At 43.1% G+C, this 103,365-nt stretch overlaps 1 protein-coding gene across 3 annotated transcripts; it reads left to right on the top strand.

Annotated features, from left to right (window-relative positions):
• Positions 1-21,708: 21,708 nt before the first annotated feature.
• On the top strand, positions 21,709-102,298 carry UBE2Q2 (ubiquitin conjugating enzyme E2 Q2). Of its 3 annotated transcripts, XM_037910251.2 has the most exons (13): positions 21,709-22,269; positions 43,792-43,896; positions 57,348-57,452; positions 61,514-61,570; positions 63,878-64,018; positions 85,269-85,353; positions 88,453-88,513; positions 90,473-90,563; positions 91,229-91,287; positions 92,991-93,039; positions 94,169-94,264; positions 96,482-96,548; positions 100,591-102,298. In XM_037910251.2, the coding sequence occupies exons 1-13, from the start codon at positions 22,084-22,086 to the stop codon at positions 100,620-100,622; spliced, it is 1,134 nt and encodes a 377-aa protein (XP_037766179.1). In that variant the 5' UTR covers positions 21,709-22,083; the 3' UTR covers positions 100,623-102,298. The 3 variants fall into 3 exon arrangements, with proteins under 3 accessions (XP_037766179.1, XP_037766181.1, XP_037766180.1); XM_037910252.2 differs by lacking the exon at positions 57,348-57,452 and having other exon boundaries at positions 21,834-22,269; XM_037910253.2 differs by lacking the exons at positions 94,169-94,264; positions 96,482-96,548; positions 100,591-102,298 and adding an exon at positions 93,919-94,157 and having other exon boundaries at positions 21,793-22,269.
• The last annotated feature ends 1,067 nt before the right edge of the window (positions 102,299-103,365 follow it).

Genomic DNA, 103,365 nt, shown 5'->3' with positions numbered 1-103,365 from the left:
TGAATTAAATTTAGTTAGATTTCTGTGAGTCAGTCTCAAATGCTTTATTAAATCCAAATATCTTACTTCTGCTGCTTTCCTTTCATCCACTGGTCTTGTAAATCTATCAAAACAAACATTAAAATTTGTCTGGTAAGATCTGTTATTTATCAACTTCTAGTGCCAATATAATTGCTTGTAGTTTCATTATCATAGAATACCAGGGTTGGAAGGGACATCAGGAGGTCATCTAGTCCAACCCCCTGCTCAAAGCAGGGCCAATCTCTAATTTTTGCCCCAGATCCCAAATGGCCCCCTCAAGGATTGAACTCACAACCCTGGGTTTAGCAGGCCAATGCTCAAACCACTGAGCTATCCCTCACTCCCAAGATCCTGCAGATGTTTAGAATCATAGAATATTAGGGTTGGAAGAGACCTCAGGCGGTCATCTAGTCCAATCCCCTGCTCAAAGCAGGACCAACACCAACTAAATCATCCCAGCCAAGGCATTGTCAAGCCAGGGCCTTATAAACCTCTAAGGATGGAGATTCCACCACCTCCCTAGGTAACCCATTCCAGTGCTTCACCACCCTCTTAGTGAAATAGCGTTTTCTAATATCCAACCTAGACCTCCCCCACTGCAACATGAGACCATTGCTTCTTGTTCTGTCATCTGCCACCACTGAGAAAAGCCTAGCTCCATCCTCTTTGGAACACCCCTTCAGGTAATTGAAGGCTGCTATCAAATCCCCCCTCACTCTTCTTTTCTGCAGACTAAATAACCCCAGTTCCTTCAGCCTCTCCTCATAAGTCATGTGCCTCAGCCCCCTAATCGTTTTTGTTGCCCTCCGCTGGACTCTCTCCAATTTGTCCACATCCCTTCTGTAGTGGGGGGACCAAAACTGGAAGCAATACTCCAGGTGTGGCCTCACCAGTGCCGAATAGAGGGGAATAATCACTTCCCTCGATCTGCTGACAATGCTCCTACTAATACAGCCCAATATGTTGTTGGCCTTCTTGGCAACAAGGGCATACCGCTGACTCATGTCCAGTTTCTCGTCCACTGTAATCCCCAGGTCCTTTTCTGCAGAACTGCTGCTTAGCCAGTCAGTCGCCAGCCTTTAGCAGTACATGGGATTCTTCCTTCCTAAGTGAAGAACTCTGCACTTGCCTTTGTTGAACCTCATCAGATTTCTTTTGACCCAATCCTCCAATTTGTCTAGGTCACTCTGGACCCTATCCCTACCCTCCATCGTATCTACCTCTCCCCCCAGCTTAGTGTCATCTGCGAACTTGCTTAGGGTGCAATTAATCCCGTCATCCAGATCATTAATAAAGATGCTGACCAAAACTGGCCCCAGGACCGACCCCTGGGGCACTCCGCTTTATACCTAGACATCGAGCCTGTAGCAAGCGACTCACTGGTGCGGTGCCTCCTCTGCCCAGACGTTTGGCCACCAACTACAGCCATTTTACCAAGCATGGGCATCCATCACCACAGATCACTGGGTACTGGAGATAGTATGATCTGGTTTACTATCCCCTTCATCTCCATCCCGCCTACCCATCCCCCTTCCCTGTCCCTCTTCAGGGACCCATCTCAGGAGCATCTTCTACAACAAGAAGTAAACCATCATATACACCTAGGTTTCGTGGAACATGTTCCAGTACAACACAGGGAGAAGGGATTCTACTCCCACTACTTCTTGACTCAGAAGAAAAATGGAGGATGGAGACCCCATTTTAGATCTCAGAAAACTCACAAATTTGTATGTTCCCACAAATTCAGAATGGTGATGCTGGTGTCCGTAATTCCAGTGCTGGAAAAAGGGGACTGGTTTTCAGCTCATGACCCACAAGATGCATATTTCCATATCACTATACACCCTGCACACAGAGGATTCCTGTGGTTCACAGTAGGGAGAGACCACTTGCAATACAGAGTATTGCCATTAGGACTCTCAACGGCTCAGAGAGTCTTTACCAAACCCTGGCCATAGTAGCAGCACACGTACACAGACAGGGAATTATGATATTCCCATACTTGGATGATTGTCTGTTGAAGGGTCACACTCAAACAGAAGCAATACATGTCACACAAATGACTATGACACTTTTCCACACCCTAGGGTTACAAATAAACGAGAAGAAATCTACCCTAGATCCGGTTCAACAACTAGAATTCATTGGAGCTTACCTAGACTCGATAGAAGTCAAAGCTTCTTTACCAATGACCAGATTCTCCACAATGACCACTCTCATATCGGTAGTCACAAACAGTACAAGGGTCTCTGCATGCACCTGTCTACAACTATTAGGACACATGGCGGCCTCTAGCTTTGTGGTCAAACATGCATGACTACACGTGTATGGTCTCCAGGGATGGCTGAACACAGTCTACATACCATGCAAGCACAGTCTGAACAGACTCGTGTCACCACCACCAAAAGTCATACAATCACTACAATGGTGGATAAACCAACGTAGTGTGTGCACAGGGGTCCCGTTTCACCAAGGCCCAGCATCCATCCTGGTCACTACAGATGCATCACTGATCGGATGGGGTGCACACTTGAACCAACACACAATCCAAGGGAAATGGTCTCCTGCGGAGTTATTACACATCAATCTACTCAAACTACAAGCAGCTCGAAACTCATGCCAACATTTCCTATCGATGATAAGAAGCAAATTGGTACAAATAATGACAGATAACATAGCCTGTATGTTCTACATAAACGGAGAAGGAGGAGCTCGATCTCATTCCCTATGCACAGAAGCCATAAAATTATGGAACTGGTGCATTACCCACAATATTACCATTACAGCGTCGTACCTCCCGGGCCAACAGAACACAATGGCAGACACATTGAGCAGACAGTTTTCCCAAGAACATGAATGGGAACTGAATGACATTACACAACCCATATTCAGCATGTGGGGGTCACCGCACATTGATCTGTTCGCAACTTCACGAAACCGCAAATGTCCAAGGTTTTGCTCACGAGCAGGACTAGGACTGCAATCCCTAGGAGATGCCTTTGTCATCTGATGGAACGTGCCCCTCCTCTGTGTGTTCCCACCAATACCATTATTATTCAGAGTGATACACAAGATATGCACCGACAGAGCCAGGATCATACGGATATCTCCGACATGGCCCAGACAGATGTCATTTCCATACCTGAACTGCATGGCGCCTTCCTCTCCAGTGGGATCTTCTCTCTTAGGACGAGGGTCATGTTCTTCACCCAAATCTGAGAAAACTTCACCTGAACACATGGCACCTCCATGGCTCCATCACAATAAACTAACTTGTTCGAAAGAGGTTAAAGAGGTGCTGCTAAACAGCAGGAAACTTACCATGCATATCACTTACCTCCATAAATGGAAAACGTTCTCCGTGTGGTGTCATGACAGACACATATCGGCACTAACAGGGCCAATACATTAGATTTTGGAGTACCTGTTGCATTTGAAACCCTTGGGGTTATCTGTTAGTTCACTTAGGATATGCCTCACAGCCATAGCTGCTTTTTGCCACAAGATAGATGGTTTTTCAGCCTTTGTACATGCAATTACAAAATGTACCCTCAAGTCTGCAACCCTATACCAGCATAGGACCTAAATCTAGGCCTCAGAGGCCTTACCAGCACCCCTTTCAAACCATTTGCTACCTGTTCTCTACTACATTTATCAATGAAGGTAGCGTTCCTGGTCACGATAACCTCAGCACGTAGAGTGGGTGCAATTGGGGCCCTCATGGCCCGTCCTCCTTACACCATATTCTTTAAAGACAAAGTGACTATGTGACCACAACCTAAATTCATATCGAAGGTACCTTAATCATTCCATCTCAATCAACCTATTCATATACCTACGTTTTACCCTAAGCCACATGAGTCTACACAGGAATCTATTCTCCACACTGAAGGGCACTAGCATTCTACCTAGATAGACTTTTCCATAAGTCACCGAGACTCTTCATTTCTACAACTGAATGATCAAAAGGTGCAGCCTTTTTGAAACAAAGACTATCGAAATGGATTTTGAATTGCATCCAGTTATGTTACCAACAACAAAATATAGAACCCCTGACAAGGATCAGAGCCCATTCAACAAGATCAATTTCTACCTCGACCACATTCTTACATAATGTTCCAATCAGAGAAATATGACAAGCTGCCACTTGGGCTTCTGTACGCATGTTCACAAACCACTACACAATAACTCTGTGTTCAGAGGCCGATGAGATACTTGGCCTTACGGTACTAGCCTCAGCTGTACAGCCAACTCCAAAACCCATCCTTCCATAATGGAGTACTTCTCTACAGTCTCCTGAAGTGGAGCACGCACAGGGACAGCACTCGAAAAAGAAGAGGTTACTCGTCTTGTGCAGTAACTGAGGTTCTTCTTCGAGTGCTTGCTCATATTGATTCCAATTTAGGTGTGCGCGTGCTGCGTGCACGGCCGTCGGAGAATTTTTACTCTAGCAACATCCGGTGGGTCGGCTGTGGAGCCCCCTGGAGTGGCGCCTTCATGGCGCTCGATATATACCCCAGCTGACCCAGCATCCCCTCAGTTCCTTCTCACTGCCCGTGACAGTCGTTGGAACTGTGGAGTTCGGCTTCGCTGGTCTCCACTCTCCCTAGCACTTGCAGTTTCTAGTTTATAATAGTTCATAGTCAATAGTTTATAGTAGTTAATAGTTATAGTTGTAGTTAGTTAGTATTAGTGGGTTGGGGGGTTTCCCCTCCTTCCCAGTTTTCTATTGGGCTCATGCCCAAAGCTCTGGGATTCAAGCTCTGCAGTTCCTGCTCTAAGCCCATGCCAACGGGCAACCCCCATGACTTTTGCCTAAAGTGTCTGGGGGAGTCTCATCAAGCAGACAAGTGCAGGATCTGCAAGTGTTTTCGTCCCCGGACTAAGGAGCGGGATTTTCATCTCAAACAGCTCCTTATGGAGGTGGCTCTTAGCCCTCAACATCCTGCGGCATGCCAAGATCCGGCACTGAGCGCCTCGGTGTGCAGCGCCCCAGCGGCAGCGGTAGGAGCAGCACCGCGGTTGGACTCGGTTCGAGACCCATGGCACTGATGCTCCCCAGCACCACAGCCAACGTCATCAGCCCGGGCCTGGCATCAGCCCAGCACCGCTCCCCCTCTCCTGCCCAGAAGCGGCACCGGAAGCCAGAAAAGGCTGGCCTGCCTCCACAGAGGCCAGCCCCCTCGGAACCGCCTCTGGAGGCGTGTCCTGCAGGGGAGTGCCTAGGGGCACAGTCTACGGCCTTGACACCATTGACTCCGGCCCCGGGAGGAGAGCCATTGAGTCCGGTGCCCCTGGACTCCCTGGTACGCACCATGGTCGAGGTCCAGTTGCTGTCCACCCTGGATACCTTTCCGGCTGCGAGGGACCTTATTGCCATGACAGCATCGGCATCCCCTCAGCCTCATGCCAAGGCACTGGCAACTGCACGTGCAGCACCGTCCCAAGGCAAGCCAGCCCTGATCTACCCGTCGTTTGAGCCATGGCACTGGTCTCATTCTCGGCACCATTCCTGCTCCCGATGCTGCTTGCACTCCCAACGCCATTCGCAGTCCCAGCATTGCTCGCAGTCCCGGCACTGCTCTCCTTTGCGGCGCCGGTCATACTTGCGATGCTGGTCGTACTCGCGGCACTGCTCCAACTCCCGGCACCGGTCCCGGTCACAGCGCCGCTCTGCCCACCGGTCACCGTCGAGGAGAAGATCATGGACCCGACGCCACTCATCATCTAGACCCAGGTCCAGATTCAGGCACCATTCCAGGTCCTGGTACCGTTCTAGGTCCTGGCACCGCTCCCCATCATCACAGCACCATTCACCATCGTCCCGTTGGCGTGAACCAGTGCAGATCCACTCAGCACCACTGTGGCCCTCACATTCCGTTTCCCATTCTTTGGGATCGGAGGAAGAGTTGTGCTTCTCGGACCGCCACCACATGGACCATAGCCACCTGGAGTTGGGGGCTGGGCATTGGCAGGCCCACCCAATGGCTGTTCTGGACACCCTGGGCATACTACCAGGCCCAGCGTGCTCTGTCTGGGGCTTCTTGCTCAGCCCTGTCTGAGCCACAAGTGCCAGAGGCTGACGCCACTTGGCCCATCCCGGGAGGCATGGAGACCGTGGTGGCTCCTCTTCCTGCTACAGGACCTCCTCCAACACCGGTTTCTGCTCTGGGCCCTGAGGTCACTGGCTGATATTCTGTCAGCGGAAGCTCCATCAAGGGTAGCCCTTCCTTTCATTCAGACTATCCAATCCACCACCAGAACAATCTGGCAAACACCTGCATCCATCCCACCGACTGCTAAGGGAGCAGAACACAAATACTTTGTCCTCTCAAAGGGGTACAATTATTTGTTCACCCCCCATAGCCTTGTTCTTGAGTGGTAGCATCGGTGAACGAGAAAAAAAGGGTGCCAGCAGGCTGCAGCTCCCAAATCAAAGGATGCCAAGTGCCTTGATCTGTTTGGGCGCAAAATTTATTCCTCGGGAGGACTTGAGCTCAGGATCGCAAATCAGCAGGCGCTTCGGAGCTGCTACAGTTTTAATTCCTGGAACTCCATGCTGAAATTTAAGGAGTTAGTACCTCCTGAGTCCAGAGAAGAGTTTGGGGCCTTGATTGATGAGGGCAAAACAGTGGCATGGACCTTGTTGCAGGCCTCGCTGGACGCTGCGGATTCTGCCGCACGTACTTTCTCCTCGGGGATAGCGATGAGGCGTATCTCCTGGCTACAAGCCTCCGGCCTTCCACCGGAGCTTCAGCAAACACTGCAGGACCTCCCCTTTGATGGAGAGGGCCTGTTCTCGGACAAGACCAATTCCATGCTCCAAACCTTAAAGACTCAAGGGTGATAATGAAGTCCCTGGGCATGCACACCCCGGCTACCCAGTGGAAACCCTTCAAACCCCAGCAGCCACAACAACGCTCCGGTCCTCCCCCTCGACCAAGGCAGGATTTTTACAGGAGACGGGGGCATAATGGCAGGACGAAGCCCTCCAATCCGCAGTCTGGGCAAGGCCAGGGCCCCTCCAAGCCTTCGTCAGGCTCAAAACAGGCCTTTTGAAGGGACACTCGAGGACGATGTACCGGACCTCATTCAGGAGCCTACCCCACTCTTCTTGAATCGTTTATCCTGCTTCCACTGTGCCTGGTTCCACATAACTATGGACAGCTGGGTCCTCCGCACGGTGGAAGTGGGATACTCTCTCCAATTTTCTTCTTCCCTACCCTCCTTCCCCCTCCCTCTTCAGGGACCCTTCTCACGAGCAACTCCTTATTCAGGAGGTTCAGACGCTCCTCGTCATGGGGGCGATCGAGGAGGTTCCAAGGGAGCTGAGGGGCAGGGGGGTTTATTCCCGATATTTCCTAATCCCCAAGGCGAAGGGAGGGCTTTGGCCCATTCTGGACCTGCGCGGTCTCAACAACTTTCATGGTAAAGTTGAAATTCCACATGGTCTCCTTGGGCACCATCATACCTTCCCTGGATCCTGGAGACTGGTATGCCGCCTTCGACATGAAGGACGCATATTTCCACATTGCGATTCATCCGACGCACAGACGCTTCCTCCGCTTTGTGGTCAACTGCGAACATTATCCGTTCACGGCCCTTCCCTTCGGTCTCTCCATGGCCCCCCAAGTGTTTACTAAATGTATGGAGGTCACGGCAGTCTTCCTTCGGTGGCGGCAGGTGCAGGTATACCCTTACCTCGACGACTGACTTATCCAGGGATGCACCAAAGAACAGGTGCAGTCCCACCTCCGCTTGGTCAGGGACACATTTCTTCAGTTAGGTCTCCTTCTCAATGTGGCAAAGTCAACACTAGAACCAACCCAGAGAATAGAATTCATTGGGGCAGTTCTGGACTCTGTGCAGGCATGAGCCCTCCTGCCGGATGCTTGTTTCCAGGCTTTAGTGGCCCTCGTCTGGAGCTTTCAGAGCTTCCCAATCTCGTTGGCAAGAAGTTGCTTGAGTCTTCTCGGCCACACAGCTTCCTGCACATACGTGAGGAGGCATGCCAGACTTCGACTTCACCCCTTACAAGCCTGGCTGGCATCAGTCTATCGCCCAGGTCGAGACAGCCTGAACTTGGTGGTCACTGTTTCGGAGCGGGTCCTGGCCTCCCTCCACTGGCGGCTAAATCCCTGGGTGGTTTGCGAAGGAGTCCCCTTTCACAGCCCGCAACCTTCCTTGTTCCTCGTCACGGATGCAGGGCCTATGACCCCCGTCCATGCTCTCCTTTCATATCAACGTTTGGGAGCTGATGGCTGTGCGGCTTGCCTGTCAACCCTTCTGGGAGCGGCTGCAGGGTCGTTCTGTGGCGGTCCTCACAGACAACACCATGGCCATGTTCTACATCAACAAACAAGGAGGGGCCCTCTCCTCCCCCCTCTGTCAGGAGGCCATTCGACTGTGGGAATTCTTCATAGCCACTCCATTCACCTGGTGGCTTCCTTTCTACCTGGGGTCCAGAACATGCTAGCGGACCACCTGAGCAGGTCCTTCCATTCACACGAGTGGTCCCTTCAACCAGATGTCATCCACCCCATCTTCCGAAAGTGGGGGTTTCCCCAGGTCGACCTGTTCGCCTCCCGCAGCAATCGGAAATGTCTAGTTTTCTGCTCCTGCCAGGGCCGCTCCCCAGGCTCTCTCACAGACGCCTTCCAGCTCCCCTGGATAAGTCAACTATTTTACGCCTTTCCCTCGTTCCCCCTGGTGCACAGGGTTTTGCTCAAAGTGCGCAGGGACAGGGCAAGAGTGATTGTGGTAGGTCCAGTGTGGCCCAGGCAGCACTGGTACACCACGCTCCTGGAACTCTCTGTGGGTGCTCCAATCCCATTGCCTCTTCTTCCAGACCTGATCAATCAGGATCACGGTCGCCTCTGCCATCCCGACCTACGATCTCTCCACCTCATGGCATGGATGCTGCGTGGCTGAACCCTGCACAACTTTGCTGTTTAGAATCTGTGCAACAAATACTGATGGGCAGCAGGAAGCCCTCCACTGGGGCCATGTATACGGCTAAGCAGAAGCGATTTTCGTGCTGGTGCACTCAGTGCAACACGCCCCCTTTCCAGGCGTCTGTGCCTCTCATTTTGGAGTATCTCCTGGACCTAAAACAGCAGGGCCTGGCAGCATCCTCCATCAGATTCACCTTGAGGCCGTCTCGGCTTTTCACCCGGGTGCGAATGGCCGCTCTGTCTTCGCCAATTCTATGGTTGGCGGGTTCCTTAAGGTCCTGAACCGTCTCTACCCACAAGTTCGACAGCCAGTCCCCACATGGGACCTTAACCTGGTCCTCTCCAGACTCATGGGGCCCCCATTCGAGCCGCTGGCCACCTGCTCCCTCCTCTACCTCTCCTGGAAAAACAGCTTTCCTTGTCGCTATCACGTCAGTGCGGCGGGTCTCCGAGCTCAGAGCCCTTACCTCCAAACCACCCTACACTATCTTTCATAAAGATAAAGTGCAGCTTTGGCCTCATCCGGCCTTTCTTCCAAAGGTTGTTTTGGACTTCCATTATCAGCCAGGACATATTTCTTTTGGTTTTTAATCCAAAACCGCACACCAGTCGCCAGGAACAGTGGTTGCACTCCCTCGATGTCCATAGGGCCCTCGCCTTCTACACTGAGCGTACGAAACCATTCAGGAAGACGACCCAGCTCTTCATCATGGTGGCAGACCGGATGAAAAGGCCTCCCGGTTTCATCTCAGTGGATCTCCTCTTGGATCATCTCCTGTATCCGTGCTTGCTATGATCTGGCCAGTGTATTGACCCCACCCCTCACTGCTCACTCCACAAGGGCCCAGGCCTCATTGGTGGCTTTTCTGGCCCAGGTGCCGATCCAGGAGATGTGCAGAGCCGCAACTTGGTCCTTGGTACACACTTTCGCTTCACACTATGCCATCATCCGGCATGCCAGAGACAACGCGGTGTTTGGTACAGTGGTCCTACAATCCACGTTGATTCACTCCAACCCCACTGCCTAGGTAAGGCTTGGGAGTCACCTAAATTGGAATTGATATGAGCAAGCACTCAAAGAATAAAAAACGGTTACTCACCTTTGTAACTGTTGTTCTTTGATATGTGTTGCTCATATCCATTCCAAACCTGCCCCCCTTCCCCTCTGTTGAAGTAGCCGCCAAGAAGGAACTGAGGGGGCACTGGGTCGGCTGGGGTATATATTGTGCGCCATGAAGGCGCCACACCAGGGGGCTCCACAGCTGACCTACCGGGTGTTGCTAGGTTAAAAATTCTCTGATGACTGTGCATGCAGTGCGTGCACACCTAAATTGGAATGGATATGAGCAACACATCTCGAAGAACAACAGTTACAAAGGTGAGTAACCGTTTTTGCTTTGAGATGTGTCCCCCTGTGGGTGCTCCACTACCCTCCACTCTACTTCAGAGTTCACAGAAAGGACTCTATGGTAGAGAAGGAACTGAGGGGGTCAGGACACGCGAGTGCTAGATGAAGTGCCAACAGTAGCGCAAGACAGCTACTGTGCACGTGCGTTCTGACCAGGCACTGCTACCGAAAATCTCCGATCAGCGGTGCCAGAACACACCAACACCTGAAGTGGAGCACCCACTGGGGGACACATCTCAAAGAACCTCAGTTACTGCACAAGGTGAGTAACCTTCTCTTCTGTTGAAGTGCTGGTGAGAGCAAGGAGCACAGAGAAGCACATGTGGTTACAGCAGAGGATAACTGCTGTACTAATGGTAACCCAGAGTTATACAGAAGAACCAGCACTATTTCTAACTGGAGTGAGACCTTCTACATTAATCCTATATGGCCCAGTCTTGATGCCTGTTCAACTCCCTTGTGATCAAATCTCCTTTTCTGAGGGTTCCCAGAATGAGGGATCTACTAATAACCATAAAGCATGCATAGCCAGCTTCTGTGGTATCTTCCTGGCAGCCTTTGGCCTAGGAAAGTGGTCCCCAAACTGTGGGGCATGTCCCCTAGGGGGTGCAGAGGAACATCTAGGGGGGTGCAGCAGGGCCCAAGCCAGCCCCCACGAAGGGGTGGGGAGAGAGTGCCACCCAGCCCCACTCTGCCCCCAGCTCCACTCCAGCCCCACCTCCAGCCTCAGCCCCAGCTGCAGTCCCAGCTCTGTTTCCAGCCCTGGCCCCCGCTCTTGGCTCCTGGCTGTGGCTCCACTGCCAGTCCTGGCAGCGGCCCGTGGCCCGGCTGCGACTTCACTCTCAGCCCGAGGGGGGCACAGACACATTCTATTACTGGTAAGGGGGGGACACGAGGAAAAGTTTGGGGACCACTGGCATAGGGGGTGTGTTGGAGTGGGGGTATGATTTGCCAGAGACAGCTGGTGTAGTAGACCAGCTATTGCTCTAATCTGTGATGAGGCCAGGGCTCGAAACAGAGTTGTGGAACCCTGGCCACGGAATTAGGGATCCTCTACCAACTACATTGCACCCTCCCCTCAAACAGAAGCTGGGTGCAACTGAGAAATTGGAACTAAGTTTCTTTTAGCATGAATCCCAGGTTTGCTCACTGAGTCAGATTCTGATCTCTCTCTAGTGTGACTCAGGAGTCACTCAAATGGAATCAGCTGAGTTACACCATTGTTAGTGAGATCACAGTTAGGCTCTTTGGATCTGATTTTCCCCATCCAAGAATGGGATAGTAATATATGCTGTGACTGCTTCACAGGGGTACTGGAATGATTAGTGTTCGTACGGCACTTTGTACATGTACATTCAGGGCTTGGATTAAGCCAATATGGTGATTGGCACCACATTCGTGCCGCCTTCTTATGCTCCGAAATGGAAGCTTACTCTTTTTTTTTCTTTTTTTTTTTTTAATGAGAGATCCTAGCTGTTTTGGTTGCTGAGCTACATTCAGTTCATGTTTTCATGGCTAACTGATGCAGAGATGTCTGGCGGCATTTGCAGAACCTGAAACAATCTCTCTGTGATCTGCCCCATTCATCTCAGTGGGCACCAGCTCAGATGTCCGAATATGATATATGGTTAACTATTTCAGTGCTCATCAGAGCGTATAAGAAAGGAGAGGGAGGATCATAGTGTGAAGGTCTGCATAATCTACTGTTTCAGAGTAGCAGCCGTGTTAGTCTGTATTCGCAAAAAGAAAAGGAGTACTTGTGGCACCAGTACCCCGTGAAGCAGTCACAGCATGTATTACTATCCCATTCTTGGATGGGGAAAATCAGATAGTGGTCTACTACACCAGCTGTCTCTGGCAAATCATACCCCCACTCCAATACACCCCCTATGCCAGTGGTCCCTTATTTTGACACCTCTCCTTTCCCCCCCCCCAGTCAAGCCCAAGGAATCTAACAGAACCCAGCATGGCATCTGAGCTCCTCCTTCCCCCTCTTTCTAAACTCAATAAGCCCCATTGGGCATATGAGCCTCACCAAGGGGAAGACAAGCATGAGGAGTCTAGCACAGCCCATGTGTGTAATTTGGAAACCAGAGAAGAGCAGCCATACCTGAGGAACCTAGAGGGCATGTGTGATCATATTTTGAACATCTTTATAATCTCTTGTGAGCAGCATCCGAGGTGGTTATTTTGGGGGTGGAGTTTTTCTTTTTTCCAATCTGCCTTCTGATTACATTATTATTATTAGTCCGCACACTTAGAATACGACTGCATAGTCTTTGTTGTTAGAGAGCATTTTTTATCCATTGTTGAGATATTGCATCAGATTTTTAAATACTGAGGGAATACTGGGCATATTTGATGGCAAACCTGCATTTTTAAGCTGGCACATGCACAGTTAGGTATATGATGCATTTGTATAGAGGGGTCTAATCTACATCTAAAGCATCTTGATAGTGTGAGTAACATTGTTTTGTGTTTCTGTAGCACCTTTCTGCTAATGAATTAAACTCCACAACTTTCCTATGGGGCAGAGAAATATCATTAGCCTCAGTTTTCAGAGACTTACTGACTATTTCAGCACTTTACAAAAAATAGTCAGAGCTACAAATCTAGGGGTATTAATAAAATCTTTTTCAAGTGTTTGATGTTTCCTGCTTAGGGTTATGGAGCTTACAAAATTCTTCCATATTCTGAGCAGAAACTTCCTAGCTAAGGAGATACTTGACCCTATTACTGTTAGCCACAGAAGGAGCTAGAAAGGGCTAAGAGGAAGCGTAACTGAAATTGCCTTCTGCAGTTCTTTGACCATTCTGCCTATCTGTCTCTCTGCGTTTTTATACTGAGCTCATCACCATGGTATCCAAGTGCTTAGTGACATCTCCCCAACACCTCTACATGAAACCCTGGGCAACAGCAAAACCAGCTGCCATAGGTGGGTGAAGATGTAAATAGGTTTTGAAATGTCATTTCATGAGAACTATATCCTGTGATCCAGTTATTTGAGGGGCTAAGCTACTGCATATCCACCATATGCATGGAGTCACCCAGTGTTTTTTGGAATTACATTGATGCCCTGTGCAGTAGTTTCAGTGCCTTTTATGTCTTGATCAGTTGCATTGGTGTCCTCAGATTATTTGAAAGTGGCTTCAGTAGCCTGGCAGAGATTTTGATTCTCTGAGTTCTGGGCAATGCTTCAGAGGTGTCAGTGGACTGGCTAAAACTTGGGTGCCTGAGTGACTTGGACAGCTTGAATCATCATATCCTGAGCCAGGAGGATCTTGGCACTAGCCCTCTTGGCTCTAAGTTGTGCTTGATCCACTGCTTTTCTGTCCATGATGGGACCTTCCTGTGCCCAAGCTGCCAGGTTCTTGGCTTCATCTGTTTCTACCTGGGCCATAGCAATTATTTTTTTCTGTTCTCAGGGTTCTGCTGTTGCCTACATAAAACCATAACAGTGTGTGTTCATGTTCTGGGATCCAGCTATTAGCAAGTGGTCTGATAAATAACCTCCTCCTTCATTAAAACCAGTTTACTCATCCTCAGATCCCATAAGCCTCTCCCTTCCTCCTCTTTCCCCCTCCTCCATGACTCAAAGGGACTAAGGGAGGGGGACTTGTTTCTAAAATGGCAGTTCTTTCCTCAGCGACTTCTGTTGTTGAAACTTACCAACCAATTTAACCCTCTCATGGAGTTGCATTTGGGCCCAGACTGTGGGAACTTTTCTGAAGGTTGGGGAGTGAATTGGACAAACAACAGCAATCTGTAAAATACTCCCAGAGAAAGAAATAGATTCTGTGCCAGGTTGTAGAGTCTCAGCAAAAAGAGCAGCCGCTCTGCATAAAATGTGTAGGAAGTTGAGGGTAAAAGTGGAAATGCAACAGAGCTGGTAGAACTCACAGGAAAAAAAGACTGTCTAACTAACCATGACATTCATCCTTTCACTGATAATTCCCTTCCCAAAGTCCCCTGATGACCCCACAAAGCTTGCTACTCTGCCTCTCCTGTCTACATCCTCACTCACCTCTTCCACAATAGCACCCCAGATTCCCATCTCTTTCCCAGAGATTCCCCTCCACATACCTCTTTGCTGCCTAGCCAGCCTCATTTGCTCACTAGGCATATGTGCCACTGATGAGTCAGGGACAGAGCTGGTTGTAAAATGTTGATGGAAAGAAAATTTAAACAAAAAAAGAAAAAAGAAACCAAAATTTCTGATGATTTTTTTCCTGTTTTCTGGTCAGCTCTAGCCAAGAAAGCAGTGGCAGGAAAAAGTAGCTGATGGAGCTGAGAAGTTTCTTTGGCTACTCTTAGTGAAATTAGATAAATTACCCTAAATAAGGAGAATTACCTTTTTCATGTTTAATTTTGGGTGGGGGCACAGGTTGTGGCGTCTGTAGCTATTTAGCTGGATGAACCCAAAGAAACGTGATGAAAACAGGACAAAATTTCTCAAAGGGAGAATTTCTAAATTTAACTTCTACAAAAATTAGTAAATATTTACTTTATAACTTCTATAATTATTTAATTGTTCTCTGAAGTCAAAACTGTCAACTGTGCTAAATTTTGAGACTAAATTAAATCACTGAAGTGTGCAAAAAGGAATTTTAGTCTTGCTTAAAATAATGTCAATGCAGCCTTGACTATGGAGTCAGTACAGATGCCTCCATAATGACTTTCAAGGATCCTGTTTGTCTGGCAAGTCTAGAGTAGCACACAGAACTACAAAATGCATTTAAGTTTGTAGAAAAGAATTGTATTATATTCTATTTTATTTTATGCAGATAATTAATAACTGCATCATAATGCATAATCACAAGGGGCCAGAGCTACACTTGAATATGCACCTTACCCTTGTAAATTGCTGACTTTTCAGTGCTTAACCATGCAACCTTAATACTCTCTTAATGTAGGTTGAGATTTTCAAAACAGTCTAGGGCAGTGGTTCTCAAACTTATTGGATGGTGTCCCCCCTTCTTTGAGTTTGTAGTAGTTTACGCCCCCTCCCCCAACATACATGTATATGTATCCCAATATATGCAGCAGTGATGCTTCACTTGAATCAATTTTGGCTTCTTTGTTTTTCATCTGAGTTGTTTTTTTCCTGTTGCACTAATAAGCCAATGATCCATTGTAATAAGAGCAAAAGCAAAACTGTGATTGTGGTCCGTTCTTACAATTAAATGTGCACACCGCGTTGTAGCAAATGGATTAACGAACAGATGGCAACGACTTTATATAATGCTATGCAAGCTTAACAGAAATCCACCAAAATGCACGGCACCATCTAGAGTCAAATGCACAGCACCATCTGAGGACCTGATATGTCTGGAGGAATCAGCATTATTCATTGCTGTGGGTAAAATGTGCGCAGTAAGTTTTTTATTTTTTCCTAAACTTCTCATGCCCCCTCCCCAAAATACATTCTGTGTCCCTCCCCCTCCAGTTTGAGAACCTTTGGTCTAGGGGATTTATCTATATTTATATCTTCCCTTAAAACTAATGGAATATATATCTACTAAATCCCCACAAAAGCTTGGAAAATCTCAACCACTTTTTTAATACTACACGCATGTATTTGTAAATTCATAGGTGAGTGCAAGCATTTGGCTAACAGGGCTATTGTCTATCTCTAGGCAGCCAGTGATATAATTTCTCTCGACTCTTGCAAGTATGGGTTTTTCTCTTCTCTCTTAGGAGCTTGGAGACACGTCAGACCTTTGAACCTGGGATGGACTTAGGTCCTCTCTTAGAAACCCTACCCAGAATTTTCTGCCTCCAAGTAGAGCAGATGGCACGAGTCATTCCTCATTTACAGCTGGGCCATCTTTTCTTTTAAAAATATTTCCAAAAACGTTTGTATTTTTCTCTGAAAACTGAATTCTGAGCCTAGCTTGTTCTCTGCAATTTAACATTGCAGAAATTTTCTCTTTGGGTTTTAGAAAGGAAGTTTTTGGTCTTAAGGAAATACTCTGCCCCACCCTTCTTTTCCTTCTCCAAAACTGCTGGAAGATGGCCAACAGAGAGGAGCCACTGGGGGATGGCCAAGAAATGTTCTACTTGTACAGCATTCCTGTACCTGCACAGCTATGGCAATCTGGTTGAGTAGGCAGCAGGAGACCATCTGTTCCATAAAGAACAGGTCCTGCAGCCATCACAAACATGATCAGCAGTGGAAGGCCAGGAGTGATTGCTAGAATCTCACACAACATTCCTGAGGATCTCCTCATGGATAAGCCTTCCCCATTCACTGTCTATCTCAAAGTCTATCTCCCCATGCCCTGCTAACTTTAGATGCCAAATAATTCAGGGCTCCTGTGTTACCTAGATGTGGCTCTCGGCACACAATCCCAGCCCAGTAGGGACGAGTCAGACATGATGAAGAACTTCTCACACCTCTAAAGCAGTATACTTTATTCCAGAGAGCAAAGTATCCCTGATGCGTTCTGAAGGTGTTTATCACAGAAATGAATTCACAGGAGTCCTATTACATTGCAGCTTGAACAATGTAGAACTAAATATAGAGAACTGTGACGGGAGATTTATAGAAGAGTGGAGTATGTGTATACGTGTATTGTTTCTTTAAATCTGTAGCATGAAGGCAGGCAGAGGGGGGCAGGGAAGGATCTAGGCAAAAACTCTATAACAAAGCTAAATAGATCAACTTTAGAGATAATACGGTTTTCCTTATTCTAATAAAGTTCCATGTTCAGTCTTAGAAGAATTCAACTCAAGAATTCAATTCATGCTCAAATAAATTGGTTAGTCTCTAAGGTGCCACAAGTACTCCTTTTCTTTTTGCGAATACAGACTAACATGGCTGTTACTCTGAAACTTTTCTATTGTCATATGTCTGGCCCAAGGGACAGGGTTTCTTTCTGATCCAGTATTTTGGTTTGGACCACTAGAGAGAGTGGGACTATCCACATCGTTTGTATCTAGATCCAACTTTCCTCAAAGTTTGGGAGTGTTTAGAAATGGAATTTGGTTTGGGACTTTATTTCAAAATGGGACATTTAGAAATCTCAATTTAAAATAAACCCTCTTGTGTATTATTTATATGGAGCATTGTCAGCCATGTACTAGGTGCTTTCAAAACAGTCAGGAAGTTTTTGATCTGACTGGGTCACAATCTAAGGAATTTATATAGATTGTGAAACATAATAATCTAATGTATTCATATTGCCACCACTTCATACAGTGTTAGAAATACAAATGAACCTAAAAATATAGGTCCTGTCCACACTTTGGATGCTAAAAGAGCCCATGCCACCTTTTTAAAAGTATGGGTTTGCTTTTGGCCAACATTGCCCTGTCTTGTTAATGTAGAGAAGCGTGCTGGGTACTAGTTCAATGCTGCTCTATATGCTGGAGACATAACTGTGGCGGAGGGATATAAAGGTGTTGAGCACTGTGGTCCTAATCTGATTGGAGTTCAATGGGACTACTTATATGATTAAAGATAGCCAGGTGCACAGCTGTTTTGCTTGATAAGAGCTAGAGTGCTCATCGCCTTACAAAATTGAGCTCATAGTTTGTAGTTTGGTGTCAGACCCTTTTTCATTCAAAATTTCAGACCTTTACTTCCCTGCTTATGCTGGAGAACCTTTTGGAAGACTAGAGAATGAATGGGATAGTGAAATCAACATAAAATATGAACTGCAGCTTTCCCAGCAAAATTAAAGTCCATTGAGAAAGGAAAATTTTGGGCTTTTTGAGGGGATGGGGAAAGCAATGGGAGAAACAAACATGTTATGTTAGACAACAATAACTCTGTTTACTAAAGGATAACTGAAAACCTGCTAATGAGTAGAACAGGATGGGGTGGAGGGTGGGTAACTGAGAAGCTTGCAGAATCAGCCCAGCAGAGTGTGTGTGTGTGAGTGGGGGAGCAGTTAGAGGAAAATTGGCAACCTGGTGGGATTAGCAGAGCAGGGATGGCTGGGGGTAGGGTTATCAGACGTCTCTTTTTTAAAGGGACAGTCCCATATTTAAGACCTCCTACAGATGTCCTGACTTTTTCTTAAAAGCAGGTAAATTGTTCTGTATTTTCTGTCTCCCCCTATCAGTACTGGCGGATCCTGCTGCTGGCCAGATCCCTGCTTGCCAGCCGTCTTCCCACCAGCAGTGAGTGGGGGTTCCAGTGGCCGAGGATGAGGGTGGCTGTGCAAGGTTGGTGGCGGGGCTCGGCACTCCCCCAGCTGGTCTGTCAGTGTAGCCCCTGCCATAGGCGCCGACTGTGTGGGTGCTCTGGGGCTAGAGCACCCACAGGGAAAAATTGGTGGATGCTCTGCACCCACCAGCAACCAACCTCCCCTCCCCAGTTTACCTCTGCCTCCTCCCCTGAGTGCACCATGTCCCGTTTCTCCCCCAGTGCTTGCCACTGTGAAACAGCTGTTTTGCGGTGTAACCAGCTGTGGGAGGGAGAAGGGAGGAGCCGGAATGCGGCATGCTTAGGGGAGGAGGCGGGGAAAAGGCGGGACCAGGGTGGGAATTTGGGGAAGGAGTCCAATGGGGCAGGGAGGGGCGGAGTTGGGGCGGGGACTTTGGGGAAGGGGTTGGAATGGGGCAGGGGTGGGGGAGTTGAGCACTCACCAGCGCCAGGAGAAGTTGGCGCCTATGGCCTCTGCTGCATGCCGGCTCTCGGCCAGCAGGGCCCTGCCCCCCCGTCCCATTTCTGGCCAGAACTGGCTGTGCACTGCAGGGGCTGGTGAGTGCAGGCAGGCGCCAGGCAGCAGCTAGTTATGTGTCGCCTCTGCTGCCCATCCATCAGCCCTTTATGTGCTCCCCCCTCACTGTCCTCTCCCTGCTTTTGCCCCTTCGCCTCTCCCAGCCCTGCTGCTCCTCCATTCCCCTCCCCCTCCCCCCAGTGGGGTGCGTCCCATTCCCAGAGCTGTGTGGAGAACCAACCCCGGGTCAGAGTGCTCAGCTCACTAATAGCCTGGCCGGCAGGCTCCTTCCTTCCCCACTGCCTCTGCCTGGGCTGGTGACCCAGGAAAGCCCAAGACCCTCCAGCCTGGGGCGCTGGCCAGAAGGAGCCAAGCCCTGCATGTGCCAAAGCCCCACACAGTGCTGGCATGGGGAAGCCTCTCTGCCCCTCAGCTAAGCTCTGGGGTGCCAGGGGGGTGGGGGAGCAATTTCTAGCCTGTTCAAGCCCTAAACCTGCAGTCTCTACTGCAGCCCCCCGGGGCAGGGGCTTAGCACTCTCTTCCCACCAACCCCCTGCCCTGGGTCTTTCCCCCAGGGAGCATGGGTCTGCTCCATCCCTTCGGCACCCTCCCCTGCTGAGCCCCTCTCTGGCCTGGTTTGCTGAAGCCCCTGCAGTCAGGTTTCCTGGGCCCTGGTGCACAATGCATCCTTAAGGCTTAACTCCTTCGTGCCCGTGCTGTAGCTAAGGGATAGGAGGCGACTGGGTTATGTCGGTGGCTAGCAGCAGCCTGGAGGTGTTAGCTGCCTTTCAACACTATGCAGGCAGGAAGGGACAAGCTGCTTCCAGCCACAGGGGGAAGGGGGAGGAGGAAGAGATGAGCTCTGCAAAGATAGGGGCCAGGTCATCCCTTCCCCCCACCCCCCCATGACTGGAAGTAGCTCCCGTCCCTTCCCTCCTGCACAGTGCTGAAAGGCTGCTGCTGGCCACATTCTGGTGTGAACCCTGGTAGAAATCGGGGGTGGGGGGGACATGCAACCCTGTGTGCCCCCCACGGATTGCATCAAGAAGACACGGTGCCAGGTACCTGGAGAGGTGGGTCCATCTTGGGGGCCCAGCCAGACATAGAGGGTGGAGAGTAGGTTCGGCTCTGTCATAGAATCATAGAATATCAGGGTTGGAAGGGACCTCAGGAGGTCATCTAGTCCAACCCCCTGCTCAAAGCAGGACCAATCCCCAATCAAATCATTCCAGCCAAGGCTTTGTCAAGCCTGACCTTAAAAACTTCCAAGGAAGGAGATTCTACCACCTCCCTAGGTAACGCATTCCAGTGTTTCACCACCCTCTTAGTGAAAAAGTTTTTTCTAATATTCAACCTAAACCTCCCCCACTGCAACTTGAGACCATTACTCCTTGTCCTGTCCTCTTCTACCACTGAGAATAGTCTAGAACCATCCTCTCTGGAACCACCTGTCAGTCACCCCCACATGTGAGAGATGTACAGGAGTGTGTGGGGGGGGGGTAGGGGTGTGTCACCTCTCCTTGTCTGAACCCTAAAGCCTTAAAGATAAGAAGGTAAATAAAAAGAGTCCACCTACACAGTATTTTTTTAATGGGGGTTCAGTCAACTTGATGTTAATTTGAATGTCTGTATTGCATAGTTCTGATTGTCATTGAACTCGCTTTAATATGAATAATTTACTAGGTGTCTCGTATTCGGTATAGGAAAATATGGTCACCCTAACTGGGGGAGAGAGTGGGAGGCTGGTAAGGCTAGTGAGTTTGTCAGGCCTGATAGGAGTTGCTGTTAAAAGTACAGTCAACCCTTTGCTGTTAGCATCAAGGAATTTGTGGGAAGCTGGTAGGGCTAGTGGATGGGGATGGAGTAGGGAGTCAGGTCAGTCCTAATGTGTGTAGCAGATCTAGTGGACCAGGTTGGACCAGACCTAGTATATATGTCTTTGGAGCGGGAAGGGAAGTAGGGACCCCATTCTGCCCTGTGGCTGCTGCGTGAGGGGTTGTAAGTACAGGGCTAGTCTTACCCTGGTGTGTATGTGTGAAGTAGGGAGACAGGCCAGCCCTGGTGAATGTGTGTGTGTGGGGGGGGAGATTAGGGGGTGGCACAGACTTGGCACATGTGAGAAGTGACTAGAGAGCTGGAGCTACACCGGTGTGGGAGTGGCAGGGGGGAGGTGAGCAAGGAGGATGAGCCGAGCCCTGCCCTGGCGTGAGGTGTGCATGGGGCAGGGCTAGAAGTGAGTAAGAGCCCTGCCTTGTTGTGCATCTGGGATAGGAGGAAGGAGGCCAAGCCTGCCCGCTGGGTCTATGGGTGGGAAAGTGAGCAAGGAGGCTGGGTGGGCCCTGCCCTGGTGTGGGAGGTGTGTGTCTTGTGCATGATAGGGGTGAGTAAGTGTCCTGCCCCAATCGGTGTCTGGGGTAAGGGGCCAACCCTGCCCCAGCTTGAGGAATGAGGACATCTGATGGCAAGGCTGACCCAGCCCTCTGGGGGGGAGGGTTGAACCCTGCCCTTCTGTGTGGAGGGAGGAGGGATGAGTATGGGTTGGCACTGCCCATGTGTGTGTGGGTGTGGTGAACCCTGTCCTAGGGGAGTGAGTCGGGGGCTGGCCCAACGCTGCCCTCCAGCTGGGGTGGGGGGAGAGGGAGGGTTACAGACCCTGTCTGGCTGTATGTGTGTGGGGGGGTAGGGGGCTGGCCAGGCCGCGCGTGGAGGGAGCCCTGCCTGAGGGCAGCGGAGCGAGAAGGGGCCGCCCTTGCACTGTTGCGTGGGGCGGGGTGGCTGGTGGGCCCGGCCCAGCACGGCTGGGGAGGGGGTGGCTGGCTCCGCTGTTGCCCTTTTAAATGTGCGAGAGGGTGCTGGAGGCTGGTACAAAGGGAGCTGCCTCCGCCGCCGCTTCTGCTTCCTCCACCGGCTCAGGCTGTTCCCCGCCATCTTCCGCCCAGCAGGCGCGGCCGGGTCAGGCCGGGCCGGAGCCGAGCTGCGCGGGGCGCGTGAGGCGAGGTGGCGCAGGCCCGGGCCCGGAGATGAGGCCAGGATGTCGGTGTCAGGGCTCAAGGCCGAGCTGAAGCTCCTCGAGTCCATCTTCGACAAGGACCACGAGCGCTTCCGCATCGTCTCCTGGAAGCTGGACGAGCTGCACTGCCAGTTCGTGCTGCTGCCGCCGCCGCCGGGGAGCAGCCCGCCGCCGCCGCCGCCGCTCACCATCCACTGCAACATCACGGTGCGGGCCGGGCCGCTGGGGGAGGGGGCGCGGCGCCCGCCCTGCTGAGGGGGGCACTTGGCACCCACTCAGCCGGGAGCAGCGAGCGGGGGCACGCAGCGCTCGCCCAGGGCGCCTGGCACCCACGGGAAGGGGGTAGAGGTACCGGTTGCCCCTAGGGTATGGGCACGGCCCCCTGGCATGGGGTGACTCAGCACCCCGGGGTATGTCGTCCCCATTGGGCAGCAGCATATGGCACCCAGGTGAATCCATCGCCTGCAGGGGCGAGTTTACCCAGTGCCTAGGGGGGCACAGCACCTAGCAATCAGTACACGGGGGGCATGCCAGCTGTGTGCCAGCGGCGTCTTGTGTAGCGTCCTCCGAGCTCGGTCCTGAGACACAGTGGGGCTGCCGCTGGCGAGACACTACGCGTGTAGCTTGATTTCTTCAGAGCCTCGTCTATCCCTGCCTTCGTTCCCCCTACAGATGGGGAGAAACCCCTCTTTCTGCCGCCCCCCCGCCCCCGGCTGCTTCGTGCTGCCCCTTTCATTTTCCTTCATAAAGTATTGAATCAGCGCCCCTGCTTTCTGTTTCTCAGCTGAAAATGTCGACTCTCTTAGCCTGGGGGCATTCTGCGGGATGGGGGGAGAAAGGGGCTTTGCCCACCACTTCATTAGTTATGCTGCGTGTCTGTTTCTTAGAAGTTGGAGAAGCTGTGAGCCCTAAACAAAGGGAGTGTAGGCCCTGGAGAGAGCAAGAGCCACCCCCCCCCCCCCCGTTGTGTATCCCCACCGTTCCTGCTGTTAGTTTTGTGCCCTAAAACCCATGGGGTGAGGAGAAGGAAAAAGGAGGTTGCAGAGGGGAAAAGTATCTCTCTCTAAAGGATTTTAGTGGGATGTGGTAAGTATTTTGCTCCCTTCCCCAAAAGGTGGAAGCCCAGGAAGAAGGTGGAGTGTGTGCACATTACTGAATACGCAATACAAAACCAAGGCCTGAGCTGAGCAACTTGCTTTTCTGTGTGACCCAGCCAAGTGAACGCCACAGAAAAGCTAACTCTTGTTTTGGGGCTGGGAGGGCAGAAGGCATACCAGATCTTTTGGTTTTCTTCTACAGCCTGGTATTTACTTTATCTGCATTTCTAAAATACAATTTTAAAATGTGTGTAATGGTGAATAGGAGATTTCACTTCTGAAAGTGACTGAGTTAGCAAGGAGGCTGAGGAAACTTAATTATTGCCCATTTAAAGGGGTAAAACTGAGTGCTTGCTGAATAAAATAATTTTCTTGCATAATGAATTTATGGAGGGGGATGTGTTTTGAAGAACTAATTTGTGGGGGTTTTGTTTTTTGTTACATGAGTGAGTAAAACAGTATTGGGGAGAGCTGAGGAGCAAGCTCATCATGGTAAAGATAGATAAGTAAACTTTTGTCTAAACTGATAAAATACCCCTTACCAGCTTTAGAAATACTATAGACCCTGAGCATGCAAAAGGATTTGAACATACAGGACCTTTACTTCATGTGGAATGCTAATGTAGGTTCACTTTGCAGCATTGGGGCCATGTATAAGTAAACTTACCTGTCTATTTGGCAAGACTGCTCTTAAAGGTAGACTGTTTTTAAGGCTTGACTGTGTGAAATTGGGGTTTAGTATGTTGGGGGTCAGAGTAAAGATGACAACATAATTCATTGCCTTTTGGAAAAGGATGAAAGCAGACATCAAAAGGGTCTGACTCTGCAAATGCCCAAGTACTCAAAGTTGAAAATTTAATTAAATTAAAAGTCCTCAGCCTTGCAATATTAACATTAGTTATTCTTTAATGTAATAGAATCAACCACATTTTACCTGTATCATCAGTTACTTAATTTTTTTTCTATTCTAAACTAATTTTAGCTACATATTTTAAAAGAAGGATTTGCAGGTCTGACCGTTAAATGTCATGGAATTTGTTTTGTACTTATAAGTAGTTGAATATAAGGGCACTTAATCCAAGTGTACTTACTTTTTTAAAAACACCAGTAACTTTTTATAATGTAATAGGCAACATGTTTTGGAGCCCTATGTCTAGAGAAATCAGATAATGAGTTGCATGACTTCCTATAAATAACTTTATTTCAATAGAAAACTGTACTGCTCTTTGGCTGAGGAGGTTGATTGCTACTTTCCACAGAGCATGACCTCTTTCATAAATTTCTGGAAAGAATATAAAAGATAGTTTCTGCACCATGAAACATCAGTTCAGGATGATGGGTTGTTTTTCCTGTCAAATGATAAGTAGTAAAGCAGCCGGTAGCAATGGATTCTGGGTTTGTGCTGTGGTGTTTCTAGCCTTTTTCTACCTCTAAGGTCACTTTCAGCAGCAGCTCATATGTCTTTTTATTCCAGGTTGAAATTTGGTTAGTACTTTTTGGTAGTATCTTAATTATCTATGTCAGAGCATAAAACCAATAATGTAAAGTGTGACCTAGGCTTTCCCCAGCTTATAGTAGTGTCTGTTTACTATGTTGTGCTGTTATGGTCACTTGCCCCAAAGGGCTGAAGCCTCAGTTATGCTGGTTTAAGTGGCATGTGACCTTGCGACAAAGGAACTGAAAATGGCTGTTTCAGACAGAAAAGCCAAGGCTTCTGCTTTGCAAAGTGGTAAGAATTGAAGCTTCTTGGAAATTATATTTTGCACTTCTGCCTAAGGAGTTGGTGCTGTACAAAACTAGTTAAATACTCACAGTATGAATAGAGTGACTTATTCAACCAATTTTACAGATCAGGGATGGAAACTGAGGTACAGAAGCTGACTTTCACAAAATCAGGTGGGAAGTCACTGGGACAGCCAAGAATAGAATCCTGGTCTCCTGATTCCCAGGCCTGGTGCTTTGCGGCAAGTGTATGTACACTTGCCTTCCTATTAAGGCTTGAAGTGGTAAAGGGAATTCCCTGTAGCAGACTCATACTCAAGTCTTGTGGTTTTAATTCTGAAGTGCTGCCAGCTTTGTCTCTAGATACTGTATCTTAGAAAATTATAATTCTTATCCCTCATCCTGCATGGGATCTAAAGTGCTTTTCTAGAGAGCTGGGTCAAGGCATTCTAGGATCTAGAATCTATTTTCTGATGACAGTGTTAGCACACTCAAACTTGTAGTGTTATAAAAAGCTGGTAGTAAACGTGTGGTTCTCTGGAGAAACTCCTCCATTGCTAATGGAGGAGTTATCTCCAGGCTCTGGAATTACAGTGCAAATATGTAACTTTTAGTCGGTTTGCCTTTCCTAGACAACTTAACCCTCACAATACTGAAAATCCTCAAGGATATTTTCTTCCACTTGGAAAAAGACTCCTGGCAAGTGCTGCTGTAGTTCCATAGGCCGTTAAATGTTTATTTCCTTCCTCCTTTGTGATGTCACAGAGATGAACATTACCTGATTACTTTTTAAAACTTTCCCAGTTAATCAGTTTGGAATATATGCTTACTACTTAACAGTAGTAGGTTTCTGAATGCCAAGACTCCTATTTATAAGGGAAAATAAATAGCAACTAACCATGTGATCCTTTGCTGTAGCTCACGAAAGCTTATGCTCAAATAAATTTGTTAGTCTCTAAGGTGCCGCAAGTACTCCTTTTTCTTTTTGCGAATACAGACTAACACGGCTGCTACTCTGACTTCTATCTTATGGGACCGTCGTACCATATGTACAGTGTGGTGGCTATATAAATACTCGTGCATTGTGTATGGACATGAAAACTATTAGTTTTTAGAATGATCGCTCTCTTACAAAGGAACAAAGTTCTTTCAAGAACTTCTGGACTAAGACCTAAAGGAGATCTGATGACTTACATTTGTTTCTAATTAATCTTAGAGAATTTCTTTCCACTCTCCAATCTAAAGAGAGACAGCAGAGGGAATACAGCTAAAAAAAATTACCTCTGATTAAGAAACATAGCACACTGAATTCCTTGTGAGAACCTGAGTTGACATACTTTGACTAGCAGTGTGTGTCTTCTGGAATTTCCCACCGAGGTGACATTTTCACTTTGAAGGCCTGGAATAATATCTCATTGGAAAATCAGTTTGTTGGAAAATCAAAGCTCAATGTTTTCTACAACTTCCCAGGAATGTTATTCATCTAATTCTTAAAGACCCCTGAAATACAATCCATATCAAGCTATTAATTTAGTTAATCTCCTTTTGAATATAGGATAGGAGTGGTCAAGTAGGCATCCAGTCAGATTTCAAGGAAACGGTTTGCTTTACCCTTGCCAGGAGTGTGATCTATATTGGACCTTAAATAGTTAATCCTGTTAGTTTCAAAGAGGCATTTTAGGGTGGAGTCATCCTTGTCAGAAATACTGATTCTTAGGCCTGAAAACTGTCTAATTATTGAACTTGTTCAGGCCATGTACCTTTACATTCCCACTTGTTGTGCCAAGAGCAATATCTCTGCTCCAGAGTTGTCATCTACCTTTTTTGTGCTCCCTTTCTGGTTAGCAACAGCACCTCAGTTAAGGTCAGTCTGAATAAAATTTGCCTGTTACAAGCTCCATGTGGATTTACTTTTCTCCCCTTGGGGTGTTTTGAATAAAAAGCAAATCAGTGGACTTAAAAATCAGTAGTTTATTGCTTTTCTATCACAATGCTTCTAACTTAGACATGTCTTTATTTGAGAGCTGTAGAGTTGCAACTGGAGATGTCACAGCCCAAGTCTGGTAAGGTACCAAAAGTTAAGTGTTGTGACTGGATGTTCTGTTTTCTTTTCACAGAAAGAGAAGGAACTACCGATATGAACTGGTTTCTGAAATGCAGAGACTGAATTTTAGGGAGAACTCTTATTTTCTTTTCTGCATGTGTTTTTTAATTATTGGCTCACTTCTGTGTTTAAATAGACACAAACTTGAAAAACCACATTTCCATCAGAACACTTTGCACCTATTCTTACAATTAACTTACGAAAATACACCTGTTACAGTCATTTTATATATACAGTTTAAAGATCTGTGTAGTATTATATGAGACCTCCTTTAGAGTGGTGGCAGTGGAGGGACAGATTGGACTCTAATCTCAGCTAGTATCTATCCAAGAATGAAATTTAATCCCTGGACACATAAGCGCCGACTTCCCCTCTTTCCCGTGGGTGCTCGACCCTGCCTCTGCCCCCGGCCCCGCTCCCACTCCACCCCTTCCATGAGGCCCCACATTTTCCTATCCCTTCCCTGCCCCCATTCCAACCCCTTTTCTCCAAAGTCTCTGTTCCCTCCCTGCCAATATTCCAACACCTTCTCCAAACCCCCAGCCTGGCCCTGCCTCTTCCCCGCCTTCTCCCCTGAGTGCGCCACTTTCCTGCTCCCCCCCCCCCCCCCCCCCCCCCCCCCGGCCTGGAGGGTGCGAACGCTGCCAAATAGCTGTTTGGTGGCGGCCGGGTGGGAAGCACTGGGAGGTAGGCGGAGGAGTGGGGACGCGGCACGCTCAGCGGAGGAGGAGGTGGGGTGGGGGCGTGAGGGGAGCTTGGCTGCCAGTGGGTGCAGAGCACTCACTAATTTTTCCCCGTGGGTGCTCCATTCCCAGAGCACCCATGGAGTCGGCACCTAGGCCTAGACAGACAGCAAAAATCTTGTGCATCGTCAAGTTTTACTTAGTGCTTACATGGGGCCTATGCTGAACCTTGTCCTTGTATCAGCCATCTGCAGACGGGGTGAATTTTGTCCCAAATGAGTACCACATACAACTGTTCACAAATCATGTAATGTGACTTATTCTGGGACTTGGTTATTTTTCATATGGAAAGACGGATTCTCTGCCTTTCCTTAAAAGGTAGCCTTCTGCTGAATCAGAGTTCAAGCTACTATGAAAGACGTAAAAGGGTGTGGTGTCTGGAGATAATTGCAACCAATGAGAAAGGACTTTACTTTTCGGTCTGACTCTGCATTCTGAACCCAAACAGATAAAAGGATAAATACTTTTCTGTTAACTCCACAATCCTTTTACAATTTAGTACAGACAAAAAAATATATATATAGGCATTTCACATCATGCACCCCTTTTTTCTGGGTATTAATATTAAAGGCAATACCGAGAAGGGGGATGATTTTGAAGCTATTTTCTTTTAAGGATGCTCAGTTTATACACAAAACTAATTCCATAATGAATGAGTTGCCAACTCAAAAGAAACTACCAAACTTCTCATACGATGGTAAATCCTTACAGTGATGGTTAGAGTCCAGGTTATTTTCTATGCAGTTTATAAATACAAGAAACAACCAGAAAAAGTTACTGGACACTTCCTTTTTGAAGAAAAGGAATATTGTAATACCCAAATTCTAAAATATATAAAACTCCAAGGAGCTAGACATGCTGTATGGAGGTGGAATAATCTTATTTATGCAACAAATTATGAGAATAATAAATTAGGAATGGGTTCCTTCTTTAAGGAATGCACTTCTGCCAAAAAAAAAAAAAAAAAAAAAAAATTAAATTCAAGAATACAAATGCTAAAATTCAAAGAATGCTGAGTTTTCTAGCTGCATGATATACTTCTACACTGCAAAGCTCAAACTGAAAAACTAAACTTTGCTAGAACAATATTTTCTGGAAAAAATTCCAAGTGCACTAGAATTGAACGAAGGCTTATAAACGTCTGTGGTTTCTGTCATTTCTGTTTTGTTGTTTACAGCTGCTCTATAGCAAGAATCCATGGCCTAAAGATTATATTAAGAGCTTTGAAGATAAATTGCTCTCATTCCCCTTTATAAAATGTACCTCTAATCATGATTGATTGCCCCTAACATATCACATGAAGCCACAATCATAGGCCCCAGTGCTGCAGATGTTTATTCCGCGTGTCGAACTGTAAGCATCTCTGTAGTCCCATTCAAGTCTAGGGGACTACTCATGCATGTGTGAACTATAAGCATGTAAATATTTTCAGGATTGGGGCCACATGACCCCCAAAACAGGCGTTTTTTTTTTTAAAAATGCTCATTGAAATTAATTAAATCCGGTGACAATGTAAAAGTTTGATCTGGCTTAGGTACTTAGATACTACAGTGATGGGGGCCCTATGAGTGCCTCACAATCTTTAGTATAGTTATTTTCAAAGCACCCCTGTGAGGTAAGGAAGTACTATTATCCCCATTTTACAGGTAGCCGGTGAACTGAAGCACAGTGATTTGCCCAAGGTCACACAGGAAGTCTGTCCTGGAGAGAGTTGAACCCTGGTCTCCACACCTTAGGCTAGTGCCCTAACCTTTGGATCATTCTTCCTCCTAGCTTACATACTTGCTCAATCAGATTAGAATTAATGCTTCCCAGTGTTAACACGGTCAAAGTGTTCTCTGTAAAACTTAGAAGAGTCACAAGTAATCTTTGCAGGTTTCTTAATATTATTCACTTATTCTACAGAAACTAAAACATAGTTTAGGATTACTTCATTGGATAACTAGAAGACATTTAGTGTCCTAGAGTGACCGTTTGTTTCATGTTATCAAAAACACTGGATTTGAGCCAGAATTTGAGCAATAGCTTTATGTGCTCTATGTGGCCCTCTTTGTAAATAGCATTACTATTGTGACACTCTTTGTAAATAGCATTACTATTTCTCCATTTAATTTGACACTGTGTACATGGCAAAGATGCCTACTATTGCTGCTTCTGTTTGATGTGATATTAGAACTGATAATAACTAGTCCGAGAACTAGTGGTTTTATTTTACTTGCCACAAATCATTCTACTTGACTTCCAAATTAATGAATCTAAAAAACCAGTTATTTCCTACTTTGTTTCAAGGAAACCTGTGATATCTTGGACACCACTGTGTGATAACTATTGGCAAATGTTTTTACATAGAATTAACCCCTCTATACTTGGTCTTTATAGACATGGAACCTCCCATTCCTGTAGGAAAATTGGGATTATTAAAGTAGATTACTATGAAATAGAATATTTTATCCAACATCTTTTATAGGAACACCAGTAGCTGGGAGGAAGAGGAAAAATACTGGTTCAATAGGGTAACTCTTCCCACAAGTATTCTAAGAAAGCATGCCTGTTTGCAGGGATCTTCTCATCTGCTGAACTGCTGGTTTAATATGGAATTTTTGCAGTTTAGTAGCTGAAGGAACTTGGATTCCAAGGTATTTTATTCAGTCAGAAGTAAGTAAAGCTTCTGATTTGGTAAAAGTGTTCTATCCCAAATCTGAAAAGGAGTACTTGTGGCACCTTAGAGACTAACAAATTTATTTGTTATTTATTTGTCTCTTAAGGTGCCACAAGTACTCCTTTTCTTTTTGCCAATACAGACTAACACGGCTGCTACTCTGAAACCTATCCCAAATCTGAACAGATTGTTGCAGAGGCGTTGTATTTGACTTTTAAACGGTCTATATGGAGCTTAACAGTATTGATAATCTATAAATGGAAGACAAATATATACAGCTTTGCTGTAAAGATACAGTAACAATGGAAGTGTTGGTAATTGGAGTTTTGTGTGGATGTTGGTGCATATCAGCTCTGTAGACTAGGTGTGAATTTTTGTGTTTTGAAGGAGAGCTAAGGAACTTGGCAAATACTGATTGGGATGCTCTTCAAGCATAGGAGGGATAAAGAAGAAGGATCAGGGTTAGCAATAGGCGAAAGGTAAATCAAACTAGGAGGGTTGGGTGGAACACGAATACTTGGCAAGAGGATGTAGAGAAACTAGTGAGAATTGCTCACCAGTGCAAGAGGAGATAGTCTGTGGAGGTGATCCATGAGACACTAGTAGGATATGGTCCACCCATGGAAAAATCAGAAATCCTTGAGGAAGAGAGAATAAAACTGAGAAGAAGGCATGAATGTTAGAATAAGAGCAGAAGAGAGACATCTGACTGAATGATGGGTAAAGGAATTGGCTTAGAGGGTGTGGGGAAGATGAGAACTCTGCCCAGATAATTTACAGTATTCTTGAAATCAGTAAGATATGGGGAAGTGAAGAGGAACTAGATACCAGGTATGATGGTTCAGCTTTCACCACTTAAATGGTATTTTGACTTCTAAACCTAATGGTGACCAAGTAAAAGCCAGTCTTAGCTACTTCGGTACTGATATGGCTAATACTACTTTAGTGAAGCTGATCATATCTGTTCACGTGGTCATAGAAATAAAGTGTGACTAACTCTTAAATATACAAAGAGTTGACTGTTCATTTCAGGTAATGTATATTTGTTTTTTGTTTTCTTCCAGATATCCAAAAATTAAGTTGTGTGGTATTCACCATGTCACAAGCTGAATCATACTAACTCCTTTAGAATCTGATACAAAAATCCATGCCTTAAGAATTGACATAAAAGTGAATCAAAATGTTCATTAGACAACCTAGTGACAACACACATGCGTCTGGATAACAGACATTAAGCAAGAGGAATACTTGTTGTTGAGGCTCCTGAAACAAAAATTCCCTGACAAAATTGCAGCATCAAGATTGTTGCACAAACATGACAAGTAAGAAAATTCAGGGCTCAAAATTCCTACAGGGTAATGAGCTTTCTTGTATTATAATTTGATCTGGCTGACTATTTTGTAATACTCTGTTGGCATATAGACTAAAGCCAAGATCCTGTGCATTTGTGAAGTCTCTGTATTTGGTAGGATGGTATTGTGGTTAATGGAAAAGACCTGAGAGTTGGAGATCTGGGCTCTCAGCTTTGCTACAGACTTCCTAGCAGTCTATATGATCTTGGGAAGTCACTTAACCTCTCTAGTCTTGTCTACACTGACAATCATCTGTTGCTGACAGAAGTGTTAGCTAAAGGGTGCCTTTGAACCTGATTTAATTACAGTGTAGTTGAGGACTAACCCCAGTTTCAGAGGCAGTTGTTTAAGAGCAGCATTTGACCTTGACTTCTGAAACTGCATAACACTGTTCGTCTTTGGCTATACTTAATGGTAAACAAAGTTCAGCATTAAGCTGCATCTCTTGTAGATGTATTAGCAGCCACAGGTTAACTACTTATTTCCTGCCATGATGGGGGAGAAGCGGGTGTGTGTGTAGAGGTGGGTTTTGTTCTTTCACAAAAGTTTAGTAGTATCCACCTGAATGTGAATTTCTTTGTGTGGACAGTATCAAAAGCCTAATATTAAAGTGTACATTTTGGTGACCTAGATGTTCGAGAATAAATGTATTGCTTTACCTCCTCAAAGTGTAGCTTTTTAAAAATACCAGTTACTAGTTTCTTCTAAAAACATAGTGACCTTTCATTGTTCAAATGAATAAGAATATGCTCTTCTTTCAGGTGTTCTTCTCCCCCAGGCCCCTCAACTGGCTTGCTTTAATTATACCACTCAGTATTAAATTTTCTGTAGCACTACTACAAACCCATAAGCAAGATACTTTTCTTTTGTTTGTTGTTTATAATCAGTTAGCAAGGGGTTGTGCCAACTGAAATTTATGCAGTCTGGCAGACTCCCTTCCGAGATTGGTTTACCCAACCCATAATCTCCCCAAGGTTGATGTGGTGGTTCACACATTGCATTCAGTAAAACAGTAGGTATTGAGTTATAGCGTGGGTGATAGCTTGACTAATAAACCCAACTTAAGAGGCTATAGAACTCTGCCTACAAGAAGCTTAATAACTGTATCCTATGACATATGTCTACATTCATGACCTTGACAATTTAACTGAAATCTGTTCTTTGCTGACTATTACCGTCCATTGCGCACACCCTGGCTTATTGTAAGATGTATTGATACTAGAGAACTGGGGTGGTTTTTTTTTCCTTTAAAAAAAAAAAAAGTTTATGGGCTGGGGTGGGAGGTTACGTGTGTGTCTGCAGAGGGTAGAGAGACTCAGAATTGCAATCAGCGTTACCTATCCATTTTATTTTACAAACTTCAGAATTATTACACTTTAGAGCATCTTAAATTGAAAACAAGACTTTTGAAAAGCTTTTTCCTTTTCCTTATGCCAAAGTAGTATTCTTGATCTCTAAAATGTTTTACTTACTGCCTTAACTTTTTTAAATTCAGCTACACTTATAGATTTTGTAACAAATCCAAGAAAATTCTGTAGAGCTTACTTGTATTTGCTATAAGCTGCTTGGTTTTGGAATAACTTCCAGCAAACATGAGAACTCTTCTCATCCAAATATTAGCCCACTTAACGTGTATATAAAGTTACTCTGTAGTCACTGTCCTGTGAATACTCCACTGGCATGTGCTGCTGAGTCCACCACCTGCTGCAGAACTGTAATCCAGAATCTAAGCTTTCATTTTACTTACAAAAATATCTCTAGTCCATATGCTTGCAAAGAAAATACTGAAATGTGTACAGTGAGATAGTGGTCTGCCTGAATCTATAAAAGGCTGAAATGGTAGCTCAGAGGTGTGAACTGCTCCGGCCGTCTCAACGGGGTTTTACTTGTGAAACCTAGAAATGATTGGTTAAATATTGGCTATTCTGCTGATTTCAAGCAGAAACATCTAAGTAATGGTAACACACTGAAACTTTCTACAACAAGAGTAAAGCTTATCTGTGTGGGAGTCGGATCTGTCTCACGTGGGCTGGCCCAAGACTGGAATAAACTCCCACAGGACCCTAAGTACCATTACAAACCTCACCACATCCCACTTTTAGTGCAAGGTACATTTCTTTGACCCTTGACTTCTCAAACATATAGTTGTGAGTGGATTTTTTTTTTTTTTTTTTAAACAATACAAACAAAATACTCCACTGCACACACTTTTCCCCCTAGGGAGAGGATAAGAGAACAAATAAGTGACAGATGTTAGTCCCGTTGCTTAATGCACTACTGAAAGGTGCCTCGGATACTATCATGATGAGCACAGTATTAGAACCTATATAGAACAGGATTACGGGATTCTTTTCTAACATGCCTCCTACACCTCCGCAGATGACTCTCACCTGCGTAACCATGAAAACCTCCAGTTACCTTCATTTCTCTCTTCTAGTATAGTTACAGCTTGTCAATACAAAATCTGTATAGGGACAGCATCAAATTGAATTTAAAAAAAAATTTATTAACTGAAAATGAACATACAGAACAATTATTTGAATAGCCTCTTTTAAGCTTTTTTTTTTTTTTTTTTTTTTTTAAATGAAGCTTTAACAGAACTTCTAGTCTGCTGTACTTGGGCCACACAATCTAGGGAATCTCCCACAAAAGGTAAGTTGCTTGCCCTAGAGTACATGGGCTTTTGACTGTAGAGAGGGTGAAAGAAAATGACATTTTTGTTGTCATAAGCATTCTGCCTATACTATGTAGATACTTAAAAAAAAAAAAAAAATTATACTGCTTAACTAAAACTATATGAATGCGGTTGGATTTGTTTATTGTACATAAACAAAGAAGTAGATGGTATGATATTTACATGGCTTGTGTAAAGGAACCCTGACAGAAGAGCAGATAAAAATGTCTGCCTTTTTCAGGGTGGATACAAGTCTATTTTTAAAAGTGGTTTTTTTACACATACTTTATTTCTAAAAATAAACCTGTTTTTAAAATTTGAAATGAAAACCTATATTAAGGCCTAAAGCTATTGTAATCTATTAAAAACAGTTTAATGAAACATAATATACTACATGGAGTCCCCCCTCATATTGTAATGAATTAAGATGCTGCTTTTTTAATACAGAATCAAGGTGGAAAATGTCCAACTTTTGAGGTCAACTCAAGGTTTATAAGTGTCATTATGTAATGACAGGTTTCAGAGTAGCAGCCGTGTTAGTCTGTATTCGCAAAAAGAAAAGGAGGACTTGTGGCACCTGAGAGACTAACCAATTTATTTGAGCATAAGCTTTCGTGAGCTACAGCTCACTTCATCGGATGCTGTAGCTCACGAAAGCTTATGCTCAAATAAATTGGTTAGTCTCTAAGGTGCCACAAGTCCTCCTTTTCTTTTTGTGAATACAGACTAACACGGCTGCTGCTCTGATACCTATTAGTATCTGTGATTTTTTTTCAGTCTTTACAGTGGATTGAGTGGTGGTATTTACACTTGGAAAAATGTAAGTTTATTTTCAGTTTTTGTTGTGCAGAAAAGCTTTAGCCTTAATTACTTTTGGTTTCAGTGTAGATAATAGGTGCAGAAACCATACTTTTTTAATTAGGACTCTTAGACTTTAACGTCAAAAGGACCACCATGATCATCTAGTCTGACCTCCTGCATGTTGTAGGCCACAAAACCTTGCCCACCACGGACCGGTTCATTCAAAGTTGAGAAACCAATTGGGATTTCAAAAAGCTGGAAAGCTGCATTTCCACCCTCTTTCCCCCCCCCCCCCCCCCCCCCCCAATCTAGGAATAAAACCAGGTTAGAGGATGACGGGGGCGGGCGCAGGTTTTCAAAGAGTTTTTAGGTGCCTGAAGATGCATATGTGAACCAAATGGCATTGTCAGAGGTGTCTGTCTGCATCTTTAGGCAACTAAATACCTTTGCTTCTGGTCACAATGGGCTGGATTTTTTTCATCTGTCAGCTCACTGATTCTACAGTTAATTGTTTAATAAGTCAGTTTTGAATACAAAACCAAGTCTTGATGATTTTTGATTTTTCCTAATGTATCAGCACATTTAAAGTAGTTTTAACTAATAAAAAATAATTTTTAAATGTTGTTTTTGTGAATCCTTAATTGAATTCCAATTTCCATCTAAATGTAACTTACCACAAACTAGATTTTTTTTAAACTCAGAAGTAAGAAATGTCACTGCCAATTTTCAAACAAGAAATTCATATTTTAAGTTATGTTAAGATATATTCTGCTTATATTGCATCCTCCTGGTTAGTACAAAATCTAGTTTAAGAGTATATTTGGTTTCAGATAAACCATTTTAGTGGTTAAACCAACCACAAAGAATGAACCTTTCTTTAGGAAAGTAACTAAAAAGTACAAATGCAAAACAAGATCCAACTTGACTTAATTTAAGGTTTTTTGCTTGCTGACTTGATTAAAACTGGTGATTTCTAAATTTATCCACCAGGGCCTTGGTAATAGTACAATAGTTGGCTAGTGAGAGATAAACCCTGTGCATTTTAAGGGTACATCCGCACAAAAGCGGGAGGTGTAATTCTTGCTCAGACGGATGTATGTACACCTACTCCGCTGAAGCCAGTGCACTAAAATTAGCAATGTAACTATAGCTACAGGGCAGTGGCTAGGCCAGCCTGCCGCCTATGTAGCCATGGCTTCACTGTGTGAATTTTATGCCACTACTTTGAGCCTGACTACCTAAGGTGGGAATTATGCCTCCCAGCTGCTTTGTGTAGAAGAACTCTTGTAGTGCAAGTCCTCATGTGAAAGGCATGTACTAACTCCCACTGAAGTAAATAGGATGTGCATGCATGCACATCTGGGGGAAGACTTTTAACTCTCTTCCTATAATAAAAGTTACCGCTTCATTCCTGAGACCAAGACTCCTTTGTGTGCCGTCCCAAACAGTGGCTTCAGTGTCCTCTGCTAGCTTTTCAGAAGCAATTAACAAACCTGAACATTTTTAAGTGTTGTAGTGTAGTGACAAAAAATGCTGGGCAGAAATGTTGGCATAAGGAACATTATGATGTTCAACATTTTGTTAAGCAAAAACTATCAGCTAACTTAATTCTGATTCAAACTGACTATGGTTTATATGGTGTGGGGGGAAGTTAGATCTAATTTCTATTAATTATAAGAGCATGCTTAATTAAAAACGAGCTTACTGTTTTGATATTTTTTGATCCACTACCATGGCAAGATTGAGCTATTTAAACTACTTGATTTAAAATAAACACATAACTACTTTGAAAACTTGAGCTATTGCAACTCTTAACTCCAGATTTTAGTTTTTCTACTAACAATTAATAAACTAATGAAATATAAAACATCCAGTCTGACTAAAATGGGAAGAAGGAAAGAACTAGCAACATGTAAGTATATACACATAAAAACATTAATTATAGCCACACTCTACCATGGCAGAGTGGCGTCTAATAGATCCACTGTATAAAGGAGAGGTTCACTTGCTATATTGGGGTGGCCAACCTGTGGCTCCGGAGCCGCATGTGGCTCTTCAGAAGTTAATATGCAGCTCCTTGCATAGGCGCTGACTCTGCGGCTGGAGCTACAGACGCCAACTTTCCAGTGTGCCTGGGGGTGCTCACTGCTCAACCCGCTGGTCTGCTCCAGGCTCTGCCCCCACTCCACCCCTTCCCCCAAGGTCCTTGCCCTTCCCGCAAGCCTGCCATGCCCTCACTCCTTCCCCTCCCCCACAGAGCGTGCTGACTGGTCAGGCTGCCGGAGGGCAGGAGGCTCTGGAAGGTGGGAGCTGATTTTGGGGGCGGGGGGGCTGGGCTGGTGATTTATTACTGTGGCTCTTTGGCAATGTACATTGGTAAATTCTGGCTCCTTCTCAGGCTCAGGTTGGCCACCCCTGTGCTATACAGCTTGCAGGGGGTGGGATAATGAAGTTTGTGATTAAATCAAAACTTCCATGGTAACACATAACTAAGACAGCATTTTACTGTGACTTCACATACCTTAATTCTGTGTACTCTGGAAGTAATCTAGTTTGGGCTGTGCATAACTGCTACAGCATACTTCATAAAAAAAGAGAAAATGTATAGTGGTAACTCGTGGTGTCAAACAGGTAACAATTATATACTAAATACAAGTTCAAAAACATCCTTGTTAAGGGTAAATTGTCTTCAATAGTATATGCTTAGACAGAAATGACAAATCTGTCTACCCTATGAACAAGCTAATCTGCAAAAATAACTATAAAATTACAAAATATTCTATTACCTTTAAGAAGTCAGAGCCCTGACAAAAGGTAAGGAAAGCACATGTCAGGATGTGAAGCTTAGTGTCTGAATTGTGGTATCTCATTGTAACCTCTCATCCTTCCTTGTGCGGTGGCTTTATGAAGAAGCATTATGCCAACTAACAGACATGCAGTTCCAAAATTGTATTGCAGTGGCAAGCTCCTAGGGACTCTTCCCTCTCGTGTCCTGGGTATTTATTAATGGGCCAGATTTAACCGTTACCTTGATATTGTTTAGCTATTGGATGCTTTATATAGCGTGGGAGCTAGACAAAGGTTTGTGGTTTTTGACAACACAATCTGGCCTCTTGTTAGTACAAACGCTCTCCAGAATGTAAGGGTACTATGAGTGGTAACTGTATCTAGGTTGGCTGTAAACATTGAGCCTTTGTCTTCCGGCCTCAGTACACTTTTGGTGTGATGTAATTGCTCAGTATGTCAAGTGTTCTTGTTACTGAGCAATTTTTACAGTACACAGATTAACTTATAAAAAGGCTACACAAATTTAAGCCTGCAGGCTTTACTTGTAACAAATTCCTGCTCTCATTTGTAGAGCAAGAAATTGCTCCCTTGCAGAACTGCTATAAGACAACCAACCATTTTTGTGAACAGTAACTCTGCATCTGAACAGTATACAACCTCATCTCAGTTGAATTGTGTGGCAAAAGGCCCAACGTAAAGTACCCTTCAACCACCTGAGAAATAACGGTAATTAATATTTATAATAGTGGGTATCAATACAATGGTATTTCTTGAATTCAAGGGTTGCTTGCCTAAAATGCCAGAATTGGGCAATGAGTTATTTAGAGATGCACAGGTGATGCTGTTGTCCCTATACCGCATTGATATTCTTTCTTATCTTCCTCTTCGCACCACCAACCCCACTCCTCATCCCCTTACAAAAAAAAACCCCACCAACCCTCTCAGATCAGGTGCTTGTAGGTAGGTTTAGTCATCTAGTAAATTTTACAAGCCCTGGTTCTGCAGAGTAGTTCAGATGACCTCCCAAGCCATGAGTACAATAGAATTTTTTGCCATATCCTAAGTACCATGGCTGTTTGTTTCATTACAGATCTCAAGTGAGCTTCTTTATATTTACAGATTTGAATGTTTGAAATGCTTGTTTATATTCCATATTCCAAAATGGGTGGTGACTCATCTCTAGTATAACACAAATGATGTGTCAGAATAGTTATTATCTGCTCATCTATAGAATCTTTTGATGCTATTTATCAAAGCTGTTACTCACTTAAAATTGTGAATATATCCATCAAGAGTCAACTTTAAATACCTTGATTATGTGCCAAACTGGAATATACAGTAAGTGTGTGCATGCACAATTAGGTTAAAAACTGAAACATTAACTCACTAAGTTTTTTCTCATGCACTGGCTGCATAGGAATGGTATTGAACTTGAAGATCCTTTTCCTTTTGCATGTTCAACTCCCATTAATACTGTGCTTAGTATATGTCACTGTAATCTGCTTTTTCCACATTTACTCATTTTGTGTTAAAATGTAACATACAGCTTGAATATAGAAGAGAAAATAAAAGTGCCTAATGACACGTGCCATACAGAAACAGGTCTGGATATTGCCTGTGTCTTAACATGCTTCCCAACATAGGGTGAGATTTACTTTACTTGCAGAAAATCCAGTTAGTTAAGTGTTGGAGTGAGAAGGTGAAAAAAACATCCAATGCAGGATACTGCATATCTTATCAGCCACTCAACCCAACTTACATATTAGGACCACCAGATCCACAAATCTAGTGTTCTCCTTGGAGGCTGCCCTGCTGTCATTTCTCCTCCCCAACACAGTGGTTATTGTAAATGGTGTAGAAAGTATTACATGGGTCCTCCAGACCTTGGTGAATTTTGCTCACAAAGCTGAAGAACTCTGTTCTGGATATTTTAGTACTGCTGGGGGCACATGGTGATGTGAGAGAAGAGCCTTTAGAATGATAGGGAAAGAATATAAATAGAAAACTGTCTCAACGGATTCTAAATGCATAATTTGGAAGAATGGTCTGTGAGTAAGATGTTGTCTCCTCCCATCCCCCTTTGCATCCAAAGGCAGGTTGACACAACTCTGGGCAATTAACTAATCACTCTTATTTATAGAAGAGAATTAAATAGGGAGATTCATACTTAAGATTTGGATTGAATTACTTAATCAAATGCCCAGCTTCAATGGAAGTTGACAGTGTCTCTTTTTCATGAGATCATTTGCCTGGCTGGAATCACATGTATATCATCCCGGTCTCTCAAATAGCATTTAGTGTTTCTAAAATCTTTCCTTCTCTTTACCAAGGCAAGAATACAACTAGGAAGGTTCAGTAAGTCCACAAATTCTTGATGGAGTTTACTTCAATTAAGATGACCACTAAATATAAATCTCATGAGAAAAGGAAGAAAGTGAATAACCAAACCTGGCTGTTTTGGACAACTTATTTAATAAACACAAGTCTACTTCTGGAGATTTGTTGGCCTGATTTCGCCTTAGCTCATTCCCCCAAAAAAACCCAAGCTCTGGGTGCCATGGACAGAGAATTATTTCTGTATCTTGGAAAACACTTTTGACTATTTCTGGGAGCTAAAACTTGATAGACATCTCAAGGGTTCTGCTTTATTTACAACATGCTTGAAAACAAAGTGAAAAATGACTGATTTTTAACACTGCTCCTCACTATGTAACACACAGTCTTTCTGTATGATATCCTTAAGCAATTCAAACATTTAGGGAAAAGTAGCTTCTCTGGAGTCTTGTAAAACTCAGTTTTATAAAACCTGTCAGTTACTAGTAGAATTTTGTTACTGCTAATTTGTCTTATCTACTGACCTTTATAAACACTGAAGTCGGAATTTTTTTTGCTGTGTGTTGTTGGGGATGCATTCTGCACTCCACTATCTTTATTGCCAAAACCTGCTGCACCTTGTCTAGCCATATGACCTCTTGCAAAAATCAGCTTTTCTTCAATTAGAAGGGTTATCTGTGAAGCGAGTTTAGTGCTAATAAGAGCCAATTCTTCTATGCTTGTATTTCTCCATTTCAAAGTCTGGCGGTACATACTCTGCACTTCTGTTTTAAATACATAGTGATTTTGCAAATGATCAAAATGCCTAACCCTAAGTATGAAGATCTAGCAAAGTATTTTTATCCATTATATTCACTTCCAAAGCTTGTTCAAAACCTTGTTTGGGGTTTTAATGACTGAATAATAACGTTAGATCATAAGCTTTAGGGGCAGGAATCATGTCTTCTAGAGGGTGCTGGGAATTTTTACAGGGTACTGTAAAGCAAAGAATAAATATCACAAGAAGGAAACTGTGTAAGGACATAGTCATAGCGCACACTTGAACACTACTCTTAATTTCATTAGTCACTAAAACGGCCAGTAATCTTGCAGTAGCAATGGGAGTTAACTGCAGTTAGTAAGCTGTGAAATAAACTTTCACTTAAGCATAGTGATAGTGCGGCTACAATGCACTCACAGCCTGGAAAAGAGATTTTTGTGGTGTTTCCAATGGCTCTTCAGTGAATAAAAAAACCTTCATTTTTTGTTGTACAAAACCGGGGCAAGGGGGGGAGGGAGGGAGGAGAGGAGATGAGTGTGGTTTGATGGCAAATGTTATTCCAGAGAGAGGTTGCAGATGACAATGTCTGAATGTCTAAACTAGTGAAGTTCAGTGACTGACTGAGGAGGTGGAACATGGAACTTGGCCATCAACAGAGATCTTGGGCTGGAGATTTTCTTGGGCACAATTTAGTTTTTAGATGTGCATAGCCATGTGGTCATGATCAAGTAAACGGGGATGGGTGGGCAAAAGTTTACTACTGACTTGCATAATTTGTCTCACTTTCTGGGGGAAGCCACTAATTTCCCCATATCTCAACGACTTCTGAAGGATGGCAGAGGATTGAAGTGAGGCCTTAATATTTCATTACTCTTACAAATGCAAATACACTTCAAAAATATTCTAAATTTAAAATTAAACTACAGTTGTGTAAGTGCAGATAGCATCTCAAAACATACTTTGTTCTTTGATTTATTTGTTTACTATGAGGTTCAGCTGTGGCCTTGTTTTTTTTTTCTGGAATACGTGGGAGATAACGGAAGTGTACTGAAGGTGCATTTGCCTAAGCATAGTATCTGTCCACAGGGTTAGAGGCAGGTAGAATGCCGTGATATGTGCTGCATAGTGTATAGCATTTATACACCTCTTGGAGTTTCTTGCACCTGCCTTCTCTCCTCATTCCAACACTACATCTGCTGTAAGATGCTGTCTTGCTTTGGGCTTGGCAGACCCTGGCAATACCAGTCTATGGCTTTGTCTAACTGGACTTGCGTCAGTAAAACTTTTGTCATTCAGGGGTGTGGAAAAAAACACCCCACCCCGGACGACAAAAGTTTTACTGACAAAAAGCACCCGTGTGAACAGCACTTTGTTGGCAGGACAGCTCTCCTGTCTACAAAGCTACCACCGCTCATGGGGGGTGGAAGTTTTTTGTCGGGGGGAGAGCTCTCTCCTGCTGACAAACAGCGGTTACATTGCACGCTTTTTAGCAGCACGGCTGTAGCAGCACAGCTGTGTCACTAAAAGGTGTGTAGAATAGACATAACCTTAATTGTGCCTCTGTTTTGTGTGGAGTGCACAAAGCTGAAGAGGATCCTCTTACTAACCCATCTATGCTAGGACGGATGGCCTTTTGATCCTAACTACCAGGATTATTCAGTAACTCACAGCAGGCTTCTTCTGAAGATTCTGAGAATTACCTAAAAAGCTGCAAAAACAATTTGTAGGAATATTGAATGTTAAGTAAGGGGAGGATGGAGTGGTAGACTTGTCTTATAAAACTGCTACACTACTTGAAAACTTTGAGTTAGCTTTGGCAGCTTCTAAATAGCATAAAAGACTTGCTTTATGATTGTACAAAATTCTTTTTATTCTAACTAGTTTATAAATATTTGGCATTTTGCTATCAAACAAAACAAATTTAAAACCCTTTTTTCGTCATAGTGGTACCTTGAAAGCAGCCTTGAAGTAGGAAGATTTTGAGACCCTGCTCTCCAGGAGGCAGTCTTTAAACTCTGGAGGCCTTTCACAAGCCCACAGTAGCAGAAGCATAGATAAAATTGGTGCCTCTTAAAGTCCTGGTCTTGGAGGACATAATGGGGACATGTTACGTGAATTACTTACTCATGTACTCCTAGAGCACGCTGCCAAAGGAGTTAGGAGAAACTTGTTCTGGGGTTAAATGTTGGTGCCTCTTCTGTGGTGCTGTCAGGATTGTGAATAGGTACCAAATGCTTTCATGTTTTTGTTTCACATACTTGAGTGAGTCTAAAACTTTGTTGACAAACAGGAAGTTGGGATGTAGATATGTCTGACTCTTGTCCTTCAAAATATAGCTCTAGCTTGTAATATGTGATGAGTCTGACTGTACTAGGTTCATTGACTTTCTGTGGTGTCCACTGCCCTCCAGACTTAAACTTCAGAAGTGAAGGAAAATTACTTTTAAACCTCAATCTTATGTAGGTCCATTGTTGAACTGAGAGGAAAATAGGCTGAAAATTTAAAGTGGCAGGAAAAAGCTTGAATAACAAGTTGAGGTAGAGAGGCTGGGGAAAAGTTAATTTTTTCTTAAAGTAAATCCGAGGTAAAAGCATCAATGCTACTACATAATCTAACAATTTAAGTTAGTCTGACACGAATATTGTATTACTTAACTATTGGATGGTATGGATGTTTAACTGTCATTTCTATTACAGGAGTCTTATCCTTCTTCATCACCAATATGGTTTGTGGAATCAGATGACCCAAACCTGACTTCAGTGTTGGAGCGATTAGAAGATATTAAGAAGAGCAATACTCTGGTGAGGAACTAGTGTTTTTTTACTTTTTCATTAACTGCAGGTCAGATTGAATAAAAAGTGGTTTCACATCGCAAGGCTCCACTCCCACCCCAATACTTTTGGATGTTTGCATATACTTTCACATCAGAATGCAGGCAGCTCTTTTTAAAGTACTTGAATAGTAATTCCAAAAGGTTTGAGTTTTTTGGATGACTTGAAACTGTCTGAGAGAACATTTTGTTAAATTGTCAATGGTGTAACTTATACATTCTGAAAATATTTAAATGATAAATAGATTTGTACATAAGAACTTAAAACCTATTAAAATCTCTAATGGGAAGCATTTGAATATTAGTCATTGGTATTGCCATTATGCAGAAATTATAATTAGTTCATTACTTTTGGGGGTAGTTTAATGTGTGGTTTTAGAGTAAACGTGCTCCAGAATTCAGCTGGAACTGTGGTTTCCACAGCTGTAAAATTTCTCAAACTTAAACCTGAACATTTTTCAGAGTCTTTGATTTTAGTAGGAAAGATTTTAACAGATAACTAATTTGTCCTAGACAGTTTTGCAGTGGAGGTGGTAATGAAACTGAGCACTGACATGACGGACTTGGAGGACTGTAATGTACAGATTGTTTAAATTGAAAACTGCTGGAGTACAAGTTCTGTACCAGTAAAGACTGTTTAGTGGCATTATTTCTGGCTTGAGAACCTTTGGTGCAATTATTAGAATTGTATCAAATCAAAACATTTCTTATACTGTGCAAGGAAGGAATAGCTTATTTTAATATAATTCGGAAGAATTATTAATTTTTTGATACATACATGCTTAGTGTTTTTTTGTAATGCTGTGAACTCTCTACAATACAGTGAAGAAAAACCTGATGATATGCAATCAAAGTATACTTGTAAAAATCAGAAAACATTATTTTTCAAGGAATTTAGTAAGTTTCCTGCAGGCTAAAATATAACTAACTGCCTAACAAACTGAAATTTTCTTGTATTTTAAGGAAGGTGACTGGGACTGTCTCCAAGGTGGCTTTTGATTGCTACAATGTTTTTGTTTTGTTTTGTTTTTAAAGAGGGCGGGGGGCGGCGGGAATCATAGAATATCAGGGTTGGAAGGGACCTGAGGAGGTCATCTAGTCCAACCCCCTGCTCAAAGCAGGACCAATCCCCAACTAAATCATCCCAGCCAGGGCTTTGTCAAGCCTGACCTTGAAAACCTCTAAGGAAGGAGATTCCACCACTTCCCTAGGTAACCCATTCCAGTGCTTCACCACCCTCCTAGTGAAAAAGTTTTTCCTAACATCCAACCTAAACCTCCCCCACTGCAACTTGAGACCATTACTCCTTGTTCTGTCATCTGGTACCACAGAGAACAGTCTAGTTCCATCCTCTTTGGAACCCCCTTCAGGTAGTTGAAAGCAGCTATCAAATCCCTCCATATTCTTCTCTTCCGCAGACTAAACAATCCCAGTTCCCTCAGCCTCTCCTCAGAAGTCATGTGTTCCAGCCCCCTAATCATTTTTGTTGTCCTCCGCTGGACTCTTTCCAATTTTTCCACATCCTTCTTGTAGTGTGGGGCCCAGAACTGGACACAGTACTCCAGATGAGGCCTCACCAATGTCGAATAGAGGGGAACGATCATGTCCCTCGATCTGCTGATCCTACTTTTTTTGCAGGATATTAGTTGCCGTATGGATTAATATTGATTCATTATACGTTCATTTGTTTGGGGGGAGGGAGGGGAGAAATAGGGAAGTATTCATGTAATTTGCCTGAAGTATTCAGCATGTAGACTTGGTTCTTGACGTGTGGCTTTTAATTATCTGGATGTAAAAATCCACAGTATAAATTACATTTAGAAGACCATGCAGAAATAGCAAGGAAATTAACAACTGAAGGTGAAATTTACCATATGTCTTCCAATAATTAGACACAAAGGGTACGTCAACACAGGCATTTTGGAGCCTGCAGGAACAAGCCTTCCAGCCCAGGTTGACAGACTTGTGTTAGTGAAGCCTGCGCTAAAGTACTAAAAATAGCCCAAGGGGGGGGGATGGGCTTCAGAGGCTAAGGTCCAGCCCAAAGTGCTGTCTACATGGCTGTATTTAGAGTGCTAGCATGAGTCCCGCTAACCATAATCTGTCGATGCAGGCTGCAAGGTTCACTCCTGCAGGCTCCAAAATGCTGTGTGGACATACCTGAAGGGGCACCCCGTTAAAGATGTAATGCACCTGTTGGACCTTCCTATGGGAAGAAATATGGTAAACAGCCTTCAGCTGTGGATTTCCTTGCTGCTTTTGGTATAAGTAGAACATTCTACTAACTGTAGTTCTTGGTGTAGTATTTAATAATTTAGCTTTTTAATACAACCTTTAGCAGAAGGGGTTATAATGATGGTTATGTGTTCATGTTCTGGCAGTGATCATCAGTAAACCATATGGCCAAACAAATGGTGTCCTGGGATACCTGGTACAATTGAAGAACTTTCCAAAACTTGCTTGGCTTGTTGTTTAGTCTCTTTGTGAATTCATCGTTGTTCAGTGGTAACAAATTATTCAATAAGCATGGAATACTTTTGCTTTTGTATGGCTTTGGGCTGTGAAGCGATTAAAAAAATTAATTACGATTAATCGCACTGTTAAGCAACAATAGAATACTATTTATATAAATGTCTGGATGTTTTCCACATTTTCAAATATATTGATTTGAATTACAGCACAGAATACAAAGTGTACAGTGCTCACTTTATATTTTTCATTATAAATTTTTGCATTGTATAAAAATAAAAAATAGTATTTTTTGATTCACTTAATACAAGTACTGTAGTGCAAAATCTTTATCATGGAAGTTGAATTTACAAATGTAGATTTATTTTTTGTTACATAACTGCACTCAAAAACAAAACTATCTAAAAATTTAGAGCCTACAAATCCACTCAGTCCTACTTCTTGTTCAGACAATTGCTCAGACAAACAAGTTTGTATACATTTACGCGAGATAATGCATGGCATTGTTGTAGTCGGTGTTGCAAGATATTTATGTGCCAGATGTGCTAAAGATTCATACATCCCTTCATGCTCCAACCACCATTCCAGAGGACATGCATCCATGCTGATGGTGGGTTCTGCTCAATAATGATCCAAAGCCGTGCAGACCAATGCATGTTCATTTTCATCATCTGAGTCAGATGCCACCAGCAGAAGGTTGATTTTCTTTTTTGGTGTTTTGGGTTGTGTAGTTTCTGCATCAGAGTGTTACTCTTAAGAGTTCTTAAAGCATGGTCCACACCTCATCCATCTCAGATTTTGGAAGGCACTTCAGATTCTTAAGTTTTGGGTTGAGTGCTGTAGCTGTCTTTAGAAATCTCACATTGGTACCTTCTTTGCATTTTGTCAAATCTGCAGTGGAAGTGTTCTTAAAATGAACAACATGCTGGGTCATCATCCAAGACTGCTATAACATGAAATATATGGCAGAATGCGGGTAAAACACGGAGCAGGAGACTTACAGTTCTCCCCCGAGAAGTTCAGTCACAAATTTAATTAATGTATTATTTGTTTAATGAGTGTCATCAGCATGGAAGCATGTCTTCTGATATGGTGGCCGAAGCATGATGGGACATATGAATGTTTAGCATATCTGGCATGTAAATACCTTACAATGCTGGCTACAAAAGTGTCATGCGAATGTCTGTTCTCACTTTCAGTTGACATTGTAAATAAGAAGCGGGCAGCATTATCTCCCATAAATGTATACAAACCTGTTTGAGCGATTGCCTGAACAAGAAGTAGGACTGAGTGGACTTGTAGGCTCTGAAGTTTTACATTGTTTTGTTTTTTGAGTGCACTTATGTAACAAAAAAAAAAAAATCTACATTTGTAAGTTGTGCTTTCACGATAGAGATTGCACTTCAGTACTTGTATGAGGTAATTGAAATACAGTGCATATATTTGTAATAAAAACAATATAAAGTGAGTACTGTACACTTTTTTGTATTCTGTGTTGTGATTGAAATTAATATATTTGAAAATGTAGAAAAACATCCAAAATATTTAATAAACTTCAATTGGTATTGTCTAACAATGTGATTAAAACTGCAGTTAATCGTGATTTTTAATTGCTATTAATTTGAGTTAATCGCGTGAAAGTTGACTGCATTTAATTGACAGCCCTAGTTTAGATAACTACATGAGAACTTGTGACAAGGCAGTAAACTTGTCCATGGTTTGTCATGCTGAATTTCATTGTATATATGCAGTGTCTGTTTGTGTGTGCAAATACTAGTTGGTGCCCAAGAAAAGGTCATGGCTGGAGGAATAAACACAGATTTTTGGTTATGTACTTCATCAGGAATGCTACCTTCATAGGGAAAGAGTTAGTTATTTTGTTACAGTCACACCTGGCAGTGACCTGTTCATCTCACCATTGTATTGTTTTATAGGATATACTGCCTGTCCAGGGCCTCAGAGGGGCAGGTGAGTGGCTTAGTCAGACAGCCATGGATTCCAAGCAAGGCCCAGAAATAACTGGGGCCTGTTAACCTCTGTGGAAACCAGCCTGGACCACACAAAAGAGAGGAGCTAGCTGCCAGAGGCTGGGAGTGGCTTAAGAGTAAAGTAGCCTTGCTGAGGGAAATCTGCAGGGACCCTAGACTTAGTAGGGAGGCAGCGCTAGTGTCAGGTGTGCCTTTTGCTGCTATCCCTGTGTAAATTTCCCCCAAATCTGGTCAAGTTGTATGCCTCTGAAAAATTGCAGTTTGTACATGCACGGGAGAGGCTTGTTACAGTTAGATCCCTAAATATTCACTCAGCACCAGGCATGCTCCAACCTGGGGTGAACAGGACTCTTCCTGGCAGCCAGAGGGTACTTTTCTGGGGATAGGCACTGAGAGCAGGGAGACTATTGCTCCTGTGTTCTCAGTGCACCTGCTACTGGTGCCCAGTCAGAGAGGAGGAAGAAACCGCATGTCTCAAATGCAGGGAGTGTGGCGGCGGAGGCATTCAGAGGAGGGGAAGGTGAGTGAGTGGGTTAGCTGAGGTATATGGCAGGGGGCAGAAGGATGTCTGAACACACTCTCCTCTGTGGCTCCTGGGTCCAGTTTGAGGTTCTTAGTCTCTTCTTTCCTCTGTCAGTACGTAGCTGTAAAACCCACTGACAGTATATCATCCCTTTCTAGTGGCTTGTCCACATAGAGGAAAACCGCCTACTAGAGCTACTAGTTACATCATTAAATTGAGTGGTAGAGATCTGTGCTGTGCATCTGAGGATCTGGACCCTACTGATGAACCAAATTTAGGCATCAGCATGGTTCCACATGATAGCACTTGGGTTTTTTTTCCATTTGTTTCTTTAAAAAGTGGGAAGCTACTATTTATCCAACTATACTTCTTTAAAAAATTATGTGATTTAAAGACCATCATAATGCATATGCACAAGGGAGCCAACTTAGGGTTGCATGGACAACTTTATTTCTGGCATTTCTGAAATTTTGAGTGCTTGACTTTGCAACCTTGATAATGTGTTTTAATATTTTTTTTGACACTATAGATGTCTGTAATGTGGATAAGTTAATGTAACTATGAGTATATTAAAACTTCCCAATTTATGAATTAAAATACTTTACATGTTCTTCACTGAAATAAGAAAATTTCATTAATCTCCCTCATGCAAATTATTCGAACAGTAGCAGCTGTATTTCTGCTGGGATCACTAAGGGTATGTCTACACTACAATTAGACACAGCTGGCCTGTACCGGCTGACTTGAACTAGGGGGCTCAGGCTAAGGGGCTATTTCATTGCAGTGTAGTCCTTTGGGGCCAGGATGCAGCCTGAGCTCTGGGAACCTCCAATCTCACAGGGTTCTCGAGCCCAGAGTCCAGCCAGAGCATGAATGTCCACACCGCAGTGAAACAGCCCCTTAGCCCGAACCCAAGTCATCTGGCATGGGCTAGTTGCAGGTTTTTAACTGCATGTAGATGTACACTAAGGGATCATGTAGGATGGAAGCTTCATTTTTGTTCTGCTGAAACTTCAAACATCTACAGAACATGCTTGGATACAATATTTCAGTCATAGCAATAGCTGATGTTTCTCTAAATTGTGTGACATATATGAAGCAAGATATTTTCTATTTTTCCTCCCCTTCCCCTTCATGCTGTCCCTCCCTGTCATATTCTCTAGCTATTTCCTAGAGTGGAAGGCTAGCACTTATTGCTGTATTGCTATATATTCTCTTATCCAGTGTGTTTTTCCTAGGTGGTCAAAGGTACTATGCTTCACAGTGGACCGAGGGAATACATTAATTTTACAATTAAGGATCTCTAAAATTCTTTGTGCCTTTGTGCTGTAATGGAAAATCTCTAAAGAACATATAAAAGGGCTTCTTGTGTGGGCCGGAGTTAAATAAAACTCGTCATATTCATCATACGTGAATACAGGAAATTGAAATGAATGTCTAAACACCTCTTGGAACTATAACACCATCACAGCAACTGCAAGAACAAGTTCTCAGAACCCTTGAGGGGTATAAATAATTTCATAGCTCTATTTGGAGTCACTCAGTTACCACAGTATAACTCAGGTGCGTGCAAGACTATTTCACAGTTCTCCTGTGGTGTTTGTGTTTTTAGGAAAATGTCCTTCTGCCCTCCTGCAGAATCTTTTTTGATGTAAGATTCTGCTAAAAGAACAAGTATCCTGATATTAAACTTACTAAAAAAATCTAAACAGGCAGGTATTGAGATATGAGATGTCTCACCCAGTCAGCCTACAATGAAACTTGCCATTAAAATGGTGCAGAAGTTGGGGTGGGTAGGCCTCTCATCAGCCACAGTCATAGCCCTCCAAGAACTTCTAAATCATCATGTTATGGCACCTCTCTCCTGAAGAGTCTCTGGCTTGTCAAATGTAGACACTACTCAGATACCTTACAGGGAAGAGGAATCTAATACGCAAGAGTCACTGGTGTTCTGGCTTAGAGATTGAATATTTCTTGGGTAGCCTGTATCTATAAGATCTAACACAGATTTTCTGAGAATTTGGGAGCATTTAAAAAAACAAACAACAAAATGTACACAGCACTTAAAGGTGGATTTTAAAATAACAGACCTACAAGTATATTCCCTTACCTAAACTTAACCTCTATGCCCATCTCAGGCAGGTTTGTCTTTATTCTACATCTCTGAGTTGGGAGAAACAGCCTACATGCTTGCAGCCTTCTCCCTGTCTCTGACTGTCGGTCTTTTCACTGATACATCCTGGCCAGTCTCTTTCCGCTCACCCAAAAATAATGCCTTCCTTTTCTAGGGTCTGTGTGGTTTTGTAAATCTTCTTTGATCCCAGGTTTAGCCTTGGGAAGAGTAAAACATCATAGCATGGATGGAGCCAGCGAGGTAAATTCTCCTGCTACTTGATGGCCCAACCATCGTTACCTTAACTCCTTTAAAGCTGTGTATGTAAGGCTGACTTATTTCTGCCATGGCTTTATCTCACTTGCTGAGTTCTGTAGCTTCCTCTGATTTGGCACTGTGCATTCAGGCAGGTCATAGTACAAAATTGGCCAGAGAAATTGAGTCACACAACTAATACGGACACTTTTCATCACCGCATCTTTATACATTGTTCTGACTGCTGGGAAATTTGTGGCTTGCTAACCTTGCTGATTTTAAGGAAGGTGGTGGTGACCCTTATCATGGAGAGCTAGTGTCTGAGACAGATTGTTGCAGGGAAACCCTGGAAATAGCTAGACTGGATGGGAAAGAATGGCCTTGTGGTTGACGTCAACTGGGGTTCAGTTCCCAGCTTTGCTGCAGCCTTTCTGCGTGACGTAAAGCAAGTAGTTTTACTTGATGTCTGTTTCTTTTTCCGTAAATGAGGTTACTTGCATACCTCACAGGACAGTTGAGACCGAATTTGAGCTGCTCCAGAGGGAATGTGTTCTTGAATTGCTAAGTACTTTGTACTATCCAGAAAGAAGGGGGTAAGGTAGGAGATAACTGGGTCTGTGGGTAGCACGTGATGAGATGCCTATTGTACACTATTTCCATACCTGTTGTGATGGATTTGGTCACAGAGACCCCCTTGGGACGGTCACCTGATGTGCTGAAACTACCTCTAAGCCTGTTTTCTTTGTCAGCTTGGGACTCCAGAACCCTGCCTTGTTGAGTCAGACACGCTAGCCTGTTGCAACACAGACCCAGGTCTGATCCACACCCCCAAAGCTGCAGGCTTTAACCAAAAACTCCTCAGCAAGTCACTGATCTCCAGCATCCAGACACCCAGCTCCCACTGGGATTCAAACCCTAAATAAGTTAGTTTTACTCTATATAAAGCTTATACAGGGTAAAAGCCGCGATTGTCTGCCCTCTATAACACTGATAGAGATGCACAGCTGTTTGCTCCCCCAGGTATTAATCACTTACTCTGAGTTTACTAATAAACAAAAGTGATTTTTATTAAGTATAAGAAGTAGGATTTAAGTGGTTTTAAATAATAACAGACAGAACAAAGTAAGTTACCAAGCAAAATAAAACAAAACACGCAAGTCTAAGTCTAATACATTAAGAAACTGAATACAGGTAAATCTCACCCTCAGAAGTGTTCCAATAAGCTTCTTTCACAGATGAGACTCCTTCCTAGTCTGGGCCCAATCCTTTCCCCTGGTACAGTTCTTGTTAGTTCCAGCTCAGGTGGTAACTAGGAGATTTCTTATGACTGGCAGCCCCCTTTGTTCTGTTCCACCCCCTTTTATATCTTTGGCACAAGGCGGGAATCTTTTGTCTCTCTGGGTTCCCACCCCTCCTCCTAAATGGAAAAGCACCAGATTTAAGATGGATTCCAGTACCAGGTGACATGGTCACATGTCCTGTGAGACCCCAAGCCTCCATTCTTCCCAGCCTGACTCTTAGGAACACAGGAAGGCTTGCAAGTAAACAGAGCCACTTACAACTAATTGTCCTGGTTAATGGGAGCCATCAAGATTCTAAACCACCGTTAATGGCCCACACTCTGTATAATTGCAATAAGACTTCAGAGAAATACTTCATATTTCTCACTTCAGATACAAGAATGATACATTCGTACAAATAGTATGAACGCACTTAGTAGATTACAAGTCTTGTAATGATATCTTACAAGAGACCTTTTGCCTAAAGCATATTCCAGTTACATTATATTCACAGTCAAAGCATATTTCCATAAACATATGGAGTGCAACATCACACCTATCTAGTAGGGATTAAATAATTTGGAAGTTGGTCTAAGCCACCCGACTTCAATTGCTGGAAGCAAGGAGGAGCTCCTCTCCATCCTCTTGGATGCAGGAGAGTGGAAACCTTCTCCCTTCCAACCCCTGACTGTGGGAGCTTCTCTCATCCTTGAATCTCATTGGGAGGGTGAGAGGCAGAAAGTGGCTTTTTATTCTCTCGTAACCCCCTTTATTTCTCTTTTAAAAGGGGGAAGCAAGGACAGAAGTAATGAGACTTCTGCAATCACACCCCACCCTATGCTACGGCTCATAGGCTTGTTCTCTGCCCCCACTAGTAATAGCAGAGCCAAATCTTAGTCCTTAGTCTACACTACTGGGTTAGGTCAATGTAAACTGGCTTGCATCAATCTTGCTGTTGAAGTGTCTTTACTTAAATTTGGCTCCCGCTGACATAAGTGCTTTTCTGTGCTGATTTAGTAACACCACTTCCCCCCGAGGAGCAGCGTAGAGTCAATGTAATTAGGTCAACACACTGTTCAGTTTACACACTGTGTTGCTTACATCAATTGTTACTGGTTTTCAGGATTCGTCCCACAATGCCCAACACTGATAATACAGTCGATACAAGCGTTCCTGGTGAGGACGCGCACCGCTAACACAAAGCGAAGTGCACGCGCGCACACACAAGTGATATTTAATAACTACGGTGGCTGTATGCTGATGTAAGTTAAGTCTACGTGATTTGGTAGTGTTGACATTGCCTTAAAAAATCCATGTGCTCAAAAGCTATAGATAGTCATGTGAAAAATGACCAGATTCTTTAGAAGTTTAACTACAGCTATTGGGCCTTTAGAAATGTTCCTACTGGGGAGTGCTCTCTTACAATTAAATTCACTTTTTACAATAAAATTTTAAATAATGTTGACTCAGTTATCCCTGAGTTTTAGTGCTATTATTCTATTCCCAGGTGTACATACACACACACCTCCCACCCCCCAATAGGCCCTGTATACGCATGTGGTAGAGATATCCAAGTGATATTTATCATCTGCCTTTGGCTGCCTTATCTGCACTCCACCCACTAATCAATCTCCTTAGGACTCTTAGCATTCAGAATACATAGAAGTGTCAGCTGCTTTTAGAAAATAAATAGAAAGCTACAGAAAAATAGCACAACTCATGAGGAGTGTGGTCTTCCCAGCTGTGTTGCTAAAATCTTTCCACCACATACTGTTTTCCTCTAGGTGTATAGTGGTAGTACACAGGCTTTATGGGCATGACCCATGTTATTCATGAGGAGTTGTCAGGATGACCTGCATGTCTCAGAGACATAGAAAGTGTGGCATAAGTAAGATACAAAAGAGCGACTTTAGGCTTTTTGTTAATGTACTGGTACTGTAATTCATAGCCTTCTGCCTGCAAGTAACTTTCCTTTTTAAGGGAAATCAGGCTACAAAGGGGGAAAACACTTACTCATTTCCATTTTTATAAACTTTTGAAAGCAGCTTTTCTGTCATCTAAGAGTCCCTAAAAATCACAGTCTTGCTACTAGTCTGAGGTAGAAACAAGTGCTTCATGCTGTTGGAAAACGTGGATTTTCAGCTCTAGTGGGATAAGGTAAGTATATCTAGCTCAGCTAATCACAAGGCCTTGTATCTTTAAAATGGTTGCCAATTCCAGGACTAGTGATGTAAAGAAATATAATTACTAATCCCCATGGCATCTAAACACCAAAATAAACTAATTGAAGTATCTGCATTGTCCTGACTGATGATCTCTTCTGCAGACTTGATGAGCTAGATTGCCTCCTTAGGGATTCTCCTTACAGGGAAATACTTAAAGGGAATCGGGGCTTTCTAGCCTAAACCTAGCTGCTTCTAATGCAGGAAGATCTGTGTAAACAGATATCTTGTTTTGCACTCTGAAAGTGGCAGGAAAACTCTCTCTCCCTAATATCTTGTAGAAGGGAGATCTACGCCTGGCAGCAATTTAGTACCTTATGTCCAGCTCCTGCAGGTAGGGTTGCCAACTTGGAGGTTTTGTCACATGACATAATCTTTAATTAAAAATTAATCTTTAATTCCTGGAGGCCGCAGGACAATCCTGGAGGGTTGGGAACTCTATCTGCAGGCTTCATCTTCTGTATTATAGTGCTGTCAAGGTTCCTTGCCCACTCTGAACTCTAGGGTACAGATGTGGGGACCTGCATGAAAGACCCCCTAAGATTATTCTTACCAGCTTAGGTTAAAAACTTCCCCAAGGTACAAACTTTGCCTTGTCCTTGAGCTATATGCTGCCACCACCAAGCGTGTTAAACAAAGAACAGGGAAAGAGCCCACTTGGAGACATCTTCCCCCAAGCCCTACACCCCCTTTCCTGGGGAAGGCTTGATAAGAATTCTCACCAATTTGTACAGGTGAACACAGACACAAACCCTTGGATCTTAAGAACAATGAAAAATCAATCAGGTTCTTAAAAGAAGACTTTTAATTAAAGAAAAGGTAAAAGAATCACCTCTGTAAAATCAGAATGGTAAATACCTTACAAGGTAGTCAGATTCAAAACATAGAGCATCCCTCTAGGTAAAACCTTAAGTTACAAAAAGACACAAAAACAGGAATCTGTATTCCATTCAGCACAGCTTATTTTACCAGCCATTAAAGAAAAGGAAATCTAACGCATTTTTAGCTAGATTACTTACTAACTAACAGAAGTTCTGAGACTGCATTCCTGATCTGTTCCCGGCAAAAGCATCACACAGACAGACCCTTCGTTCCCCCCCCCCCCCCCCCCCCCACCTCCAGATTTGAAAGTATCTTGTCTCCTCATTGGTCATTTTGGTCAGGTGCCAGCAAGGTTATCTTGGCTTCTTAACCCTTTACAGGAGAAAGGGTTTTGCCTCTGGCCAGGAGGGATTTTATAGCCCTGTATACAGAAAGGTGGTTACCCTTCCCTTTATTATTATGACAAGTGCATAGTCCTTGTGGAACATAGAGGAAATATATAATCTGCAATCACTGCTTCTTTGCCTAATTCATGTTTGAGGGCTTGGAAAGGAGGAAGGAAGGAAACATTTTGTGATAGAGATGGTTTTTTTTGGTTGTTTTTTTAAAGTGGGTGTTTGTGAGTTGCTCAGAGGTTTGGAATGTTAGTAATCATGGAAGTGAATTCATGCGAATAGTTCAAGTGTAGTTGTAAGAGGCAAAATTAATGCCACTATTCCTCATCTGCAGAAATAAATTTATTCTATGCAGGGAAGTGGGAAAAGGCATAGGTCTCCTCCCTCTTTTTCCCCCTCCCCCATCTGACCCTCCTCTTCCCTTTCCTCCACCATCAGCAGCCTGACATGAACCATGAATACCTACATCTGCCCTCTGTGATTTTGAATGAGTGTTGTGACGTAGTGCAAATCTGAGTGGTGCGGCAATCTATGTGCCTGGTTGCAACACCACCCAGTCTCATTGTCACTAAGGTTTGGCCCAGCCAAAAGGTGGTTGGACCATGATCATGGTGGTCCCACCCACTCCCCAGTTCTGCAGCCTATGTTGTGGATACCATGACCATGAGAAGTCACTTCATTTACATATTATAACTTTATTGCAAGATACAGTAATCAATAGCACATTAAGAACTACTGGAATCCAATAGTTCTAGTAATTTGGGCTGAAATTATGCCTGAGCCTATTACAGGAGGACAGGTGTGAGGAGAGGAGATTGCTCTTCCTCTTATCCCTGCACAAGGGCCAGTCTCATTGCTTATACTGGGACTGCTAGCTCCCACTGCTCTAGGGGTGTGTTAGCCCAAAGTGGGTTGGAAAAGGGTAAGGCCACGGCCACATGGCTCCAGGCTGCGTTCATATTTAAAAAGCACACTTCTCCAAGACAGGAAGCTGGGAGATAGATTGTGCCTCTTGAGATGTAATCCATTTCACTGCTCTTAGGGTAGAGCAGCTTCATGGACATTGCTGGCACAAATTTGATCCTTGAGCTGTGAAACCCAGAAAACTTTTACCATTTCCATTGTTGACTTGCCATGCTGGTGGTTTCCTGATTTAGGAATTTATAGGAGTGTGATCATTATAGAAAAATGAGTGCCTGGAACTTAATTACTTATGTTACCATTCTTTGGACTTAATACTGTGCGGACTTATTTCTGTACGTACATGTTAAAGTGATAGGCTGAATGTTCAGTATCTTCTGCTGTAGAAACTTGGAAATGTGTTTAAAATAAAACTTGTCTTTTAATTTTTATAGCTTCTTCAACAACTGAAGCGATTGATATGTGACCTCTGCAGATTATACAACCTTCCTCAACATCCAGATGTTGAGATGTTAGATCAGCCATTACCAACAGGACAGGTAAATCCAAAAGATCTAGACATCTACTGGAAATTAAAAGCCTGTTCTTTAATTCTAACAAGATTGTATACAGCAAGAAGGAAAGGAATGATCTTAAAGGAGCCAGTGTTTGGACACAAAGCACTATTGCTTTATACCAAAACTTAGGGCACCTGTCCTTCCTTTTTAATTTTGTTGTAGGATTTACTTTGACAGAATAATGTACAGCTCCCCTTTCCCCCATCCCAATTCCCAGTGAGGGAGAGGTTGTGGGGAAGTGTTCATGTGTACAACATCTGGACTGTCAGTTGTGAACTTGGCCCAAGATTTTAGTTTGGGGATTCCAAAAAGAATATTTTCCATCCGTTGTTTGACTTTTTCCCCCATGCTTTTGGAACAACTTTGAGTAACTATTTTCATACTCATTCTTTTACTGCATATATCAGTAGATCCTTAGTGACCAAAGGGCATTCCTTCTCCATCTCCCCATGCTTGAAGCAGCTAGCAAGAGGCATGTTGACAGTGATTGCCTTTTCTATTATTGTTTTCTTTCTTCTCCTCCTCCTACCTATTTGCGATCCTTTGGGCTCCTCTGTCAAAATTAACTCCACCATTCCCCTTCCACTCAGCTGTCATCTACTGCCTCAGAACTCCTGGCTCCCCTCTCTTCTTCATCTGTCATCTACTCTTATCCATGGTGACTTTAATTATTACATTGACTGTCTCATCTGACCTATTGGCCTTCTACCTTCTCTCTCGCCACCTCATTCAGTCTTCAACCCGGTCCCTGACTCAGCTCTGTCACATAAGACAGCCATTCCTTGGACCTAGTCTTCACTAAGCTCGGGTCTCTTTATTACCTCTCTTGCTGAATTCCTGATCTCAGGCCAATATGTCAGCATCCCACAACTCTCTTTTGTGACTTTCAGACTATCAACATCTCTGAATTCTCCACTGTTCTTGTTGTCCTTCATATCCCTAGTCTGTCCTCCCAATCTGACTTTCACCCACTGCACTGCTGCCACCGCTACCCCTCTCCACAAACGTACTTAGCTCCAGCCATGTCCCGTATTGGCTCCCATGGCATTGAAATCTCTGGAGAAAAATCTAGAGAACTTCTGCCCATGCAAACTTCCCCTTTATCTTTTGCATTACTGTCTAGCCCCCTAAATGACTCTACTACTTCCTCCTTGAATCCATTGTCTGTCTGCCATCTTCAACTGCTTTCTCAGTCCCCTCTTCTCTTCTGACATGTTGCTTCATCTTCAAGGAGAGAGTTGTATTTTGTTATCTTCATTTAGTCCTACTTTCCTGCTGTTGGTAGTAGTCACTGATCTTTATCTCTCACCTGTTCTCTTCCAACTCATACTCCCCTGACAGCCAGCCTTTCATCTTAAACCATAAAAGTCTCCTCTGTACACAGAATGGAAGGGGTCGAATAAGCTTTGGTAAGCCACATCATCTTAAAAACAAAAGCTTTGACTCTGACTAATATATTGCCTCCCCCTTCTACTTCATCTTTCAACTTAAACAGTCTGCCTACAACCACTGCATCAACTTTCTCACCTCAAACCACTGGATCTACTGTAATCTACCTTCCACGATCTCCATTTCATGGAAATTGATGTCACTTGCTCATTTTCTTTCTGGCTATCATAGGGGGCCTATATTCAGTCCTCTTTGATCTCTCATGTGCCTCTGATACTGTTGATTCTTAACCTGCATTTTCTTGGCTTTCATTACTGTTCTTTCCTGGTTCTCCTCTTACCTCTCCAGCCACTTTTTCAGTGGTTTCTTTGGCGGCATCTCCTTCTCTGGAAGAGGGGTCCAAGAATAGAACCCTGAGAGACTCCACTCACATGGGCCTGTCTACTCTCAAGTGTACTTCTCCACTTTGGATGTCATATCTAGCTATCTTAGACATATCTGTCTGGATGGTTTTGTTATCTCAGGCTCCCCAGGGCCACAACTGAGTATCTTTTCTCCCAGATGCTGTGTTACAATTAACCCCACCATTCTCCCTGTCAGCATGGGCTGTTGTTACCTGGAATTTTCAACTCCTCCCTTCTCCACCCAAATACATAAACATCCATGCAGTGCCATCCTGTTGCTCTTTCCTCTGATGCTTCAAAAATTCACCCACTCCACTTTCTGGTCCCCATAGCCAAATTGCTTAGACAGCCTAACTCGCTCCTGCTTTAGCTATTATAATCTTTTGTTAAATAATTTACCCACCACAACTTGAGTCACTTTTCCACTTCCCCATGTATTGCAGATAACATCTTGATCCTATCTCACAGAGCCTTTGCCTAAATCTGACATGGCTTTCTCCTTTTGTGTTTTCAGCTATTTAAATATGAAATTTCATGGTGTTGTAATTGTAGGGGTCCTGACCCAAAAAGGATTTGGGGGGGGGGGTGGCTTGCGAGTTTGAGGGGGAGGAGGGGTTGCGGTACAGCCACCCTTACTTCTGCACCACTGCTGGTGGAGGCGCTGCCTTCAGAGCTGGGCAGCTGAGAGCAGTGGCTGCTGGCCAGGAGCCCAGCTCTGAAGGCAGAGCCACTGCCAGCAGCAGTGTAGAATTAAGGATGGCATGGTATGGTATTGCCACCCTTACTTCTGTGCTGCTGCTGGCAGGATACTGTCTTCAGAGCTGGGCACCCAGCCAACAGCCGCTGCTCTCTGGCTGCCCAGCTCTGAAGGCAGTGCAGAAATAAGGGTGGCAATACTGCGACCCCCTCTAAAATAACCTTGGGACCCCACCCCTGTAACTCCTTTTTGTGTCAGGGCCCCCAATTTGAGAAACCCTGGTCTCCCCCTGTGAAATCTGTATAGTGTAGGGCAGGGGTTCTCAAACTGGGGGTCAGGACCCCTCAGGGGGTCTCTAGGTTATTCCATGGGGGGTCGTGAGCTGTCAGCCTCCAACCCAAATCCCGCGTTTCCTCCAGAATTTATAATGGTGTTAAATATATAAAAATATGTTTTGTTTTTTTTTAATTTAGAAGGGGGGGGGTCGCAAATCAGAGGCTTGCTATGTGAAAGGGGTCACCAGTACAAAAGTTGGAGAACCACTGGTGTAGGGTAAAAGCACACAAGACCAGATTTCATGGTCCATGATGCATTTTTCATGGCTGTAAATTTTGTTAGAGCCCTAAGTATATGTAATAGGCTCTGAGAATATTCCTTTTATTTGTATGTATTAAGATAACAACATGGCTTCTAAACTCCTCTAGAACAGCAGATGATTGTCATGTGGTAACATAACTTATAGTAATGACTAAACTGGAATGTGACTAAAGATGAGCAAGATTATAGTTGTATAGTATATCTGTCTTTCCCCAGTTACACACAAGGAAAAGGAAACTCCGCTCTGGGATGGACTTGTAAGTCACTAGATCATCATAAAAGGAAGTAGTTTCACTGAACAGTTCTGGTTACACCAGCAAACTGGAAGCAAACCTGAGATAATCTGCAGCAAATTACTGAAGAATTAATTCAACTTGCAGTTCCATATAATATGTGACAATTCATTAAAAATTTGAACTAAACTGCATAGTCAGTATTTTATAATAATTGTTGCACAATTCATATTTACTATAGAAGTAAACAGATTTTAGTTAGCTCATGACTTAATTGAGGCCATCATAGGATCCATGTGGACTCTGAATGTTCTGAAAACAGATGACTGTCATGACCTCAGAAAGCTATCTATCGCATTTTAGTAGTTTACCACAGTTAACCACTGTCTTTAAATAGATATCCTTTTTAAGCTCCCACTTTGTTAGATTTAATGTTACAATAGTTATGCTAATAATGGCATGGCAGCATGTTAACTTGAACTTTGCACATAAATCTAGCTCTACCACTTTTCCTGGTAAGGGAGTAAATAAAACTGGGCTTACCTCACCTTTCTGTTTGATCCTTTTAGATTAAGCTGCAGTCCTGTGTGAATCTTGGTAAATGTAAATTTTCATATGTACTGCATTTCTTTCCTGCCATACCAGAGCTGCTACTGTGATGCTAAGCAAAAAAATAAATAAAAAAAATCCATACAATTCATGAACCCTAATTTTATATTCCAGAATGGAACGACGGAAGAAGTAACATCAGAGGAGGAGGAGGAAGAAGATATGGGTGAAGTATGTGTTTCTGAGAATGTTATATTGTAAATCTGATGTTTGTGTTCAAGAGGCTGCACGTTCCTGGCCTTGATTGCTAACGTAAACAAAATGCACATATTCCTAGCAAAAAATGGGCTTCTGAAAAGTGCTGCAGTATGAACGTTGACCAAAAACTTTGAAGTTTTACCTGACATTCTCAGATAACCCTTCATCCATGAAAATATAGTTTCTCAAAGTATTCTGCTGAGGATGAGGTATTTGAATGTTGAAACGTGGACATCTGTTCATTGTTTGTTCCAACAGTATATAAAAAGCTTGTGCCATATCAGCAAGTTTGCATTGTAAACCCTTATTTCAAATAGTCTATGAACTGGCTTTGTTTATGTTTTAAAAGGTTTCCCAAGTTGAAACTGAGGCTTCATGTTGGGAGCAAATTTGTTCACTAACTCTCATAAATCAGCTGAACAATTTAAAAAAAAAAAAAACAACCCCAAAACCCTTAACTTCAGATGTATTGAAGAGGTAGAGCAAAGTGTGAAACAGCAGAGACCAAACTTTAAGTGGGTAATATGATTGTATAGCAACATGATGCTAATTTTAATAAATTTCATATATGCAACTCCCACCTCAAATTACTTCCATAATATGCTAGAATGGCTCAAAGAGAAGCAAATGTCTGTGTTTAAACAATATAAAGGTTTTATTAGACAAGAACTACTCAGGCTTAAAATTTATATTTTAAATAAAAAGGATATTAAATACAACAAGGGAACTGTTTTTGGAACAGAGAATTAATACAACTTTTTCAAAAAGAACCTAAATACATGTACCTCATGGAATGGAATAACTCTAAAGGAGTCTGCTGTGGCCAGCTACTAGGTAAAGCAGACTGACTAGTGTTGGAGCATTTCTAGAAGTGTCTTAGAACTTGCTTGCTTTCAATCAAACCCCTATTTCCTGTACAATTGACATTGGGCAAAAGGGTTGTCCTCACTATATAAAAGCAATGCAGTGCTTCCCTGAAGACAGATGAGTGTCGGACATAATCCATTTGAAATCTAGTCCAATTTTTAAAACCATATAATTTGGAGTATTATACCAGTAGCACTGCTTATGATTATGTCCTTTTTAAAAATGTTTCTCTCATCTGAAAGAACCTCACAGATAGGAAATGCATACAAAATGCTGTCAGATGCACCAAGTAAGTGAAGACACTTCTAAAACCTTTCCTAGTTTTCAGGTCATCTCTTACTACCTCAAGATTTCCGAGCATATGGTGTATACTCCCAGTCTGGACTCTTGAGTAAATAACACTTCATTTTGTGTTGAAGGATTCCAAAGTATGTTACATCCTGTATATTTGCAGCGTTACTGAAATTCAGCCTCCTTTTAGCAAGGAGGATGTCATGTGGGGGACAAATGAAGCACAACAGTGGCAGGAGGGAAAAACTTGGACAAGAACCCTAGAGCAAATCCTGCTTTTAGTAACTTACGAACTTACCTATCTAGGTATTTGCATGATCCTCATAATCATAGTACTTGAACAACTTACAAATAATTATGTTAGCCTCACAATACCCTGTGAGGTAGGGAAGTATTATCCCAACTATTTTTAAAGGCACAGAGGTTAAATGACTTGTCCAAGGTCAGAATGACTGTAGAACTGAGATTTGAACCCAGATCTGAGTTGTTGTCTAATGTCTTCAACCGTGACATATATCTCCTCTGTCCTTTTTAATGTCCATGTAATGCAGATGCTCCCTCTGGCCTCTTTCAGATGAAAGCTTCACATAGTGAACTAAATGTATTTTGTTTTTCTGTCTTCCATGTTTGGCAAGCACCAGATGTGGATTAGTAAAAGTTTTACAACTTCTGAGTTTCTACTGTGGAAGTGGAAAGTTGCATTTAAGATTCTGTCGAGGATGCTCTGGACAGGTTCATTTCCAACTTCTCTGGTCACGTTCCCTCTGCTCCCTTCAGAGGTGGTCTAGACCCCTGTTTTTCTACCTATTTCAATGGACTGGTAAACTGCAACCTCCTCTTCCCACAAAGCTGCCTTTTTGCCACCAGAGTCTCTGCCAGCAGAAGGGTAGATGAGTCTGGGCCTTGTGTACAATCACACAGCATCCCTAAATTACAAGAGAATGTCCTGTTAATGGTGATAGCAAAATCTAGGCAAAATAAAAGTAGCATCAAAAGATGACTAATTTGGTATTCATCAGAGTACACCATCTATGCCCCCAAGCCCCAGCATGGAGAGCAATCTTTTGTGCTAACTGGAATTTACAGTTCGTATGTTTCAGTGAATTTTCCTCAATTTTGTAGGACATTGAAGATCTAGATCACTATGACATGAAGGAGGAAGAGCCTGTTGATGGAAAGAAATCTGAGGATGAAGGCATTGAAAAAGAGAACCTTGCAATTTTAGAAAAAATCAGAAAGAATCAAAGACAAGACCACCTAAATGTAAGTGTACTTAGGTATTGGACTTAATACACTTATATGTAGCACTGGGTTCTGCTGCAATGTATCTAGCAAATAAAATTTGCTACTGTGTGTGCAAAATTTGCTAGTGTGTAGCTGACTTTTACCATGTGTTGGGAAAAGAAGCCTCAAGCCATGAAACTTAAGAGGAGAAGCTAAACTCTGTTAAACTGGTTTGGTAAAGACTTCTAAAACTCCAAAGTGAACTGATCACTACCATAATGTCTTCTCAAATTCCTTCACTCTGAGGGGGTTTTGCTAGAAGCCTGGATCCCAAAGAGGCACTGTGACAACTTCAAAGTGCTCCATGGCGTGCCTGTTTCATCTGAGCTGGAAAATGCCAATTTAAATTTAATTTTGTTTTGTAAGGGATATTAAAGAATTGCTGGCATTTCATCTGAAAAACGACTTTCACACTGGTGAGAGTGAAAAAACTTTTACACCAAATCCATTTTTCACACTTTGTAACGTTTCTTAGGTCTCTTGCCAGAGGTATCTAGCTAGCTGGTTTTCCTTCTCCCTAGTCTGTCTCCTACTTGCCTCCTCTGAGGAGAGGACTGTGTTTCTCTTCAGAATCAACAGGAAGCAGCTAGGTTGTGAGGTGAGAGCTGTTGTTCATACCTCTTAAGAACAATTAAAGATACAAAAGGCAAAGTACAGTAATCTCTAATGCAATCATACTTGCAGTTTTACACTTTCTAAAGTATTTTTTACACATTTGTGTACTTTATTTAAAAATTAAAGAAAAGGTTGAGTCCTATCACCCTCTTCACTTTGGCACAGAGTATATCAAAGAAGCTTGACTACTAGCAAAATCTATTTGATAAGCACAGAAGGCAAGCTGTAGGCTGCAAAACACCTTCCTTCTTTCTGATGGTGGAAATCTCACTGCAGTTGAGGTGTTAATGTTGTAGGTATCACTTTCAGGAGGCAGAACTGGGAGCAGTTGTGATCTACAGTATCATCCTTTGGAAAGCCAGCAGAAATAACCCCAGAAAATATAGCAGTGAAAGCACTGCTTAGCCTTGTACCATCTGTCCTCTCCTCAGAGGTTTGGGAACTTCATGTAGCAAATCACACTGTCTGCCAAATTATCTTCCATCTCCCACAGGTTCATTGTGGGAGGGAATTATATGACCTGTTAATGAAATAAACAGTTCTTTTTATGGGGGAGTTTCTTTTCTTACTAAAAATTAGCATAACATCTCTTATGTCAAGATTTTTTTTCTTGATTTTTAAGCTGAGGTGATTCAAATAAAACAGCTTTTGAAACCTTCTATTCCTGGAACCAAGACTCCTGCCAAAGAAATGGAAATTAAATTAGAGACCATGACCTGCTTACTATAAAACACGATATAGTTGGTTCAGTATAGTATCTTCTTCAACGCTTTTCTGAGTGGGATTTTTGAGGACCTTCTACATACTCCAGCTGTGTTGTCCCTAAATCTTTATCATGACAGTCCCACTCATAAGCAATCTTTGATTTGCTGTTGGTATTTCAGTAGATATTGGTATTTGGAGACTGTCATCTGTCTAGAATGAAAATATTGGACTAAAAGTGGTGCTGCTTATGACTGGAGCCAATAATACAATCACAGTAGCTGGGCCTGGGACATATCCAGATCTATTTTAAGCTTTTCTTGCGATTGTTAAGCTGTGACACCTGTGAAGCCCTAGATAGTTTAGGATCTGGCTACTTGAGACCGCTTCTTCCTGTTCAGTACCATCATGCTTTAAAATAAGTGGAGACACTGCACCCTGCTTTTCAAAATGGAGTGATTCAGTTGCAAGGTATCCACCATGAAGGTTCCTCAACTAGAACTGCTCCTGTCCCCTCATCAGTCTGACACTGGTTGAATTTGTTAAGCCTGGTGGAGCATTCTGAGAGTTGTGCTTTTCTTGAGGTGGTGGTGGTTTGAAGGAAATAGGGTGGCTGAATTGAGGGGACTGTGCTTTTTGTTGAGTGATTCTTCTATATTCCCATACCCTGAGTTCAGGTTCTTGGGTCAGGAAAGTTATGCAGTTCAGAATGTTATCCCTAACTTTGTCTTTAAAATATATATAGGTCAGCTATCTCACTGCAAAAAATAGCAGAAAGTATCTAGGAGCAAAAAAGCAGTATTAAGCAAAGTCAAACTGGACTCAGCTTTTGCCATCCAAGGACTTGACCATTAAAGCTTGATTATTATTTTTTTTATAACTTTTTAAAAATGTGTACAACCACTTAGAGCTTCAGGATAGACATCACTTAAAGGAATATGTATATGTAAAATTCATGATCTCATGATGATGGTACAGTAATCATAATTAAAAAAACAAAAACTTGCACACAGTGTGAGGTGACACAATCCAGTCACTCTGACTTTCTGTGGAAATTAAATGGAGTTGAAAATAGGTCCCGTAGTGTTAATTTTATTCTTTATGGTTAAGCTGTGAATTTTCTTTCCTTACAGATTTTGTGCTTCCGTTTGGCAAATATTAGCTTTCCTCTTCTCTCTTTCTCTCTTGTGGAGCTGAAATGAACATTGTTGGGGTTTTTTTCCACAACAGCAGCTTCAACTTACATAATAGCTTTCTTATGCCAACACACTCTTGTTTATGCACAAGCATCAACAAGGTCATCTGAGCCCAGAGAATGGTGTATTCAGCTCCTGTAAGGAGCCACAGTATTTTTGTGGGTCACCAGAAATAGTAGCTCCTGTTCTGGTTAAATGCCTTAAAGGATTTTGTTCCTTCGGAGTTGAGATCTGAAAACTACAGATCCACCACTGAGCCAAAAGAGAACTTGCATTAATTTATCTCATACTTGCATTAATGTCCACTGCCACACTACTCGACAACAGAAGGTGGAACCATAGCAGAATGTTGATTCTAAAATGGTGTGCAGTGTGCCCTACATACTAAGAAAAAAATGAACTTTGACTCTAAACTCCTTGGCATTTAGGCTTTCTTTTCTTAAAGTACAGTATGATGGAGAATTCTCCCAGTGCATTGAGGCACAAAGGCAAATCCCAAATTCCTACCTTGTTTTACACAATTACTGTTCACTTTATCTTCAGAGGATTGCAGAACAAACAAGTACATACGGAATTAGAAAAGGAATCAAATTTTAATACTCATCAAACCTTCAAATTAGAAATAATTTAATGTTACAAGGAGGAGGTGGACGATAACTACAACTAGTTTTATTTGGGATCCCAAATAAAACTATGTACCAGTCTACCCATATTTGTTATGCTTCAAGATTCTATGCAGTTTAATTTAGTAAGGTCTTTCTGACAGTCAGCACCAGCACCTAGTGGGTATTGGAATCCAGAGTTTCACTGGTTGCTTTGTGCTCTTTTTCATAGATTAATAGATTCCAAGGCCAGAAGGGATCACCATCATGATCTAGTCTGATCTCCTCTATAACATAGTTCATAGAACTTCCCCAAAATAATTCCCTGATCAGATCTTTTAGAGAAACATTCAATCTTGATTTAAAAATTGTCAGTGATGGAGAGTCCACAACAACCCTTGGTAAGTTGTTCCAGTGGTTAATTACCTTCACTGTTTAAAAATATAAATGCATCTTATTTCCCATCAGAATTTGTCTTGCTTCAACTTCCAGCCATTGGATCATGTTGTACCTTTCTCTGTTAGATTGGAGAGCATATTTAATATCTGTTCCTTGTGGAGGTACTTATAGACTATTAGCAGTTCACCATCTCTGTAAGCAAAATAGTTTGAGCTCCTTGAGTCTTTCGCTGTAAGGCATGTTTTCTAATACTTTCATCTTTCTCATGGCTGTTCTGTGAAACCACTCCAATTGTTTAACATACTACTTGAATTGTGGACACCAGAACTGGACACAGAATATAATATAGAGGTTAAATAACCTCTCTACTCCTGCTAGAGTTTCCCCTGTTCATGCATTCAAGGATTGCATTAGTTCTTTTTGGTCACAGTGTCCTGCTGGGAGCTTGTGTTCAGTTGTTTGTTCACCATGACCTCAGTCTTTTTCAGAGTCGCTGCTTTCCAGGGTAGTCCCCCATTGTGTAAATATGTCCTACATTCTTTGTTCCTAGATGTATGCATTTATATTTAGCCATATTAAGATGCATATTGGTTTTGTGCCCAGCACACCAAGTGATCTAGATTGCTCTGTATCAGTGCCCTGTCCTCTTAATTATTTACTACTCCCCAATTTTTGTGTAATCTGCAAACTTTATTAGTGACTTTGTTTTGTAATGGATAAAAATGTTAAATATTATGGGGCCAAAAACCAATCCTTGTGGGACCCCACTAGAAGCACACCTGTTCGATGATTCCCTGTTTACAGTTAAATTTTGAAATCTACCAGCTGCCAGTTTTAATCCAGTTAATATGTGCCATGTTAATTTTATATAGTTATAGTCTTTTAATCAAATGTCGTGGTACCAAGTCAATGCCTTACACAAATCTAAGTAGGTTTCATTAATACTATTGCTTTTATCACCCAAATGTGTAATATCCTAAAAAAGATAACAAGCGAGTTTGACCAGATCTAGTTTCCATAAACCCACGTTGATGGGCATTAATTATATCACCTTCCTTTAATTCTGTATTAATAAAGTCCTGTATCAGCCACTCCTTTATCTTGCCCAGCATTGATGTCAGGTTGACATGCCTATAATTACTTGGGTCATCCGGTTTCCCCAACATTAGATTTCTTCAAGTCTTCTGGAACTTATTGAAAATCGGCATTAATGTTCCAAGCAAGCTCCTCAACTTGCATGCAATAGTATTGAAAAAGCTGGCGATCTGGATCTGCTGATTTTTAAACTGTCTAACTTTAGTAGCTACTGTTTAACAACTTCCTGAGATACTAGTGGAATGGAAAGTGTCATCACTTTATATCACTACACAGACTCATAACTTTAAGATCAGATCATCTAGTCTGACCTCCTCACCAACCCACTCCTGTAATAGATCCCTAACCTCTGAGTTACTGAAGTCCTCAAATCATGATTTAAAGACCTCAAGTTACAGAGAAACCATCATTTACATATAGTGGACATATTTATTGAACGTCTCCCTTTTCTGCACTTATTTGTAATTGTACCCTAATCATCTAGTAGTGGACGAATATCATTCTCATGATTTTTATTTTTTTTTGTTCCTGTGTATACTTAAATCTTTATTGTCCTTAACTCTTCTGACCATAGATTTCTCCTTGTCCCTTTGCTGCCCTTATCAATTGTTCTACAATTCCTAGCTTCTGATTTATATTCATTACTATCAACTTCCGTTTTCTTCTTCTTGTTTTGATATATTATTTTATATAGCTACCTTCGCTTCCCCCCCAACCAGATTGGTTTTAAACCAGTATGACCTCCTTCCTTGATTTTGGGATTGTGGCTTTTTTGGCATCTAGTGAAGTACTCTTAAACAATTTCCAATGATCGTTCACATTTTTCTGATTACATTCTCCGTCCCTTTGTTTTCAGCTTTGTGAAATTGGCCCTTTTAGAATACCAACTATCTATATATCACTGTTCTGGACTTTATTATCTTTGCACATGATAAATGTAATCAAGTAATGATCACTTGTACCTAAGCTACCATTAATTTTTAGTTCTGTGATCAATTCCTTTTTATCTGTCTAGATGAGATCTAATATAGAATTCCATTGTGCTGGATGCAACACTTCTTGAGTTAGGAAATTGTCATATAGTATTTAGAAATTCCAAGGATGTTTGAGTACTGCCAACATGAGACTTCCAGCATGTGTAACTCAAATTGAAGTCCCCCATGATCATGCATCTTTCTTTCCCAGATGTTCTAGATACACTAGTGTTGGTATTCCTGTTCTCTGGTGTGATTTGAGGTCTGAGGCAGACACCAGCTAATACCCCATCTTGTATTTTATCTGTTAGGACATTGATATATAAGCGTTCAAGATCACTTTATTCCAAGTGATCAGTGACTCACTTGGAAACAGGTATTGCCATTTTTGACATAGAAGGCCACTCCCTTCCTCTTTTGCCTACTCGATCCTTCCTAAATAGGTTATAACCATTGATTTTTAACATTTCAATCATGGGAATCATCTCCCCTCCCCCCCCCCCCCCCCGATTTCCGTTATACCAACTATATCAAATGTGCTCATAAGTGACCAATTCCAGTTCCTCTTGTTGCAACAGTATCTCATTTGCAAAGAACAACGGCAGTGCCACATGCTACAACACTCTTGCTTTGGACCATGTCCGCCTGACCTAACGTCTTCTGATTTCTGAACAAGCAAAGTGTAATTAAGCAACTCTTTAAAAGATCATACTCTTGGGGTATGTCTACACTACGGAATAGGTCGAATTTATAGAAGTCTGTTTTTTAGAAATCGGTTTTATATATTCGAGTGTGTGTGTCCCCACAGAAAATGCTCTAAGTGCATTAAGCGCATTAACTTGGCGGAGTGCTTCCACAGTACTGAGGCTAGAGTCGACTTCCGGAGTGTTGCACTGTGGGTGGCTATCTCACAGTTCCCGCAGTCTCCGCTGCCCATTGGAATTCTGGGTTGAGATCCCAATGCCTGACGGGGCTGAAACATGTCGTCAGGCCCCCGTTCCCTCCCTCCCTCCGTGAAAGCAAGGGCAGACAATCGTTTCGCGCCTTTTTTCCTGAGTTACCTGTGCAGACGCCATACGGCAAGCATGGAGCCCACTCAGGTAACCGTCACCCTATGTCTCTTGGGTGCTGGCAGACGTGGTACTGCATTGCTACACAGCAGCATCAACCCCTTGCCTTGTGGCAGCAGACGGTACAGTACGACTGGTAGCAGTCATCGTCATGTCCGAGGTGCTCCTGGCCACGTCGGCCAGGAGCGCCTGGGCAGACATGGGCGCAGGGACTAAATTTGGAGTGACTTGACCGGGTCATTCTCTTTAGTCCTGCAGTCAGTCCTATTGAACCGTCTTATGGTGAGCAGGCAGGCGATACGGATTGCTAGCAGTCCTATTGCATCATCTTCTGCTGGGCAGCCATGAAATGTGGATGGCATGCAGTCCTTCTGCACCATCTGCTGCCAGCCAAAGATGTAAAAGATAGATGGAGTGGATCAAAACAAGAAATAGACCAGATTTGTTTTGTACTCATTTGCTTCCTTCCATCCCCCCCCCGTCTAGGGGATTCATTCCTCTAGGTCACACTGCAGTCACTCACAGAGAAGGTGCAGCGAGGTAAATCTAGCCATGTATCAGTCACAGGCCAGACTAACCTCCTTGTTCCAATAAGAACAATAACTTAGGTGCACCATTTCTTGTTGGAACCCTCCGTGAAGTCCTGCCTGAAATACTCCTTGATGTAAAGCCACCCCCTTTGTTGATTTTAGCTCCCTGAAGCCAATCCTGTAAGCCGTGTCGTCAGTCGCCCCTCCCCCCGTCAGAGCAATGGCAGACAATCGTTCCGCGCCTTTTTTCTGTGCGGACACCATGCCAAGGCAAGCATGGAGGCCGCTCAGCTCACTTTGGCAATTAGGAGCACCTTAAACACCACACGCATTATCCAGCAGTATATGCAGCACCAGAACCTGGCAGAGCGATACCGGGCGAGGAGGCGACATCAGCGCGGTCACGTGAGTGATCAGGACATGGACACAGATTTCTCTGAAAGCATGGGCCCTGCCAATGCATGCATCATGGTGCTAATGGGGCAGGTTCATGCTGTGGAACGCCGATTCTGGGCTCGGGAAACAAGCACAGACTGGTGGGACCGCATAGTGTTGCAGGTCTGGGACGATTCCCAGTGGCTGCGAAACTTTCGCACGCGTAAGGGCACTTCCATGGAACTTTGTGACTTGCTTTCCCCTGCCCTGAAGCGCATGACTACCAAGATGAGAGCAGCCCTCACAGTTAAGAAGCGAGTGGCGATAGCCCTGTGGAAGCTTGCAACACCAGACAGCTACCGGTCAGTTGGGAATCAATTTGGAGTGGGCAAATCTACTGTGGGGGCTGCTGTGATGCAAGTAGCCCACGCAATCAAAGATCTGCTGCTATTGAGGGTAGTGACCATGGGAAATGTGTAGGTCATAGTGGATGGCTTTGCTGCAATGGGATTCCCTAACTGTGGTGGGGCCATAGACGGAACCCATATCCCTATCTTGGCACCTGAGCACCAAGCCGGCGAGTACATAAACCGCAAGGGGTACTTTTCAATAGTGCTGCAAGCTCTGGTGGATCACAAGGGACGTTTCACCAACATCAACGTGGGATGGCCGGGAAAGGTACATGATGCTCGCATCTTCAGGAACTCTGGTCTCTTTCAAAAGCTGCAGGAAGGGACTTTATTCCCAGACCAGTAAATAACTGTTGGGGACATTGAAATGCCTATATGTATCCTTGGGGACCCAGCCTACCCCTTAATGCCATGGCTCATGAAGCCGTACACAGGCAGCCTGGACAGTAGTCAGGAGCTGTTCAACTACAGGCTGAGCAAGTGCAGAATGGTGGTAGAATGTGCATTTGGACGTTTAAAGGCGCGCTGGTGCAGTTTACTGACTCGCTTAGACCTCAGCGAAACCAATATTCCCACTGTTATTACTGCTTGCTGTGTGCTCCACGATATCTGTGAGAGTAAGGGGGAGATGTTTATGGCGGGGTGGGAGGTTGAGGCAAATCGCCTGGCTGCTGGTTATGCGCAGCCAGACACCAGGGTGGTTAGAAGAGCACAGGAGGGCATGGTACGCATCAGAGAAGCTTTGAAAACCAGTTTCATGACTGGCCAGGCTACGGTGTGAAAGTTCTTTGTTTCTCCTTGATGAAACCCCCTGCCCCTTGGTTCACTCTACTTCCCTGTAAGCTAACCACCCTCCCCTCCTCCCTTCGATCATTGCTTGCAGAAGCAATAAAGTCATTGTTGCTTCACATTCATGCATTCTTTATTCATTCATCACACAAATAGGGGGATGACTACTAAGGTAGCCCAGGAGGGGTGGTGGAGGAGGGAAGGAAAATGCCACACAGCACTTTAAAAGTTTACAACTTTAAAATTTATTGAATGCCAGCCTTCTTTTTTTGGGCAATCCTCTGTGGCCGAGTGGCTGGTTGGCCGGTGGCCCCCCCACCGCGTTCTTGGGCGTCTGGGTGTGGAGGCTATGGAACTTGGGGAGGAGGGCGGTTGGTTACACAGGGGCTGTAGTGGCAGTCTGTGCTCCAGCTGCCTTTGCTGCAGCTCAACCATACACTGGAGCATACTGGTTTGATCCTCCAGCAGCCTCAGTATTGAATCCTGCCTCCTCTCATCACGCTGCCGCCACATTTGAGCTTCAGCCCTCTCTTCAGCCCGCCACTTACTCTCTTCAGCCCGCCACCTCTTCTCCTGGTCATTTTGTGCTTTCCTGCAGTCTGACATTATTTGCCTCCACGCATTCGTCTGTGCTCTGTCAGTGTGGGAGGACAGCATGAGCTCAGAGAACATTTCATCACGAGTGCGTTTTTTTTTTCTTTCTAATCTTCACTAGCCTCTGGGAAGGAGAAGATCCTGTGATCATTGAAACACATGCAGCTGGTGGAGAAAAAAAAGGGACAGCGGTATTTAAAAAGACACATTTTATAAAACAGTGGCTACACTCTTTCAGGGTAAACCTTGCTGTTAACATTACATACATAGCACATGTGCTTTTGTTACAAGGTCGCATTTTGCCTCCCCCCACCGCGTGGCTACCCCCTCAACCCTCCCCCCTCCCCGTGGCTAACAGCGGGGAACATTTTTGTTCAGCTACAGGCAAACAGCCCAGCAGGAACGGGCTCCTCTGAGTGTCCCCTGAAGAAAAGCACCCTATTTCAGGTGACCATGAATGATATCTCACTCTCCTGAGGATAACACAGAGAGAGAAAGAACAGATGTTGTTTGAACGTCAGCAAACATACACTGCAATGCTTTGTTGTACAGTGATTCCCGAGTACGTGTTACTGGCCTGGAGTGGTAAAGTGTCCTACCATGAAGGACGCAATAAGGCTGCCCTCCCCAGAAACCTTTTGCAAAGGCTTTGGGAGTACATCCAGGAGAGCCACGAATGCCAGGGCAAAGTAATCCTTTCACATGCTTGCTTTTAAACCATGTATAGTATTTTAAAAGGTACACTCACCGGAGGTCCCTTCTCCGCCTGCCGGGTCCACGAGGCAGCCTTGGGTGGGTTCGGGGGGTACTGGCTCTAGATCCAGGGTGAGAAACAGTTCCTGGCTGTCGGGAAAAGTGGTTTCTCCGCTTGCTTGCTGTGAGCTACTTACAATCTCATCATCTTCTTCGTCCCCAAAACCTGCTTCCGTGTTGCCTCCATCTCCATTGAAGGAGTCAAACAACACGGCTGGAGTAGTGGTGGCTGAACCCCCTAAAATGGCATGCAGCTTATCATAGAAGCGACATGTTTGGGGCTCTGACCCGGAGCGGCCGTTCGCCTCTCTGGTTTTCTGGTAGGCTTGCCTCAGCTCCTTAAGTTTCACGCGGCACTGCTTCGGGTCCCTGTTATGGCCTCTGTCCTTCATGCCCTGGGAGATTTTGACAAAGGTTTTGGCATTTCAAAAACTGGAACAGAGTTCTGATAACACGGATTCCTCTCCCCATACAGCGATCAGATCCTGTACCTCCCGTTCGGTGCATGCTGGAGCTCTTTTGCGATTCTGGGACTCCATCATGGTCACCTCTGCTGATGAGCTCTGCATGGTCACCTGCAGCTTGCCACGCTGGCCAAACAGGAAATGAGATTCAAAAGTTTGCAGTTCTTTTCCTGTCTACCTGGCCAGTGCATCTGAGTTAAGAGTCCTGTCCAGAGCTGTCACAATGGAGCACTCTGGGATAGCTCCCGGAGGCCAATACCGTCGAATTGTGTCCACAGTACCCCAAATTCGAGCCGGCAAGGCCGATTTAAGCGCTAATCCACTTGTCAGGGGTGGAGTAAGGAAATCGATTTTAAGAGCCCTTTAAGTCAAAATAAAGGGCTTCATCGTGTGGACGGGTGCAGGTTTACATCGATTTAACGCTGCTAAATTCGACCTAAACTCCTAGTGTAGACCAGGGCTTAGCTTAACTTGCCTGTGTAAACTTCAAGACACCCAAACTTCAACAACTGTCACTTAAATATTAAATGGCCGGGTGTTTTTTGTTCCTCCTCTTCCTGTTCATGTCCCTGCACACATCTTAAAAAGGAACATTACAGAACTGAGATGCTCTAAAGAAAAATCACCTTAAAGATTATAGTTAGATTGTACTCGTGGAAGATAAAGGATAAATATGAAAAAGCTGTCTCATTCAGTGTGTGGCCTATATGGACGCTGCAATTCATGAGGCAAGGATCCTGATGATCCCTCTCATTCACTATATATTGTTCCTATTCTGCAGCACGTGAGGTTGTGCTCCTCTGAATCCACACCTGTTAAACCACACAATCCTGTATCATAACTCTGTCCCCTTGTGAGTTCAGGTTGCACGGACAACCTTAACTTTGCATTTACAGACTTCAGTGCTTCATTTTGCAGTCTGAACTTTCATCTAATACAGCTTTTATATGGAATCTCTAGTGACTATCTTTAAAATTCCATCCATGTGCAACTGCTAGACAGCAATAAAACTCTCTTCTCTGCCCAGTTACGTCAACTAGTGAGGCAAAAGCTACTGCAGAATGCCCCCATTGCATATTAAGAGGTAGGCTCTTTGTCTGGCTTAATGGAAACAAGTAGTCAGTTGCTAGGGTAAAGGCTTCCCTTCCCTCTCCCCCCTCCACCACGCACACACAAGGTTTACCTGGTCCACCTAGGAAACAGGGAGGGTCTGACCAGGTCAGCAGAGGGATTTGCGCCCTTCCCCTATGGGTGACTAGAAGAGGAGGGTATTTGTAAGGGGGAAGGAGGTGTTGGAAAAGACCCTTTTTAACTGGACAATGAACCATGTTTCCTTTGTAGTATTGCCTCCTTATTTGTGTACCTTTGTGTACCAAATGAAAGGAGACAGAGCTTCAAAGGAGCATCTGTCTACATGCCTGATTGCAGACCATATTTCACAAGTCCTATGTATTAAGAAAAACAAGTGGAATTTCAGTTTGTGTATTCAGATCCAATGGAATACTAAGATGGATGGTCCAAGAGTAATATCCTTTGGCAGGTCTACACTTTGGACTTCTGTTGGCATAGCTGTGTCTTTCATGGCTGGGAAGAGCTGTGATCCCTGACTGACATAGCAGTGCCAGCAAGAGCTCCCAGTACTTTTGGTAGTGTAGCTTGTTCCACGCACAGGAGGGTTACTAGCTCTCTGCATTTATGGTAGGAATGCTTTGCCATCCATAAGCCCTTTGGGTTTGATTTTTACCTTTCTTATTACTGGAAAAACTGGATTTTACAAAGCTGTTTGGTTTATCCTGATTTTTCACCAGCATTTTGGACCACTCAAGTTCAGGAAAATACTGAATATGTTAAAATCCATAACTTTCCAGTACGTGGATGTGTTTTATGCTGATAATAAATTAGTCTTAAGTGGAGTGCTAGGTAAACATGAAGTTCCTCCTTTTCTAGGTTTTGCTTTGAATTCTGGTTATCATTTAAAAGTTTAAAGACATTAAAGTTTGATTTTTACATATTTATCCTGACTACGTTTGCATGTATTCTAGCCTCGACACCAGAGGAGGGCAAACTACAGCCTGCGGGGCAGATCTGGTAGGGCCACACCCTGCTGCAGACACAGACTGAAGTCAGCTCTGTGTGAAATCATAGAATCATAGAATATCAGGGTTGGAAGGGACCCCAGAAGGTCATCTAGTCCAACCCCCTGCTCGAAGCAGGACCAAGTCCCAGTTAAATCATCCCAGCCAGGGCTTTGTCAAGCCTGACCTTAAAAACCTCTAAGGAAGGAGATTCTACCACCTCCCTAGGTAACGCATTCCAGTGTTTCGCCACCCTCTTAGTGAAAAAGTTTTTCCTAATATCCAATCTAAACCTCCCCCATTGCAACTTGAGACCATTACTCCTCGTTCTGTCATCTGCTACCATTGAGAACAGTCTAGAGCCATCCTCTTTGGAACCCCCTTTCAGGTAGTTGAAAGCAGCTATCAAATCCCCCCTCATTCTTCTCTTCTGCAGACTAAACAATCCCAGCTCCCTCAGCCTCTCCTCATAAGTCATGTGCTCTAGACCCCTAATCATTTTTGTTGCCCTTCGCTGGACTCTCTCCAATTTATCCACATCCTTCTTGTAGTGTGGGGCCCAAAACTGGACACAGTACTCCAGATGAGGCCTCACCAGTGTCGAATAGAGGGGAACGATCACGTCCCTCGATCTGCTCGCTATGCCCCTACTTATACATCCCAAAATGCCATTGGCCTTCTTGGCAACAAGGGCACACTGCTGACTCATATCCAGCTTCTCGTCCACTGTCACCCCTAGGTCCTTTTCCGCAGAACTGCTGCCTAGCCATTGGGTCCCTAGTCTGTAGCGGTGCATTGGATTCTTCCATCCTAAGTGCAGGACCCTGCACTTATCCTTATTGAACCTCATCAGATTTCTTTTGGCCCAAACCTCCAATTTGTCTAGGTCCTTCTGTATCCTATCCCTCCCCTCCAGCGTATCTACCACTCCTCCCAGTTTAGTATCATCCGCAAATTTGCTGAGAGTGCAATCCACACCATCCTCCAGATCATTTATGAAGATATTGAACAAAACCGGCCCCAGGACCGACCCCTGGGGCACTCCACTTGACACCGGCTGCCAACTAGACATGGAGCCATTGATCACTACCCGTTGAGCCCGACAATCTAGCCAGCTTTCTACCCACCTTATAGTGCATTCATCCAGCCCATACTTCCTTAACTTGCTGACAAGAATACTGTGGGAGACCGTGTCAAAAGCTTTGCTAAAGTCAAGAAACAATACATCCACTGCTTTCCCTTCATCCACAGAACCAGTAATCTCATCATAAAAGGCGATTAGATTAGTCAGGCATGACCTTCCCTTGGTGAATCCATGCTGACTGTTCCTGATCACTTTCCTCTCATGTAAGTGCTTCAGGATTGATTCTTTGAGGACCTGCTCCATGATTTTTCCAGGGACTGAGGTGAGGCTGACTGGCCTGTAGTTCCCAGGATCCTCCTTCTTCCCTTTTTTAAAGATTGGCACTACATTAGCCTTTTTCCAGTCATCCGGGACTTCCCCCGTTCGCCACGAGTTTTCAAAGATAATGGCCAAGGGCTCTGCAATCACAGCAGCCAATTCCTTCAGCACTCTCGGATGCAACTCGTCCGGCCCCATGGACTTGTGCACGTCCAGCTTTTCTAAATAGTCCCTAACCACCTCTATCTCCACAGAGGGCTGGCCATCTCTTCCCCATTTTGTGATGCCCAGCGCAGCAGTCTGGGAGCTGACCTTGTTAGTGAAAACAGAGGCAAAAAAAGCATTGAGTACATTAGCTTTTTCCACATCCTCTGTCACTAGGTTGCCTCCCTCATTCAGTAAGGGGCCCACACTTTCCTTGGCTTTCTTCTTGTTGCCAACATACCTGAAGAAACCCTTCTTGTTACTCTTGACATCTCTTGCTAGCTGCAGCTCCAGGTGCGATTTGGCCCTCCTGATATCTTTCCTACATGCCCGAGCAATATTTTTATACTCTTCCCTGGTCATATGTCCAACCTTCCACTTCTTGTAAGCTTCTTTTTTATGTTTAAGATCCGCTAGGATTTCACCATTAAGCCAAGCTGGTCGCCTGCCATATTTACTATTCTTTCGACTCATCGGGATGGTTTGTCCCTGTAACCTCAACAGGGATTCCTTGAAATACAGCCAGCTCTCCTGGACTCCCTTCCCCTTCATGTTAGTCCCCCAGGGGATCCTGGCCATCTGTTCCCTGAGGGAGTCGAAGTCTGCTTTCCTGAAGTCCAGGGTCCGTATCCTGCTGCTTACCTTTCTTCCCTGCGTCAGGATCCTGAACTCAACCAACTCATGGTCACTGCCTCCCAGATTCCCATCCACTTTTGCTTCCCCCACTAATTCTACCCGGTTTGTGAGCAGCAGGTCAAGAAAAGCGCCCCCCCTAGTTGGCTCCCCTAGCACTTGCACCAGGAAATTGTCCCCTACGCTTTCCAAAAACTTCCTGGATTGTCTATGCACCGCTGTATTGCTCTCCGAGCAGATATCAGGGAAATTAAAGTCACCCATGAGAATCAGGGCATGCGATCTAGTAGCTTCCTTGAGTTGCCGGAAGAAAGCCTCATCCACCTCATCCCCCTGGTCCGGTGGTCTATAGCAGACTCCCACCACTACATCACTCTTGTTGCACACACTTCTAAACTTAATCCAGAGACACTCAGGTTTTTCCACAGTTTCGTACCGGAGCTCTGAGCAGTCATACTGCTCCCTTACATACAGTGCTACTCCCCCACCTTTTCTGCCCTGCCTGTCCTTCCTGAACAGTTTATAACCATCCATGACTGTACTCCAGTCATGTGAGTTATCCCACCAAGTCTCTGTTATTCCAATCACGTCATAGTTCCTTGACATCACCAGGACCTCCAGTTCTCCCTGCTTGTTTCCAAGGCTTTGTGCATTTGTATATAAGCACTTGAGATAACCTGTTGATCGCCCCTCATTCCCAGTATGAGGCAGGAGCCCTCCCCTCACAGACATTCCTGCCTGTGCTTCCTCCCGGTATCCCGCTTTCCCACTTACCTCAGGGCTTTGGTCTCCTTCCCCCGGTGAACCTAGTTTAAAGCCCTCCTCACTAGGTTAGCCAGCCTGCTGGCAAAGATGCTCTTCCCTCTCTTCGTAAGAGAAATGTTTCCCCCTGCACGCATGTGTCCACCCCTTTTGGGAGACAAACCCAAAATACTACTGTCTTGCACCGTATAGAAATATTTGTACAGTGCAAGCTCATAAAATTTGCCCTCTTCCCCAGTGTGAAGAGAGATGTGCACGACTTCTTGCTCCCCAGTTAGAAATTACAGAAACTGGGTTAAATAATAAACAAAACACATTTATTAATTACAAACAATGAATATAAGAGAACAGACAGAAAGCAGATTACTGAACAAATAAAACAAAGTACGCAAGATAAGCTCAATATACTTAAGAAACAGGTTACAAAATGTAATTTCTTTCCCTAAATATTATTTTAGGCAGCTTGCAAATTTTCTGTGGTTCAGAGTTCCAGTTATATTTCTTTTCAGACTGGTCCCGTCTCAGTCTGGCCTCCCCCCTGCCTTCCCTGCAGGTAGTTTTAGCAGTCTCTCTTCTTGGGCAGACAGGCCATGGAGAGGAGAAGTCCCGTTTGCCTTTCTCCCCACCCTTAAATAGGATTTACGTAAGGTGGGAATCCTTTGTTTCCCAAACTTGACCCTCTCCCTCCACCCTTCCCTTCCAGTGGAAAGTTACAAAAAGTCCCAGGTAATGTTTTAATATCAGGTGACAAGACCACCTGGCCTTGTAGTGTCACAGTTGTCCTCTGATGCCTCCCAGGGTGGGGAGAGATTAGTATCTTCATGGTTTTATTGTTCCTGCCTGATGGCTCATCAAATTTGATGGCCTGTCATCTGGTGGGTGTCTTCCCAATACGCACCCAGTTGAAATAGTCCATATTTCTAACTTTAGATACAGAAATGATACATGCATACAAATTGGATAATCACATTCAGTAAATCATAACCTTTCCAGTGATACCTTACAAGACCCATATTGCATAAAGTATATGTTATATCATATTCATATCATAAGAATATTTTCATAAAGAATATGGAGTGAAACATCACAACCATTATTCCTTTCCCCCACATTCTCTGGATCTTCAGACATCGTTAATTTCTCTCAGTTTTAGGTAGCAGCCAGTTTCCTAGAGGAAATATATTCCATCAGACTCCTTCAGACTTCTGCTGGTCTGAGTTCAGCTGCTGATAAACTGAAAGGTGTGCCTGTATGCTTGGCTCTCATTAATGGAAATATAAATTGACTGAAACAACATTTTATTTCTTGTCCCCCCACTTCTATGTTCAGTTTCAGGAAGAGGCATCTAAATAAGTCCCAATCTTTTTTTTTTTTTAATTCACTGAACAGTGGTGAAAAATCCCTCTGAAGTACACAGTTGAGTTTATCTTAGCTGCATGAAGAGGTACATACTTTTCTCATCATTAGAGATTTATATATCCAGATTCATCTAACATTTAATGTAAGGGGTTCTCTCCAATTTCCTGGGTTCCCTGCAGTACCAGATTTACCATGGCACTGGGCCCAAGGTGCAAGGGGGCCCGGCCCGGCCTGCTCTTCTCCGCCCCCTGCTCTCTCCTACGCGGGCAGGGGGCAGAAGCTTGGTCTTGCCGGCACCTGCTGCAGGGTAGGCTCCGCCGGCAGCCAACCTCTCCTTCCCTGCCTCTTTCCCCAGCATGCTGTGTTCCTGCCTGCCTCCCTCCCTCTCCCTGCTGCTGAACAGCTAATCACTCTTGCGAGGGAGGGGGAGGAGTGGAGCCGAGCGGCTGCGTGCTTGCTGCTTGGGGAAGGAGGCGGAAAAGAAGTGGGGACGGGGCCTTGGAAGGGGCACCCCCACACTCCCAGCCCTCTGCCCGACTCCTGCACCTCCCGACACCTCCCAGCCCTGACTCCTGCACCCCCTCACACCGCCCGTGCCTTCCAGCCCCCCCATCCTGACTCCTGCATCCCTACCCTGAGCACCAAACGGGAGGTCCTGCACCCCCCCACCCCACATTCCAACCTTCACCCCTCGCACCAAATGGGAGCTGCCTCAGGTAAGCACTCCACACCCCAACTCCTGCCCCAGCCCTGAGCCCCCTCCCTCACCCTAGCTCCTGGCCAAACCCTGCACCCCAACCCCCAGCCTGCTTCTGCACCCTAACTCCCTCCCAGACTCTACACCCCTAGCCCTATGCTCAGTGCACCCCCTACCCTAAGTTTAGTGCAGAGAGAGACAAAGAGAATGGGCTAGAACCAGGGAGAAGGTCAATACCTACTCTATGTGGGCAGGGACAGGGGGGATCCTGTTTACCTCCTCCCAAGTCCTGCTGTGCTTGCCCCTCCCTTGCTCCAGGGACCAACCCTAGGACCTGCCCCGCTGTGCTTTTTGCCCCCGGCCCCTGCCTTGCTCGAGTCAGCAGGGACTAATCCTCCCCGCCCCCCATGTCCCACTGGGCTCATCTTGCCCCTAGTCCCTGCCTCGCTCCAGCTGGGGACCAATCTTTCCCCCACACCATGCCCTGCTGTCAGGGTAGATAAAAATCAATGACTTCTTTTAAAAAAAAAAAAAATTTAAAAATCTATTTTTTTTATTTAAATCGGTTTTTCCCTCAAAAACCTATCTGAAGATAGTTTTAATTAAGATGCATTATATCTCATCATGGAATAGGGATTATAAATTCTAATTCTATAGTATGAAACAATATATTTATGTAATGTTTAAGAAAAGTTTTGTAAATGAGTTCTTATAGTTCATGGATTAGGGACCCAATCTTATGGGGTTCCACAGGCTTCTGTATAATTATTTAGGTTAATCTTTCTATCTACCCAATGGGACTCAGTGCTCAGTCTAGAAGATACCATCAGAGATGCTTAGTTTTGCAGTTCTCAAACTGTCAATTTGTCTCCAGAGGTAACATGCTTGTTAACAGGAAAATGTTTTAAAATAAATAAATTTAATTAATATAGAGGTAAGAAACAACAGACCTCAACTCTATTGTCCCTCTGCAAATTTGTGTACACAGTCAATCCCTTACCTCTCTTTAAAAGTGAAAAGTTTCAAAAAGTTCAATGAATAGAAGATCTGGACAAGGAGAAGAAGTCTGGAGATAAATGTGAGAAGGGAGGAACATATGCTTTTTTGTTAAAATATTGTGTTTGCTGTTGAAGAAAAAAAATCCAGAATACTTAACGTTGTTGTTTTAGTTAAATAAAACAATTTAAATGTCTGTCTGGTGATGTTCTCCTCCTAATACAGCCTGGCAAGTAAATCCTCCAAATATTAATGATTAACTTGTTGAATTGGAGATAGTTCACCTCCCAATGACTTCATAAATATCTGTTTCAGTTATCTTTGGTAAATGAAATAACCAAACAATCATTCATTTTCTGATATAGCTATAAAACTCATCTGAAAAGTTTTCAAAATAAATCACTGTTTAAAAATATATAGCGTATACCTTCTAAAAATGAAACCTACATCTATCTGAGAGTTGTGAGGAATATGTATTAAGGTTATAACAACCAATAAGAATGCATTTTTATGTAGAAAACCATGATTATATAGTCTTCCTGAATAGTGATTTAAATTGATTTAAATCAAATCCACCCTGCCTGTTGTGCTCTTGCCCCTGGCCCAGTCCTTCCCCAAGGGGGCCCACAAATATGTTTGGCGCTGGGCCCACAAAAAGTTAATCCGGCCCTGGTTCCCTGTAAACATCCAAAAAATAAGCCCTTTCTGTACAGGACAAATGATAACGTGGATTCAGTGGGAAACAAGAATTGAATGTTTTTAAGTTGGAGGAGTTTGAATGAGGTATCAGGTTCATAAATATAGGCAAGAATCTGAAATGTCATTCCTGTGTGTCTGAAGTGAGCAATAATACGATACACTTTTTGCATAATTTTAGCAGCCCTTTACTGTGGAGCTGATTACTTCAGAAAAGGGGAATTAATAACAGTTAAATTTTATGGAAAATTTTACAGAGCCCCTGCATTTTCTTCATCTGATGTGTTCACTGGTACAATAATATAGATTGGGTTGAAAGACAAGAGCCCTATCTACACTAGGAGTGCTTTACTGATATACTGTATAGGTAGGCTTAGAAGGATTAGATTATCAGTATATTTCACACAAACCCACAAAATATATTCCCATTAATAAAAGAAATTTACAGATAGGCAGAGTGTTTAAAAAAATTGCTTAAGAACTTATTGATTGATTTAAGGATATAATATAGTTTGTATATATTGGCATGTGATGTTGACAGATTATGTGTGTTTTTAACAATGATAAAGCTTTAACTTTTTTAATTTCAACATCTACTGTCACAAAACAATGGGGGCTGACAGTTATTCCCGTCCCACCCCCCCCATAATTTCCCACAACTGTGAACATTTTAAATAGATAAAAATAGAAAAAAGTGCTTAAAAATAAATATTGATATCCATTGAAATTATAAAATAAAAATTGTATTCTGCCAAGCCTATGTATAGGCCAAAGCCCTTCGTTTTTGGTCTTTATGATTTCCTTGGAATTGATTGGTGTTTGTTACAAATTTTTTAAAAATGGGTGAAAATTGGGTGCAAAAAACCAACTTCACAGTTTTCTGGGTAAACATTGGCGGAAGGAGGACAGAAAAACAACTAATTGAGAAAAGGAAGAGTACTTAAACCACAGAAAACTGCTTTTACTTTCTTTTATGAACTGCACGTCAGCACAGCGTGCACATGTGTGTGCGTATACAGCTTCTACTACATTGCCTCACTATAACAGACAACTTTTGGTGGGGTGGCCTCTTCTCTTAGTTGTTCATAAACTTCAGAATTCCTTTTGTGCAGAAATTTTCAGTGCTTGATCTTGAATCAAAGATTAATTCCTTTTAGAACTCTGAGCAAAATCAGTTCACTTGAGTTATAAGAACTTGTCAGTGGGGAAAAAGGGGAAAGATAATTTCCTGCACGTCATGATCAGAACTCGTACTCTCAGAGGTCCAGGGGTATTTAGACATGTGGCTGGTTTTTCTATAAGATTTGAAAACAAGCTACGTGTACAAAAAGAGAGACGTTTAAAGCCAGCAACTTTGTGTAGAAGCATTAGTATTTTTGTTTGCCCTTTAAAGCTAGTACGCATTTTGAAGATGCTGTGGCTGCACAGTTCCTAAGCACCACTGGATTGCAGCCACTCTACCTGCACTACATTAAAGGAACTTGGGCTTTTTCCTTAAATTTATTGTAGCAATCTTTTGCACTTACCTAAAGCATTGTCACTTGTATATATTCTTTGAATTGCTGTTTTCTTTGTTAAATGTAAATACAATGTATCATACTATTCAGTATGTGAAATGTTGCTAAACTGGGATTGTGGGACTGACTTGGGGATTCTGACTACATAGGTACTTGTCTTCTCAACTTGCTTGAATGCTAGGTCTGTGAAATTAATATACTCTACCATTTTGTGGTACCTTAATAGAGTTGCATAGACTTTACGAGTACACAGATTTTTTTTTTAAGCATCAATAATACAAATGAAGCTGTTAACTGTTGCCTGTTTTTTTTAATTTTAGGGTGCAGTGTCTGGGTCAGTCCAGGCTTCAGATCGACTTATGAAAGAGCTCAGGGATATATACAGATCACAGAGTTATAAAACAGGTAAGGTGCTCTACATTTCTCTCTTTAGAAACACAATGCAGAAGCTTTTTATTTCTTGGTAAATATCTTCTGCTAATAGCTGTTTGTTTTGTACTTTATTTCATTATGTGCCTTTTTTTAAAAAAATCTTAGCTTCAGATTTTGAAGTTGAATTGCTTGAATTTTCTTTAAGCATTCCACCTGTAAAATTTCTTTTTTCTGGCTTTCATATTTTTCTGACCTGGCTTCTTTACTACATAAAATGTCACGTTAACAGTAGTAGCATTAATATAACTGTGTGAGTGCTGTCTAGAGGTGATGCTGAACACCACAGATCACATTGACTTTAGTGGGAATTGTGGGGTGTTTTTCAGCATTTCTTGGGATCTAGTCCTCCCATGCCAGGTACATAGGGCAAAAATCTTGCAGTCCTGTCCTGGTCATGTGGTACTGCATGTTACATTTGAAGCAATTTAAGTATTCCTGCCACAAGGGATTGCACTTGATTCAACAGCCCTTTGCTATTGAATGCAATAAGTGAGATTTAGTCTAAGCCATATTTTTATCTATCCGTTCTCCTTTAACACACACCGATACTCAGATTCTGTATGCATACAGTGTTGCACATAAATACCCTGCCCTTTCAATTACCGAAACTATTGAAAAACCATGGTTGTATGTTTATTTTGTAAACAAGTGTTCGTTTACCCTACTAGATTAGCTTAGTCAGATGAAGGCTGACTATCCTCTTTGCGCCATATATAGAAATTGCCTGAAATAGCAGAGCAGTGGGGTGAGTGGATTGTGTTGTCCGGTCGCTTTCTGTAGTGAGTAGAAGTTTTGTAATATAGTTGTTATAGTAGATTCATCTGCTGCAACTTCGTGAGCAGAACATAGCCATACTGGCTCAGCCTAATGTCTTATTTCTTGTTCACACAAGGGACAAGAATACAGGTACAGATCAGGGTGGGAATAGGGGGAATTCCTGATCAAAAGTCTTCAGATTTGTTTGTCTGACAGGAAAATGCCTATCCTAGCTGTCAGGATAGGAGGCCTTGTTCTCAAGTAAATTAAAAAGAATGATTGCTGCTCTGATTTGTCTAAAGGCCTTCTCTGCATTTTACCTGTCCTATTCTGAGTTACTGTGCCAATTTTCTCATTCTAATGTGCCTGACCTTCATTCAGTGGCTTTGGTATTTTAATTTAAGAAAGGACAAAACTGAAGAAGTAAGACCACCAGTCTGAGACTGTCTCAGTTCCATTTCAGAATATTTACTTAAACATTATTGTGGATTTCCTATATTTCCAGATCTGATCATACAGAATAGTGCTAATCTAATGCTGCCTGTCGCTGTTGAGTGTTCATTTTGTGACACTATCCACCACTGTCTTTTTGTTCAGATTATCCCCTCAGGCCAGTAGAGACTAGTCAGTGGGGCTGAGAAGAATCTACAGTTAGGCCATTTGCTCTTATCTGCATTAAGTCATGGAGTGTGCTTTCCTGTCTGTGTGGGGATTTTAGGTTCATTTTAGGAAAACCACTTCCATCAAGAGCAGTATCCTTTTGAAAGGCAGTAAGCCTGATTGCTAAAGTCTTCATTAAATATGCATGTGCACTGTCTCAGGTGGATTTAATGGTATTGACTCATTTTAGATGCGACTACTGACCCCAGGTGCCTTATTTCAATGCCTCTGTGAAGTGCTTAACAGATTGTCCACCTGTAGACTGTCATAATGGGCCAATTTGCTAAGATTAGGCTGCTGTGTGGAGTGAAAGTATTGAAACTATGTGACTATTGAATGCTGTAGCCTGAGAGCCCTATAGATAACTTTTTTCTCCCTACTGATTGTCTTGGTGTTAGAGGGCTGAGAATGTACAATTGTGGTCTTTGAAAGTTCTCTATGCACTTGTCTGTGTCTTTACTGTGATGCCACATATCTGGTTTGAACACAGTTTTATAAGAAATCCTGTCAAAAAACACTCTTGATTTCTGAGTGGCTTGGTCATCCATAGCTCACAGATCTGCACCACCACGAACAATTCCAAATGCAAAGATCCTAGAATAACAACTCCTATCTGATTACCAGTGATAAAATCACAACCTTGGGTATCAAAGATTCAGCTGGTGGAAGTGATTACTGGAGTTGTATATTCCTTCAGAAAGGAATGAGATTTCTACAGATTGCATAGTTACCAGGCTCTCCTGTTGGAATTATAACCTTCAGAATATTCCTGCCTGTGTGATGATGTGATTTTTTTTACCCATGTAAAAATTACATCTTTAAAAACATACCAGTCTTGCCTTATACAGTGAAAGGTTTACTTGACTATTTATGTATTCCCTGTACTTAATATACTAACTCCTTTAAATGCTATGGTGAAGTTTAGTTATGTAAGGCAACCGGGACATTTTCAGTATAATCTGTAACTCTAATTTGTAGAATACGCAATTTAAACATACACAATTCAGAGTCCCAAATCATGCTGTTTACAGGCTGCCAGAGACTGACATCCTTTTGGTCTGCTGTTGGAGTGTCTGTCACTACTCACTGTGATAGCAATCCCCTTTTTTTATTTTCTGTTCAGTTGTTACCTTTCTGGCAGCATTGATTGGATCAGCCTCCACCTGCAAATTAGGAAGTTGTTTGTTTGAATTACATTCAAAATACTAATCTATGTGCATGCATACATGAGATGGAGCCTGTTCTGCATTGAATGAGGTGTGGCTATAGATGTTAGGAAATATGAAGAGAACAGAAGTGGAGAAATTCTAGAACGGCCAAGGTCTATAGGACACCCATGATTTGTGTGCTATAGCATTTGAAGCTATTAGGAGACACACATATTGATGTTTTTGTAACCTTCTTCTGAAAATACTTATGGTTATCTAAGGGAAAGCACATCTTGAATTGAAGCTCTTATCCCTTGATGTATCTGATAGATTAATCTTTGCTTATAGGCACAGACTGGCCTGGTCAGGCACTTAAAAGGATATAACAGATTTTATATGCTTTTCCTTATTAAAAATGGTAAAACATGATCTGTTTGGGATGTTGTTACACAGTTAATTCAGAACAGTACATTCTGATTCCTAAATAACTTGTCTAATACTTCCACAGGGATTTATTCAGTGGAACTTGTAAATGACAGCCTGTATGAGTGGCACGTTAAACTTCTAAAGTAAGTTTACATTTTTTTTAAAACTCTCTCCTAAAGAACCCATGTTAATTTTGCCGCACAGATTACAATATGGAATTTATACTGTCTAGCTAGAATGTACTATGAAGGCTTCATGGATAGCGGTCTTTTGAATTCAGTGCAGACTGGAACTGAATTGGTAGAGCTGGCACAGAATATACCTGAATTTACACTGTCAAATCAGTGCTTTTAGCATAATTTTTGACCACCAAAATTCTCTCCCCAAACCCTTACAAAATGGTGAACCTGTCGTGCTGAATAATTTTTTAACTTGAAGAATAAATAGATTTTGATCCTTTTCGAATTATACAAAAGAACAGAACTGTTTTACTGGCTTTAGCAGCTTTTATTTTTATGGCTCAACAATGACATATGCCTGAAATGAAAAAAATACAATTCCAGGATATAGTCCTAATCACTGTGTGTGAAGTATGAAATGTTAACAAGATTTAAAATCTTAGGCTTTTTACTACACATGTGTCAGTAGTACTGGTCAACATCTATATTTTTAATGTGTATACATCTTTTACCTTAAAAAAATATTCCCAGAGCAGTTCCCTTGAAATCATCCCTGGTGATAGGGTAACATGCTAACCTACAGGTTAACCTCTAAGAAGGAAGAACAAAGCCCAAACCAAGCTAGTTACATCTGTCCCTTAGAAGTGGTGGAGTGGATCCCATCCGACTGCTATGACGGTCTCCCAGAACTTCATGGACACACAGGACTACTGCTGTGAGGGAACACCCTCTCTGGATGGATCACTGACCCACCCCCAGCTGTCATGAGCATAAGCCTTGTTTCCCTCTCTAAGGGCTTGTCTACATACACAGCTTTTAGTGGCACAGCTGTGTCGCTACAGCCATGCCATTAAAAGTCGGGCAGTATAGCTGCTGTTTGTTGGCTCTCCTGCCATCAAACTTCAACCCCCAACGAGCGGTCCAACCCCACAGGAGAGTGCTCCTGCCAACAAGGCACTGTTCACGCTGGCACTTGTCGCAGCAAAATTTTTGTCTTTCAGGGTGGGATTTAACAGCTCTGAAAGACAAAAGTTGTGTTGTTCAATTACCAGTGTAGACATAGCCTTAGTGTGGTTGTAGGCATTCAGAGAAGCGTACTGCTGGCTTCCAGTGGAATATCTACAGTCTTCAGCAGGCTCATGATGCATCCAGCACATATGTAACCAAACTTACAAGGGACTATGTCTCTGTTCTTACTAAAAAGTTTATCGGGGTACCAGTTCTTGAGGCAGGATTAACCTAACACTGCAAGAATTGATAACCAGGCTGCTAGCTATTTGTAATCCTGCCATCAGTATCTGCCTACAAACAGGGTTGTTGAAATTGCGCTGATATCAAAAACTGTTGGCTTTACTAATGCCACAGATGCAGAATTTCTGATTCTGTGGTAATCTAGAACTCTGCACTATACATCAAATGTAACTAGTTCAGTTAGTAAACATTGAAGGTTAGAGTATGAGTGTAAAAATCTCTTCATTTAAAAGCATTTACCTTTCAGAAGGATACCAAATTTCAGTGAAGAGAAATTGAATTACTATTTTCAAACAAAAGCGTTTTTTATTTTGAATGTCTGCATTTAAATTCCTTGAATAACTTCAGTATGGTAACAAGTATCGGGGGTAGCGGTGTTAGTCTGGATCTGTAAAAGCGGCAAAGAGTCCTGTGGGACCTTACAGACTAACAGACATATTGGAGCATAAGTATGGTAAGAATATTATACATTGCAGTGAATCTTCTTGCTGCTACTTTCAAGTGCAGTGTGTTTACCTGGCATTTGTGCTTTGATTAAGAATTGTAAAAGTTAATTGAAACTGCAAGAACATTAAATGAGATAAAGGAACTTTTAAAGGGTAATTTCTTTTCTGTAGAAAGCCAAATGATTCATTTCATTCTGTATGCTTTTCCCACCTGTTTAATTCCTAGAGTTGATCCCGACAGCCCATTACATAGTGATCTTCAGGTCTTAAAAGAAAAAGAAGGTGTAGAATACATTTTGCTCAACTTCTCATTTAAGGTAAATGGGTATCCGAGTACTGAGAGGAAATTTTTACTATCTGGATGTAGAAACCATTTAAAATGGTAGTAAGCCATGTGCTCTGTTTCAGGGGTTCTCAAACTTCATTGCACCGCAACCCCCTTCTGACAACAAAAATTACTTCATGACCTCAGGAGTGGGGACTGAAGTCTGAGCCCGTCCAAGCCCCACTGCCCCGGGTGGGGGGGCCATAGCCTGAGCCCGCTGCTCTGGGCAGGGGGGGGCCAAAGCTGAAGCTCAAGGGCTTCAGCCCTAGGCAGGGGGCCTGCGGCCTGAGCCCTGCCACCCAGGACTGAAGCCCTCGGGCTCAGGCTTCAGCCCCGGGCCCCAGCAAGTCTAAGCCAGCTCTGGTGACCCTATTCAAAGGGGGTCGTGACACACAGTTTGAGAACCGCTGCTCTGTTTGAAGGATGATGGTATAGCTTTCAAAAACAGATATGATTTTTAGTATATTATTATCACATTCCAAGGCTGCTGATCTGCTAGAAGTAATGTAAACTTCTTCATGAATACAAGATGAAGATTTAACTTTTCAAACTCTATATACTATGCATTTCCCAAAGAATAAATTGAAGTATCCTTTTCTTACTAGAAATCAATGTTGCAGGATAGCTTTTAACTCTATACTTTGTTGTGCTTTTCAGGATAATTTTCCTTTTGATCCACCCTTTGTGCGAGTGGTATCTCCTGTGCTCACTGGAGGGTAAGTTTTTTAACTCTGACTTGTATGAAAAGGTTTTGTAGTAGAAACTATGCTGAAGATACTCTTGATTTCTGGGAACTACAGCTGGATTTTAAGGCAAGACCCCATAATGTATATTGGTGAACTGATGTAGGACAGGAGACTGACAGTGCTCAGGAAATGACACATACACATACACTTGCTTCTCAATCACTGCTAATTCAAACCAGTGAGCTAAAGTAGCTTCCCCTGGCTGCCTATATGAAATGTGTTGTTTTAGTCCATTGTGACCTTGCAAAGTGTGTGTACACTAATTGTTGTCCCTAGAACTTCCTGCTATTGACGTTGGCAGTAGCAATGATAGGTGTAACAGTAAGGATAACTGCCAGTGTTACCTCCATGTGATTTAATCCTGCTCTGCTCAGAGCAGATGATGTGGTGGTTTTAATGCTGCTGGCCAGTCTATACTGGCTTTCACACTGGTGGAGCTGCATCTCCAGTAACAGTAGGGAGTTTTAGGGGAAAGGTTAGTGCAAACATAGTCCAAGAGCATTAAACTTGATGACCTTCTTACTCCTAAGGATGATTCCTTTAGATTATTACCGAAATACATTGGCTAGGCTGTGTTGGGGAAGCATATAGATATTTATTGGGAGGGGATGGAATACAGCATCAGTGTTGAAGGAAGGTAAGTGACAGTAAGTTCTTATTAATTTTTTTTTTCATGAATTTAGTGGAAGCTGGTACTGATTCTGACTCTGCTGTAAGCTCTTGTCGAGCTTAATTCAAAAAAATATTAATTTTGAATGGTAGACGTGGCTACTGCTGTCACAAATATATGAAAAGTAGTATGAAAACGGTGCACATTCATTACCCATTTGGAAGTGCACTCTTCCTTAAACTGCTTCTTCCTGATGCAAAACTGCTGGAAAAGAAAAGGTTAATACCTCTGAAAGTCTAGATTTTTAATGATTCTCTGCAGAGGAATGTAACACAATTCCAGCTTCAGAAATGTGTCCAGCATGCCCCTGGTAGTCCAGATGAAGGAGGACATTCTGCACTTTGTGGGTTTACAACTCCATCCCATTCCCTTCATTGCCTTGGCATGTTGTGAATTGCTGATGTTCATTCAGAGTGACTTCCCAGTATGTATAGTGCATGCTGGAACGTTATTTGGTTTAGAAGTGGCAAAATGCTTGAGAAGGTGAGTTTTAAGATATTAAGTAATGAATGTCCCTCTAGTCTGTTTCTTCTGTGAAGAGGAGGCCATTGCACATACTGTAAAGTTGCTGGAATAGTGTTAAATTCCTTTTTGGAAGTAACTTTATTAACTATCCATTTGTACTATGTCCACAGTAGAGCCATCAAAAATAGCATCCCTCCGCCACATTTTTCAGTTCTGACTGTGTAAACTGTGCAGACTAGCTGAGTCGCTGATTCTCACTAAGACTTCCCTTGTGGTTGGACAAAGCAAATTAGTTTCTCTTGTCTCTAGACATCATTCTGCTCTATATAAATAAATGTATATGGCTAACAAATAGCAATATATTGCCCTTGAAAGTGCTCTCTAATTTTTATTTATAGCTGAGCAAACTGTGTGACAGACTAACCCATAACAGCCTGAGGGTATGACTGCATAGTAATCTCTTTACTAATTGGTCTTGAAAGATGCCAAATAAAAGACATGTTGAATTCAAAATTTCTAATCTAACATTTATTTTTAGGTATGTCCTGGGTGGGGGTGCACTATGCATGGAACTTCTTACTAAACAGGTGAATATAAAATCAAAATCTCTTGTATTTTTTGTGTGTGTTTTTTTTGTTTTGTTTTGTTTTTAATTGTCAAGAGTTTTGGTGGAAGGGATGCAATGCTTAGTGTTTAAAAAAAAAAAAGTGATTGTAATAGCAGTTAGCATCCTGACTAAAACAAAGCATACTTCTTAAGAATAGTAATAAGCGGGTGTTTTTTGTATGTGAGCTTAAGCACCACCGCCTATTAGGAACAAAGGGCTAAATCATACACTCCTGTGGAAATGCCTGCTGTAGGGGAACAAGGTCCAGGAAGCTTGAGCTCTGTAACGGTCACCTTACTGAACTTGCATCAGATCTTCCTCTTCACCCTGGAGGGACTGGGGAGGGAGAGGAAACAGGAAGTGCTGTTCTTTCTCCCAACCCCAAACTTGGTGGATTCCTAGAGTCTGTGAGAGGGGGAACCCCAGGTCCAATAAAAGGGGAGATCACTTTGTCCTGCTCCTTTGAACCCTTCGCCCACCTCCTACCCTAGCAGCTGCCCCACAAAATCTGATATGGGAGTGCAGGTGCTGAGCTTTGGTGAATGCTGCTTGAAGCCGCTTTAATTTAGGAGTAGATATCTACTGCCTATGGAAAGAAGATTGCAGTGGACAGCATCTCCCCTACAAAAATAGCTCCTGTAAAAGTCTAATAGAGACTTTTGTGTGAACCCTGGAAAGGTAAAACCGTGCCAGAGCGGCTGCCCAGCTTTGTGGAAACAGGATCTTTTTGCTCACTTAATTGCTTAATTGAGTCATTAAAAGCAGTCTCTTAAAGCTGTAATTGCTATTGTAAAGCTAGCTGAAAATGAGTAGAATTCTATAATGTAGTTGTATTTTTCTTTGTTTTTTGTCTTACCAGATTCTGGAAATGTGTGCAACTTGGCTTTTTCCTTTTTTCTACAAGCTCTTTATGCTAACATAGATTACTTTCGTTTCTTGTGTTTCTCTTGGGAATAACTAATTGTTTTATAGTTTTAAAAGCTATTAACCAAAAATACCATGGTTTGCTAGAGTTTAGCAAAAAGAAACATACTTTCCAGAGTGGATTTGCAAGGTGAGCATAAGAATACAAGCACATATTCTGTAGAAGTATTTCCTTCTTCCTTTAGGGCTGGAGTAGTGCCTATTCAATAGAATCGGTCATCATGCAGATCAATGCCACTTTAGTCAAAGGAAAAGCCAGAGTACAGTTTGGAGCCAATAAGGTAAATATATTATGTATAATTATTGAAATGACTTTTGTGTTGTGGGTAGATACTGGTTTTATTTTCCATTTTATGTTGACTCTTTATAGAAACCTCAAATATAAAACAGCTGTTGGTTTAAAGATTAAATTAATGTCCATATAAACTTTTGATTCTCTTTTGTGTGCTGAAACATATTGGTGTATTTGTGGCTAGTTTGCTGGAAATGACAATATGGGTTTGTTAGGAAACAATGTGTGTGGGGGCCGGAGGACAAATATTTTTTGACATGGAAGGGGCCATAAGCAGGTGAAGCTCCTACTGTCCTCTTTCTGGCTTCTGTTGGTAACTTAATGCAACATAAACTTCAGCCTGAACTTTCTCCCAAGATTGACTCTTCTTAAGGCTTTCCCTGCCAGTGTTCTGTCTCTCTATCCCTAGTTCTCTGTGCTCCTGAGGACAGGCTCCTCCCCTTCTTAAATTCTGATTGGTGCTAACTGAATACATGCTGTATTTTCATGCCAGAATGAGTGAGGAGCCCTGCATCCCTATGCAGGATTCTGGAGCATGTCACTCTGGTACAGGGAGGTTGTTGTATCCAAACTAACTTTAAACAACTTTTTGCCTCCTCTTGGTAGTTGAGAAAAAGTATCTGAAGAAAGCTTTTTGGTAAACACAAAATAGTATTTTAATAAAGTATGAAAAATTAATGAAATAACGATCATAGATCTTTGTGTGTGACTCTAAAAGTTGTCTGATCTTACCACTATTAAGGGGACACCTGTTCTGTGCTTTAATAATGTTTGCATAAAAACAGACTAGTAATTCACCATAAAACAAAACAGACATCTTGTTAGGTACTCTTAAAAATGTTTACTCAGGTCCCACTTTCTAAGTGGCTTAGGAACTTAATTCTGAGTCCCATGAACCTTTCGTAAGGGCTTAAGTTATGGGTGAATTAGGAGACTAGATCACTTAAGCACCCTTAAAATGCATTTTACCCATTGCTTGTACTTACCCTGTGGCAGGAGACCATTGCCCTGTTGATCCAGTACATTGACTGTTAAAAGTTAAGCAGTTTTGCTATTCTTATCAACCTAAATTTAATTTCCATCATGTCTTAATTGTGTTTTAATTTAACACTGATCAGATGTGCATTCCTGTGGTCAAGTGGAGTTCTAGGGTCTGCAGGCTACTTAGGCCTCACAGCTACAAACTGTAGCACAAATTTGTGAACCATCTTAAATTTTGAGCCTGCTGATGTTAGAGGCATTTCTGATATTGAGTGCATGCAAACTGTGCCATTTCCACTTCTGCCTGCTTCACTTTTTTAAAAAGAATTTCTCACCCTGAGAGCAGGTATTTAATATTACAAGCCTTGTGTGGAAGATGGCTAATTAGTTTGACAGTAAGAATCTTTTAAAACATGTTAGGTAGGTTGACTTTTGAAGTCTATCCACCTGGAATGTCCCTTACCCTAAAAGTCATTCATCTATGAAACATTATGTCTACGCTGCAATAAAACACCTGTGGCTGGCCTTTGTCAGCTGTCTGGGACTCCAGCTGTGGGACTTCAAAATTGCAGAGTAGATGTCTAGGCTCAGGCTGGAACCCAGGCTCTGGGGTCCTTCCTTCTTTCAGGGTCCCAGAGTCCAGGCTCCAGCCTGAGCCCAGAGGTCTACACTGCAGTTTTATAGCCCTGCAGCCTTAGCCCCTCAAGTGCAAGTCAGCTGACACAGGCCAGCCGGAGGTGTTTTTATTGCAGTGTAGCCATACCATTACTGTCCTAATATTTGCCTGTATTAGCACTATGGAAAAATATTTTTTAACTTGTACATGATTCAGAATACAATGTCTTAAGACAACCTTTTTTTTTAAGTGGGATGTGAAATATACTAGGTGCAAGAACAGCACTTTAATACCATGCTCTTTGAAACCTGAAGCCCTGTATTTTATCAGTTAGCAAGCCCCATCACACAGCCACTGTACATGGCTTTTTAGTATGACGAGAGCCAACTCTTCAGTCCCCGAGGCCATGGATTTTGCAGGTTAAAACTGCAGTTGGTTTTCTTGCATGGCATCTCTTAATAGACATTTTTTGTTCTACTTACAGTACTGTCTAACTTTTCAAACAGTTACTTTATGGTATTTTGCTTAAGTATCTGTCCATATGTTTTTGGTCCTGCATGACGTGATGTCACTACCTGATGTAGTATTAAATGACTTTTTTTTTTCCAGAACCAATATAATCTAGCAAGAGCACAGCAGTCCTATAAGTCACTAGTACAAATACATGAGAAAAATGGTATGTAAATATTTACATTTTGCAATTTTATATGTTCTTGTCTGCACAAATTGTACAGTGGCATGGGAAAGATGATAATGCTTGAAACTAATATAATTGCCATACAATACAAACTTTTACCTGGTTTATTTGGGATAAAGCAAGAACGGCCTATGTCCCTTCCCATGCATTGAAGGGTCTATTTTGCATTTTGTTTCCACCCTCATTATCCAGAATTTTTTGTTATGCCTCCGGCCCCTCCCCTGCTGTTCCCTCTCCCCCGGAGCCTTACCTCACCGTGCTGCCGGCGCAACGCTCCGGGCAGCATGGCTGCAGAGCCTGGCCTGACCCGGTGCTCTGTGCTGCGCAGCATGGCTGTCTGTCCTGGTGCAGCCGCACCGCCAGCCACCGGTGCTCCAGGCAGCGTGGTAAGGGCGGGGGGGGGGGAGGTTTGGATAGAATGCAGGGGAGTTTGGGGTGGGTGGTTAGGGGCCGGGGGTGTGAATAGGGGTTGGAGCGGTCAGAGGGTGGGGAACTGGGGGATTGAATGGGGGCAGGGGTCCTGGGGGGGCAGTCAAGAAGGAGGGGGAGGCAGTTGGGGTGGGGGACAGTTAGGGGCAGGGGTGGTCCGTTAGAAGAGATGGTTGGATGGAGCAGGGGTCCGGGGGGGAGGTAGTCAGGAAGGAGAGAGGGGGTTGGACAGGGCGGCAGGGGGCACTTAGGGGCAGGGGGTCCAGGGGCGGTCAGGGGACAGAGAGTCGGGGTGGATGGGGCAGGGGCCCCCGAGGGGCCATCAGGCAACAGGGGGGTTGGATGGGGCAGGAATCCTGGGGGGGGGGGGTGTCAGAGGGTGAGAAGCAGGGGGGGTCGGATAGGGGGTGGTGTTTGGGGAGGCACAGCCTCCCCTAACCAGCCCTCCGTACAATTTCAGAAACCCGATGCAGCCCTCAGGCCAAAAAGTTTGCCCACCCCTGATTTAGATGCTTCTCTAGCAAATAAGACATCTCTTCCCTTCTCCAAAGAGCTTATCTAAATATAGCGCAAGACAACTGAAAGCAATAATCAATGAGAGAATGAAGTAGAAGGGAGGATCAAAGGTTGAAAATACATGGAAAGTACAAATTAAAACGTGTAGCCTGAAAACTGTTCAGTCTAGCTCTGGAGGCGGGGAGGGATACTTTCCCCCATACAAAGCCAGTAGCCACCAGCTGGTGCTGCTGTTCACCTGTTGTGTGGTAAGGTGGACATAGCTCCCTCTAGAAATTAGTATGCCTACTTTCCAGCTTGAGTGAGCTATCTGGGAGCAGATAACTGATCTAACATCCCACATCATGATTTGGCATTGTTTTGCAACTAGACAATTCACCTAGCCTTGTCAACTACTTTTAGAGCAATTCTTCACTGTTTACTAGATACTTACAAAAAGAAGTACACTTTATACTTTCTTGCCTTGCTGACTTACTTATCAGAGAATCTTCATCTAGGGACAGGGTGTGATCCACTGGTTAAAACCTGGTACTGGGAGCCAGGAGAGCTCTGTGTCGGTTGGACCTTGGATATGTTTTTCAGGGAAAGCAAGGCACACATCTGTACAATAAGCATGTCTTCTATACCAGTGGAAAAGGAGTGTATTGGAAATAGTTGATTCTAAAGAACTTTGAAATGTTATGATTAGCTGCTATTACTTGAACTTTTTGGTTTTTATTACAGTAACTCCTCACTTAACATCCTCCCGCTTAACGTTGTTTCAAAGTTACGTCGCTGCTCAATTAGGAAACATGCTTGTTTAAAGTTGTGCAATGCTCCCTTATAACGTCATTTGACTGCCTGCTCTGTCCACTGCATGTAAGATTTTGTGGAAGAGCAGCAACTTTAGAAAGGAGCATTGCACAAGTTCCTCTTCTCCGACCCCTCCCCCTCCCTCCAAGCGCTTCCCCACCGCCAAACAGCTGTTTGGCAGCACTTAAGACTTTCTGGGAGGGAGGGGAAGGAGTGGGGAAGCACTGCGTCTCCACTCCTCCCCCTCCCTCCCAGAAAGTCCTAAGCACGAAGCGCTGGGAGAGAGGGGAAGGAGCAGGGAAGCACCACATCTCCAGAAACTCTCCCCCTCCCTCCCAGAAACTCCTAAGCGCCGCCAAACAGCTGTTTGGCGGCGCTTAGGACTTTCTGGGGGTGGGGAAGGAGCGGGGATGCAGCGTGCTCTGGAGAGGAGATGGAGTGGGGGTGGGAAAAGGTGGGCCTGGAGTGGAGCAGGGATGGGAAGAGGAGGGCCTGGAGCATCCCCCGGCAAAGTCGGTGCCTGTTCTTCTCCGGGTAAGCTGCCACTGCTGCTGCGAAGCATCCTTTCTAGCATCCTTGCCTGCAGTGGGCTGTGCCTGTGTGGGGTAAGCCAGGGGCACTTCCCAACCACAGTACAGTGCTGTACACTATATAATGCCTTTTGTCTGCCCCCCCCCATTTCCTTGGAACCTAACCCCCCCGCATTCCCCTTAAATCTTATGGGAAAACTGGATTCATTTAACATCGTTTCACTTAAAGTTGCATTTGTCAGGAACATAACTACAATGTTAAGTGAGGAGTTACGATTCTAAAAAAGTCAATATGGCTCTCTGTTTTAGTTCTACCTATACACTACACTGATTACCAATACACAAAGCATCCACATTATTAAAGATGTTTAAAGGCTTCTTTGTTAACTTATGGCTACTATAGATCCTCAGGAACAGCTCAAGTAGGCACTATACTAATCGTACAAAATTTGAGGCAGATCTCTTAAGACTTTTGCTAGTGTGGTGGGTAGAATTAAATAGGTATTTTGATTTTTGGCAGTGTCCATTTAAAACAAAAAACAAAAAAAAACCTGTGCATATTTTTTGGTTTCACAGACTGAACCTTTACAGGCTCAGAAGTTATTCTGGGTATGTAGCAACTGAAATATATATTGAGAGGTAAATTGCTTAATTGGCATTTCTGAACTTCCCGTTATAGTTCATCATTCCCATTCCGTCCTCAGCAGGATGAAACAGACTTGTAACACCAGGAACATCTTGGTCTATATTTTCAAACACTTGTGCAAAAGTTGAGCATGCACATGCAAAATGGGATATTCATATGCATATACCAATATAATCAAACAAATGACTGCAAAGCTTGCAGGATTGAAAATCATAGAAATGTAAGACAGGAAGTGTCCTCGATAGGTCATCTAGTCCAGTCCCCTGCACTGAGGCAGGACTAAGTATTATCTAGACCATTCCTGACAGCTGTTTTTTCTAAACCTGCTCTTAAAAACCTCCAATGACAGAGATTCCACAACTTCCCTAGGTAACTTATTCCTGTGTTTAACTACCCTTACAATTGGAAGTTTTTTTCCTAATGTCTAACCTAAATTTCCCTTGCTGCAATTTTAAGCCCATTACTTCTTGTCCTGTCTCCAGTGGTTAAAGAGAACTATTTATTACCCTCCTCTTTAAAACAACCTTTTACATATTTGCAGACTGTTACCATGTTCTCTTTTTGAGACCAAAACCCAGTTTTTCAATCTTTCCTGATAGTCCTTTAATCATTTTTGTTGCTCTTCTTTGGACTTTCTCTAATTTGTCCATCTTTCCTGAAGTGTGATGCGCAGAACTGGTCACAATACTCCAGTTTTGAGGCCTTGTAAGTGCTGAGTAGAGTGGAAGAATTACTTTTTGTGTCTTGCTTATAACATTCCTGCTAATACATCCCAGAATCTGGACCTTTTTCTTAACTAAAGCAGATGCAAAATAGATCACATTACTCTTTGCTTTCTATATTGGTATCTTAAGATTTGTCTAATTTAGCAGGATGGCTGCTGCCAACAGGAGCTCAATGTTAATGCTTTATTTTCAAATGTAAATACTGGGTCTGATCTTGCAAGGTGATGAGTGCTTTGACTCCCATTGAAATCAGTAGGAGTTTAGGGCCTGTGGTGGATTGTTCTAGTTTTCAAACACAATTTCAATTACACATCAAAATAGACCCTAAAGCTGTCTTGCACTAAAGTTAAGAGTGCCTAATACGTTTGTTTGTTCTTCTATAGGCTGGTACACTCCTCCAAAAGAAGATGGTTAATATTGTGGACTGTTGTACACCTGGACCAATGTCAAACAGCTCTTTTTTATTTCTTTCCAACACACACACAGACTCAAGCTACGAATGCCCCTATAACAGCCGTACTGAAGACTTTAGCTATTAGATAAGTTAGTGGATAATCTGTCAACTGACACATCCAGTATAATTTACAGCCTTACCATTTTGCTCTTATTAGGTATCTTGGACTGAGCAGTTTTGGCCTTTACTGTATTTGTCCCTATGGATTAAGCATATTTGGGCCACTCCCTATCTTAATTTTTATTTAAAAGTGCAAACTTTTTAAAGCTGGCTATTGAGTTACTAGAAGATTATTCAATAGGAGTCACTCACTACTTCTTACCTTTTGCAGAATGTGGACTGCAGAGACTTGCATTGTAATGTTTCATTTAAAGCCAACAAAGTTTAATACATTGTTTAATACTGTTTTAGGAAATTTCAGGTCTTGTAAATCACAGTAGTTTTTCTGGTCTAAAATGAAAACATTTGTAGTATTGCCAAATTAAAGATATAGGAAAACAACATGTATGTTAAGTCATTAAACTTTTTTCATGGCTGTGTGAGGATATGAACTGTTTCTTGGAAGAGATACTCTTTATTAGATTGTTGTATTTTTAAGCAGAGCAAGGCTGTGCCAATAAAACCTTGTAACTAGTCACTTCCACTGGGGCATCAGAATCTTGCTGGGCTGTTCCTGCTACTTGTTGGCTCAAGCTACTTAACAAAAGGAGCCACAGTATGAAGCTTGAAGTTATTTAAGATACTAAAAATCTTTTTAGGTGTTCCATTTTATTAACGGGTTGTTGCAATCATTTGTAAACTAATGAACTTATAAAGTGATTGGCACAAATCAAAATGAAAATCCTTGAACAAAAATTTTTATATAAAAGCTACAATAAAATACAAAAAAGACATCACCTGATTCAGAGTTGTAAAAATAATGTTGCCATAGTCATGACAGTGCTTTTTGTTATTGAAAGACTAACAGGAACTATTCTTTCATTATTAGGAAATGAATCTGGGTCTGTGTAATTACTATATTTCATTGCCTTACCTAAATCAATTCTATTTTGGTTGTAGTATTAGTGATTAGACCTTTGTACTGCCAGGGATTGATATAAGGGTGTGTACCATGGATTAAGCACTTTTTTAGCCCAGAAGCATGTGGTTTTTTTTAGTTACAACTATCAACTTTGTGCTCTTCTTTTCTCTATCAGGCACCCATTGGCCCTTGTGCATTTGCTTCTAGATCCAGTTTTTAGCTTGAAAGAACAGATTGAAGGAATTTGGCACTACTCCTGATAACGTACTGTTTTGTTTCAAATAGTCTTCTAGGGAGTATAATGGATGACTTGCCAGCCTTTCTGCTTACTTGGTTGTACATATATTCGTATACAATCCTGGTATCCAATTACTCAGATAGCAACCTTAAGAGAAAGGCAGAACTTTTTAAGCATTAAAGTTCCTTAAAACCTGAGGCTAAAATCTTTGAATACATTATTGAATTCTTTAATATTCTAATGGGCTAGCAGGTTGACAGATGCACATTTGGCATGCTTTGTTTTGGATTTCATTTTTCATTGCAGAATTATTTGGCAATGTACAGTAATTTATAAACTTGCATCAAGTTTATGAATAAAGAACCATTTTAAGAATTATTCTGTTTGTGGTTAGTCTTTGAATATAAGATAGCTTTCTGTTCGTTTGTGTGTGTGTGGAGTCCCAACCAATGCAACGTATAAAAGGAAAAACTGGTCAACACATCATAACTTCTTTGAATTTCAGGCTCATGAGTACAGGTGTAAAATGCTCCTGTGAAAAGTACCACTAAGTATGTAGACCAATGCATTCTGCACTTGATGGAAGTTCCTAAGTTGTCTTCAGATATGGCCCCATAAAGTGCACTGTAATCTAAGGTATAAATATCACATGGATCACTGGTAGTAAGGTCCATGGGTGGGTGGGGGGGGGGGGTGGAAATAGACTTGCACAGCCACAGATGAGAGGTACTCGTTCATTGCTGCTACTTTATCCTCTAAGGTCAATGGGACCTTCAAACTGCATGTCTTGTTAACCAACACGTGAGAAAATGGGAGGAAAGCAATCACTCAATCTTCCACTTCTCTGAATATCTTCCTCCTCATCCAGACACCTTAACTTTCTTGGAATCAAGCCTCCCATAGCAGCCCTCCTCTAATCTTGAGTGGATTCTAGGAAACCCAAAAGACTACACAATCGGAGTTGAAAATCATTAGCCATGTAGCCAAACCTGCCTGATTTGGTAAATGGAAGCAGACAGCACTGAATGCTGGGCTATCTCACAGTTGCCGTTTGTCAAACAACTAACACAATCCCTGCCTTGAGTTCACAGTCTAAATCAGAAACAGGAAACAAAATAATTCTTTTGCAGTAAGAGCATATGAGAGTTTGATCCCACATTTACCTTGCAAAAATGGAAAATCTTCCTAAACCTAAAGAATTTAAAATGCATTAGAGTGCGCCTCAACTCTGCCACTGTAAGTTAATGTTGTATGGGAGTCTAGGACAAAAATGGTTCTATCTTCAGCAGTTTGAGCTGCATGGGCAGTGGGCAGAGGAAATGTCACCTATATTAAAGGTGACACTAAAGTAACTCCACATAGAAATCTACATTAACACAGAAACTGCTGACCATTTCTGAAAGTTGTGTGCAGTGTTGTAGTTGTGAGTCCCAGGATATGAGAGA

The sequence above is a fragment of the Chelonia mydas genome, chromosome 10 (assembly GCF_015237465.2).
Source record: "Chelonia mydas isolate rCheMyd1 chromosome 10, rCheMyd1.pri.v2, whole genome shotgun sequence".
NCBI classification, from domain to species: Eukaryota; Metazoa; Chordata; order Testudines; family Cheloniidae; genus Chelonia; species Chelonia mydas.
This window is presented reverse-complemented; position numbering and strand designations above follow the sequence as displayed.

Bases quoted from the DNA above. Each gene is read 5' to 3' on its own strand.
- UBE2Q2 (XM_037910251.2), top strand. From the start codon at position 22,084: ATGTCGGTGTCAGGGCTCAAGGCCGAGCTGAAGCTCCTCGAGTCCATC. The intron at 22,270-43,791 runs GTGCGGGCCGGG...TTTCTATTACAG, and splicing joins CCATCCACTGCAACATCACG to GAGTCTTATCCTTCTTCATC. The intron at 57,453-61,513 runs GTAAATCCAAAA...TTTATATTCCAG, and splicing joins AGCCATTACCAACAGGACAG to AATGGAACGACGGAAGAAGT.